We start from the raw sequence: 144,179 nt of genomic DNA, 5'->3' as shown, positions 1-144,179 counted from the left end.
CGTGCATATAATGAGGGACATTGGAGGACACGGACCATTGTGGAGAGGACATTTGGCATCCTGAAGTCCAGATTCAGGTGCCTGGACATCACAGGAGGTAGCCTCCTGTATGCCCGCAAATGGTCTGCAAGATAATATTCACTTGTGATATCCTGCACACCATATGTGTATGAATGAACGTACCATTATATGAGCAGGTTGATGACCTGCCTGGGGAGGAGGAGGAGGAGGATGGTGGAGAAGAAAATGAAGGGGAAGACCACAACACAGCTGCTGGGATGTGCTGCAGACTGCACATTGTACAGAGTTTCTTCACATGATAATCACGTAACTCACCTTGTAAATTTTGTCAATAAACACCTCACTTATTCACACAATCCGGCGTTGGTGTAATCAGTCTCTTAAACATATACCCTAGGATTATGAGTCTAACCTCAGTAAGCATGTCACAAATACTAATATGAAGAACTGTAGCAACATCACATGTGAAGCATAAGAGTGAAGTGCTACCATCACACACATCACAATTAGCCTCATCACTTGAATGTGACAAGTGAAGGACACAGTTTATGGATCACAACATAATAATTACATCCACATTGCCAACTTGTGTAACAGTAGCTCATCATACACAACAACAACATGTCCAAAAATGTGCTAAATAGGGGCCCACACATGAGACAGTGGATGTCAAAATATGGTGAGACTGTAATGTTTGAACAGACCACTAACACAACTCAGTGTGAGAGTTACAATGCCTGCGTGAAGCATGTGTGACACGGTGGGGACATTATTGGTGACAATGTTCAACATGATAAGCCCAGGTATGACAAGCAATGGGAGAAATAAGCCTGTGCAGTACATCCCTGGAAATCACTCCTGCCACTGCCATGGGGCCCAATCCTGTCACAGGATATACGTGATAGCGCACATTGCATGTACATGTCTACTCAATGCATGAAAATTGCAGACTAACTGTTCAGCCGCTTGTCCTCCACAAATTGCCTCTGTGTGCCTTGCAGGACAAGCAAAAATACCTAAGTCAGTTGTTTTGCAGAGCACAAGGTTAGTGTCATTCATCTGTTACCCAACTCCCCTTCATTCCATGGAGTTCCATCTTCTACAGATTTGCCACAAATGGTTGTTGCAGGGTGTAGCACTTCATGAGTCTCAGGCACAGTGTATGAGTGCTTGTGTATGGCTCTCATTCACCTGAGTGTCAGTCTCATTGTGCGTTTGCAGTGGTGTGTCTGTTGCACTGCCCACAACCTGAATAATTACCTCACTCCTCTGAAATAGGACATACTGTTATAGGTTGTCCACTAGTAGTGAAAGTGATGTGAAACTAACCATGGTTTTCCATCCATATAATTTAGGTGGACATCCCCCCTACTCCATAGGCAAAGTGGCAAGATTTGAGGACCCAGATGTATCCAGTAAGTGTGAATTTGTCTGTCCTGTGTAGTGTTGAACTATTTTGTGTGAGTGAGTCATGAGTTTTCATCCGAATGCTAGAAGTGATGAGATGCAAAATGATCAGAAATCAAAGTAGACTGGATGGTGACACAATGTCACATTCAAGTGGTTCCCCGTGCACATGCAGAGTCATATCTTGTGAGGCTTCTGGTGCTCAATGGCCAACATTGTGTAAACAAGCTGATGAGAAGCCACATGTAGCTCCATACGTGACCAATGTTGATCTGCATGGCCATATCCCCTGAGGCACATAGGGTGGGAACAACACATTTGTAGGTAGATGTGATGCTCACAGTGTAGGTGACAGTAATTTTGGTCTGGCTTGCATGTGTACCTATCAACACTGAACCCTTATGGTTACCAACAACATCCCATACTCCCAATAACAGATGCAAGTTTCTGGTGATATATGTTAGAAAATTTGACCCATATGAAGAGGAATATTGACCCTGATCAATGTGAATTTGAAGCTGCCTTAGCATTGTCACACATGGTACAAACTCTAAGCAGATCTAATTTATTTTTTCCTAATCGTGTTGTGGGTGGCTATGGTGTCAAGAAAATGGTGCTAAGGCAGCGTTGTTATTTCATCCATTATGGCCATTTTATCATACGGAATGTGAGTAGGAGTGCATGTGCAAATGGATATAGACAGTTAGCTAATTTACTGTACATACTCCACACAATGCTGACACTGATGGTTGCCTGTCTCATTTTAACAGTTACCAACACAAATAATGACCAACTCCATGCCTTTCAGAAGAGGACAGTGCGCTATAGGCACATATTGGCAGTGGAATCTGGTTTTAGGAGCAATCCACTGGTGAGTGGCTGGCATTCAGCCAAGGGGGATCCATACTACCCACACAGGCTGGACCAAGCACCACAGCTGTGCAGGAGCCCACAACTGCCAACATGAATATTGCTCCAGCTGCTGCACCCTCTAGTACCATCCACACCTGCTGCCATGGACGTGAGTGCCATCACTGATCTACAGAGCGATGTACAACAGGTCCTCCAAAAGTTGGAATCCATTGTAAAGGAGGTGGCAAAGAATACAAAGGCCATCAAGAACATTAAGAAAAGACTGAAAAGGGCCAACCTATGAATGGCATTATGTGACTCCCCCCAAGTACACTCCCTTCCCTCCTCTTTTTTTTATAGGTTTTTTGTGGGTATTAGTTGGTTAGTTGCAGTTTAGAACAGGTTAACAGGTTAGTTAGGATAAGTAGGTTTTGGGTTGGGTTTTCTACTTTTAATGTTTTACTATGTGGGTGGGGGGTGTTGTTGGGGCTTTTCTGTGTTTATTAAAAACATATAAAAAACGTAAATACCCCAAAAAAATATTTGTTTAGTCATAGTTAGTAAATGTGTAGTTTAGTGTATGTTGTCCTGCATGTATCCTGTGATATAAGAAGGTTGGGGGGCAAATGTTTAGAGTGTGTCGTTAAATGTGTTAGGCAAGTGTACCATAGAGTAGTTAGGGTCTGTTGTGGGTTATGTATAGTTAGGGTAGGTTAGATTAGGATAGGAGTTAAAAAAATTTGTTTTACATTTATTTCATTATCATAATAAATAATAGTACATAATAAATATTATTAATATTAAGCTACTCCCTTACTTCATGTGTCTTAAATAATATCACATAATACATATTATTAATATTAGGGTACTCCCTTACTTCATGTGTCATATGCCTGTTACCATGGGTGTACAGTGAACATTGTGTGTTGTCCTGGGGACTCTGTCCTGCATCCAAATCCCTCTCTTGACATGTTCAACACCTCCTTATGACTGAGCTGTCACATTAGCAGCTACAACACATCTACTTACCTGTGCACCTGCCATCCAGTGTACCCACCACTCAACCTGACTATGTTGACCATGTATAGGACAGGATAGGTGTGGGAATTCAGCTGACATTGTATGGGTTTTGTTTTGGAATGTTGGGCACTGTGGGACATCTTACAATAGCCTACATTTCATTCCATTCCTATCCTACTAAACTGACCAGCGGCAATAATAGATGAGTTTGAGTCCCTCTGTTTCACACCAATGTGTTCTACTGGTTCTCCTAGCTGACGATATTGACGATTACTGTTCCACACCCATTCCTGCAGTATGTAGTGTGTGTAGCATACATGTGTTCAATGTGTATCACATATTCAGTGAATTGCTTGTAGGGGATGAAGCCAACATCGATGTACAACATATAGGTACCATGTGCGTATATATGTGCCCACATAATCATTCACTCTTGTACTGACGCTTTGTAACTTGAGATATGTTACACACATCATAAATACTAGGCATAGTAGAAGTGTCACAACACACATAAACATGCTGGTTGTGTAGGTGGTGTTTATTAACAACTGTAACAGTGCTAAATATATACAATGTCCAGGTCGGTGACCCCATTTATGGAATCCATCCAATTGGGATACAACACAAGTCCAGGGTTGAGGGACATGTCATGGGACATGTTGGGGTAAAGTCTCTTTCAGTGCTTGAGAACATAAATTGACAATTAAAAAGTTAGGGACAACAGCAGTCCATAGAAGAAAGGTCAACAGTGTGTTGAGGAAGAGTGCATATCTGTGACAGTGCTAACACTGGCATGATGTCAAGCACAGGACTAAGGAAAAGTGGGATGGTGGTACTTGGAACTCCTATGGGTGAAAATGATCTGTTCCACATCTTCATCCACCGATGTGTGTGGTGCCTCCTCTACTCTTGATGGTGGTAGTGGGGAGGTAGAGAGGGCCAAACACACCTCAGTGGTTGCAGATGTGGAGTCCCAATTCCCAGCAGCTGCCATCTGTGGCACTACATGTGGCACCACTGCAGCAAGCAGGAGCTTCTGATTTTTAAATATAGCTGCAACATCCCTGTAGTAGGCAGCCATGTCTGTCCTGAGGGAGACCATTTCCTGGAGCATGGAGTCCTTTTTGTCCTCAGGCATGCTGCTGCCAGTTTGGAAGGGTAGTTGTTGTGGCCTCTCCCTCATAACAGCAGCTCAGACACCCTCAGACACAACTGGACTCCACACATTGTGGAATGTGTGTGTGTCGGTTGACTGCAGTCTGTTCTGTTGCCATGACCATGCATGTACGCATCCCCTCAAAGCTGGCTGCCATTGTTTGCATCCCCACCCGCACATCCTTGGCCAGCTCCTGCTGGACTCCTACCACTGTCCTCTCAAAGCTGGTGGCTGGGTCCTCGGAGTCCCCTGCTGTGTCGGTGCCGGCAGGTCGTACTATTGGGTGCTAAGGGGGGCCTGTGGGATGTCTGCTACTTCAATACTCCTCCTTGAGACTGGAGGTGATGTCTGCAGGTTTACAAGGACTTCTTGGAGAGTCTCTTGGCTGATATTTTCCAGCTGGTCATCCAGGTCATCAGGGTCCTCTGCAATGATATGGTATAAAATATGTGTTGTGGCAGTTGACTAGTCATGTCACAGACTTGATATTAGAGGCTCATTGTCATATTAGGCCCATGTTCATGTAAATGTGGTGAAGCACGGTGCTGTGCAAAAACAATCAGCGTTGCACTGCATCAATTTGGTAACACAAGGATGCACTGTATGTAAGTGAATACGAGGCACCCCTGTGTTGTCCCCCACGCTGGTACAAGATTCAGCTGCCAGCGTCATTACAGGCATCCTTGCACCATCGTGCAAGGATGTATGCGTTGAGGGGTGTGACTGTTTATGTGCATGAAGGTATCAATTCCTGCATATCAAGAATCACTGATGACGCTTTGGCACTTCTGTGTCAGCTGTGGAATGCAGCACACACAGAAGAGACATATCGTCATTTACATATGATTGTTTATGTGCATGAAGGAATACCTTCATGCTCATAAACAATAATTTGTGGCATTTTCCTCTTCCTATGCATGCTGCAGATTACAGCACACATAGGAAAAGCAGAAAAGAAGGAAGTATAAATGTATTCCTCCTCGTTGCACCCTGCTAATGTCATCCCTGGGGCTGGCGTTAGAGTTTTTGCCCTACCTCACGTTTACAATGTTCCATTTATTTGAGGCAGAATTAAAATTTAATGTGTGTTGCTGTGGCACGCCCACAACAACACCCATAGCACCACCTTCCATGCATAGTCATGATCAGGAGGGTACATATTTCCAAAGTGACATAATGCCATAAAAAGTGGCTTAATGCTACCTTGTCAATACAGTGCAGTGCTTAGCGCCACAGAAGCATCACTTAGAGTGACACTCCTGTAGTGCTAGGGGCCTATGATGCGCCCATTTGTTCCAAAGCATTGTTCCAGTACATCATAGCGGCAGTCCACAGCCCAATGCCCCACCTGCATGTCACATGAAAGGAAGCCCAGTTTCCACTATTGGCTGCTTCATATCTCCTAAGTATGTTGCCTATCCTTACTGTGTCTTTACACCCTCTTATATTGTTCTACCCTCCCTTTGCATCCGTTTGCATGATGAGGCCTTGCAATGTGTGTTGCTGTGCTTTTGCCTGAGGCAAGTTCATATTTCATGTGCGTCAGTCCAACGGGCACCTGGCTGCCACTGTGTAATTGATCACCCTCTACAACACAGGTGGTAGTGGCAACTGTTGTCAATGAGTAATACCCATGGGCCAATGGCATGGACATGGCATGAACATGGCAGGTTACCAGCTGCTTACAGTCTGGCTATGGCATCTGTCCTGTGACACTAGACAAGTGATACATTCAACACTACCTTCCAGGTATGTTTCCACATTTCCTCCAGCCTTTGCATGGCATTGTACCCCCCATGAAATGGTTGTTTGTGAAGTGGTGTGGTGTGCCCCTGCACAGCTGATGCACTTGGCATGGGCAGTGCAGGGTGTCCCATACCTTGGCCCTTTGCCCTTTCCACTGCCTGATTTGCAGGGCTGAGTGCAGCGTGTCCTATTACACCCAGTGCAGGCCACAATTGGCACTGACTCTATTTGATCCATCAATAATGTCTATTAAGTGCCCCCATAGCTACCATGTGCAGACATATTTCCAGCCACAATCCCAACGTGTGACTCATACTGCCAAGTGCAATGGGTACACTGCAATGGCAGTCTTACCAACACCAGGCTTGCCCATGCACCATCCCCCACCCGTTGATGTGGAATTAACTGCCATTATGTGACAGACATACCCCATGTGTTGTTTGTGTGTGTTTATTTTCCCATTCCCATGTATTTGACATGGTTGTGTACAAATAGTTGTTGGCTCAGCCTGTGACTGTTGTGACCTACTGTTTGCTATCTGTGGTATATATTTTCCTATAGTGGCACATTTCAGTTCAGCATCAATATGTGTGATGGAACACAACGTCAATTGAGTTGGTCTGAGTAGTGGTATGGTACCAATGAAACCGGTCCAACCTGCTATTCCCCCAACACCTGTTGAGTTAATAGTTCCATGCACCCAGGGGACACCCTGACTGCATGATGTAGGGATGGCTGCCTCATGTGGATATGTTGTCTAAGTGTGGTGTGGTGGTGCTACCTGCAAATGTCTGGGTACTGTTGGGACAGTTGCAATGACTTGTGTGCTGTGAGATGCAGCACACACATGTTTGGGCAATGAGGCAAGGCAGTTGCAAAGTGTTACTGCAAAGGACACCACTATGAAGTAACCCCTGGAATTGTGTTGACTTACTACCTGGTTTCTGAGGTCTTGGTCGTGTTAGTGGTGTTGATGTTACTACATGTAAGGGATATTGTGATGTCACAACCAGTGGCACAGTTATTATACATGCCATCTATCCCATGTGCTGCCTTTGTACATGTAGGTATTTAGGTCTGGTGTTCTTAACAGGTCCAGGTTGTGTATGTGTCAATGGTGCATGGCACTCCCAAGGTGTAGGTACATGTGTAGCTTACATTGGCATGGTACAACTTGCTTAACTTGACATTAAAGCATATATTTCCCCCATGCAACTTACCCTGCAGTTTTGGTGTTTCCAGGTATTCTGCGCTGTCCTGTACTTGTAACCCTGTGACGATTTCCTCTGGGATGACTGCTGCAACCATCTCCTCCATCTCATCCAAGTCGTCTTGCGTTGCTGGACTTTCCTTGGTCCTTCTCTTGCAGTCATGCCAGTGTTTCTTGCACTCAGTCACAGTTCTCCTGGCCTCTGCCACACTGTTGATCTTACCACAATTTGCTGCCAGATTGCTTCTTTCCTTCCAATTGGCAATTTTGAGGAGACGAAGAGTTGATTTTGATGCTCCTTCACCTCTCTCACCAGTATTTCACGCTCTTCTGTGCTGAAATGCCACTTCCTCTTCTTCTTCTCCCTCCTCTGGGTCAAAGTATAATTTTGACGCCCAAGTGGCATTAAAAAATTGTGAGAGTCAGCACTAACCTTTTTATCGCAAAAGTGCATTAGCGTAGTTTTGTGGCAAAAAGTATAAATCAGGGCCAAAGTGTCTGAGTCCGAGGGTGTAACACCCTTATAGATAAGGACAATGGAGTGTCAAAGTTTTAATTTAGTTTATTGTAACAAGCCACATGATAGAAAGCACTTTCGATGAACAATAACTGGAAACGTAGTCAAAAGTATTTGTACTGTGTTGGAAATGGCCTTTCTGCAGGGTCATCCCCAGACTTTTTGCCTTCCTCCCTATCTTTTTCTGACCTCATTTTTGCTGGTTTTAGACCTTGCGCACTTTCCAACTGCTAATCAGTGATAAAGTGCATATGCTCTCTTCTTAAAGCATGATAATATTGGATCATACCCAATTGGACTATTTAATTTATGTATAAGTCCCTAGTAGAGTGCACTATATGTGCCAAGGGCCTGTAGATTAAATGCTACTGATTGTGTCCCCCACTTATGTAGCCCTTGAACCTTGTCTCAGACCTACCATTGCAAGGCCTGTGTGTGCAGTTCCACTGTCATTCGACTTGGCATTTAAAAGTACTTGCCAAGCCTAAAACCCCCCTTTTTCTACATATAAGTCACCCCTAAGGTATGCTCTGGGTAACCCCTAGGGCGAGGTGCTGTGTAGGCAAAAGGCAGGACATGTACCTATGTGGTTTACAGGTCCTGGTAGTGTAAAACTCCTAAATTCATTTTTACACTGCTGTGAGGCCTGCTTCCTTCATAGGCTAACATTGGGGCTGCCCTCATGCATTGTTTGAGTGATAGCTGCTGATCTGAAAGGAGTCGGAAGGTCATATTTATTATGGCCAGAATGGTGATATAAAATCCTGCTGACTGGTGAAGTTGGATTTAATATTAGTATTTTACAAAATGCCACTTTTAGAAAGTGAGCATTTTTCTGCACTTAAATCTTTCTGTGCCTTACAATCCAAGTCTGGCTGAGTTTAGTTGACCACTCCTTGTGCATTCACTCAGACACACCCTAAACACAGGATACTCAGCCTCACTTGCATACATCTGCTTTTGAATGGGTCTTCCTGGGCTGGGAGGGTGCAGAGCCTGCCCTCACACAAAGGATTGCCACACCCCCTACTAGGACCCTGGCAGACAGGATTGAACTGAAAGGGGACCTTGTGCACTTCTAAGCCACTCTTTGAAGTCTCCCCCACTTCAAAGGCACAATTGGGTATTTAAACAGGGTCTCTGCCCCTACCAACTCAGTCACACTCTACCTCACAGACACTTCTGGACAAGAAACCTGCTTGTGAAGAATCCCTGAACCAGACCTACAAAGAGGAACTGCCTAGTTGCCCAAAGGACTCACTGTGACTGCTTTTCTGACAAGGACTGCTTCCTTGCTGTTGCCCTGCTGCCTTGCTGCTCCCTGGCTGTGCTGAGATGTGCTCTCAAAGGGCTTGAATAGAGCTTGCCTCCTGTTCCCTGAGGTCTCAGGACCAAAAAGACTTTACTCCTGCAACTGGACTCTTTGTGCGGTGAAAATTAGATGCACAGCCTGCTAAAAACGATTCACAGCCTGCCCTGTGGTGAGACATTCACTGCACGCTGAACCGGAATTACACAGTCCGACTTCGCAAGGAGAAGATCGATGCAGCACCTGTGTTGAGACCGGAGTTTCGACGCACGGCCCACCAGATCGATACACAGCCGACCCGGGACGACGCAGCCTACTTCCATAGAGGAATCGATGCAGTGCCTGCTGTGCGGGAGAAATTTCCACGCAACGCCCACTGGATCGATGCAGCGCTGTGACTTTACTTCCCAAGCCCAGGATTCCATGCACAGTCCCTGGGGAACCACAAAACCCCGCAACCCAAAGAGGAACCAAGTCTGCACGCCAGAAATTGACGCAAAGACTTCCCCTTCTTGGAAAATAATGAAGGGTCGAAACTGATGCACACCTCCCCATGGTAGACGCATTGCCACCTTTGTGGTCCCCTGTGGAGATTTTGAACACAAACTAGGTAATTTGTACTTGCAAGAGACCTTTATTGTTTTTAAGAGACAGTTATTTGTTTTGCAAAGACTTAAGACACTTTACATCACTTTTACAGTGATATCTCAACATCTACTTATTGCATTTTAATCATTTTGATCTGCATTCATCGAGATAAATATTATATATTTTTCTAAACTCTGTGTGGTGTATTTTTGTGGTGCTATATTGTGTTATTGTCTGATTTATTGCACAAATACTTTATACATTGCCTTCTACGTTAAGCCTGACTGCTCGGTGCCAAGCTACTAGAGGGTCGGCACAAGATAATTTGGATTGTGTGTGACTTACCTTGACTAGAGTGAGGGTCCTTGCTTGGACAGGGGGTAACCTGACTGCCAACCAAAGACCCCATTCCTAACATACTGGAAATAAAAGTGTCTTTTACAAAATGTGCTACCCTAGTTGCAGACAAAAAAGAACCTATCCTTACCTAACTGGATACTGGATTGAAATAGTTTTGGGCTAATATACACACATGAGGTAAAGAACAGAAGAGGTATACGTTAATCATTTACAAGGAACGCTTTAAATACAGATTAAATATTGCTTATATACTAGCTTCCTAGCCGGAAATCTTCCACAATTTATTTCCAGCTCGGCCCTTTTATTAAATCAACAATACAACCATCAATTTCTAAAAGTTTTTTTTTCCAAATCAATATTTTGTTGTTCTTTCCCAGCATGCCCACAGGTCATCTAACAGTTGTGTTTAAAAAACAAACTTTTATTCTTTAAAATCAATTCTTATTTTTTGATGAAATTGCGGGTTCATTTTATTTTATTTTGTATTCCTTGTGGCAGCAGAGTGCTACTGTGAATCTGACCCTGATATAATTTTCTGTGAGGCATTTCTTACAAACCACGCAATATGGTAAGTCAATGAAGCTTATAAAAGGGAACTAGGCATGCAGATGCAACGGCGAAACACTGCCAAGGTTAACATTTTTATAATTCGCTATACAGAAAGTGATAGAGAAAGCAAAATGGAGAGAGAAAACGTGATAAACCTTGACATCTTCAAAACTAAAATAAAGAAAAAGAAAGCTGATAAGCAAATTAGAGAAATAGGTTTTTTTTAATCTCTGTGTAATAATGTGAATATGTACGTTCACTATGCTCTCACCACAGAGAAGCAGAAAGTTACTATTAATTGCATTGTTTTTAGAAAGTTGTGAGTAATAAATAGCAAACCTTCTGAACAGCACATTAAGGTGAAGATTTAAAAAAGCTCGTACCCCTTAGCGCCCCCTCACCTCCACCATGTGTGCAGTGTATTTAAAATACGGCGCGCCATGGAGCAGGATAGTGGGGAATGGCATCAGAATTTTTGGACGCTATTGATATACTGTTCAGGGTTAGTGCCAAAACTTTGGAGCTAACCATAAACAGTACATAGGGGCCCATTGTAACCAACGGTGTTCCCCCTTTTGACCCTGCTTCCCATGTTTTGATTGTGTGCTGTACTCTATTTTTACTTCTATAGTGCAGGTGCTTCTGTGTAAAGTACATGTGTAATTGGCTTTTCTATGATTGGCATATTTGATTTACTAGTAAGTCCCTAGTAAAGTGCACTAGAGGTGCCCAGGGCCTGTAAATCAAATGCTAATAGTGGGTCGCAGCACTGGTTGTGCCATCCACATTAGTAGCCCTTTAAACATGGCGCAGGCCTGGCACTGCAGTGTATGTGTGTGCAGTTTCAAACTGCGAATTCGACTTGCCAAGTGTACCTACTTGCCACGTCTAAACCTTCTCTTTTTATAGATGTAAGGCACCCGCAAGGCAGCCCCTGTGTAGCCCCATGGGTAGAGAGCAGTGTATGTTAAAGGTGGGACATGTACTGATGTGTTTTACATGTCCTGACAGTGAAATACTGCCAAATTTGTTTTTCACTGCTGCAAGGCCTATCTCTCGCATAGGTTAACATGGGTGCTGCCATTAAATATTAGTAAAGTGCAGCTTCCCTTTGAGAGCAGATAGAAATTTGGAGTTTGGGGCCACTGAACTCACAATTTAAAAATACATCTTTTAGTGAAGCTGGTTTTTAGATTTTCAGTTTGAAAATGCCACTTTTAGAAAGTACAACACATAAGGATGATGGACGGAGTGCTGAAACTTTTTAACCACTCACCACCAGTCACAGATCTGGGTTTAATCCATAGTTCCTTTGCTCACCATGCCACCCCATTTGGAACCCAGCCATATGCAACTCAGTCTTGACCCTGTTCCCCATGGGAACAGTCCAGCCTGAACTACTAGGCCAGATCATCCCTGGATCAGAAATTAGCATCCTGGGACCAGTTTCAGGGTATCAACCTTCACCAGCCAGGCTAGCTTGAATCCAGTGGCACAGTGAGCAAGGGACACACATCTGGGCATACCCTTGCTACTTAAGGCAACTTTAGCAACACAAAAGGATGATGGACGGAGTGCTGAAACTATTCAAACACTCACCCCCAGTCACAGATCTGTGTTTAATCCATTGTTCTTTTGCTCACCATGCCACCCCAGTTTGGGCCCAGTCATATGCAAATCAGTCTTGACCCTGTTCCCCATGGGCCTTTGAGAGCAGACAGAAATAAGGAGTTTGGGGTCTCTGACCTCACAATTTAAAAATGCATCTTTTTAATGCTGGTTTTTAGATTTGTATTTTGAAAATGTCACTTTTAGAAAGTAGGCATGTTCTTGCTTTAACCATTCTGTGACTCTGCCTGTTTGGGGATTCCCTGCCTGGGTCAGAGCTTGGGTGTAGCCTGCTTATCCTGTTGAGCCATCTGAGCTACAGTGGAGGGAGGAGTGGTCACCTACACCTGAATGAGCTGTGCCTGCCCTCACACAATACAGTCTACAATTCCTGGTGTGTGTCTGGGGTCTGGCGTGGGCAAGGCAGGATATTGTGAACAACACAGACTTTCCTTTGAAGTTTGCCTACTTTCAGTGCAGAAAAGGGTATACGTAGTGGACCCAAAACCCCAGACTTTTAAATTACCTCTGGAACCTAGAGGAACGTCTGCCAAGGAGAAGAGCTGAAAAAATTATGAGAGGTGCTGTCCCTGCCTGTGACTGTGCTTTGTTGGGCTATGCTGCAGGTGCTGCTTCTGCCTGTGAAAGGGGACAAATACTGGATTTTGTAATGCATTCCTGCTTGAAGAAGAATCTCCAAGGGCTTGAACTGCGCTTGCCTCCTGTTTTGAAGTCTCAAGGCCATCAAATACTTCCTCTGCCAGGACCTGGACTCACTGCTGAGACCCCTGCCCTGCCAAGTGGTGCCCTATCCAGTCCCTGGGCACTTGAAAGGTGAAGTTGGCAGAACAAGGACTGAAATCCACTCACAAAACTCTGTGCAGGGAAATATTCAACACACCATCTGCAACACCATGCAACAGGAATTCTCACGCATCGTCCCTGGGTGTTAAAGTCATCATGAATGCGCCCGGATCTGAGGTGCCACTTCTGGAAATCGATGCATCACTATCTTGCAAGGAAGAAAATGATGCAACATCTACCCGACCGGAGAAGGAACGATGCAGGGTCTCACTTGCGAGTAAGGAATTGGCGCATCACTGACTTTTTCAATGCACGCTTGCCCGTGCTGCTTTATTTTTTATGAAAACCAGGTACTTAGTCTATAAATAACATTTCCATTGTTTCTACGGAGTAAGACTCTTATTCTTCTGAAAATTAATTTCTTGACTTGTGTATGTTGGATTTTTGTCTTGCTGGTCTTGTTTGATTTAGATAATCAATATTTCCTATTTTTCTAAGCTACAGTGTTGTCCATTATGTATTGTTTTCACTGTATTACTGTGTGTGTTGGTACAAATACTTTACACAATGCTCCTGAGATAAGCCTGACTGCTTGTGCCAAGCTATCAAGGGGATAAGCAGGGGTTATTTAAATGTGTTTCTCCATTGCCCTGACTAGAGTGAGGGTCTCTGCTTTGACAGAGTGCAAATTTACTGCCAACCACAGACCTCATTGCTAACACCAATTGTGGATACACCAATGTTGCTTTGTTTTAGGGGTGTGAGCACATGCACTCTCTTGCTGATCAACAGTGGTAAAGTTCCCAACTTTACACAAGACTAAAACAATCTGACCCTCAGTATGACCTGTTTTTTTAAGGAACATTGTTTTGCACAAGCTGCATGACCTCAGTAAAGAGGCAATTACAAACACAAGACAAGAAACAATACTATTAACAAACAGAAATATAAAAGGGCAACACCAAGTTAAGTAAATTAAAAAGATAAAAACAGAATAAGAAAAGTGGATAAAACAAAGTAGACAAAAGGCCCAAATGTTAGTAATAAAGAAAACAAATAGTGACAAATACAAAATCAGTGGAAATAAGATTCAAAGTTATCTAATTGGACAATTGTTTTAAGTGACAAAATATCTCACTGTTTTCCATGCGGCTGACCAGCCATAGACTTCTTCTGTCCTCTAGACTGACCATGTCTAAGTAAAACCTTGTGATTCATTGAAATGTTTTACCTTTAGTAAATTAACCTTTACTGAAAGTGTTTTATTTTAATACCAATTCAATAATTCTGTGAGTGTGGATTCCTAAAATATATTATATATTAATATCAGAAAGACATAAATGATGTGTTTCTACTGTATTAATATAACTAAGTTTACTTAACGAGGACTAAGCCATTTTGTGTTTTCAATTGCACATTTAAAATACATGTGTATGCTGATCAGCAGAACATGCAATCCTGTGTTCTCTCTTCCTTGTCTGTGGTAAACTTCAATATTTCATTAAATAAACACAATTCTGTTAGTTCTATGGTCTTGATTGTACTATAACAATCCTAAATATGTTATTTCTGGAAGGGGTGTATTTACAACTATATACAAATGAAGGCCACATCCTTTGGCTGAACAGCATTGCTGCTTATATTTCAAAAGTAATTTTTGTTGAATGGCTTAAAACAGGGTTATTCAATAGATGTAGAGTAAAAGTCAGTTTACTGTGTGATGTGTTTTTTGTTTTACTATTGGTTAATAATGTGTATGTTTATTTGAACGTGCCTCAATGTGTATAAAAACTCTTAATTTGGAAGATGAGCCAGAGAATTTTGCTCACTCCTTAAAGGCAGACCTCACATTTAGCCTTTTATTGAATACAACATAGAACATTTTCCATTCTTCTTCTGTGTTGTTAACTGAGTTGTCCTTATGACAAAGGCTCTTATTTGGATGGTGCTAGACCATATTTGGTTCAGGCTCTTTACTGCATGCATTAGGGCTCAGCCTCCACTGCCCATGCCATTTTACATCTATTTTAATTTTTGAGCATGTGACTCAATTGACTTACCCTTATTATTTTGCCTTCTGTATTGATTCTTAAACTGAAAAAAATGCTCATGGTTTGTACTGTGAACCTTGTCTTCTATGGATTTTCCTATGTGAATTACTCAAAGTGATTTCTCTTTGTTTACGATGGATAAATGTTTAGCACTCACATCTTTGAAGATTCACACATAGCCCTGACCCACCAAGTGCTCCTTTTGTTGTATAAAATTGGTAACAGTTCTTCCTAGCAGTGAATGGCTTCCCAGATTGGCTAGTTAAACAAATTTGATCATCTCAGTGCAATTCTGTATTTTGAAGTTGCAAATTCCAAAATTGTTCAGGATTCTCCATCTTGATTTATGAGATATTTCCATAGTTGAAGTCCTTGATTATGTGTGGATTATCCAGATGTACCTATTCAGTTGAAGCAGTTGCTGTAGGTGCTTTGCAAGTGTATAAATAGGGCTTCTCTTGCATGTGTTTTGGTTTAATGTGCTGTTGATTTAAGACATGTGTGAATTGGGGTTTTACATTGGATTGTTTGTTTGTGTTTTGGGTTGCGCACAGAGTGGACCTGAAAGTTAGATTGCATTATAATGTTTCACATGAAAATGAAATTGTTTGATTGTGGTTATTGAAATGTTGTGTTTTAGTGTATTACTGGATGTTGGTAAATTGATTAGTAATAATCTAAAATATTAGGATATAATATTTAAGTTTGTTGTGTGCTGACAGCATACATCGCCATGGCAAGTATCCTGTGAGTGCTTAATGATGTGGCTGCATTTGAACAAATGAGTTGTGCTTCCATTTCTTTGTGCACAGAAAATAGACATGCTGACTCAGAGATAGTTTGGCTCTGGCTGCAGATTTATCTTAGTCTTATTAAAAACATGTTTTACTGCTTTATCCATCTGTATTCCAGTAGGCATACAAAGCTTTCTTGTTGTGAAAGTGTAGGTTTGCATTTTAAGTCTGGTTTTGAAATTGTATTGTGATGAGTTAGTTGTGTGTTTTGCTCACACTAACATGAGCAAATTGGTAGTGCTTTAAAATGTCTAAAATCCCTGATTAGGAAAGAGATAAAGTTCTGCCTGAAGGTTCACCTGCTCATGAGCTGTTGATAAATTTGGGCCTTCATACTTATCTATGGTTAAAAGAATGGCATAGGATTTTTGCTGACAATAAACATATGCAATGTCCTTTGAATTATATTTTTAATATGAGAGTGATTGAGCATCTGAAGCATGCCTTGTATGGTGAAACCACAGCTAAGACCTGCACAATGGGATTTTATAGCAAAAGAGAAAGTGAATAAGAAAATGTTGAAAGGTTGAATTAGAAAAGCAGTAATTAATTTAATAGATGAAAAGAAAGATTGAAAAGAGGACATGGTAGAGGGAATTTGAGTGTTTCTGAGATTGTCAAAGAAACAGACAGAAAGAAAACAAGTAGTGACAAAACTAAAATAAAAAACAAGAAAGGGGAAAATAGAAAAGTAATCACTTTCTAGTAATTCATATGAGGAGGATGGATTTTAGATGATTTGTTAAATTTAGCACCGCCTCTGTATAATGATGATCAAAGTCCAAAGGAGAGATGGACAGCGGAGTCCAGTTTTGACAGGATTTAGAACCAGTACATAAGTGGTACCAGCACTGAGTGAGCAACACAAAATTGATAGTCATAGACTTGAAATAGAATTTGGAGAAATTGTTAATGGTATCAATAAATAAGACAGAATTCTGTCCTTGAGTAAAGAACAATTGAGATACTTGAGGCCAGGACATTGCCTGCGCATGAAAAGCTTGAAGAACAAGATGTGGATTTGCATAAAAGAGAGTACGCGGAAATTTTAGAATGGGTGTGAGTGATAGAGAAATACAAGAAACAGGGCGTGTGAGTTTGAAGAAAAATGTGAAAGAATTAGTGAGACATATAAATAAATGTGAGACGTTAAGAACACAGATAAAAAGGGTTGAACAACGGGGGAAAGCACAAACAAAAAATAAATGTAGAGAAAGAGAAAACAGCCAGTGTGAGTGATTTTGAGGGTAAGATGATAGCAGGATACTCTCTGATAGAAGAACATGGTGGTGCATACGTTCAGGGTTCACATGGCATTGACAAGTTCTGATGCCTGACATTTATAAATAATTTTTGAAAGCTTAGAGAAAAACCAGAAAAGGGTTATACAGAGGTAGGAAAAATTGTGATTATTTCAAACCTTGTGTGGACTTGTTTGAATATATTGTTTGAGATCATTAATCTTAAAGTTTCATGGTTGGAGTGCAATACAGTTGTGAATTGGACAGACGAAGAACCTTTAAGCATTTCTCTTCACAATGGTCCATCTCCTACTGTAATGGAGCAATATAAATCAGTGATTGAACATCTGAAGACTAAAGTGCAGCAAGAAGAAATAAAATGATTGAAAATTATAAGAGCAACACAGAAACCTAAAAAATCATTGTAATGTTTACTGTGAGACATTAATACAAATTTACAGGTAGTATGACAGTGTTAGCAATCCCACAAAATAATGCGTTAATGCATTAGTTTCAGCTTTCATATTGGGTTTGTATCCAAAGAGTATTTCCCATAGTCATCAGAGTGTGATATGATGGCAGGCAAAACTTCTTGATCAGATTTTGAAGTATGCCAAGCATTCTAGTGATTGATGTGATATAAAACAAAAGAAGATTAAGGAAAAGCTCATGGCGGCACAGACAATGTACTTTTGAAAGGTAGCAGGAAAGGTTCATAGCTGTTGGATACTAGTTTTTATTATGTTCTTGTTTCAAAAGTGAATTCTGGTATGCAAGGGATTGGTGTGCAGATCAATAATTTTCAATTTGTGCAAAAATGAACAAAGTTGTCACTGAGGGTTTCTCAAAACAAAAGATGAGTTAATTATTTGGATTGTGAACGTTTGTGTAAGAATAACTGTGTAATTTATTTCACACTGGTTAGTGTAGCAAATCATACACAGTGTGTAGATTTAGATTTCAAGCTATAATTACATGATTCAAGAGTGACATTGTTCAGATTTTCACAAAAGAGTACTTGCCTCTTGGTTAAAGACACACAGAGAAAGAGGAGGTTTTGAATTTTACAAGAAATAGGCCCTCATTATAACTTTGGGGGTAACTGCCGCCTACCGCCACGGCGACAGGCGCCAATATACCGCCGCCGTGGCTAGCAGCTGTCTATGGGTATTATGACCGTCGATGGTATTCCGACAGTCATGACAGTGGCAAGGCGGTGTTGCTCACAGCAGCATTGCCACGCCAACAAAACACCGTCGAGAAGGCCTGGCGGTGTTTTGCTGGCAGACGCTGCTGCTGACTACAGTGCCATGTCCCGTCTCCAGCCGGAGGACCCCCTGCAAGCAGATAAGTTGGGTTCTCCAACAGGAGAGGGGGTGTTGTGTGTGTCTGTGGGGGTGTTGTGTGTATGGTTTGGTATGCGTGCATGCGGGTGTGACTCGCATTGAATGAGTGCATGAATGACTGAATATGAGTGTATGTTGTGTGTTGTGAATGCATGTGTGCTACAAAGTATTTTGGTGTGTGTTGCAGTGTGTGGGTATGTGTGTGTATGTGCATGTTTGGATGGATGTGGGTATGCGTGTGTACATGTGTGTATATGAGTGCGCGTGTGGGTGTGTACATGTGCGGGGGGCAGGAGAGGGAGGGGGAAGGTGAGGAGGGTTCTCGGGAGGGGGGCAGGGAGACCCCTATCAGTGCCAGGGAAGGGATTACCTGACACTGATAGTGCCTACTGCCATGATTTTTGTGGCGGTAACATTAGCACGAAAACCATGGCGGAAGGTGGGGTCATAATCCCGAGGGTGGGATTGTGACAGCCGCCGGACTGGAGACCAAAGTCTCCAGCCCAGCAGCCATTACCTCCCTGGCGGTAGGTGTGTTAAAGTGGCTGTCTGTGTTCGCGGTTACTGCCAGGGTCAAAATCCCACTTTTTTTACCGCTGGCCTGTTAGCGGTATTACTGCCGCTTTAACACCGACCCCCAGGGTCATAATGAGGGCCATAATTTCGTTTAAAGTAAAGTGCAGACCCAGTGCAGCTCAAGGTGAACATTGAATGCAGTGTTTCCTCATACAGCCCTCTATATGCTTATTCTTGAAGTTGAAATGTAATCACACGTGTTATTGAATTAATGATTGTGCAAGACATTGCAAAAGAATTGCTAAATATTCCTTGTAACTCTGCTATCCTGGGAATTAAAAAACGATGTGGAAAGTGGAGACTAGTCGAAGACCTAGTCAAAATTAATAAAATTGTAGTCCCATGTTATCCTACAGTACCGTGTCCAGGTGTCATATTGTTCCATATTCCTGATGATATTATGTTGTTTATTATAATATGTTGTGCCAATTGTTTTTCTCAATTCCTCTTCATTAGGATAGCCAGAATCTCTTTGTGTTCAGAATTTTGAACCGTGGAATGGCCTGGTGTTGAATTCCACAGTGCTACACAGACAGTCTGTCTATATTCTCCCAAATGCTGGAGAAATGTTTGAGAGTCCGTATCACACTGTAGCTCAACATTAGTGTTGTATAGAGATGACTTGATGATTGCATTAAAAACCAGAGATGATTGCAAAACTGATATGATTAAACGGTTGAATCATCTTAAAGAGCAAAGCAGTAAAGTGTCCCCAACACAATTGTAAAATTGTCAGAAAGATGCTGTTTACTTGGATCACAGTATTGAGAAAGGAGTGAAGAAGCTGTATGCAGAAGCATCTGTGTGATTCTGAGAATAAACCCCCAACTGATCTAGAAATAAGTAGGAATGCATTTGTGAATGTTGGCTAGTTATGTCAGTGGACTCCAAACGTTTCTCTGATTGCAAAGAGTCTAAGAGGCCTACTCACAGTAAAGTGAGCGATCCAGAGGCCTGGAATGATGAATGTATAAATGTCTTCTTAGATTAGGCGTATCATTTGTACTGCCACTCCTCTTTAAATGCCTAATTACAAAAAATATTTTCATTTATTTTGCCATGAGAAAGAAGGGTGCTCACTTTTAGTCCTTATTGAGCAACGCGGAAAACAAAGTAGCCAGTGGCCTATTTTTCTACTCCATTAGATGCAGCATCTGCAACACTTCTAGGTTCTATGAGGAGAATTGTTGCTTCCTGATTTGCCATTCAGCGTAGTAAAGGGACTTTTATTGGTTATACAGTTAGGAGCATATTTACTAAACTTTCACGCAGGTCAGCAAGCAAAGTTGCTGTGTTGCATTAAAGGGACAGGGCAGAAACTGTCCATATTAACAAAGATTCGGAGCATTTCTACTCTCTCATTGCAAGGGGTATTGTTTTTGTGCACCAAAACGATCTCTCAAGCCATTTTCCTCTTTCTATGTGTGCTGCAGTTTGCAGTACACACAGAAAGAGGAAAATACCAAAGAGAAATAATGTTTTTTCTCCTCTTTATGTCACACTCTGGGGGATGTTGGGATTTCATGCAATCCCGGGTTTACAAACCTTTGTAAGTCTGGGATTGCATGAAATCTATGGGTGGATGCATGGGAATACCCATGTTCCACCCATGGAAATCCTCCTAGAATGAAATGTATTGCAATGCAGTGCAAGCTGCTGCTTTATTTTAAAAAAAATTACAAATCCAGGCAAAGTGGAGCAAATCATTCCTTGCATGGAAATAGTGTGTCTTTCTCCACATTCTCTCTAAAAAGGCTTACCACCGTATTGATAAACGGCGAGGATGCAATATCTATATTAGTGTCTCTAAAAGAAGTCTGGAACAAAAACATATTCTTGAATTGTACATTCTTATAGCTTGATCATGACATATCTCATCCTAGTAATGTTCATGCAACACCACTCTATCGTTTTTATTCGTGTTCTATGCCTTAAGCATCTCTTTGACTTTTGAATGAAAGAGAGAGAAGTTACTGTAGCTGAGCAACGACCATGACACAATGTTGTTAAAAAGCTATCATATCTTCAGACCCGTCTGCTGCTATCATGGGAGCAATGTGTTACAGGATAATATAATTACTGCAGGGAACAGATTACCAGCATAGAAGTTTGAAATAAAATCTTTCTCCCATCTTTTTTTTATAGACAGGAGAATTAAATTGTCTTATGTCAGGCAAATCAGATTTGTAATATAGCAATGCAAAATGGTTTTCATTTCAGAATATTTTACCATTGCGAATGCCCTATTACTCAAAAGCGGTTTCACTCCACCATGAATTATACCATTGAATAGCAAATTATGGACATATTTCAAAAAATATAAGTGGCCCACTTACAATGCACTTTAACATTTCTGGGATATAATTTAGGCACTGTGAGAAAAAAATGAAAGTATTTTTTTTCGTTCCCATTACCAAAATTAATTAAGATGCAGCTGCTTCTGAATGTTTCTGTTTTTGATACATCTCGGTGCACGGAACCATGCCTCTGCATATCTTTGGTTGCAGGGAAGAATAGAAGGAAAATCGCAAAGCATCTAAATTGTAGTTTCACAATTTGGACTTTGGCAGATGTCATGAAAATCCACATCATGGATAATACGATGATTTGTTTTATAGAATGTTTTTGATCTAGTGTCCTTAAGAAATGCAGTTATATTTTCACCCGAATGAAAATGAGCCAGCATTAACTACAGTGCATGTTCTGGAAGAAGTGATTGTTCTTTTCCAGAGAGGAATTAGGATGTTCGTGTCAGCTGTTATGTTTAGGATTAACAAAGTAATAGCATTAGTTAGGTTATCAGGCAGTAAATGCCAAACCAAAAAGTATTGACACGCCATTACTTTCAATCACAGGACTGTCCGCAGAGATTGATCTTCAATGCAATTGTCGGCGGCTACAACTACAGAGTGCTGTAGGTAGCTGACATTCTTTAATGAGTGATCTTCAACTTCACCGGCCTCACTTGGACTGGTTCCGCACCAACACATGTGACTGCACTCAACACAAGCAACAGCACTCTACCTCCGCATCCAGAGGTCCAGTATTTAGATTGGTGTACTGAGCCCAATCAGGCAGCCGTTGATGGCTACTGCTTGCTCTGGCATTTTTCCACCGTCTTCAAGCATTAGGTGGCTTCTGACTCTTCTTCACAGGCCTAACCTGCCTGGCCTTGTGTCAGTTGCTAGAGTGTCACCACTTCTGGGTTACTGCACAATCCACTGGCTTCACTCGAGCCAGCTCTTCACTTGTTGGTTGAACTACATGTAGGCTACAATTTACCTCAGCATCGAAACCTTCAACATCCAGAAGGAGCCGATGAGCCCTGGCAGGCATCCCCTGATGACGATTTGATTATTTAAAGTGCCACCACCATCGTCCAGAATTAGGGCAGAGCAAACTCTTCTTTATCTTCCTGACCTGCCCAGCTTAGTGTCAGCTTCTGCCACTACAGTGTGGTGCATCACAAAACTAGTTGCTTTTCCCAACATCTTGCTTACCATGCTCTTCATGTGCATGACTTAGACTGCACCTGCCGATAAAACTGCAGTAGGTCGGACCACATCACGGCCTCTATAACTACAACATCCACTATACTCTATTAAGGCCAGGAAGCAATCCCTGGGCCTAGGTTTTTTTCTCCATCTTGTGATATCAGGGAAATGCCTCACTGTATAAGTGATTATTCCTCAGGAATGCCGCACAAGCTGTGTAGAAAAGGAAAACAGCTAATGGCACACTCTCTTTAGGTACCCTTTCCTGCAGGTTGCTGCTGCCACTCGCAATACTCTTTCAACTTCAGCAGTCTGAGTTAAACATGCACAGGGCAGAGCTTGTGAGCAAAAGGCAACTTTGTTATTTTAAAAGCAAGAGATTATACTAATCTCTTGCTTTTTAAGACACAAAAGCACTCAACTTCCCATCACTCCTAGAGATATATTTTTCTGACCTGCTGCTCCACATATAAACATCAACAAAAAATAAGTGAGTTATTTGAAGACCTTCTGTACAGTGGAGTATTGGGTAACATCTGACATCAAAGTGATAATTTCTAACCTTGTCCCCTAACAGCAAGAGAATCACAGTAAAAAAATGAAGGGATGGCAGTTCTGTATAAATAACATCCTTACTATTTCCACCCATCCAACTCAGACTGGGAGTTCCATAACATTAATCGGCTACCTATTCTGAGCACTCCACATCTTGACTTGAGTTTTGCAGTTGCTTAGTTGAGACATTGTGAACTTCTTAGGAATCACATTGAATTTGCAGATCCTTTTTTTGTTAAGCCTTCCACGATTATTGTTTTAGGAAACATTAATGCAAGCCTTAAGTTCCACTAAGATGTTCTTGCTGTCTGCTTCAGCATGGATTTGGGCTGTGCTCTTCAGTAATGTGGAGATCAGGATTGAAAATGTCTGTCCCACAGTTTGTTCACACTGTCATCAGATTAGAAGATTAAATCAAATCAAATAGTAACTTTATTTTGGCTAAAAGCCATAAAAGTAAACAATAGAGCACAATATCATAATTGAGCAAGCTAAAGAAGTTATAAAATCACATAGCTATTGAAAACAGTGCAAAACAAAAAAATTTCTTAAAATCTAAAAATCCTAAAATATTACATATACAATTATTAGACCATTATATCTTAACTCCAAACAGTTAAAACTTGTTATTCTGAATAAATATAATCTAAGACCAACACGCAATTATAACAATTCTCTGGTTCTTATAGCCCATGCACTTTGCAGGAACCTTGCAAACGAAAAAACTATTTTGTCATTTGTATCAGTTGTCAAAAAGCGTAATGCTGTATTCCATTCCCTAATCCCCACTGACCTACATAACGGAGCAATCCACTTCTTCCTAGGTACCAAATATCTAGGGCAAAAAAACATAAAGTGCGCGAGTGACTCTATTGTCTTTTGGCAAAAATGACAAAATATTGAATTACTATCCTCCGCTCTCCATCGCGCTGTGAATGTCTTGAGCGGGAGGATCCCTAATCTGAATTTGATGAAAAGTGTTTTAGTATAGGGGGGATTTGCATTGTCCATATAGGCCTCAAATTTGGGGCTACATTTATGGTCTAGGAACTGTAGGGTCAGACTGCCTTGCTTTTTAGACCAGATTTGAACCAGGATATTCTCCCAGTAGCACCTTTTTACACAGTCTTTTACTTCCTTGGTCAAATTATGAGGAGCACTCCACACCTCCTCCATCTTGAGGAGTTTACACATATCTCTGATGTGTCTGAACCAAGGGATCTTTAATGCACAATCACCTACGAGAAACTCATCTAATGCTACATGGAGGGTAGACAAGTACTCCAAAGTCCAAAGACGAACCCAATACATGAGAGGTCTTAATGCAATTTCGTTATGGATCTTGTTTAAAGCTAGGTCAAATCTAAGGGGGGTGAGAGGGGTACTCATCGGTAGCCGCAAGAAATTCCGTATGAAACGGTTTTCTACCTCAGTCAAACACCTAGAGTTAGTGTGTCCCCAAAGCTCAGTGCCATAGATTGAAGCTGCAACTGCTGCTGCTTTATAGACAGTAATGGCGGGTGATATCTCCCCTTCCAAGGTACTGGCAATTTTCCTTCCTATCGCTGTTGACCTCTGCCTGAGTACTGTCAGACTCTTCCCAATCTGTGCCGACCAGTGTTGGTCATCACTTAGCCTGATCCCCAGATAGTCAAATTGGCTGACTCTCTCCACTGGTTGGCCTGCTATGGTCATTTTCCCCTTAAACAATTTATGTGGGTTAAAAGCCATGAACTTTGATTTTGTTGGATTTATTCCAAGACCTCTGGTAAAACAGAAGTTATAAAAAGCATCCAGTTCATTTTGTAAGCCCATGGGTGTTCTCGAGATTAATAAAGTGTCGTCAGCAAACATTAAAATGGGGACAGGGGATCCAGCTAGCCTTGGGGCATCATGGTTGCAGTGTAGCAGTTGGTCCTTGGCACCATTAATGTAAAGATTAAACAATGTTGGTGCCAAAATGCACCCCTGCCTAACGCCCCTATTGACAGGTATAGCTTCCGTTAGATCACCACTTTGAGACCAACGTACTTGAGCGTGAGTCCCTTCATGTAGGTACCTAATCAATCTTAGTAATTCTCCTTCAAGTTGGTCGCTCTCCATGACATTCCATAATAGATCCCGAGGTACCATGTCAAAGGCAGCTTTTAAATCAATAAAGGCTACATATAGATGGCTCTTATGAAGTGACAAGTATTTCCAGCAGAGAAGGTTAAGCCTAAATACCTGATCTATTGTACTCATTCCTTTTCTAAAACCTGCCTGGAAGTCGGAGAGAATATGAGAATCCTCTATCCAAGCCTGTAGTCTGTTCAATACCTGCTTGCTGAATATCTTTTGACTAACATCAATTAGGCTAATAGGCCTATAATTGGAAGGTTGTTCCCTTGGCCCTTTCTTGTAAATAGGAACTATGATTTCTCCTTGCCACGTGGTAGGAAGTCCTCCCCCTCTCAGTATCTCGTTGCTGAGCGCATTTAGATACAGAGACCAAGTTGTCGGTCGGGACAAATATAAATCACCTGGGATGCCATCAAGACCAGGGGCCTTCCCTTTCCGTATTGATTGAAGAGCCAGAGTTGTTTCTTTTAGGGAGAAAAGATCCAGGTCAAATTTGGGTGATATAACTCTCCCGTCCATAGAAGTATTGGCAAGAGGTTCATTAGGTTCTAAAGAAGGAATAGTGGTGCTACTAGTTTGAGGTTTTCTGTATACATTTTTAAAATATGTCACCCAAGTTTCAGGCTGAATTACGGGAAAGTTCTCCACACCTTGAGAGCTACTTTTGTCTGCCACTAATTTCCAGAATAATTTAAAATCTTTCTCGTAAAGTGCATCAACCATCCTATTCCAATATTTAGTTACCCACTCTTTCTTTGAGTTTTTAAGTACCACTTTGTATGCAGCCCTGAATTTTCTGATCTCTCGGCAGTTCCCTGCCTTAAGTGCTCCCAATAGCTGTATTTTAGCCAGGTGGCAGGAGTTAGAGAACCACCTCAATATTCTAGTCCCAGTCTCTGTTCGCCTCCTTGCTATCTGAAAATGTGGTTTTAGCCGGGTGATCAAGATACTATGCAGTTTGATCAAATCCACCAATATCATATTTATATGCTTCAGTGGAGAAAGTGTTGTTACAACTATTCTATAAATTAATAGCTGGAAGTTTACGTCATTCTCCACCCAATCCCTTTTCACATTTTTATAATTATTGGTCAGGGTTAAAACATTACTTTGGGCCCATGTTGTCAATGATTTACAACTAAATAGAATAGTAGAAAAGGTGGTACTCAGAGCTTGATGGTCACTATCATAACGAGGGAGAACAACCATGTCAATAAGAGATTTCCAGAGAGCGTCATCTACTAAAATATAGTCCAGATGGCTAGAGTATAGACCTCTCCTATATGTAGGCGACGCCGGGGTGTCTGATCTGGTGTTTCCATTTACTATACCTTTATTTTTATTAAATCTTCAAGTAGGTCTAATGCTCCTCCTTCATTCTTAAATAAAACTTGCATCGGCCCAGATCTATCCCATGGATCTGTTAACTGGATTCCTCTTTGCTGGTTGTCGTCTCTGCAGTTCAATTGCATATTAAAATCTCCTGCGACAATTAACCCCCCCCCCCTCCGGGAAGACAATTAAGGAAGTCTGTTAGCATACTCATCAAAACAGTCTGCGTCCTTTGGGTACCCGGTCTGACATATATATTTACAAATATTATATTAACAAGACCCCTAGTAGTACTAATTTCAACCTCAACAGCTAGTAGATCCCTTGTAGAGGTTGCTAATTCCTTCACCTTAGGGAACAAATCATGTTTTATCCAGATTATCAAACCCCCTGAGGCCCTGCCAGATGGTGATGAAGGCGCGGTCTTCTGGAAGGTCCAATAACCTTCTCTGTTAATTGCAGATGAAGCCCATGTCTCCTGCAGTAAGATAATATGGTGTTGATCTATAAAACTGCACCAGTCAGGGTTAGCTGTTTTCTGAAGCAGCCCTGCCACGTTCCAAGATAGAAACCTGATCGTTAGATCAAAACCATCCCCCATCTCGGACGGCTTTTCTCTAGTCTCATTTAGACGAGGCGTTGCTCCCAGGTCCTTCCCCTTTAGTAAATCACTGCAATATACTTTTGACTCCGCTCCCAAGGTGTATGATATCTGGTTACTTGCCATAAAGGGATCACGACTGGGTATACCGTCTCTCCCAGCCTTCACCGTGGGGGCTTCACGTCAGTCTATGGCTAACGTTGGGCTGTTCATTTGATCCCTTCTATGGGTACATATGTCCTGAGCCGCTGGGATGTTATTTCTCTCTTGGAAACCCAAATTTGTCAGTGATTGGGGGAGTTTATGGGCAAGTGACACTTGGGATAAGGCGCCAGGTCTCACTCTTGCATCAAGTGCCAGAAGGCCCTTAACTAGGCTCTGGGGAAGAAGATTAAATCCATCCAGCAGGACCTCAACCTCACTGGCTGTCTTGGATGTAGCACACCTTATGTATAACATTATCAACAGCACCATTATTGGTGAGTTGATTTCAAATGACTTAAAAAGGCTTAGTAATTCCTCCACCAAAACTATGTTCATGCTGCACGCATCAATCAGCTCATGCCAGTCATCAACCTATGTGCAATAGCTAAGATCCCTAGAGAAAATTGTTGATGCACCAGATATGCAACAATTGACTGTCAAACTCCTATCAGGTGTTTACCCTTAAACATCAACATCACCACAAGTGCTCTGTTGCACCTTTGGAATGCCTTGTAGACATACTGATGATGGTTTGGATTGTTGATGGTTCTGGATCTGTCTGTGCCATTTGACACTGTGGTACACCTCATATTTTTAGACATATGATCCACAGAGTCAAAATATGACCCTTCATTAATTCTCTTGCAATTAACCATGCACACAAATACATGCTACCCCTGCTACCCTTGCAAAACACACTTGGCTGTTAGTCTTTTCTACCTGGCTATGATCATTAAGATATACACCCTCATTATGAGTTAACAACTAAATTCCTTTCCATGTGCAAATACATTTTTACACAATACTCAGAATTATGAATTGTGTGATAATAATTACACTCTCACAACTATCCTCTGATTAATTCTGGCAGGTCAAGCATGACAGAAGTTAGTGGGAAAAAAAGGGCAGTAAGATACAATGTATGCTGAATTTGGTGGTTTAAAAATCAATTCCACGTTATTCTGCATTGTCCTTGTAAAAACTCAAAATAGTAGGTATTTGTAGGTATTTGTAATATGTGGTTACCCTTGGGTAACGGTCTTTACTACATGCGGAAATGTAAACAAAAGGTCTTCCAAAGCACAGATATTCTTCTTGACTCACTAATATTTGGCACCTTACCACAGCTTACATATCTTTAATAAGTTGCTGACATTTTGACAAGGTATAAAAATTTCTATAATACACATTTCCAAATGTGATGCAACGCCACCATGAGCCGGCTGTACATGCTCTGTACAGTATAGGAAGGGGAGTCTTTAAGTACAAAAATGAAGCCTTAATACTTTTTCTACTTATACTTGTGCTGTACAAGGCAGCACAAATGCACAGTTTGAAATGAATGGTGACATTAAAAATTTCTTCTATGTTACATTTGCCTTGAGGAGGCATAATGTTTGCTAAACATCCCTGTTTGCAATTGTTAGTAGATATAGATGTGCATTAAAATGTATGGTTAGTTACAAGGGGATACCAATGCACCACTTATATACTTCCTTGTAGCAAAGTAATGCAAAGTAGTACATATTGCTAGATCATGATACTTAGGCTGCTTTACAAAATAAATCTGAATTTGCACTGAAAAGTAAAGCCTAATGCAGAATTGTGCATTGGGTTTGTGTAACTTTTGTGACACAAACCAGGAGCAAATACTTGATAAATTTTCCTCTTCATATATTTCTATACGTAATCCTAGACACTTGTTGTGTAATTGGTGTTACAAATATTGTTTGCTTTAGGCTTATTCTCAATTTTACAATTTCTATGGAGCATTTTACACTCCATCCAATTTACATGTTATGTTATATTGAATCCTTTTATATAGTAATTACTCATACGTTTGCTGTGGTTTTAGGAGGAAGATGAAATTGATGTGGAAACAAAAGTTCCTAATAAAAAGGATTATTTTTTCATTTACGTCTTGTGCATCTTTTGAAAGAAATGGTGGGCAAAGTCTTTATGTAAAGTGGAAGTGCACTGCTAGTGATGTGAGGGCTTTTGAGGAGTTTTAGATTAAATGGAACACAGATCTCCTCCTGGGAATTAGGCAATGATATTTGATCCATTTGGCAAGCAAAGCAGGAGCAGTGCTCTGGGCACTATGATGTACTACACAAAGGGTATTGAACCCAGTCCTGTCGTGGATCAAAATATATTTAAGATGATGAAAGGTATGTGAATCTCTGCAGAAGTGGAGACAGTTGGAATCATACATTCTACTTGGTTTTGAATGCATTAACATAAAATATTGTTATAAAGAAAACATTATTGCAGTAATCAGTATTAGTGTATATCAGGCAGATCCAAAAGAGCAACATCATTTCAAAGTGAGGAGAAGATTTCTTTAAAGTTTGTTAATTTTGAAAAGAGAAAAACAAACAAATATACAAACTTCAGCCAAATTTCTGTTAGATTGAATTCTTCCTGGGAGAGGAATTGGACTGTGTTCTAATTCAGAAGAGTTTTGGAATGTGTTGAAAGATTTGAACAACCGCCAATTACTAACTCTTTATGTTTGCCAATTCAATTTGAACATTTGATCTATGTGGGTGACTGGGGGTAACGGTAAAGTGCATTGCAGGTCAACACCCTTGATGATTATGTGACTACTACACGGGATGTGATCCTCCTGTCTCACAGGATGGTTACTGCTGATTATAAAAGAGCAAAGACAAAATGAGTAATACCACTCTAGGCAAGAATATTATCTAATTGTTTCACATCCCCTAAATAAGGTAGTATTTATGTGAAGTTCTTCAGCTATTTGTGTCCTGATGATAGTTGTAGAAACTGAATGGCTATGATATATGACTAAAATCAGGAAACATTTTCAATGAGTCCTCAAATATATTCCTTATCCTCGTTTGTAAAACATTCGGAAATGCAGATAGAAACATTCACTTCTAACATGAGTAGCAGTCTGTGAGTTATGTCCCTAGTAATCAACTAAAGCACACCACAGAGTTCTAATGAAGAAGACTGCTAACCATTTGCATTCCAGACAAAAGGGAGGCACTCCTGAAAGACATTTTGCTAGAATAAGATCTTTTAAATTTGAAGCCTTTCCTGAGGAGTAGCCTGAGACTAATGAGCATTGAAATGTTAATATAGGTAATACACCAGTGAGTTCAAAATGAAAGGGGAGGTGAGGGTCTTTAGAAACTTAAAATCTAATGTATTTTTAAAGGATCTAAAAATAGTTAAAGAGACAAACATGTTATAGTCCTTCCACGTCTGAATACTTACATATCTGAATACTTAGATATCTTACATATCTTACGAGTCACTTGGCTTTCTACTTTAAATGTAGTAAAAGGTTGGTAGACAAACATTGTGCACAGTGGTGGTTCTGGTTCCACAAACAAAGAGAAACTGGCAAAGAATTGAATGCCGGCTCAGTGGACAATCCTACTGCGCAAGGCTAGGAATTATGAGCATGGGCTCGCCTGTCTTCTGAAGGTTGCATGCAGGGCCTGTGTGCAGTGGGGGGTTGGCTGAAGGGTATGGACTTGGTCCAGGACCTGTGGCTAACCCCCTAAATGCAACTGAAAGAAGTGTTGGGTTAGGGCCAGCCTTCTAGGCAAGACCCTGCTGTGCATAGCCAAAGGCCACAAACAGCAGAAGGTTGGCTGCCCACAGTGGCACTGACTGCAGGGTCTTGCTGAAAGACATGCACATCTTGGGGTTGGTCTGCCATAGAGGATTGAATGCTGGCCTGGTGAGAGGCCAGATACTGCAACCAAGCTCTCTGCTGTGCATGAATGAATGCCATGGACAGTAGGGGGTTGGCCCCCAGAGTGGCACTGGATGCAGGGCCTTGAGCAAGTGGGAGTTGACCAGCAAAGCAGGGTTGGACACAGTTCCTGAGTGGGGGCAGTGCACTGCAGCCACCCCCCGTTTGTGCAACTGAAGGTTCTGTGCAGTGGTGGGATGTCCACCCAGAGGGGTTGGGTGCAGATCCGAGCCAGAAGCCAAGACCTGTGGTCTGCTTCACCTGCTGTTTGGCAGAGAGTACTTTGTTGCTTTTGTGCCTGAGAATCCTCTTTGACAAACTATAAACCAGGTCCCAAGTTTGTTCATTACAATAATGCTGCATTTACAGTGTGTGTGTTTGCAGGCCGAGTGAGTCTTGAGCAGGTTAATGTTAAATGTGTTTGGTTTTAAGTTAAGTTTAAGAAGAAGAATAGATACAGATTATATAATTGGTTGAGTTTAAGTTTCTTCATAACTTTGTCAGGGAGGAAGCTATGAAGTATTAATTGAGAAAGGTGAGTACCCACTTCAAGGAATAACCAATTAAAGGCACCAATTAAACCTGTGCTAAAACCCCTTGTAGCTATGGCATAAAGCAGACAAATTAGAGGTAATGTGTAAAGTATTTAAGCACCACAAAAACAGTAATAACATGAAAATCCAAAACAAGGAAATTCCAAAACTAATTTAGAAGAATAAAGACAGTTGTAATAGAGAAAATGACCAAAACAACAGAAATCCAGTAATGGGAATCATATTTATGAATGTATAAAGTTTGATTGTGAAAACACCACCAAAAGCAATATGCACCACTTAGGGTCATTTGGTTGTGCTTGAGCAGTACCTAGGCACAAGCTAAGGCCGACCTCAATGCAGTGCAGGATGGACATTTTAACAAGGTTTGAGCTCGTCAGAAGTTTTACCTTCATATTTGGGGCTGATTTAGAATTTGGTGGAGTGGATACTCTGTCCCGAAGGTGACAGACTACCCTCTCTATAAACAGACGGTCCACCCGCTTCATTTAGAGTCAAGCTGAACTTCTGTATGTCAATGTGTTTTCCACTGACGTACACCTCCAATGGCCCAACAGAGAAAGAGCTATCACAGGTTAGGCCAATTGGAGTGGGTAGACAACCAGTCAGTTTTCACTGTCACTACCATGTAAAACCTGACTAGAAGGACAATAACAACTGTAAAATGACCCCCATTTGAATTTTCTTTTTGTCTTTTTGTCATTGGAGGACATCTCAAAATTTGTCAGTGGGCACTCTCTCAGGGCAACGCAGTACTTACCCATCTACCAAGCTCTAAATCAGAACCTTACTTTCTAAAATGGGAGTCAAAAATCTTCAGCAGAGCAGGGAAGCAGGCTGTGGCCATCAGTTGATAACCACTAGACATGGTCTCACAGAAGCTGTTGTATTTTTACTGGAAAGTGGGGGACATTTTAATTTTACACCTAGAGAAGGTCTCTGGCCAGCAGGGTACTTTTTGCACCTTTGCACAGTGAAGAATTTTTACATTCATACTTAATCACTTGTTTGTAGCTTTGATTCTTCCAGCTTTTCAGGGTCAAGACTTACTCCAGCAGAAGCCAGGAGAAGTTTCCTGAGCAAGTGCAATTGGAACTGGTCAGGTGGGTAGATACAGAAAAGGCCTACTACTTTTTGATGTGTCTCTGTAGATTTACTTGTGAAATCACCTTCTTTGTCCTGGGTGCAAAAGACATAGAGCAGTTCAGTCTTCAGAGCTCTTCTCCAGTCAAATATCAAACTGCAATCTTCTTTTGCTCTTCCACATGTTTCTGTGGAGGGTACTGTGGATGCCACATTTATGCCTAACACCAGCCTGTGGGTGGAGGCAACTACTTGCCACTCCCTACTAATGGGGTAAACACTACCCACATTTGAAGCATTTCCTGTGTGCCCTACTGAAAACAATCCCACAGTGCCCCTTTCTACCTTAAACCATGTAGGTAGTATTATTTTCCCCTGTGAATAGTTGTTGTGCCCATCCTATATGTTTGGTCAGGGAAATGTGCAACCCCTCCTCTGTGGTCAATGAAAAATGATTCTGAGGCAAGCTGCTTTCCTACTGAGATTCAAAGCGGCCAAGGTGTTAGTTACATCTGGCTTTGACAGAGTAGGCCTCTTTGAAGTTAATTAAGTGTCCGACGCACAGTCCAGAGGGTCATCAGCTAGAGGACTAGAACACTTCCCCACACCCAAGGCTTTTGTCTCAGCTCTGGTAGCAAGTTCACACCTTATCAACAAGCTATTTAGCTCCTGGGTGACTGTTATAGCTTGTGAACATGGGTCTCTAGAGTCTTTAGTCAAGGCAAAGGTAATTTTTCAAAAGTAGCTTTGCCAAAATATCTATTTCAAATCTGATTCATCAGCGAATAGGAAATTCAAACTTTGTAGCTGCTTCCTATCAGGAGATACAATTAAATTAAAATTAATATGATATCTAGTGCTTTCCTGTGGAGCGGCCAGCTCTGTTACAGTAAAAATAGCTGTAAGAGCCTTTTTCACTGTAATGTCATGTTTAAAATTAAACTTTTAAATATCTTGCTTTTGCATGCTGCTAATGACTTATGAGCAGTAAGGCCTACTTAGAGGTGACGTCTTAGTATTTAAAACAAGATTTAGGCCTATCTCAAGGGGTTATTTCGACAGATAGAATTTGCAGTTTTAGTCTGCACAGCTTGCAGGCCAGCAATCAGGGTTATCCTGTCGCTATAGTGAATAGCACAATGGATGCTGCAGTCCATTTGTGATATTTATCCAACAGGCCCTGGGTACACTATACCATGTACTAGGGACTCATAGGTAAGTTAAATATGCCAAGCATGTGTATACTAGTTTCAACACGGCAAAGAGCAGAGGGCAAGCACTTTCCCACTATGTAACAGGAGTGAAGTGTGCAGACTTGTATTGCTGACAAAAAATAGGATTTAGAAAAAAGGCAAACATCCAGGGTGGCTCTGCTGAAAGGTCAAATATACAGTACTAGTATACAGGGAGCGCAGAATTATTAGGCAAATGAGTATTTTGACCACATCATCCTCTTTATGCATGTTGTCTTACTCCAAGCTGTATAGGCTCGAAAGCCTACTACCAATTAAGCATATTAGGTGATGTGCATCTCTGTAATGAGAAGGGGTGTGGTCTAATGACATCAACACCCTATATCAGGTGTGCATAATTATTAGGCAACTTCCTTTCCTTTGGCAAAATGTGTCAAAAGAAGGACTTGACAGGCTCAGAAAAGTCAAAAATAGTGAGCTATCTTGCAGAGGGATGCAGCACTCTTAAAATTGCAAAGCTTCTGAAGCGTGATCATCGAACAATCGAGCGTTTCATTCAAAATAGTCAACAGGGTCGCAAGAAGCGTGTGGAAAAACCAAGGCGCAAAATAACTGCCCATGAACTGAGAAAAGTCAAGCGTGCAGCTGCCACGATGCCACTTGCCACCAGTTTGGCCATATTTCAGAGCTGCAACATCACTGGAGTGCCCAAAAGCACAAGGTGTGCAATACTCAGAGACATGGCCAAGGTAAGAAAGGCTGAAAGACGACCACCACTGAACAAGACACACAAGCTGAAACGTCAAGATTGGGCAAAGAAATATCTCAAGACTGATTTTTCTAAGGTTTTATGGACTGATGAAATGAGAGTGAGTCTTGATGGGCCAGATGGATGGGCCCGTGGCTGGATTGGTAAAGGGCAGAGAGCTCCAGTCCGACTCAGACGCCAGCAAGGTGGAGGTGGAGTACTGGTTTGGGCTGGTATCATCAAAGATGAGCTTGTGGGGCCTTTTCGGGTTGAGGATGGAGTCAAGCTCAACTCCCAGTCCTACTGCCAGTTCCTGGAAGACACCTTCTTCAAGCAGTGGTACAGGAAGAAGTCTGCATCCTGCAAGAAAAACATGATTTTCATGCAGGACAATGCTCCATCACACGCGTCCAAGTACTCCACAGCGTGGCTGGCAAGAAAGGGTATAAAAGAAGGAAATCTAATGACATGGCCTCCTTGTTCACCTGATCTGAACCCCATTGAGAACCTGTGGTCCATCATCAAATGTGAGATTTACAAGGAGGGAAAACAGTACACCTCTCTGAACAGTGTCTGGGAGGCTGTGGTTGCTGCTGCACGCAATGTTGATGGTGAACAGATCAAAACACTGACAGAATCCATGGATGGCAGGCTTTTGAGTGTCCTTGCAAAGTAAGGTGGCTATATTGGTCACTGATTTGTTTTTGTTTTGTTTTTGAATGTCAGCAATGTATATTTGTGAATGTTGAGATGTTATATTGGTTTCACTGGTAATAATAAATAATTGAAATGGGTATTTATTTGTTTTTTGTTAAGTTGCCTAATAATTATGCACAGTAATAGTCACCTGCACACACAGATATCCCCCTAACATAGCTAAAACAAAAAACAAACTAAAAACTACTTCCAAAAATATTCAGCTTTGATATTAATGAGTTTTTTGGGTTCATTGAGAACATGGTTGTTGTTCAATAATTAAATTAATCCTCAAAAATACAACTTGCCTAATAATTCTGCACTCCCTGTATAACAGAAAAGTTCTGATATTTTCTGTTTCTCACACTGGACCTCAATCCCTTTGCAGACCCAGAGGCTAAGCTTCTGCAGAGTACATTCAGTATGGGGCAAATAGTGCTTTACTTAGTCTATCTCAGTGGCCTGGAAATGCTTTCCATCAGCTGATGCGATATTGTTTGGCAGGGTGAATGGTAGAATGAGGCAGAAGGAATAGCCTGGATCCCTGCTGGGTGTTTCAGTAAGAGACAATACCGACTGGGCCAAATTGTGAAGCCTCTAGATGAATCAGTGGCATTTCTCGATTCGACTCGATGAGGGGTTTAGCAGTTGATTGAGGCAATTTTAACAGAAAGTAGGTGGCCCGGTGCCCCAGTGATGCTGAATCTACAGTACTGAATTGAGAGCCTTATCATGGGACTGATTCTAATCACTGGGGGTCTAGCTGCACATTTTCAAATGGGCAAACGGTATTTACTTAACATGAATACTCTAGCTATTTTGCATTCTTAGTTATGCTATGTTAGAGGTGGCATCGTTGGCGTGGTCGCCCCTGTCTATTTTTTGCCTCTGCTTCCTATGTTTTGACTTGTTTTTGCTGCTTTTGGTACTCGGATACTTTATCACTGCTGGCCAGTGCTAAAGTGCAAGTGCTCCCCTTGTAAATTATATGTGTACTTGGCTCTTCCATGACTAGCATGTTTGATTTACTAGTAAGTCCCTAGTAAAGTGCATTAGAGTTGCCCAGGGCCTGTTAATCAAATGCCACTATTGGGCATGCAGCACTGGTTGTGCCACCCACATGAGTAGCCCTGTAAACATGACTCAGAACTGCCATTGCAGTGTCTGTGTCAACAGTTTTCAGCTGCTAATTCGACCTAGCAAATGTACCCACTTGTCAGGCCCTACCTTCCCTTTTTTTACATGTAAGGCACCCCTAAGATAGGCCCTAGGTAGCCCCATGGGCAGGGTGCAGTGTATGTTAAAGGAAGGACATGTACTGATGTGTTTTACATGTCCTGACAGTGAAATACTGCCAAACACGGTTTTCACTTTGCAAGGTCTACCTTCCTCATAGGTTAGCATGGGGGATAACTTCAAATAACTTTTAAGTGCAGTTTGCCTTTGGGAGCAGCTAAAGATGTGGAGTTTGAGGTCTCTGAACTCACAATTTAAAAATACATATTTTGGGAAAAAAATATTTTTATTTGTCTCTTTGAAAATACCACTTTTAGAAAGTGGGCATTTTCTTACTTAAACCATTCTGTGACTGTGCCTGCTTGTGTATTCCCTGTCTGGGTCAGACTGAAAGTTGGGCTGTTTGTGAACCTCCACTAGACAGTGACACAAATGGAGCTGCGGTGTAGGCTGCATATCCTGATGGGCCATCTGAGCTAGAGTGGAGGGAGGAGTGGTCACTTACACCTGAAAGGACTCTGCCTGCCCCCACACAATGCAGTGCCCAACCCCCTGGTGTGAGCCTGGATCCAGGCCAGGGCAAGACAGACTCTTGGGAAAAACAGAGACTTTCCTTTGAAGTTTTCCTACTTCAAAGGCAAAACGAGGCAATAGTAGCAGACCCATTACTTCTAGAACCAAGAGGAACCTCTGCCAAGGAGACAAGCTGAAGAGCTGGAGGAGGAGTACTGGCCCTTTACCTGTGACTATGATTTGCTGTGTTGTCCTGAACCTGCTGCTTCTGCCTGAAAGAGTACAAAAATTGGACTTTGTGGTATATTCCTGCTAGTGAAGTGACTCTAAGGGCTTGTACTGAGCTTCTCTCCTGTTTTAAAGGCTTAGGTCCATCAAAGACTTCCTCTGTCAGCACCTGGACACTCAGCTGAGACCCCTACCCTGCCAAGTGGTGTCCTGTCCAGTCCCTGGGCCCTTGAAAGGTGAAGTAGATGGAACCAAGGAGGAAAGCCAGTCACAGGAGCCGTACAGGGAACATTTTGATGCACTACCTGGAATGCGGCTGTAATAACAACGAGCCACCGGGCTCATGGCTGAAATAGACACATCATCTACATTGCAGCTGGGATATCAACATATCACTTGCATCGTGGATGGGGAAATTACACAACACTCACCTGCGGCTGCTAAAATCAAAGCAAACCCCACGCAGCGCAGATTCTCATCCTCCTTCGTCCGGATTTTGTACGCATCATTGCTGTGTGTCAAAATTAATGTAAACCTGCGCTGTTCCGAGGTGCCCCATCCGGAAATCAACACATCGCTCTCTTGCGGGAGAGAAAAACAACGCATCACCCAACCGACCAAAGAAGAAACAACACACACCCTCACTTGCGAGTAAGGAATCAAGCACTGCTGACTTTTAAAACTCAGGCTTGCCTGTGAAGCTTTATTTTTTATGCAAACCAGGTATTTTCTGTAACAACAATGTGTCCATTCTTTTCTATGGAATAAGATCCTATTGTTTTGACAATTCCTAATTTTACTTGTGGATGTTGGATTTTTGTCATTTTGGTCTTGTTTGATTTAGGTAAATATTGGTTGTTTTTCTAATCTGGTGTTGTGTCCATTTTGTAGTGTTTTGAATGTAGTACTGTATGTTTTGGTACAAATACTTTACACATTGCCTTTGAGATAACCCTGACTGCTTGTACCAAGCTACCAAGAGGGTGAGCAGGGGTTATCTTAAGTTTCTATCTCCATTCCCCTGACTAGAGTGAGGGTCCCTGCTTGGAGAGGGTGCAAACTGACTGCCAGCCAGAGGCCCAATTTCTAACATTAAATTGGATAGACCATTGGTATTTTGATAGGTGGGGTACAAAAATAATTCTAAAGTGTCAATTTTAAAGTAGCTCCTGAGTATAGATCTGTTGTTAGTAATTGCATAATGCATTAATCTTGTGAAGTATGATTTTTTTTTTTCATGTCTTATTCTTCAGGCGACGCCTTCATGTTTTATGGCTTGCATCCTTTTGTATTTCAAAAATTTACATTTTTTTCGAGGCGGAGGCCTACTTCTATTCAAAATATGTCGCTAAAAAGACGTTAAGGCTAATAATATTCACCATTATCCTACACGAACGCTTCTATCCACCATAATGCGAGAGATAACATATTTATCATAAAATCCGGAGCGAAAAATACACGTCCAAAAAATGCCAATTTATGTTTGATTATATTTCAGTAATAAAATACATGAAGAGAATGCAGCTGCCCTTCGGTGTTATGCACTGCCAATTGTGAAGTTCTATTTAAGGATAAATATTGCTACAATAGTCGTTTTATTATTCTATTTTTATTGACCAAGTGAGGACTTGGACATCTCAATGTGCGTCTATTTTAGTAAACCACATAGGAATACACTCACATGTTTATATACACGTATTTCCTCTTAAAGCCAAAACGTTATTAGGGAAATTCACTCTAGCATGAAAGTAGGAAGATGTGTCTAATTAGGTCAATATACCACACATGCCGGCTTAGCACATCCACCTGCAGTTTTTTCCCTTTTTAATGAGATACTGTGAACTACTGCGTGGATTTTGTAATGGTTCTTGACTTCATTTGAGGTTTCAGTTGATGGCTATCTGAAAGGTACGCTCGAAACAGAGCAGGATCTGGAAATGAAAAAAACTTTGCATTTCTTAATTCTCCTTACTATAACACAGTCGAATTATCTCATGCATAATACGTGCTTCGAATCTATTAACCATAATTTATTTGAAGATTTTACTAATACTTGGTGTCACGTGTGAATTGCGGCAAGTGTAATTGCAAAAAGCGAGCACAAGCAGCGGCCATAGTTTTGGCCTGACGAGTTTTCGGTGATTGAAGAGACAGAATTGTCCTGTTTTACCAATCGAGAAAGTGGTAGGTAGTTACCTTCGGGAATGTGCTGTTTTTGCGGGAAATATATCAGTTTTCTTGACATAACTAAGGTAAACATTTGAATCTAAAACGATACCATTCACAAAGTGGCAAACATCAAAATTAGAGCAACATGGCGCATCACAATAAAACACTCAAAACAGAACGCAACACAAAAAACTTCAGTATGACAAAAGCCACATTACAGAAATGCAGCACAAGAGAACAACAGCACAAAAACACATCACCAACACAACAAAATGCCAAACAGCAAATGTGCACAGACGTTCTTGTTACACACAAACACCTTCAGAACCCTCTTGTCATACTATGGGGGTAAAAGTTGTTTAGGGAAAGCACTGCTTTAATAGCCCAAGTCAAAAATGTTTTGTGATCCGGCGGTATTTGCAATTGGTGCTTGTGAATGCTATTTTCTCTTAGCCACTGTGGCCTACTGAACACTTACATGTTTTAGTATGTGTTCCCTTTGTCCCCTAATACAGTCCCCCTTAATATGGAAAAGGCATGACCTTTGGCAAGTGAGGGTATCATGGGACTTAACAATTATAAGTGAGTCACATATTGATGGATGTTGATTCACCATATTGCTAAGGGTAGCAGAAGTAACATCACACAGCTTTCCTCCTTAATTACATCACAGAAAGTGACATCATATGACCTTGATTGAGAATCTTCCTAGGAAGTCTTGTCAAATAACCTTAGCCCTGATGACATTGCAATGATTTATATCACTGAAGTTCCATAATAATAGAATTATTAATTTAACAGCACAAAACAGACAAATCTCAATTTTAGATGCCATCTACTTGAGGGGGCTGACATGATATTTGAAACAGTTACAGCCTAATACTTTCTTTAAATTGTAATGGACGAGTGAGTGAGTGTTCCAGGCCTGTTCTTGAGGAACATTTGAAAAACGGGATGGGATAATGCATTGTCATTTTTAAAGCACAATTTTCACACAAATTTGTTAGGAATCCAAGGTCTATGAAGGGGCACTAATTACAAATATATGTTCTTTCATGGTATGCCAAGCCAAAGAAACCTGATGCTCCCCAAGGGTTTAGGCCATTGTTTTCATAAAGTGCTATGGTTACCCTATTTTTTTAAACTTACCTCCAGTGTGACGAGGCCCTCATATTCCTTTGTTGCTACATTGTCTCAAACATTGTGTACAATATGCAACGCAAGAATTTCCCCATTAATGCCATCCGTACATCCAGTGTCTGCTCCTCCCTTAGGGCAAAGGAGCAACACCCCCACCCTGCTGTGGGGACAGCAAATGTGAAAAATAGAATAGGAATAAAATGGTGCTGTTACCCTTTCATTTTTTACTAATGCACTGCCAGCTCGAGCCTAGTGTAACCCTTATGGCAAAAATTACATCAGTGTGTCAGGGCTAGCATTTTGTTATGGCTGTCCTCTTACATATGCCATGGTTGTCCTCCCAATGGATGTCCCTTTTTGCCAATAATTTTGCCAAACATGCAAGCAGTTTTCGACTGATGCAAATTGTTGGACCTGGCTTTTTAGACAGGGTCATCCCCAAACCTTTTGCCTGCTTCCTCCTATTTTTTCTGACCTGTTGTTGTTGGCTTTTGGACTCTGGGCACTTTACCACTGCTAACCAGTGCTAAAGTGCATATGCTCTCTGTGTAAATTGTACTGTTGATTGGTTTATCCATGATTGGCTATTTGATTTACTTGTAAGACCCTAGTAGAGTGCACTATATGTGCCTAGGGCCTGTAGATTAAATGCTACTAGTGGGCCTGCAGCACTGGTTGTGCCACCCACTTCAGTAGCCCCTTAACCTTGTCTCAGGCCTGCCATTGCAAGGCCTGTGTGTGCAGTTTCACTGCCACTTCGACTTGGCATTTAAAAGTACTTGCCAAGCCTAAAACTCCCCTTTTTCTACACATAAGTCACCCCTAATGTGTGCCCTAGGTAACCCCTAGAGCAGGGTGCTGTGTGGGTAAAAGGCAGGACATGTACGTGTGTAGTTTATATGTCCTGGTAGTGTAAAATTCATTTTTACACTACTGTGAGGCCTGCTCCCTTCATAGGCTAACATCGGGGCTGCCCTCATACATTGTTGAAGTGGCAGCTGCTGATCTGAAAGGAGCAGGAAGGTCATATTTATTATGGCCAGAATGGTAATACAAAGTCCTGCTGACTGGTGAAGTCGGATTTAATATTACTATTCTAGAAATGCCACTTTTAGAAAGTGAGCCTTTCTTTGCACTTAAATCTTTCTGTGCCTTACAATCCACGTCTGGCTAGGTTTAGTTGACAGCTCCTTGTGCATTCACTCAGACACACCCCAAACACAGCGTACTCAGCCTCACTTGCATACATCTGCATTTTGAATGGGTCTTCCTGGGCTGGGAGGGTGGAGGGCCTGCCCTCACACAAAGGACTGCCACACCCCTACTGGGACCCTGGCAGACAGGATTGAATTGAAAGGGGACCTGGTGCATTTCTTAGCCACTCTTTGAAGTCACCCCCACTTCAAAGGCACACTTTAGTATAAAACAGGGCCTCTGCCCTACCTCATCAGACACTTGCTGGAGAAGAAACCTGAACCAGAACCTACATCCTGCCAAGAACAACTGCCTGGCTGCTCAAAGGACACACCTGTGTGCTTTCTACAAAGGACTGCTGCCTTGCTGTTGGCCTGCTGCCTTGCTGAACTCTTGTCTGGTTTCCAAAGTGCCCTCCAAGGGCTTGGATAGAGCTTGCCTCCTGTTCTCTGAAGTCTCAGGACCAAAAAGACTTCTCTTTTTCATTTGGACTCCTCGCGCGCTGAAAAATTCGACGCACAGCTTGCTCTGTGGTGAGAAAATCGCTGCATGCCGACGCGGCCCGACGCGTACGGGGCGACGCGACACCTGCCCTGAGAAAGAAAATTCCACGCACAGCCTCCCGGAACATCTGGTAATCCCACGATCCATAGAAGGAGACGGTCCGCGTGCCGGAAAAAGACGCATGTCTTCCCCGAGTGAAAAACAACAACGCAAGTCCGTGTGTGAAGAGGCGAAACCGACGCAAACACCATTTTTCCTCCCGTAGAACGACGCACGTCTCCCCGCGTGAAAAATAACGACGCAAGTCCATGTGTGAAGGAGCATAACCGACGCACACACCATTTTCCCACACATCTCCTCTTCTGCTGCCCTCTGCGGAGATTTCCCATTCCAAACCAGGTACTTTGTGCTTGAAAGAGAGTTTGGGGGTCATTCTGACCTTGGCGGTCCATGACCGCAATGGCGGAGTGCGGCGGTAGCACCGCCAACAGGCTGGCGGTGCTTCCTGGGCGATTCTGACCGCGGCGGTAAAGCCGCGGTCGGAAAAGGGAAGCCGGCGGTTTCCCGCCGGTTTCCCGCTGGCCCAGGGAACCCGCCATGGCGGCGCTGCTTGCAGCACCGCCATGGGGATTCCGACCGCCTTCCCGCCAGCCTGTTTCTGGCGGTGTCCACCGCCGGAACCAGGATGGCGGGAACCGGTGCCGTGGGGCCCCTGGGGGCCCCTGCACTGCCCATGCCACTGGCATGGGCAGTGCAGGGGCCCCCTAACAGGGCCCCACAAAGATTTTCACTGTCTGCTAAGCAGACAGTGAAAATCGCGACGGGTCCACTGCACCCGTTGCACCCCTACTCCGCCGGCTCCATTCCGAGCCGGCTTCATTGTTGAAGGGGTTGTCCCGCTGGGCCGGCCGGCGGTCTTCTGGCGGTCGCCCGCCGGCCCAGCGGGAAAGCCGGAATGACCGCCGCGGTCTTTTGACTGCGGTGCGGTCTTTCGGTGGGAACCGCTTGGCGGGCGGCGACCGCCGACCGCCGCGGTCAGAATGACCGCCTTTGTTTACTTTTGAAAGACTTAAGACACTTCATATCACTTTTTAGTGATATCTTTACAAATTCATATTGCATCTTTGATCGTTTTGACCTGGAAATACCCAGATAAATATTATATATTTTTCTAAACAATGTGTGGTGTATTTTTGTGGTGCTATATAGTGTTATTGTATGATTTATTGCACAAACACTTTACACATTGCCTTCTAAGTTAAGCCTGACTGCTCATGCCAAGCTACCAGAGGGTGGGAACAGGATAATTTGGATTGTGTGTGACTTACCCTGACTAGAGTGAGGGTTCTTGCTTGGACAGAGGGTAACCTGACTGCCAACCAAAAACCCAATTTCTAACACAAATATATCTATATACCAAGAATTACCTCCAGCATGTGGGTACCAGGATTTTACCATGGATTCCCATTATGCCAAGAAATACTTTCAGTATGCCAATGCTAATATTTTTTCACTGATGCTTGTCATGTTAAGAACTGCTTCCAGTGTGCTAGTATCAGCATGTTGCCCTAGATTTCTCTCTAAAGCAAGAATTACCTTCAGAACACCAGGACGAATGGCAGACTTGGAAGTACAACAACATATTGTCACTCACGCTCACCGGCATTCACTCCTTCACACTCACTCTTACTAACTCATACTCATTCATTCTCATCCACCTGCACTAACTCATTCATTTTCCCTCATTGTCTAGTACATACTGCCATCCTCATTCACTCATTCACACTTGCTCCCACCTATTTTCATTCACTGTGGCTCATTCTGACCCATGCATTCTCTCTCATGAATTTATGCACTAACTCACAATCACTTTTACTCTCACTCATACTTACTCACTCACATTCAGTTGCACTCACGCTTACTATCACTCAATTATTCTCATTTATTCTCATTCGCTGACTCTGTCACTCAGAGTTACACTCCCACACTGTCACTCAGTTTCACTCACGCAAATTCTCACTCACTCTCCTACAGGACGTTTTGCTCTCTCATTGACTCACTTATAGCCAAATACTGAGTCTCAGTCTTTCTCACCTATTGCCTGTCTCCGATTCTGACAAAGGACCACAATGCCATTTGTTCTTAACTTTGCTTGAGCCACTGTCAGCCTAAATCTGACGTTAGTGTTAGAAAGGCCATCTGCCTTATTTTGCTTCCATATTCAGTGTATTCCCTAGTCTGGTTTAGTGTTGGAAACCTGTCATAGGAATCCCAGTATCGCTCATGTGGAAATGCCCATGTGGTCACTCTGCAGCCCAGGACAATGATGTCCTTGAACTCTACAATCTCTGTTGAACTTCTGCACAGTGAGTGGTGACCCTATGGGAGCTGTTCTGAAGTTAATACATTTCTTCATCCTACTAAAACTAGTGCCTACTTCTAATTGTACTTCTTGGTTCAAATATTTACATTTTGCAGGGCACCATCAGATACTACTTACATAGGTACAGAGGTGCCTTTTCCAGCTGCAATTATATTGTAACACTTTACCAAGAGCCTATGGAGCTATTCTTGGATACACTTCTCCAGCATCTTCTAATGGGCCAGAATCAATTTGCAGAGAGAACAGATTTAGGGAAGGATCCAATACCATCCAGGACCTGGCATCAAATATATATAATCAAAACTGCCTTCTCTTTGCTTGACATTTTGACTTCAGTTTCTTTTATTTTCTTCTGAATGCTCCTATTCTACATATAGACACCATGAAGTTATCTTCTGAAACACATAGCAACCCTGTCACACTGGAATAAACATTGATCTATTTTGAATATAAAAATGAGAAAGATAATTTAAATTATGTAAGGTTAAAAGTGAATCCACATGTGTGACATCTCCATACACCGACGTCAAGGTTGGCTTGATGGTGATTGTTTTGCCAACAGTGCCTGAATCTGTACATTAAAAGCACGTTTATGGTGACCAGCAGTGATGTCACAATGGCCTGTGATAATTTTTTTTGTATTATAGAAACAATTTATGAAATCAGAGATTTGTGTTGGTAACAAAACAAACAATGGCACTGACACGCAGGAAAGCTTTATACTTTTTCCTGCCTTGGTCTTCCATACCTCACATGGTGGGCTTGGGCAGGAATAATGTGCATATATGCATCAGTGGTCCATCAATGTTTAAGGCAGGTATTCCAAGTGCACTGATACAAGAGACCTGTGGCAGATGAGGTGCCAGGTCATAGCTTTACAATAGATTTGGAAACGGTTTAAATACTCATTCAGTTTAATGTACAGTTCAATAACTACATTATATGTCTCAATCCAAGATGATGCTACATTCCTCTCTGCTCTATTCACATCATTAGCCTCATATAATGGTTTGCTTATTCTCAAGTTACGGATCTCAACTCTTCCTCTATGAATAGAAAACTGAAAAAGAAACTGTTGAATTAAAAAAAAAAAGATTATGTCAGATGTCTCAGATAGACCTTTGGAGATTTTATAACACAGGAAAAAAGAGAATACATATGACATTTAGCCAGATGACTAGATTTTCCTGTGATATCTAGGTCAATTAGGTATCAGGATCAAGCAACCCTTCTAAATGGTTTCTCTATCATGCTAGTACCTAACTAATAATTATAAACCCTAAAAGGAAGTTGGACATTAAGAGATGGATTTTTTGGTAACGTTTTGTTGGAAGATTTGCAACTGATTTGATAGTTCAAAACAATTAAATGAGGACTTTCTTAAAGAGAATATGGAAACAGCAGACATCATAACAGTTCAGGGTGATTTTAAAACTTCGCGGAGAGGAGCAATTCTCTAATCAATTACTGAAAAATAACTCAACTAATAATAGAATAAAATATAAAGAGGTTAAATGAAAGTTAAATGAGTGTTAAAATAATACAATTTTCTCAAGTAATAAAACTTAAATGCAAAAGTGCTATGAGGAAAGTCATTATGGAAGACAGCTTCTCACTTGGATGACCAAGTAAAAAGTGAATAATTGGTAGTATTAGCGATCGGATTTTGAAGCAGGTGAGAGATGATTGAGATCTTATAAAACATTTTTAATTGCTATGAAAATATGTATTTACTTCAACAAAGGACTTCTATGGTTTATTGGATTAATTGCCAATTCTGAATCTATCCCCTAAGGTAGCTACAGAATTAATAGAACCATATACAACAGAGGACATTTGAGAGACTATCAAAAAGTTGCCTAATTCCAATGCACCAGGTAGGGGTGGTTTTCTATTTAGATTTATTTAAAAAAATCTCTATGATGTTGATTGAGATTTTTAGACAACTAGTCAAAAACATTACAATAAAATAAGAAAATGATAAATTATGAGGCCAGCTGATGTACTTATTCTAGTTTAAAATGCATTATTAAAGTATACACATTTAAAATGCCTTTGTCTAGACTTTCTTTATAAGGGGCCTCAACACCTCAACAGGAAAAATCTAATAAAAGTAGTTTATTATATACTAGGGTATTTACTAAAATGTGGATATTCTGTGAACTACAATACGGATTATAAATGTTTGTTCAATACATTGTCGATATTACAATCTAGCAATGAATTAGGGTGCTATTAGTAAGTTTTATGAAATTACCTTTACGTAATATGGTTATCAAGTAGCTGTTTTCTGACTCACATTGTAATTTTAATTGCACATGCTGCATGATTATTTATTTCCATGGCTGGATTATATGAAGAACTTTTTTACGGACCTGGACCATCCGGAGTTTTATTTTACACCAGAAAAAATGGAAACACTTTCCAGTAAAGATCTGAAAAACATCTGTCTTACTTATCTGGCTGATTTGAGGTGGGTTACTGAGTCAAAGAAACCTAGTGTAATGAGGAACCTTCTGCTGCAGCAATCAGATGGTATGGAACCATATGTAAAATATGCATTGAATCCGAGGTATCAGTATGTCCTCACATGCCTAAGATTAGAGACATTCCACTGACTTGTCAGTTTTCTGCTCACCAACGACTGGTCTCCAGTCCTGGGAAAATGTCCTTGTGACTCAGTTTCAGACCAAAGCACAATGCACATAGTTTTTTTCTGCAAATTTTACTCTGATTTAAGGAAAGTGTTTGTGATTCCACTCTTAAAATCTACGCATTTAAAACAGTGTCGCCCAGCTTTTATTTATTTGTTGTCTGTTCCATCAATCAAAATGTGTAATGGTCTAGCTCTATACTTATGTGCAGTAATTAAGGCCAGGTTAGATTTCTTGGCAAATTGTGGAGGCCCTGCATTTTTAAATGTTTTTAGCTAGGACAACAGTTGCTTGTTTTTTAAATATTTGTTCTTATTGACCTTATACTGGTTCTTAGAAGAATAACTGGATTTAGTTCTTGCAGCAAATTTTATCATATAGTGTCAATTGTTGTATGTCCTGATTTATTTTATCTTATTTATTTTATGTGTTTGTCGATTGGGGTTACTTTGTATATTTTATCTGCTTTTATGATTGTGAGATACAATTGAATAAAGTATTGTTGATGATGATGATTATTTGTTTGATTTTTTTAGCTCAACGTATTGACATATAAAATAAAGACAAAATATGGATCATACAGTTTATCTGAATAGCCTTGTTTTCAGAAGATTGTTAGGTTATCTTTTCAATGTTTGTGTGAGACCACAGCACTGGAAGTGCACATTGGTTGTTGAAGCAACAGGGAAGAAGAAAGCCCTCCATATTCATTCAGCAAGTAAGATCAGCATGAAATAATTTGCTTTCACAAAGACAGTGAATTTCCTAGGCAGTAGTTTTTTATGAGAAACAATGAAATATAACAATCACTCGAGTATGAAAAGGAATTTTAATTCTGACTCTTCTGTGGAAGATCCCCATAACTCCAGAGACTCTCAGAGGCCACCTATGGAAGTGCTCCAGGTTATTATTAACAGTGGAAGCTGCTATTATTTTATAACGACAATGTGTCCCCTGCCAAGATGTTTACATTTGATCCTGCTACTTCTCCTAACTCTTATCTGGACACTACTTCCTCCAAAGAATATTAACACAGAAGTATGAATTTGGCAGGTGCACAATTTATAATTATCAGGGTCTGCAATTGTGACCACTGGTGGAAAATGCACTGCCCCTAGAAATCTTTGTTGATGTTTCTGTATTTCAATTGTGTAAAGGTATTTTGGTAACAGCTACAACTTGTGAAGAACATAGAAGATGACTGTGAATTGTTAACCCCAATCTGTTACCTGTCCAAAGATTGATGATATGTTTTCTGTTAGGGGTTTGGTCCTCCACTGCCATCTAATAAGGGATCTGTCAGCACCTTCATGGTAAATTCTACAGCAAGAGAGGCTCTTATACTGACAAACCCATTTTTTATCTATTATTACTCCTTCTACTGCCTCATACACTGCCCCAAAGTCATAACAATGCTGGGAGAGTGTGAGAAAGTCTTCTGAACTCATCAAAGATCTGGCTGTCAACAATGATAGACTCATGGGTTCTCTAGCTGATGGAGAGTGGTTATCACTGAAAATTCCAAGCTACTTCAATTAACTTTTTTTCAGCCAACTAAATCTCACCATTATTCACTTTGGCATCAGAAGTTGTTAAAAGGCATTAGGGACAGAAAAAGTAAAAGGCCAGTGATGGCATGTATTGATGACAGGCCTTTGGGTAACCTTTGCCCGATTCTAGATGTAAAGAAAATAAATGACCATTTTCTGTAGCATAACCCTGTTATATTCATGAGCTTTTCTGAACTATATTGACCTCTTGAATGTTTACCTACACATCTTGGATCCATGAAATACATATTGATTTTTGCCTTGGGAGATCATTAACAATTGTGTTTGCTTCCATTAGGTCTTCCAGGAGCCCAGAGAGTATTTGGCAAATTACTTGCACCTCCAATATGTATCTACATTTTCAAGAGCTGCTACTTTATCCATACGTGGATGAGAGGCTTATATTTGCCTTTTCTGTTTCTGATGGATTGAAGGCAGTTTATCTGCTTTGGTAGTCTCTAATGAGGCATATATTCATGTAGAGCAAGGAGAAATCATATTTCATGCCTTCCAGAAGCTCCATTTTATAGGAGGGCTGTTCAAAACATACTGTAGAGCTGTGTGTCTTTCCCATCTAAACCAGCACAAATGGATGTCCTAATTATGGTTCATTCTGCAATATCAGGAAGCACCTGCACGTGATGTCTGCTGCTCTTCTGCTTGTTCTCTGGGCTCAACTTCATGTTTATTACCTGATAAATCCTCTGTTAGTTCATTGGGACCCAGGTTCAACAGGTTATGAGACAATGACGCCTGTCTCCCACGCAGTTTCTCAGAAGCTGCAATCGTGGTTGGATCAAACAAATCTTTGCAGGAGCAAGCAGAATTCCTATTGCTCCTCTGCACCCTCTAGGGGTAGTCGCTGAACTCAGCAGCATTGTTTGCAGAGCCATTTGCAAGCGTTTCTCAGGATGGTGAAAAAGAAGAAACTAGTAGCAGTATACAAAGCCCTTCTAGTCTTTCCCCAAATCTCCAGAACCAATGTTCAGCAGTACCAGTGTACCAGATTCGCCCATCCACCAGAAATAATAGGCACATGGGGAGAGATTAGTGTCCTATCCTTGTCTGTGATCTATCTCCTGTAGATGGAGATTGAGCATGTGGACAAATGTAGTTGTCTTTTCCTTTTTTCTGCAACTATGCATCATTTTTCTGATGTGTTTCAGTTGACTCAGGAGAAATTTGGGAAATCTGTTTGAATCCCAACAAGATGCCCTGCCTTTCAGATTTTGTCTTCTTCTCCTATACCAGAAGACATGGTCATTCTTTTCTTATTTTGATTTCCCAAACCTGACGAAGGAAATATTTTTGGGACATTTCTAAATACACAGGGGCATAATTACAAGTTTTTGGTGCAGGGCAGTGCCACAAGCCTTCTTCCTGTGCTGCCCTGCATCAGTCATTTTCCCCTTTCACAATGGAGTGCAATTTGCTAATGTGGGCACCCTTCCACCATTGTGCAAGGGTGTCTGTGTTGCAGGGATGTTTGTTTTAAGCAGGAAGGGACACCTTTCTGCTCAAAATCATTCACCAGAGGTGTTTTCCTCTTTCTATGTGTGCTGCAGAATGCTGCACACATAGAAAACGAAAAAACAAGGAGAAATAAAAGTATTTCTCCTCATTGTGCCTCCCTTATGCCTCCCATGCAGAGGTGTGGATTTTTAACGTATTCCCAGCTTTACGAATTCTCTTAAATCTGGTAATGCATCAAATGCCATGGGCATTACATGGGAACATCCAGAGCAACGCCCATGGCATGCCTCCCTGTCACAGGGTGAAGAAAACACAGTGAGTTGCGCTGTGTTGCCTCAGTCCATATTCACAAGGCCATAGAAAAAGAAGCAGGGTGGCTTTATGTGGCATTGTAAATATGGCCCTGCTGTGTGCGCCTCCGGACCGTCACTAAATGTGAAGTCCCGGTGGCACAGAGGGTCTTGTAAATATGTCCTACACTGTGTAACCACACAATTTTGGAAGATGATCAACAGATGTGTCACTTGATCTATGCAAGCCTGTATGTCGGATTCTAACGTTTGTGAATTTTGGTCAAGTTAACTCACTAAAATGGCAGGAGTTAACATTACACTCCTCCTGATGGCATTACAGGGTTGCCCCTCATTCGTAAACGTTGTTCGCAGCAGCCTTCCATTCGCTACTGAGGGCCTAAAAGAAGAACTAGTAGTAGAAATGAAAAATAGAAAACGCCATTCAGAGCCCTATATATTTTCGGTTCTTGCTACTGATTTGTTGAGACAATTGGTACTAATTATGTCGGCATGGTACAAAAGGGCCAGTCAGGGGCTGTAACTGCTACCCCTGGGTACAACTAATTAATGTTCATGATTCACACATTAATAATTTCTACACTCACAAATGATTTCCATCTATTTCTAACCTGTTTCCCCATTTTTCAATTGACTCGTTAGGGCCTCATTACGACGCTGGCGGATGGAATAATCCCTCACAAACGCGACCAATATCATGCCCATCATGCCCACCGTTTTGAAAGTTCCATAGGTCATAAACCAGGCCCTAAATTATCATCGGCAATGCAGACCAGGTGGTGACTAAAGTCCGTGTTTAAATAGCAGTTCACGTTCAAAAACTGTGATATGTTAGGCGCTGTTAAAAGGCGCGCTTTAGTATACCTAGGATCCCTGACAGTCAATATAAAGGGAAATATAATCACAAACGAGCCTGAGTTCCTTTTGTCACAGACTGTCCCACTAATTCTAGTTCACTGTGCATTGACATATTTTCTTTGGCACACTGGCTTCTACTAAATATTTTCTTTCGAATACAATAACATTTTTGTAAGTTTTCAACATCAAATCAAAGTTTCAGCATCAAATCAAAGCTATCGTTCTGTTCATATCAGGTATCTGTTTCAGACTATACATTTTTGTCAGTATTTCTTTTCATTGGCATGCTTCTGCATCTATTGAACTTGATCCTCCTTGCATTCTCTTTTTCAAGTACACACTATTCCTTCTTCAAAAATTCCGTATAAGATGTTCCCCTGGGGGTATTCTTTGCAGCATAGCCTTTTCCTTATCGTGATTTGTCTTTATGATTTGAGAGCATATTTGTTCCAGTTATTCTTGGCATTGGTGGATTGTTTTGTAAAACAGCTTCATTTTACACATTTTCCCAGCAAAGAGTAATGTCTGACATTTGCAGCTCCACTTCTGAGATGTCCATCCTACACCACAAAATCCATTGCATGATAAATATATATTTGTAAGAAACTGGAAAAGAAAACCATGGCATGTAGTAACTAATCAGCAAGGACACACAAGACAATACATATTCTGTAATTTAATTTGCATATATTTTAAGAACATAGAGCGTTTTCCTCTACAATGAAATCTAAATTACAACGTTAACATTCAGAAGCATAATTAGTCGGATTAGGTGCAAAGGCTAAACTAGGCTAATCGTTTTTTACTTATTTTAATCCCCTCACTGAAAACCGAAAATAAAAGAGGGAATTTATCATAAAATGAGCATTCTGTAATTATAGAAAAATATGAGTTTTGTGAATTCAATTGTAAAGCAGTGACATGTTATGCTCTCGGGTGCTTTTGAACCCTAATGTAATATGCTGCATTCTAAAAAACACCAAACTAAGGCATAATGTGTAAGATTCCATAACGCCTGCAATAAGGCCTCTTAATTAACCCCCTTCGATTCCCTCCAGGATTTAGTCTTCTTGCTGCTTTTCTCCCTTCATTTTCTTTGTTGACAAGTATTGTCCTGACCTTTTACTCTGTAAAATTAACAGCACGCACGTTCCTTTTTATTAAAAGATTGATTGCCAGTGAGAGGAGAGCAGAATAATAAGGCATCAAAATGAAAAAGCTTATTCACAGAACAAAAGGTAGTCCATGTCCCTGACGCGATCAGTTTGTTAGACTGTCGTTAGGAGCTTGCTTTTAAACTCAATAGAAAAGGATGTGTGGCTGAATTTCTAGCAGGAACAAAAGCACTATGTTCGTAGTAGAATATGTAAAATGACAAGAGCAATATTGAGAACCTGATAAGAAAGCCCACGCACGTCTAAGACACTGGCGAATGTCTAATATTTGTAGTAGTAACAAAGAGATCTTGTTTAATTGTACATTGTGTATACTGATTGTAGGTTTAAGCGATTCTTTTTCAAAGTATATTGTCACTCATAACGAGACTTCAGAATAATAACAAGATAAAAGTGTATAAGCAGGGATCAGTAACACAGAGATTCGTAACTTGTTCTAGAGCCTAAAGAAGATAAGAAAATATTTCCAGAGTTCAGGTGCCAAATAAGAATAATAATTGGCAATATCAAAAATCTGTTTTTAGAATGAAAACACATGCAAACTAATGTTTCCATGCAATAACACATTGAAAACAGATCAATAGTGTTTGCCAATTATTGGCAGTGGTGGTATTGGTTTGGGTGGTTGTTAGAAAATGGGGTCTTTGGTTGGCAATCAGGTTATCCCCTGTCCAAGTAGGGGCCCTCATTCTAGTCAGGGTAAGTCACACACAATCTAAATTATCTTGTGCCCACCCTCTGGTAGCTTGGCAATGAGCAGTCAGGTTTAGCTAAGAAGGCAATGTGTAAAGTACTTGTGCAAAAAATCATGCCATAACACAGTAGAGCCACCATAAATATACACCACACAAGTTTAGAAAAATATAGAATATTTATCTGAGTGGATTAACGTCAAAATGATCAAGGTTTGATAAGTTCAAAATGAAATATCACTTCTGTAATGATAAATAGAGTCTTTAGTTCTTAAAAATCAATAAGTGTCTCTTCAAAGCACCTGGTTTGCATCTAAATTATCTGCACAGGACCACAGAGGAGAAGATGCGTTGCCGTTTTTCACACAGGAAGGGTTGTGCTTCGATTTCGGTTACGCAGGCTGGATCCTCTTCAGGTTGTGGGGTACTTGGACACCCCAGGGATGATGTGGAGAAACCCTGGTAATGCAGGGCGAAATCACAGGAGCTGCATTGATCCAGTGGGCGATGCAGGAAAATTTCTGCCGCACAGCAGGCGCTGCATCAATTCCTCTCACAGGAAGTCAGGTTGCATCATTCTGGCTTGGCTATGCGTCGATCCAGCTGCCCGTGCGTCAAAGTTTCAGTCGCAACGCTGGCGCTGTGTCGATCTCCATTCGGGGAGCTGGGCTGCATCATTCCGGTTCGTCATTGAGGTAATTTTCTCACTGCAGGACAGGATGTGCATCGATTCCAGCAGGCTGTGCATACATTTTTGCAGCACAAGGAGTTCTTTGCAGAGATTAAGGGGGTCATTCTGACCCCCACGGGTGGCGGAAGCCGCCCGCCTGGCGGGAACCTCCAGAAGACCGTACCGCGGTCAAAAGACCGTGGCGGTCATTCTGACTTTCCCGCTGGGCTGGCGGGTGACCGCCAAAAGGCCGCCCGCCCGCCCAGCGGGAAAGCCCCAGCAACGAGGAAGCCGGCTCCGAATGGAGCCGGCGGAGTGCTGGTGTGCGACGGGTGCAGTTGCACCCGTCGAGATTTTCAGTGTCTGCCAAGCAGACACTGAAAATCTTAATGGGGCCCTGTTAGGGGGCCCCTGCAGTGCCCATGCCGGAGGCATGGGCACTGCAGGGGCCCCCAGGGGCCCCACGACACCCGTTCCCACCATCCTGTTTCTGGCGGTGAAAACCGCCAAAAACAGGATGGCGGGAAGGGGGTCGGAATCCCCATGGCGGCGCTGCTTGCAGCACCGCCGTGGAGGATTCCCAGGGGCCGCGGGAAACCGGCGGGAAACCGGCGGGAAACCGCCGGTTTCCCTTTTCTGACCGCAGCTGTACCGCCGCGGTCAGAATGGCCCCAGAAGCACCGCCAGCCTATCAAAGACAGCCACTTTAACACACCGCCCGCCACGGCGGTACAGATAAGCAGCGCGGCGGTCACCGCCAACAGACAGGCGGAAGACAATGTACTGCCCACACCATTACAACCCGCCAATCCGCCACCTTTTCCGGGGCGGATTCACCGTGGTTAAAAACACGGCGGAAACAGCTTTTGCTATGGGAAAACGCTCACCTCAACACATCCCACGAGGAACGACAACTCCATGGACCCGGAACTCCAAATACTCCCTGCCCTTGTCTTTCTGCTCATTTACGACCAACAGCGACGTAGGCGCAGAAGATACCGGTGAGTACTGCATCTACGACACGGGGGAGGGGGGAGGCAAAAAATAGGGGGACACCCACCAAACAACCCCACCCCCACCCTCGCATATTACAACATACACACCGATGCAGTAAAAAAATATCCCATTAACAACCCACAATCCCCCCGGAAGAATGCAAAGACAAAGCGAATTTCGGTCAAACATTGTAATGTGCCAATATACATGTCATTAAAAAATATACAGATATATATCTCTAAATCACTCATAATTATATATACAATACAAGAAGTAGTGCAGATATGTACACAACAATGTCCGTGCACCAACAGTCCAAAAATGCATGGGCGAGGCCCACAATAGATACCTGACCAAAATCCGAGAGAACACTGCCGGGGCATCAGATAGAAACACTACAGGCACCTCAGGGGGAAGGGAAGGGGGGGAACCTCAGCCACATGAATGCGGAGCCAGATCCACGACGGGGCTCCATGCCCATTGATGTATCCTGGGGAGTGCAAAGCCACAGTCTCTCAAGTCTCTACAGTGGGTGGCTTGCCCACTGTACCATCCTGGGGAGTGCAAAGCCACAGTCTCTCAAGTCTCTACAGTGGGTGGCTTGCCCACTGTTTGGTCCTGGGGAGTGCAAAACCACAGTCTCTCAAGTCTCTACAGTGGGTGGCTTGCCCACTGTGCCATCCTGGGGAGTGCAAAGCCATAGTCTCTCAAGTCTCTACAGTGGGTGGCTTGCCCACTGTGCCATCCTGGGGAGTGCAAAGCCACAGTCTCACAAGTCTCTACAGTGGGTGGGTTGCCCACTGTGCCATCCTGGGGAGTGCAAAGCCACAGTCTCTCAAGTCTCTACAGTGGGTGGCTTGCCCACTGTGCCATCCTGGGGAGTGCAAAGCCACAGTCTCTCAAGTAGATGCAGGTCTCCACTGGTGCTGGAGGGGGACTGGTGCCCAGACTGGATGAGTCTCCCCGTGAAAGTTCCTGTCCTGTCACTGTCCCAGCTGCACATGGGATAAGGATGCCTGATGTGGCGGTCCATTCATTCCTACACTGTGCATGCCCTGTTCAGCGGTGCTTTGCCATGGCGGTCTTTGCCCTGTTCAGCTGTGCTTTGACATGGCGGTCTTTGCCCTGTTCAGCTGTGCTTTGACATGGCGGTTCTGGACTGTTCAGCGGTGCTTTGACATGGCGGTTCTGGACTGTTCAGCGGTGCTTTGCCATGGCGGTCTTTGCCCTGTTCAGCGGTGCTTTGAAATGGCAGTCTTTGCCCTGTTCAGCGGTGCTTTGACATGGCGGTTCTGGTCTGTTCAACGGTGCTTTGACATGGCGGTTCTGGACTGTTCAGTGGTGCTTTGCCATGGCGGTCTTTGCCCTGTTCAGCTGTGCTTTGCCATGGCGGTCTTTGCCCTGTTCAGCGGTGCTTTGACATGGCGGTTCTGGACTGTTCAGCGGTGCTTTGACATGGCGGTCTTTGCTCTGTTCAGCGGTGCTTTGACATGGCGGTTCTGGACTGTTTAGCAGTGCTTTGACATGGCGGTTCTGGACTTTTTAGCGGTGCTTTGACATGGCGGTTCTGGACTGTTCAGCGGTGCTTTGCCATGGCGGTCTTTGCCCTGTTCAGCGGTGCTTTGCCATGGCGGTCTTTGCCCTGTTCAGCGGTGCTTTGACATGGCGGTTTTTGCCCTGTTCAGCGGTGCTTTGACATGGCGGTCTTTGCCCTGTTCAGCGGTGCTTTGACATGGCGGTTCTGGACTGTTCAGCAGTGCTTTGACATGGCGGTCTTTGCCCTGTTCAGCGGTGCTTTGACATGGCGGTTCTGATATTGACATTGGTGTGTGGCATGACGATCTCCACACTGGACATTGGTGTGTGGCATGACGATCTCCAAACTGGACATTGGTGTGTGGCATGACGATCTCCACACTGGACATTGGTGTGTGGCATGACGATCTCCACACTGGACATTGGTGTGTGGCATGATGTTCCATCATTGGGCAGCGGGGCTGTGGCATCCTGGCCCCTACTGGGCAGTGACTCCGGCGGTGGTCTCTGGACCAGTGAGCATACTTGGGCCCTCCTGGGGACTGACTCCGGCGGTGGTCTCCTGACCAGTAATGATACTTGAGCCCTCCTGGGCTGTGACTCCTGCGGTGGTCTCTGGACCAGTGATGATACTTGGGCCCTCCTGGGGACTGACTCCGGCAGTGGTCTCCTGACCAGTAACGATACTTGAGCCCTCCTGGGCTGTGACTCCGGCGGTGGTCTCTGGACCAGTGACGATACTTGGGCCCTCCTGGGGACTGACTCCGGCGGTGGTCTCTGGACCAGTAACGATACTTGAGCCCTCCTGGGCTGTGATTCCAGCTGGGGTCTCCTGACCAGAAACGATACTTGGGCCCTCCTGGGCTGTGACTCCGGCGGTGGTCTCTGGACCAGTGACGACGGTGCTGACGGTTGTGTCTGCACCGCCGGAAATGATGGCGCACTTCTCCGCCGTGACACTCACAACAGGCTGGGGAGACTTCCTCTAGACCTTCCCTACCTTTTTTGGAGTTACAGCTGACTCACCAATCGCCTTCGATCCCATTTCACTTGTTGTCCCACAACGAGTCTTGACACGGTCCCGTCGTCCACTCTCCAATTTCAGAGCCTTTACAGGGGGTGGGCTACCAGTGCCTTGGCTCCGGGTCCTACTGCCTGCCCTGGTGGACGGTGCACTCCAAAAACCTGGAACATGTACCACTGGTACTGGAGGCTTTTTGGCAGAGGCGCTACGACAGGACTGATGAATTGGAGGGGGGTGGTGGAGGCAAAAAGGTCAGTTTGACAGAGGGACAGTTTCTGACGGACACTGGGATGGGTAGCTGGAGGGGGTCTGGGAGTGGAGGAAGAGGAGGTGGTTGTAGGAAGTGTCACTTTAGGTGTTTTGGGTGCAGGTGCAGGTACTGGAGGCTGTCGTGAGGTGGATGGATGTTGGGTGAGTGATTGCCGGCGTTTGGGTACTTTTGGAGGGGGCGTCACAGACACACTGGGAGAGGACACAGGGGACGTGTAAATGGAAGTGGAGGTGGTGAGTGCAGGTGAGCGGCTTGTGGTGCTGGGTGTCCTGGTGCGAGTCCTAGTGCCTGTAGATGTGGTGCATGCAGGTGTGTGTGTAGACGAGACTGGGAGGGAGGAGGGAGAAGAGGAGGAGGGGGACACAGTGGAGGCAGTGGATGTTGCTGTGTCTGTATGGGTGTGATGCTTGTGTGAGTGCCTGTGGTGTGTGTGGTGCCTATGTTTGCTTGAGCTACTTTTGGGTGTTGACTTGTGTGCATGCTGGTCTGTAGGTGTGCTTGGGATGGGCTGGGGTACAGGGGATTGGGTCTGGGTGGAGGAAGTTGGAGGGGGGAGGCTAGACACTGGGACAATGGCGGCCATCAGTGCTGATGCCAGAGATTGCAGGGTTCGCTGAGGGGCAGGCTGACCAGAATGAATGCCCTCCAGGAATGCATTACCGTGTTGCAACTCTCTTTCTACACCCTGGATGGCATTCACAATGGTAGACTGCCCAACAGTGAGTGACCTGAGGAGGTCAATGGCCTCCTCACTGAGGGCAGCAGGGGTGACTGGGGCAGGGCCTGAGGTGCCTGGGGCAAAGGTGATGCCCACCCTCCTGGGTGAGCGGGCACGGGGCGTATGCTGAGGGGCTGCTGGGAGGGCGGTGCTGGTAGGGGAGGTGGCAGCTGTACCTGTAGAAGTGGGGTGCACAGATGGTGCCGCCACCACAGGGAAGCTCCCATCGGTTGATGAGTCCATGTCGCTGGTTGGTGATCCGGTAGCCGACGTGAAGCTCCCCTCGCCCTCCGTCCCACTTGTGTATTCAGAGTCTGTGGTGTGGCCCTCCATGGCCATGTGGGATGCAGCTCCCTCATACTCCGGTGACACTGTACCTCCGCCTGATGATGCTGATGTACAAAAGGGCAGGGAGAGCAGGAAAAGGGGGGGGAGACAGAAGAAAGAGAGTTTTAGTGCATGGCACACCGCTACCGTTGGCGGTCAAGGCAGACGCAGCAGCCCCATGCATAACGCTGTGCTCCTGGCCTCTGCACATGCAATTTATGGGATATGGCCTACATGGCAATGGTGGAAATCTGTGCACATGGATGCCACAGGGGCAACTATACCTCAACTTGCCACTCTTCTGAGGTGGGGTAGAGTGCCACATGGCCTACATTATGGATGGGCCTTGCCTACCGAACTCGCCCTGGCCTAGGGACACCCACAGCCCACCTCCCCCACCCAGACCCCTCCACTGCACGCAAAGTCCGCAGAAATGAGGTTGTACTCACCCCCTTGTGCCTGCTGTCCTTAAGCGCCCATCCAACTCCGGGTAGGCCACCGCCAGGATCTGGAACATCAGGGGGGTCATGGTGCGACAGGCACCCCTCCCACGTTGGGAGGCCATCCCCAGCTGAGCCTCCGCCGTCTTCTTGCTGCAGCGGCGAATGTCCTCCCATCTCTTCCGGCAGTGGGTGCCCCGTCTCTGGTGGGCCCCCAGGGTCCGGACGTCCTTGGCGATGGCACGCCAAATGTCCCTCTTCTGGTGGGCGCTGACCTACATGACATGCGCAAGGAAAGAGGAACATTCATTACCAACTGCACCGTCAATGTGAGTGGCCCCCTCCCTACTCTGACCATGTGGCCCATTTATTCCCATGCTTTACTGTAGTATGAACTCTGGCCCCTTCCCTCTTCCACCCAGCCCTCTCCACCCAGGCCTAGCCCATACAACGTGCTCCCTGTGTACTAACCTGTTGGTCTGGAGGACCGTAGAGTAGCATGCACTGGGGGAGGACCCCATCCACAAGTTTCTCCAACTCCTGTGCAGTGAAGGCAGGGGCACTTTCCCCAGACGCAGCAGCCATCGTTGCTTCCAGACCGAGGTCATAGCAGCACTAGCAGTGTAGGTCCTCTCATGTCGAAGGTCAGGTATCTAGTGATTGAAGAGATAGAAAATGGCGGTGACGTCCGTGGCGGTGACGTCCGCGGCGGGGCGCATCATCACCGCCGGCGCACCTGTTCATTGGCTCCTGGGACCCATAGGGTCCAATGTTAACCAATGCAGCATTGCACCGCGGTCTACGACCGTCTACCGCGACGGTGTGCAACGCCAGCGCTGTTACCCCACAATCCCATTGTCCCAGTTTAGATGTCAGGCAGCCGCCATTTCAGGGCCCCACATGGCTTCAGTTACTACTGCGTCACAAATAGCTACGCCTATACTCAACACACATACAGGAAGGGCTTTGTATTTGGTGCCGTGTTCTGTGTGACTGTGGGTACATACCTGGAGGAATAGTGACTGTTTCTTCGCTGTTGTCCTTCTTAGGCACCGTCAGCTGGGACATATGAGAAGATGGCGGAATCCTCAGGTGTACCGACCGCTGGTGGACCTGTTGACAATGGAAGAGAGACATTTAATCGTCACCTACAGGTTTGACCATGCCACAATCCAGGAACTATGTACCCAGTTGGAGACAGACCTGATGTCACCAATCCGCCATCCGACTGGAATCCCCCCTGACGTGCAGGTGCTGTCAGTGCTCCATTTCCTTGCAAGTGGGTCTTTTCAGACAACTGTGGCCATGGCATCAGGGATGTCCCAGCCTATGTTTTCCAACGTCTTGTCCAGAGTGTTGTCTGCCCTGCTGAAACACATAAGGAGCTACATCATTTTCCCTGAGGTGGAGGATTTGGCTACAGTGAAAGGTGACTTCTATGCCCTTGGACATATCCCCAACGTCATAGGTGCCATTGATGGGACCCATGTAGCTCTGGTCCCCCCCGCAGGAGTGAACAGGTGTGCAGGAACAGGAAGAGTTATCACTCCATGAATGTCCAGATGGTCTGTTTGGCAGACCAGTACATCTCGCAGGTAAATACTATGTTCCCTGGCTCAGTGCATGACGCCTACATCCTGCGGAATAGCAGCATCCCTGATATGATGGGTCAACTCCAGAGGCACCGTGTATGGCTATTGGGGGACTCTGGTTACCCCAACCTTTCCTGGCTATTGACCCCAGTGAGGAATCCCAGGACCAGGACCAGGGCAGAGGAACGCTACAATGATGCCCATGGGCGGACTAGGAGGGTGATCGAACGCACCTTCGGCCTCCTTAAGGCCAGGTTCCGGTGCCTCCATATGACAGGTGGATCCCTATTCTACTCACCGAAGAAGGTGTGCGACAGCATCATCGCCTGCTCCATGCTCCATAAATTGGCATTGCAACGCCAGGTGCCTTTTCTGCAGGAGGATGATCCAGATGACGGTGTTGTAGCAGCTGTGGAGCCTGTGGACAGTGATGAGGATGAAACTGAGGAAGAAGAAAACGACAACAGGGAGTCAGTCATCCAGCAATATTTCCAGTGAAACACAGGTGAGTACATTTTCAGGTTTAACATTACAGTAACTTTCACACGTCTACCTCTATCCTGTACCGACATTTCACTCACTATTTGTTAACTGAGTTGTCCCCTTCCATTTCAGTTTCACAAATGTGGTAACCTACGTGTCAACTGCTTGCATCCTTGAATGGCTTGTGATTTGTGATAGCCTTCCAATTCCCATTATCACACTGTAATTGATAATACAAAATTACAAATCATAGACTGACTCCAGTTTTTTTTTAGTGTTTCAAGGGTGTTTATTTAAGTGCAAAAAAATGAAGGGGGGTTGTAAAATGGTGATGGGTGATGGTGGAGGAATGTCCATGGCAGAGTCCAGTCTATTAGTCTCACAGGTACATTGCACATCTGCCCATTGGAAGTGGAGCTGGGGCAGTTCCGATTTGGACAGGGTAACAAAGTGGGACAGTGGGGGGACAATCAGGGTGGTCTTATTTCCTGGCGGTGGTCTTGCCATCTTGCTCTGTCCTGTTCCTGGAACTCAGGGCCCGCTTGCGTGGTGGTTGTCCGTCTGCAGGGGATGGGGTGCTGGTGTGGTGGTCCTGTGGCGGGGCGTCCTGACCACTAGCTCTGGCGGAGGTGGTGGGCAGTTCATCATCGTGGCTAGTGTCTGGGGCCCCTATGATGGTGCCCGGGGCGGAGCCGATGGTCCTGAGCTCCTCCCTGAACCCCAAATACTGCTCCTCCTGCAGACGCAGGATCTCCTGCAACTTGTCCAGGACCGTGGCCATCGTCTCTTGGGAGTAGTGGTATGCTCCCATGATGGAGGAGAGGGCCTCGTGGAGAGTTGGTTCCCTTGGCCTGTCCTCCCTCTGTCGCATAGCAGCCCTCCCAGTTCCCCTATGTTCCTGTGCCTCCGTCCCCTGGACCGTGTGCCCACTACCACTGCCCCCAGGTCCCTGTTGTTGTTGGGGTGGTGGGTTAGCCTGGGTGCCCTGTAGTGGTGAACACACCGCTGATTGACCTGTCCTGGGTAGGGAGGTTTGGGCCCGCTGGGTGGGTGCTGTGCTGGTGTTACCAGAGGGTGGAATTTCGGTGTTGGGCTGTGGCTGGGCAAGGGGAACCGACTGTCCTGAGGCCCACGATGGTCCGGGCTGGTCATCAAGATCCAGTAGGGCAGAGCTGCTGTCGTTACTGTGGGCCTCTTCTGGGGGTGGAGTGGTGTTGTCTGTACCCTCTGGTGTGGTGACGTTCCTTCGGGTTCCTGCAGGGGAATGAGAACATGATTATTGCATGTGTGTGTTTCATGGTGTGCAATGGGTGGGTGTGCGTGAACCCCAGTGCAGGCATTCCTGTGTGGGGGCTTGTGTGCTGATGGTTGGGGGGTGTTCTGGGTTTGTGCAGTGGGCATGCTTTAGTGATGGGTGTCCATGCTTAGTTGTGTCATGCAGGTCTTGGGTTTGGGATGTGTAGTTTGTGTTATTAGTACATTAGTGAGGAGTTGGGGTGATAGGGGAGGGTGTGATGGTGGGGGTGTGTGATATCATGCAGGTAGGGTGGGGGTTATGATAGTTAAGATTTGACTTACGAGTGTCCGTTCCTCCAACGACTCCTCTGAGGCCCTCAGGATGCAAGATGGACAAGACTTGCTCCTCCCATGTTGTTAGTTGAGGGGAGGAGGTGGGGGTCCGCCGCCAGTCCGCTGTACCGCGATGTGGTGCCTGGATACCGGTGAACGCACCTTCCCCCGTAGGTCGTTCCACCTCTTCCTGATGTCTTCCCTATTTCTTGGGTGCTGTCCCACAGCGTTGACCCTGTCCACTATTCTTTGCCATAGCTCCATCTTCCTGGCTATTGATGTGTGCTGTACCTGTGAGCCAAATAGCTGTGGCTCTACCCGGATGAATTCCTCCACCATTACCCTGAGCTCCTCCTCGGAGAAGCGGGGGTGTCTTTGGAGTGACGTGGGGTGGTGTGTGTGATGTGTGGGGTGGTGTATGTGTTGATGAGTGTGGTGAGTGTAGTGGTATGTGGTGTTTTGTGCTTGGATGTTGCGTGGGTGATGGTGTTGTGTGCCTCTGTGTTATGGGGTTGTCTGTTCTGTGCTATCTCTCTTGCCTTTGTTCGTGAATTGTGGTCGTAGGGGTTTGTGGGTGTGTGTTTTATATTGTGTTGGGTGTGTGGGAGTGGTGTGTGTATGTGTAACAGGTGTGTGTATATGTAATTGTCCAATGTGGCAGTGTTTTGTATATGTGTGTGTATTTTGAGTGCGGCGGTGTGTACCGCCAAAGGAATACCGCGGTTGAAAGACCGCTGCGTGGATTCGTGGGCCGTAATGGCATGGGCGTGTTTCTGTTGGCGTGGAGGTGGAGGATTTGTTTCCGCATGTTTATCGCTGACCTTTGGTGTGGCGGTATTGTGTGGGTGTCTGAATTTCGTCAGATTCCGTGATGTGTGTCATAATAGCTGTGGCGGTCTACCGCGGCGGTGTATTGGCGGTCTACTGCACAGCGGTAAGCACCTTATACTGCCAATGTTGTAATGACCCCCTGAGTCTTAACCTACTACAGGTGACACCTGTCGCCCCAATCTGGGTTTTGCTCTGGCTAACTAGCAGTGCCTCATCTCTACCCAAGAGCAGGGATGATTGGGCAGCCAAGCGCATGACACAATTGACCCTCCGGGAAATCATAGTCACTCAGATCCCATCGGTTTCTCTCAGTTACATTAGTCTCACATATACAAGGACAGGTTGAGGCAGTATACATTTCAATAAGGTTTTAATGAAGCAACTGCATCTTAGACAATAAAGTATGTACTGCAGTAACCAGGACGATAAAGCTTGACAGGATTAAAATTGTGACAAGGAGAGTAAAGCATAGAAATAATGCTACCATATTGTCACTAGAGTCAATAGGTCCTCATTATGACATTGGCATTAAATCCCACTTACTGCTATGCTGACTGCTGCCAACATACCGCCGCTGCCGCTGATATCCGTTCACCCTATTATGACACACATACACCAATCTGTCACTATACAGCCACAGACACAAGTCTGCCACACTATACATTGGCGGTATCAAAACCTACACTGTTACGCCAACAGAAATAGGCCCATCACATTATGACCCACAAATCACCACAGCTGACATTCAACAACGGTAAACCATTGGCGGTACATACCGCCATGCACATAATACACATACACAAACAAAATAGCATCCCATTGGACAATTCAAACAACACACACTTGACACCCATACCCACACCACATCCACACCACTATAAAACACACACCCACACTACCCACAACCCTTTACAAATACAAATAATTGTTACCAGAGAGAGACAGCAAGAACACTCACACAACCAGAGCCACATACCACATCACCTATACACCACCCACGCACCTCACAACACACACCCCAACACATCACATACGCATCCTCACTCACACAATACCCATGGCACAACAACAACACCCCCGATTCTCTGAGGAGGAGCTAAGGGTCATGGTGGAGGATATATTCCGGGTAGAGCCACAGCTATTTGGAACACAGGTGCAGCAGATATCCATTGCTAGGAAGATGGAGCTATGGCGCAGGATCGTGGGCAGGGTCAACCCCATGGGACAGCACCCCAGAACAAGGGATGACATCAGGAAGAGGTGGAACGTCCTACCGGGGAAGGTGCGTTCCATAGCAGCAAGACACCAACTAGCTGCACAGAGGACTGGCGGTGGACCTCTACCTCCTTCCCACTGCTAACAACATGGGAGGAGCAAGTCTTTACAATCATGCATCCTGAGGGCCGGCTAGAGTAGGAGGAGGACTTGACTCTGGTAAGTCAACTCTCTACTTCTATCACCCCACCTACCTGCATGCCATCACCCTCACTCGCACCGCTCCACCACTACCCACACACCTCACCATAACATCTCACCCATCCCAGTGCCAAGCCCTGCATGCACCACCAATGCATGGACACCACTGCCAGACCTGCATGGGACACCTATCACCAAAGCATGCACACTGGAGAGAATCAGCTAGCCCATCACATCCCAACACACACAAGTTAAAGTTGCCAGGGTAAATATAACCTAAGAGGGCAACCCACTGATGCACAAAATGTCATACACAGAAACAATAACAATGTATTTACATCCCCACAGGAATCCCAGCCAATGTCATCAGAGAAGAGGTGCCAGCACTAGCCAGTCCCCCCACAGAAAAAGCCCAGAGTGATGACATCGGCTCACCTGGATCTGGATGACCAAACTGGCCCATCAGGGACCTCCGGACATGTGGTTACCCAGGTACAGTCACACACCACTACAGAGCCTCCCCTATCTTGAAACACTACCCAGCACCCACCCAGCGTACCCATACCTCTCGCTCCAGGACACGTCAATCAGCAGTGGGTCCACCACTACAGGGACCCCAGGGCACCTCCACACCCAAGACAATCAGGGACCTGGGGTCAGTGGCAGTGGGCACACAGTTCAGAGGACAGAGGCACAGGACAACAGGAAAGCTGGGAGCAGTGCTGTGCACCAGGGGGAGGACAGGCCCAGGGAACCGACTCTCCAGGAGGCACTTACTGAGATCCTGGGAGCATACCAACATTCCCAGGATACGTTGGACCAGATCCTGGCCAGTGTGCAGGAGAACAGGCGGCTGCAGGAGGGATAGTACCATGGGATCAGGGAGGACTTGTAGGCCCTTAACGCCACCCTGTTCTCCATTGCAGGGGTGCTAGCAGACATGGCCATTATGAGGGAGGCAGCCTCACAACAGCGGGCCCCTTCCACTAGCCAGACAATTGAACAACTTTCTACCTCCACTGCCGCTACTGGACAGGAGGCCAAGCCACAGGACCAACATGCCACCGGCACCCCTCCCCCACCAGATGGAGAACCGCCCCACAAACGTTCCCTGTGATCCAGGCAGAAGCCAGAGACTATTGCCAAGACCCCCGCCAGGAAATAAGACTCTCCTGATTGTCATCCTTGTGTCCCACTCTGTCACCCTGTCCACCTTGAACTACCATGACCTCTTGGGCAATGCACCTGTGCTACAAATAGACTTGAACTATACCCTGGACATCCCTTCATCATCACCCCAGCCCATTGCACTTCCCCCTTTTCTTCTCAGCACTGCAATAAAAACCATTTGAGAAACTAGTAGGATGGAGTATGTCAAATGATTTAAGTATGTATTTGTTTACCAAGGTTCAAACATTGCAATTCAACTGTACAGTAAGGTGCACATAGGATAGACCTGTAGTTGGCTGCAGTGAACACACCAGGAGCGATAGTTGGGCACCAACATCTGCAAAAAGAGTTATCAAATGGTACAGTGAGTGGGCATAGAAGTGGGAAATCACAGCCTGCCAGTGACAATCTCAAACAATAAAATGACAATGAAATGTGAAGTACCACTGTCTTACTTGTGTGTCATTGGAAATATTGGAGAATCACTGCAGTTCTGTTGTCCTCATCCTCATCATCTGCCTCCTCATCTTTACTGTCCACAGGGTCAACAACTGCTCATGGGCATCTCCAGCCTCCTCCTCCAGCAGAAAAGGCACACAGCGTCTCAAGGCAAGGTTATGCAACATGCAGCAATCGATGATTATATGGTACACTTTCTTGGGTGAGTAGCACAGGGATCCAGCTGAACCTGTTAGATGGAAGCACTGAAACCTGGCATTCAGGAGGCCAAAGGTACCCTCAATGATCCTTCTGGTTCACCCATGTGCCTCACTGTAACGTTCCTCTGCCCTTGTCCTGGGATTCCTCACAGGGGTCAGGAGCAATGATAGGTTGGGGTAACCAGAGTCACCTGCAAATATCGAGTGACAACATTTAGCCACATACTATCCCTCATGGCCCACATCATACCAATGCACTAACATCCACTGGGTGGGAACCAGGGCTCACCTATTAGCCACACACGGTGCCTCTGTAGTTGGCCCATTATATTTAGGATGCTGCTATTCCTCAGGATAAAGGCATCATGCACAGACCCAGGATACTTTACATTGACGTGGAAGATGTACTGGTCCCCCCGGCACACCATCTGGACATTCATTGAATGAAAACTCTTTTGATTTCTGTAGACCTGTTAATTTTGCCGGGGGGGATGCAATATGTGTTCCATCAATTGCCCCAATTATGTTGGGGATATGTCCCATTGCATAGAAGTCAGCCTTCACTGTGGCCAAATCATCCACTTAGGGAAAAACAATGTCACTGCACATGTCTTTAATCAGGGCAGACAACACTCTGGTCAGCACTATTGAGAACATTGGCTGTGACATTCCTGATGCCAAGCCCTCTGTCACTTGGAAAGAACAGTTGCCAGGAAATGGAGCACAGATAGGACTAGCACAGGAGGGGGGGTCCCGGTGGGGTGACGGATAGCAGATATCAGGTCAGGTTCCAGTGTGGGACACAGCTCTGTGATTGTGGCTCTGTCAAGTCTGTAGGTGAGGATAATGTGCCTGTCCTCCATTGTTGCCAAATCTACCAGTGGTGTGTACACTGGGGTATGTATCCATCTCCTATTCATCCACAGCGGTTGGAATCTAGGGGGCAAAAGAGTGAGGAGGCGGTCATAAACTGTGCATTGTAGCCATAACAGTATGTTGATGTTACTTTGAAATGTATAAGAGGTATTTGTCAAGATTGTACAATTGTGAATTGTGGCCTGCTCCCCCCCCCCCGAAATGGCATTTGCCTGTCCTGTGTGGATGGACAGGTGGAAGTGAGGTAATTCCGCTGACGTTGTGCACCGTAGTGGGAGGCGGTCGTGAACCACCGTGAAACGCCTCATTGGATAATATTGTCCCCTATGGGGTACAGTGGCCAATGGTGATGTACGCTGGCGGTGACGGCATGCACCACCTCAGACGCCACCATTGTTTTCTATCTGTTCACTCATTGCTACCTGACCTTCAACAGGAGAAGACCTACACTGCATGTGCTGCTGTGACCTGTGTCTGGAACCCACCATGGCTCGTGTGACTGGGGAAACGGCCCCTGCCTTCACTTCAGCGGAGCTGGAGCAACTGGTGGATGGGGTCCTACCCCAGTATCGACTGCTGTATGAGCCTCCAGACCCACAGGTGAGTACACTGTGAGCACGATGCATGGGGCATGAATGCATAGAATGGTGTGTGTGAAGGCCTTGTGTGGGGGGGTTGATGGATGTCTCATGGGCACCGTGCAGCTTGTGTGCTAGGCCATGTCTGTGCAAATGGGATGGGCAGGGGTATGGTGGGCCATAAGTGTAACAGGCAGGAAGGTCTGACTAATACCTTTTGTCTGTGTGCATTTTCTCTGCAGGTCAGTGCCCATCAAAAGAAGGGTATATGACATAACATCTCCTAAGACGTGCGGACCCTCGGGGTCTACGGCAAGCGGAGCACCCACTGTCGGAAACAGTGGGAGGACCTGAGACGCTGGTCACGAAAGACGGCGGAGGCTCAGCTGGGGATGGCCTCCCAACGAGGAAGGGGTGCCCATTGAATCCTGACCCCTCGATAGCCCGCATACTGGTGGTGGCCTATCTGGAGATGGATGGGCGCTTGAGAGTATCACAGCAGCCACAAGGGGGTGAGTACAGTGCCCAGCATTACAACTTACGCATGGTAGGGTGGTATTCAGGTGGGGGATGTGTGTCTGTGGGTGCCCCTCGGCCAGGCATGACATTGCAGAGTAGGTCCCATGTTGGGCAGGGTTCAGATGTGATATTCCTCCTACCTAGCTAGTAGGCATCCACTACTGGGCAGGGCTGTGTGAGTCCCAGGTATGCTGCAGTTGGCGGTATGTGTCCCTCACCATGCCCTGGTGACTAGCATTGTTACTGATAGTGCACTGCATAGTGCGTAGGTTGCTGTGTATGCCAACGGTGGTGTTGGTGCAGCCATTGAACAAGTGTCTCCTTTGTCTCTTCCCCCCCTTTTTGTTTTGTCATCCTGTCCTTATGCGCATTAGCATCATCTGGCGGGGAGCAGAGGCACCGGCGACGGAGGGAGCTGCATCCAACAGGACCCAGGAGGCAAAGTCTACTGATGGTGAGGGCACCATTTGGACAGAGGGCGAGGGGAGCACCACGGCGGAGACTGGAGGGGACAGTTCAGACACAGATACCTCCTCTGATGGAAGGTCCCTGGTGGTGGCGGACACCTCTGAGCCCACCCGAGCTAGGTAAAGCCGCCACCCCCACACCAGCACCGCCCTCCAGCAGCCCCTTAGCGAGTTTCCCATGCCTACTCACGCAGGAGGGTGGGCATCTCCTTCGCCCCAGGCACCTCAGGCCCTGCCCCAGTGAGCCCTGCTGCCCTGAGTGAGGAGGCTGTTGACCTCCTGCGATCCATCTCTGTTGGGCAGTCAACCATTGTGAATCTCACCCAGGGGTGGTAGCCCAAATGCAACAAACCAATGCATTTCTGGAGGGCATTCACACTGGCTTAGTGGCCCAACGGAGATCAGTCCAGGCCCTGGCCTCCTCTCTGATGACAGCCATTGTCCCTGTTTCCACCTCCAACTTCCTCTTCCCAATCCCATTCCCCTCAAACACAGCCTACCCCAAGCACACAGGCAGACTAGCATGTACACAAGACAACACACAAGAGTGGTTCAGGCAAACACAAGCACCACACTTCATCCCACAGGCACTCACACAAACACCATCCAGATGCAGACATAGCAACATCCACTGCCTCCACTGTGTCCCCCTCCTCTTCTTCCTCAACCTCCCTCCCAGATGTGTCTAGACTCACACCTGCATGCACTACATCCTCAGCCATTACCGCCATCACCACCACACCCAGCATAACACACACCTCACTGGCAGACACCACCCCAACAGCCATGCACACGTCCCCTGTGTCCTCTCCCACTGTGTCCCCCCTCCCAAGGTACACAAATGCAATCACTCAGACACCCAACAGCCATCCACCTCACAACAGCATCCAGCCCATGCACCTGCACTTAAAATCAGCAGACAGACACCTCCCACAACCACTCCCTCTTCATCCACTCCCAAACCTTCACCCTCTTCCCACCCCAATGTCCCTAAGAAGTTTTTCATCTCCACCATTGACCTCTTCCCTACCCCTACCCCCCCCCCCCGTCCTTCACGTCTGGCCAGGGTGGGTAAAACCAAGTCAAGCACCTCAGCGGTCCAGTCCACGGGCCCAGTAGTGTCCACAGCAACTTGTGGTGGTAAAGAATCCAGGCCACCAGCCAACCTCACAGAAGGGGTGCCTGCCCCAAGTGCTGCCAGGAAGGTCAAGGAGCCATCCCCAGCTCCTGCCAGGAAGGGGAAGGGGCCTGCACCAGCTACTGCCCTGAAGAGCAAGGAGCCATCCCCAGCTGCTGCCAGGAAGGGCAAGGGGCCTGCCCCAGCTGCTGCCCTAAAGAGCAAGGAGCCATCCCCAGCTGCTGCCAAAAAGGGCAAGGGGCCTGCACCAGCAGGCAGGAAGGCGAAGGGGCCTGGTGCAGGGACTCAGTCGAAGCCCCCACCACCACCCATGGTTGTGCAGCCATCCGAGGTTGCAGGAGATGGCCCGGAGCTTCCCCCCACCACCACCAGCAGCAGCAGCACCACCACCAGCAGTGGACAGCTGTCCGAGGCTGCAGGGGATGGGCTGAAGCTTCCCCCTACAACCACCACCAGCAGCAGCACCACCACCAGCAGCAGTGTGCAGCTGTCCGAGGCTGCAGGGGATGGGCTGGAGAGGCTGCAGGGGATGGGTTGGAGCTTCCCCCGACAACCAGCAGCAGCAGCAGCACCACTGCCACCACTGAGCAGCCATCACCGCCCACGTGAGGAAATTCGATTTTTAATACGATCGTATCGACCCGCCATTTTGTGGCCCGCCGCCATTTTATGTTGCCTTCACTCAGGCAGCACAGCGAATGAAGTCCATTCTGCCTTTTCTGCTTATTCTGCAACATGGTGTTCAAAACAGTCTTCTGCCTCTATCTTTACAAGACTGGTATTAAGGTCTGACCGAGTACACTAATCCCTGTCTGGTTTTCTAATCCTTGTTTCAACTATCTGTAGGCTCACACTATTCTCCGCCGATCTTATCTTATCGTCTGGCCTTCGCTGTCCTTTGCTAGTATTCTCTCATTTCACAACTGTCTTCCAAACGCACACAAACTTATCGCACCACATGCAAACTTCGTTGTGGATCGGTTAATGAATTAGTTCAAGGGAGGGGTGACAAACACAGCTGGAGGGGAGGCAACCTTAAGTCACTTGATACTTTGTTCTGTCTTGTTTTCCGACATTTCTATTGACTCTGCTCTATCTTTACATCATTCCTACTGGCTCCTTTCTATGTGTTCTGGGAGTGTATGTAGTTAATAAATGTTTTTATACGGTATATAAGATTGTGCGCCACAAAGTAAAGTGGCAGTCTCCTGAGAACATACCTTGTGTACTTCTTGGACAACTGTACTAGCTGCAGCTAATAAAATCTGATCTTTTACGCCTGACAGAGTGTCCCGTGTCTCTGTTAGTTGAGGCAGGTGAATCCAAGGAGATTTCAGGCGTACCCTGCGCCGCCAGGCCCAAAAGGTTCTGGTTCTTCAACTGGCGCCCAACGTGGGGCGGCTTCAGCGGTACCGGTTGTGCCTGAAGGTCGTGAGGAACCCCGCAAGAAAATTCTGGAGGAATCGCGAGCCACGTCAAGCGACCCCTGTATGTCGAAGTGGTCCGAAGGTCTTTTTTCAGCGCGGTTACTCCTTCCTGACGGCTACTGACGACTGCTGCCCTGACTGCCGCCCTGCCTTGGCCCTTTCTTTGATGATGTATGGTAAAGCGAGACGATAGACGGGCCTCTGTTGGTGTAAGAAGACATCCTTAGTTAAGTATTTGGTGGGTCGCGCCCACAAATTTTGGTCTTTGTTTTGTCCTTAGGTCCTTAGATTTGGCCATTGCAGTGGCCAAAGCCGAGGGGTAAGTGCATTTGTGCTGTGTAAACTGAAAGTTTTACCCCCTTGATGTTTGTGAACAGCCAGTAAAAATCGTGAGATGTCTGGTCTGACTAAGTTTGGAAAACTTTGTTGCTTTGGTTGTAATAGGGACTCCCAGCTTGAGGACTCCTGTCCGATTCCTTCGGTTGGAACTCCCACATATGAGCTCTATTCTAAACATGGTGTTGGTCCTATTGCCTTTAATAAGACATGGACCCGATATACAAAGAAAGATGGTGTTTTAAAATGGCCAGAAAATGGTAGTTTCGAAACTGATGTGCTAGATAATTTAGAAGCAACGTTATTTAAAAGAAAAGCCCGGCCGGCAATGTTTGACTCTTTTCGCCTTTGGCGTAAGGAAGCCAAACAGAGAGAAATTAAACAAGCGAAACGAGATAGGAAAACACAGGGAATGACGATTATACAGGCTGCTCAGCAATTCAAAGATGATGAAATAGATAATGCAATGGAAATTTCAGACAGACAGCATCGAATGGCAATAGATAAATGCTATCCGACGTTGCCTATCTCTTCCCTTGATAAGAGAAAAGATTTTGAGGAAGATTCTTTAATGTCCCACTTATTGAAATTGCCTCCGCCCTATGTACAAGGTGATAATGCACCCCCGATGTTACAGCCTGTTCAGCCGCCAGTTGTGCTTCCGCCTGCTCCAGCTTTTCCACATTTGCCTCCTCAAGTATTGCCTATGCCAGCTTTGCCTTTAACTCCTTTGCCTTCTGCTCCTTTGGCAATTCCTAATGCTCCTTTAGTTAATTCACCTAATACCTTGTCCCCTATCCTTATGTCAAATTCTCCATCTACGCGTAAGCGATTTACCGATACTGTCTCTGGTCTCTTATCACCTTTCTTTGAAGCTTTAAACGTGTCTCCAGCTTTTTCTCGAAGACAGTCTCGTAGTCAATTCCCAGACTCCGAAGAGCGAGAAAAATTGGACTCACTTGCTTGTAGATGGATCAAGAAGGGTCCTCAATATAGTACGTCTGATATTATGTCCACCTTTCTGCAATGGAATGCACCTACGCAGAGATATGTTTTTAAAGTTATGTGCGATACTCTCGCTAAAGAATGGGAGGATATGAATTTGGGTTCGGTCCCACAGGATCTGTTAGATGTTCAGGCTGACTTTGACAAAGGACTTATTGTGGGTCCTAAGGTTGAAAACGCTGTCAGAACACTTATTTCTTTCAGATCCCTATTGTTCTCACAGAGTTTTCCTGATTCTGATCCTTCAGTTAGGACAGCACTGAAAAACTATCCCATGAGAGAGGTTTCTCCAATATGGAAGGAAGAAGTTGCAGCAGCAGGTGCTAATCCAGCTATTCCTGCGCATTTTCAGCGCATATGGATACATGTCCCCTGGAAAAGGTCTGAAGTTTTAGCACTTAAACAGTCACTACCAGATCCACGCAAAAATCCTGCTGGTTACTATAAAGAGTTGTCGCAAACAGTTGATGCATGTACTATGAATCTAGCAGATATTGACATGTTGATGGGAAATGTAGTTCCACAGACAATATGGGCAAAAATTCGTAGAGAGGATCACGCTCAAGAATTAGGCGGCGATTGGAACGCTATTATTGCCGCAGATAGAGGTCAAGTAGGTGGTGCAAAGCCCGACGCTTTGATCTCAGAACTCCCTGGTAGGATTATTACATTAATGAAAACAATGATGCCTGCTTTGAGAGTTAATTGGGATAAGCTAGCAGCATGTAAACAAAAGAAAGATGAAAGTGTTTCCGATTTCTTTACCCGATTCGAGGAGACATTTATTGATCAAAGTGGTCAAGATATGGCTACAGAAGGGGGACAGCGATTATTTGTGGATAAGTTCGTATATAACTTGCTTCCTGAACTATCACACAAGCTAAAAGACTCCGAGAGTTCATGGGCAGTTTCTTCTTCCGCCCAGATATTGGCTACTGCACAATATTATGAAAATAGAGACAAAGAAGAAAGGGAAAAACAAGAGAAAAAGATGAAAGAATTAAAAACTAAAGTTCTCTTGCAACAGGCTTATCCTCCTCGTCATGTTCAGCCTCAGTTTCAACCGCCTCCGCAGTTTCAGAGGTTGTATCAAAAGCCTGAACCATTCATTCCAAGACCTTTGCTAGGTCCCAATCAATGTGCTTATTGTAGGGAGGAAGGTCATTTTAAGAACAGTTGTCCGGCATTGTTGCAGCGTAATGGAACAACATCTGCTTCACGAGGTCGTGGTGGTTCTCAGTCAGCAAATAGAGGTAGAGGTCGAGGTGTGTTAACCCAAGGGCAGCGTTCTTTTGTTCCTCCAAATTCCGGAAATTACTTTGACCAGCAAAATGTTAGGTCTACACAGTATTACAGTGAGGATCAGTATATTGAAGGAGGGAATGAAAGTCTTCATTTTGAATAGGACAGCCATGGACAAAGTAAGGGGGTTACGTCAATTCCAGTGGATCAGAATGGACCTTATGTTAATGTCACTACAATGGGTGTTTCAGAGCCATTTCTTTTAGATACTGGTGCCATGAGAAGCTCTATCATTCATTCTAAACTCCCTGGCGCACCTTTGTCTGGCTTAACGAATGTATCTGTAGGATTTTCTGGCGCCCCTGTTCGCAATCCAGTTTCTTGCCCTTTGCCTGTTTCAATAGGCCCTTATGATTTAGAAGCTCCGCTTCTTCTGACGAATGGTTGTGGTGAAAATCTGTTGGGTTTAGATCTATTAAAAAGAATGCATGCTACGATATATTGTTCACCTTCTGGTGTATACCTCACTCTAGGACAGAAAATGACTAGTCCAATGTACTTATCAAAAGATCAATTCCCACCTGAATTGCTTTCTCTTCCCGAAACGCTTTGGGCTACGGGTCCGAATGACGTTGGTTGTCTTGAGATCCCACCTTATGTTGTTACTCTCAAGCCCAATGCTGAAATGCCACGTATTCCGCAATACAGAATCTCTACTGAAGGTGAGAAAGCACTTCTGGAAATTGTCCATGATTTGATTCAGAAGGGTGTGGTTGAGGAAACGAGAGGAAATATATGTAACAGTCCTGTTCTTCCGGTTCTTAAACGCACTGATCCTTCTCAGCCTCCTGTTTATCGTTTTGTAATTGATCTTCGGGAGGTAAACAAGATTGTCGTACCGCAGTTTCCTGTAGTCCCAGATATCACTGCTCTGTTGACGATGATACCTTCTACAGCGACTTGGTTTTCAGTTATCGATTTAAAGAATGCTTTCTTTAGTATTCCCATCGCCGAAGAGAGTAGAGATATTTTTGGTTTTTCCCTCGGAGGCCGAAGCTTCCGGTTTAAACGCGCACCTCAAGGTTATTGTGAAAGTCCCTCTGTTTACAGTCAAGCTCTAAAATGTCATCTTGATGCTTTTTCCTTACCGTCCGGTGCCGCTCTCATTCAGTACATGGATGACTTGTTAGTTGCCGCTGATTCAGAGGAGATTTGCAAAAACGTGACCGTTGCACTGTTGCGTCATTTGTTTGATCTGAATCACAAGGTTTCCCCTTCTAAATTACAATATGTCTGTCGCGAGGTGACTTATTTGGGTCATCTCTTGTCAAAGGAGGGACGACGATTGACCCCCGAACGAATTCAGGCAATTGCCCAAATGTCAGTCCCATCCACACAAAGAGAGGTACGTGCCTTTTTGGGCATTACTTCTTATTGTAGACAGTGGATTCCGAGTTTCTCTTTATTGGCTAAACCGCTGTTGGCGCTAACTTTAAAAGATACGCCTCAGCCTCTTCCGTGGACTGACGAGTGTCAGAAGAGTTTTACTGATTTGCGTATTGCTTTGTGTTCTGCTCCTGTATTGGGTACTCCTGATTACAGTAAGCCCTTTCCGCTCTATGTCCACGAAAGAGAGGGTTGTGCATTGTCAGTCTTAACGCAGCGTTTTGGAGATCAACAGCGACCATGCGCATATTTCTCAGCTACGTTAGATCCAGTAGCTAAAGCATTGCCTAGTTGGCTTAAGGCGACAGCGGCAGCAGCAATTTCTATTCGACAGTCTGCTGGAGTAGTGCTAGATAATACTCTCATTGTTATGGTGCCACATGCAGTGGATATTTTACTAAATAGGACAAAAACGCAGCATCTTACGAGTGCTCGGTTGTCCGGATATGAGCTGACGCTTTTGGCTAGTCACATACACATCAAACGATGTAATACCCTGAATCCAGCTACTTTGTTGCCTCTTCCAGAAGAGAGAGATGTCTCTGAACAGCATGATTGTTTTCTCCGTACTGAAGAAGAGACTAAGGGTAGAATTGATCTAAAAGACACGCCATTAGTGAATCCTGATGGAACACTATGGGTAGATGGTTCTTGTTTCAAGCTCCCGAATGGAGATACAGTTTCAGCCTACGCTATTACTACTTTGCATACGATTGTGGAGACAGCACGCATTAGACATAATTCAGCTCAGGCAGCTGAATTGATAGCCTTAACTAGAGCGTGTGTGTTATCCGAAGGAAAAAGAGTAAACGTGTACACTGATAGCCAATACGCTTTTGGTGTAGCGTTTAACTTTGGGCGTTTATGGAAGGAAAGAGGATTCTTTACTTCCCATGGTACTAAGATACAACATGGTCAATTAGTGACTGAACTTCTTGAGTCACTTACAATGCCTACTCAGATAGCGATTGTGAAGTGTAGTGCACACAAAAAGATTGTGGACGATGTTGGTCGAGGAAATGCATTTGCAGATGAGGTAGCGAAAAAGACAGCCAGAGACAACACAAGTCGAATGTATGTTGCAGGTCCCGCAAACTGCGTAAGAGAAAAGGGAATGTGTGAAGATACAGTAGAGAGTGTGAAATCAATTCAAGGAGAGGCTACGGAGAATGAGTTGAGAAAGTGGAAGGAAAGTACAGGAATGTTAGATGAGATGGGATGTTGGGTTGAATTATCAGAACATCAACGTTGGCTGTTACCAGATGCTTATGTACTACCTGTAGTTACTATGGCACATGGTCCAGCTCACCTAAGCGCAAAAGGAATATGTAAACTTCTGGCTCCAGTGTGGCAAAATGAGGGGATCCCAAAGTGTGCAAATAATGTAGTAAAACATTGTATTGTTTGCTTGATGTACAATCCGGGAAAGGGAACCCCAACTCCAGCAGGACATTTTGCTCCTCCAACATATCCATTTGAGGTGTTGCAGATCGATTATATTCACATGGAACGATGCAACAACCTCAAATATGTTCTGGTGGTAGTATGTGCTTTTTCTAGATGGGTAGAAGCCTACCCTCTGAAGGACAATACTGCTTTATCAACTGCCAAAATACTTTTGAAAGAATTCTTCCCTAGGTTTGGTTTGCCGCGCATTGTCTGGAGTGACAATGGGAGCGAATTTGTGGGTCAAGTCAGGCAAAAAGTTTGTGCAGGCCTTGGCATAAAACAGAAGTTCCACGCGGCGAATCACCCACAGTCGGCTGGTTTAGTAGAATGCTACAATGGAACCTTGAAGCTTAAAATTGCTAAGGTGCAAGCTAGCACAGGACTTAATTGGCCTGATGCTTTACCATTGGCTCTTCTGTCCACCAGAACAGCAGTACACTCTCGTTTGGGGCTTAGCCCTTACGAAGTGATATTTGGTCGCCCAGCTAATGTATGGGGAGTTCCTCGCCCTAAGAAATACTCAGACTTGCCATACCCGATGTTGATTGACTACTTGCATGACCTTACAACTAAATTGCGTGTTCTTCATCAACAGGTTCAGAGTGCTCTACCAGAGGCTTCCACAGACCCAGGTCATTCCATCCGACCAGGTGACTGGGTCTGCACGAAAAATTTCCAACGACAGAGAAATTTGGAGCCCAGATGGAGAGAGCCACGCCTGGTTCTTTTGACCACAAGAACAGCAGTTAAAGTCGAAGGAAAGAAAAACTGGGTGCATGCCGTGCACTGCAAGAAAGTGCCTTTGCCCTTGCCTTTCGATCAGTGGGTCCGTAGAGGCATCAGTGACTCTGAAAGTGAGAAAGTTCCGCAATTTGTACCATTCAGTGATGCGCGTCTAATTGGAACACTTTCTGAGAAAGAGGACGACGACATCCTTCAAGAAGCAATACCATCGCATCGTCGCTTGAACACGACAAATCCAGGAACATTGTTTCAAAACCAGACTGCCTCTGGACAAGAACGCTATAATTTGAGACCAAGACCAAAGAACTTGTAACTTTCTCTCCTATGTAGTACTCTATCCCGGTTGCAGGGTCACGGTAGGAGTCTTAGTCACGACCTGAGTAAGTGGCAATAGGCCTGCAGGACCTCACAGTGTCATAGGACGGTAGATAATCGTGACTACAGTGATTGAGGAAGATTGCCGTGAGCATCCACTTAGAAAGATGGAGGCTACATTAAATAAAAGAGAAAGTAAAAATGTAAAGAATAATTGTAAAGAAATATGTAGTCGTTGTAGTATTGCTCTATGCGTCATTATATTGTCGTGTATTCTTTTGGCATCTATAAACTGGATCATTATTACTCTGCAGCAAAAAGTTGTCTCTTCTCCTACCTCTACATCTTCTTCTACTATCTCTCCGCACCTATTTCACACTCTCCCCCAGCATGAACTCATCAGAAGAACTGAATACTTTAACAATTCCTTCGTCCAGTTGTTACATCAACATCAGTTAGTGATCAATACAACTGACTGTTGGGTGTGTGGACTCATACCACATACAGTAGAAAATGGAATGCCATATTTAGTTCTTCCATTCTCCTATGAAGGTTCCGCTTGGGCTTATTTTGTCATTTTCAATAATGCATATCAAAGTAAAATTAAACAACCTGTCAGTTCACATAGTGTTGGTTCAGATTTCAGTCATAGTTTATTGATAAAGGGAATGGTAGCTATGGCTAAAATCATGGAAAAAAGTGAAGCTTCCATAGATGAAAGAAAAGCATATACCAATTGGAACATAACTAATTACATTTCCAGCCTCAATGATAAGATTGAGCAAGGAAAATCTCCTCCGATACGGGTCATACCCCAACAAGGAAATTTCTGTCTGCAAATAAATGGTAGAACTCCAAACACTGGACAAAGAGAAAGTTTATGTTCCCATACATATGTTTATTCAGCCCTGAATTCACCGCCGTTAGTACCATCTCAAGGTACATACTTCGTTTGCCACGATAGGGCTTATACATGGTTGCCAGCTGATTTTTCTGGTACTTGTTATATAGCCTTTCTTCTTCCCCCTACATACACCGCTCCTGCGAATCATCATAAAAATAGATATGGCAGAGGGATTGTGGATTCGAAAGACACAGCAGGACAAGAGGGAGGAGATTTCCTCAAAGGATTTCTTCCCTTCTGGGGTCCAATGGCCAACAGCAGAAATATAAGGCAATTGGTTCGTGTCGTAGAAACCACCATAGACATCACTGTAGGAGCTTTAAGTAACATTACAGCTGAACTACAGGCTGATCGTCTTATGACCTTGCAGAACCGTGTTGCCTTAGACTTTGTTCTTGCGGACCGTGGTGGAGTATGCAAATTGATCGGATCAAGTTGCTGTATTTTCATACCTAATGACGCTCCGACAGTATACCAAGCTATCTCTAAGTTACACATAATCTCCGAGTCGATTCATCAGGACGAAGGAGATTGGTCCTTTTCAGAGTGGTTTTGGGGATTGCTGTCCAAATGGGGTTGGAAGGTATTGACATTCTTTGGAGTAATTTCAGCTTTTATATTCTCTTGTTGTCTTTGTATGCACTGCGGTCCTGCCGTCTGCAACCTATGTGCTACTGCATGTATTCCCAAACCCAAGTCACAAAGAGCAGAGAATATCAAAATGATGGTACAGCAACAGCTTGATGACCTCATGCCATAGACATCGACTCAGATTAACATGAGTTTGTGTATCTTGCCTGAGTTCTGGCAAAAGGAGGGTCTGAGGAAATTCGATTTTTAATACGATCGTATCGACCCGCCATTTTGTGGCCCGCCGCCATTTTATGTTGCCTTCACTCAGGCAGCACAGCGAATGAAGTCCATTCTGCCTTTTCTGCTTATTCTGCAACATGGTGTTCAAAACAGTCTTCTGCCTCTATCTTTACAAGACTGGTATTAAGGTCTGACCGAGTACACTAATCCCTGTCTGGTTTTCTAATCCTTGTTTCAACTATCTGTAGGCTCACACTATTCTCCGCCGATCTTATCTTATCGTCTGGCCTTCGCTGTCCTTTGCTAGTATTCTCTCATTTCACAACTGTCTTCCAAACGCACACAAACTTATCGCACCACATGCAAACTTCGTTGTGGATCGGTTAATGAATTAGTTCAAGGGAGGGGTGACAAACACAGCTGGAGGGGAGGCAACCTTAAGTCACTTGATACTTTGTTCTGTCTTGTTTTCCGACATTTCTATTGACTCTGCTCTATCTTTACATCATTCTTACTGGCTCCTTTCTATGTGTTCTGGGAGTGTATGTAGTTAATAAATGTTTTTATACGGTATATAAGATTGTGCGCCACAAAGTAAAGTGGCAGTCTCCTGATAACATACCTTGTGTACTTCTTGGACAACTGTACTAGCTGCAGCTAATAAAATCTGATCTTTTACGCCTGACAGAGTGTCCCGTGTCTCTGTTAGTTGAGGCAGGTGAATCCAAGGAGATTTCAGGCGTACCCTGCGCCGCCAGGCCCAAAAGGTTCTGGTTCTTCACACGGACATTCATTAGTTCTGGGGCCGTATATGTCCCTTGGGTCTATTGTAACCTAAGTATTGTATGGATTCCCTTGCTAAATGGCACTTCTCTGGAATGGCTGTTAAGCCTACTCCTCGAAGGGTTTCCAAGATACTGGATAGATGTACATGATGGGCTGCACACTACGATATCATCCCGATAACCGTCTGCATGGGTTTTATGTTTTTGTAGTATATTGTCCATCAACCTCTGGAAGGTGATGGGATCCCCATGGAGACCAAAAGGCATAACTCGAAACTGGTACAACCCGAAAGTTGTAGCGAAAGCCATTTTCTCGCGATCCTCTTTAGCCAGGGGTATTTGCCAGTACCCTTTTGTGAGGTCTCTAGTTGATAGATATTGAGCTTTACCAAGCTGTTCTATGAGTTCATCTACTCTAGGCATGGGGTAGGCATTGAACTTCACTATTGCATTTAGTTACCGAAAATGGATGCAAAAGCGAACTGTTCCTTTCAGTTTTGTAACTAGAACAGTTGGAGAGCACCATTGGCTTATGGAGGGCTCAATACTTCAGTTTTTAACCATTAGTTCCACCTCTTGTTCTACAGCTATCGTTCTGCTTTCTGCTACAATATGCTCATAACCTAATTACCTTATCTGGCTCAGTTTGTATCCAGTGCTGGACTTTTTGAGGAAAATACATCACAGCATTGATTTATCAGTTTTATTATCTGATGTTGTTGTTGTTCTGTAAGGGATGACCCTAAAACAGGTGCGTCTTTACTCTCTGGGTTAGCTGTAGGTATAAATTGGATTTCTGGGGTTTGGCGTCAGTGATCAGATATACTAATTGGGGATCGGGCTGTTTTGCTTGGGTTCCTTCCATTTCTTTAGGATATGTATGTGAAATATATGTTTGTTTCTTTTTGTATGAGATACAGATAGTCTATAGGTTACTGGAGTGATTTGTTCAGTGATGGTGTAGGACCTTGCCATTTTGCTAGCAGTTTATTCTGTGAAGATGGAAGAAGGATTAGTGCCTTACATCATATGGGCAACTGACACAACCGACTATTTCTGTCATAATACTGTTTTTGTTGTTTCTGGCACTTTTCCATGTGTTGGTGGACTCCCCCCACCCACAGCATATGTATTTTATCCTTTAGAGATTGGATATATTAAAATAGGGTTTTCTCCTCGTCATTCTTCCCCTCCCAGTGTTCAGCTACCATATCCTACAACGTTTTAGGTTGTCTCCGAAAAACTAACTCGAACGGACTATGAACAGTAGAGGACTGGGTATGAGTACAGGTAGCATATAGTACCAAGGGAAGCTTTAAGTCCCAGTCCTTGCCAGCCTCAGAGATATTGTTCTTCATAAGGGACTTAGGCCCTCATTACAACCCTGGTGGTAAATCCCGCTTACCACCGTGCCGACGGCTTCCAACATACTGTGACCGAGGCGGTATTCCGGGCATTATGACCCACACAGAAAATACCACCACAATACAGACACCCACACAAGTCCGCCACACCAAAGGTCAGTGATAAACTGGCCATTGCAAAACCTACACCATCACGCCAACAGGAATACGTCCACAGTATCAGGCCCCATGAATCACCGTGGCGGTCTTTCAAACGCGGTAAACCATTGGCGATACTCAACACAGCACTCAAAATACACACACACTTACAAAACCACACCACATTGGACTATTCAAAATACCCACACCTGACACACATCACACCCTCACACTCAGGCCACTATAAAACACACACCCACATTACCCACAACCCTTTCAACAAACAAATCAGAACAAGCAGAGAGAGAAAAGCAAAGAGCACACCTTCACCAAGAGGCACAGAACACATTCAGAACACCATTACTCATACACCATCCACGCACATCACATAATACATCACAACACAGCACCTCACACATCACCTCACACATATCACTCACACCACATCATGAGACCTCAAAGACACCCCAGGTTTTCTGAGGAGGAGCTAAGGGTCATGGTGGAGGAAATCATCCGGGTAGAGCCACAGCTATTTGGCTCACAGGTGCAGAAGATGTCCATTGCAAGGAAGATGGAGTTATGGCGGAGAGTCGTGGACAGGTTCAACGCCGTGGGACAGCATCCAAGGACCAGGTATGACATCAGGAAGAGGTGGAACGACCTATGGGGGAAGGTGTGTTCTGTGGTATCAAGACACCAGATAGCAGTACAGAGGACTGGCGGTGGACCCCCACCTGCTCCCCCACAACTAACAACATGGGAGGAGCAAGTCTTGGCGATCATGTATCCTGAGGGCCTTGCAGGAGTAGCAGGAGGAATGGACTCTGGTAGGTCACATCTTTACCACTATATCCCCCAACTCTACCTGCATGCTCTCACTAGCTCCTACACCTACCCTCACCCCATCACTCCACCACCTCACATATACCGCACTATCACAACCCACACATCCCAATACCAAGCCCTGCATGCTACACCAATGCATGGACACCCATCACAGACCTGAATGGACACCCATCATCACAGCATGCACACTAGCGAGACTCACCCACCCCACACAGTCAGCAATCACACAAGGCCAAGGCGACAGGGAAAGCACAATTCCAGATACAATCACAATGCATTTGCATCCCAATAGGACCCCTACCCAACGTCACCGGACAGGAGCTGCCAGCTACATCCAGTCCCCCCACAGAAGATGCCCACTGGGATGACAGCAGCTCTGCACGCCTGGATCATGATGACTAGCCTGGCCCATCTGGGACCTCTGGACAGTCGGTTCCCCTGCCACAGTCCCAAACCACCACAAAGCCTCCCCCGTCAGGAAACACCAAAACAGCACCCACCCAGAGGGCCCATGCCACTGTCCCCAGGACACATCAATCAGCAATGTGTTCACCACTACAGGGATCCCAGGCAACCTCACTAACCGAGGACAATCAGGGACCTAGGGTCAGTGGCAGTGGGCACACAGTTCAGGGGACAGAGCCACAGGACAACAGGGAAGCTGAGAGGACTGCTGTGCGACACGGGGAGGACAGGCCCAGGGAACCAACTCTCCACGAGGCACTCTCCAACATCATGGGAGCATACCACCATTCCCAGGAAACAATGGGCACAGTACTGGCCAAGTTTCAGGAGACCCAGTGGCTGCAGGAGGGACAGTACATGGGGATCAGGGATGACCTCACCAAAATCTACACCATCCTGATCACCATAGCAGGGGTGCTGGCTGATATGGTCAAGACCATGAGGGAGGAAGTGGCTCAACAAAGGGCCCCTGACACTAGCCAAACCGAGGAACAGCCTTCTACCTCCGCCGGCGCTAGTGGACAGGAGGCCCCGCCACTGGACCAACAGGCCACCAGCACCCCACCCCCTGCAGAATGAGAACCACCCCGCAAACGGTCCCTGCGATCCAGGCAGAAGACAGAGAACATTGCCAAGAACCCGCCAGGAAATAAGACTCTCCTAATTGTCACCCTTCTGTCCCACTCTGTTCCCCTATCCACCTTGAACTGCCATTACTTCCATTCCCATGCCCCATTGGACAATGCACCTGTGATACCAAGAGACTGGACTCTACCATGGACCCTCCTCCACCATCACCCCAGCCCCTTGCACATACCCCTATACCATTAGCACCGAAATAAACACCCTTTAATCAAATACCAATCTGGAGTCAGTTTGATGATTCACAGATCTATTACTACAACATTAGCAACAAATTGCAAGGTATTTGTTCATTTACTCATACCAATGTATGACAGTTGTTGGGCAGCAGTACACACAGCAGAAGACAGAATGGGGCACACAGACCTGAAGAAAGTAAATCCAAAGGCAACAGTCAGTGTCCATAGACAGAGGTTAAGAGACTGCTATGTACAAGGTCCTAAAGTAAAATGATATGTGAAGAGGATTTACAGTCTCTTACCTGTGTGTCACTGGAAGTACTCTGCAGGATGCTGTTTGATCTGTTGTCAATATCTTCTTCCTCTGCCTCCTCTTACTCACTGTCCACAGGATCCACCACTGCCACAAGAACATCACCAGGCTCATCCTCCAGCAGAAAAGGCACCAGGCGTCTCAAGGCCAGGTTGTGCAACATACAGCATGCCACGATGAGCTGGCACACTTTCTTGGGTGAGTAATACAGGGATCCACCTGTCAGATGGCAGCACCTGAATCTGGCCTTCAGGAGGTCCAATGTCCTCTCAATAACACCCCTAGTTCACCCATGTGCCTCATTGTAGCATTCCTATGCCCTTGTCCTGGCATTCCTCACTGGGGTCAGGAGCCATGAGAGGTTGGGGTAACCAGAGTCACCTGCAAATTTCGAGGGATACCTGTTAGACACACACTAACCCTTAGGGACAACCCCATACCCAGACACCTAGTCATAGTATGTGGGGACCTTGGGCTCACCTATTAGCCACACCCGGTGCCTCTGGAGTTGGCCCATCACATAAGGGATGCTACTATTCCTCAAGATATAGGCATCATGCGCAGAGCCAGGATACTTGCCATTCACATGCGAGATGTACTGGTCCAACAAACACACTATTTGCACATTCATCGAATGGTAGCTTTTTCTATTTCAGTACACGTGTTCATTACTCCGGGGGGAGACAAATGCCACATGTGTCCCATCAATGGCACAGATGATGATGGGGATATGTCCCAGGGCATAGAAGTCAGCTTTTACTGTGGCCAAATCATCCACCTGGGTGAACACGATGTAGCTGCGCATGTGTTTCAGCAGGGCGGACAACACCCTGCTCAACATGTTTGAGAACATTAGCTGAGACATTCCTGATGCCATGGCCACTGTAGTTTGTAAGGAGCCACTTGCCAGGAAATGCAGCACTGACAGGAGCTGCACAACAGGGTGTATACCTGTGGGCTGGTGGACAGTTGACATCAGGTCTGGCTCTAATTGGGCACACAGTTCTTGGATTGTGGCACGATCAAGTCTGTATGTGATGTGTCTTTCATTGTTGACAGGTCCACCAGGAGTCTGTTCACCGGAGGATGCTGCCATCTCAAATGCTGCCTCAGCGGTTGGAGCCTATGGAGGAGAACGGTGCGCAGAAGGTCATTTACCAAATAGATAGCACAACTGTGTCTGAACTAATGTTACAGAATCCGTGTGTGAAATTGTGAGTCCGTCTATGTGCCAATATGTGCTGTGACACAATTAGGTGCCATGCCATGTGCCCCCCTGAAATGGCGGCTGCCTGACCTGTGAGGAGGGACAAGGGGAAATGAGGTAACTGTGCTGACGCTGTGCAGCATCGCGGTAGGCGGTCAAAGACCGCTGTGCAACTCCTCATTGGTTATCATTGTGCCCCATGGGTCTGAGTAGCCAATGGCGATGTATGCCAACGGTGACGGTACACACCGCCGTGGACGTCACCGCCATTTTCTATCTCTTCACTCACTTGATACCTGACCATCAACAGTAGAGGACCTACACTGCAAGAGCTGCTGTGACCTAAGTCTGGAAGCGACAATGGCTACAGTGTCTGGGGAAAGGTCCCCTACCTTCACTGCGGAGGAGTTGGTCAAACTGGTGGATGGGGTCCTCCCCCAGTACACGCTACTCTACGTTCCTACAGACAAACAGGTGAGTACACTGTGAGCATGATGCGTGGGGAGTGCCTGTTTGCAGTGGTGTAGATGTAAGCCACATGTTGGGGGGAGGCCTGAGTGCTGCATGTGAGGTGGTCAGTGTATGTGCATCAGGACATGGGTGGGAACTGGTGGGCAATGAGTATGACTGTCCGGACGGGTGAGTAATTCAATTTATTTGCTCTGTTTACCCTTTAGGTCAGCACCCACCAGAGGAAGGGTATTTGGTGTGCCATCGTCAAGGAAGTGCGGACCCTGGGGGTCTATCACAGACAGAGCACCCACTGCCGTAAGAGATGGGAGGGCCTGCGCTGCTGTAGCATGAAGACAGCGGAGCGCCAACGTGGAAAGGCTGCCCATCGCATCATGACCCCTCTGATGTTCCGCATCCTGGCGGTGGCCTATCTGGAGTTGGATTGGCACTTGAGGGCATCACAGCAGCCACAAGGGGGTGACTACAGTTTCAGAAAGCTGACTCTGCGTGGTTTAGGAACTAGCTGGGTGGGGAGTGTGGGCTGTGGGTGCCCCTAGGCCAGGGCGATCATGACAGGGTATGTCTCTTGTTTGCAGGCTCTGAAGCAGTCCTACCCCAATGATACAATTGGGCAGCTACTAGTGTGCAGGGTCCTGTGGGTGTGAGGTGTGCATGTGCTGGCGTTAAGCATTGTACCCCATGGGGTGGTGACTACCTTAGTGAGTGGTTGGGCATGGCCTAGTGCATAGGGCAGCTCAGTGTGTGTTATGACCGCCAACGGTAGTGGTGTTGCTGGCATTGACCATGTGTGTCCTCTGTCTTCCCCCCCTTCTTGTTTTGTCACCCTGTCCTTGTGTGCATTAGCATCATCTGACAGAGGAGCTGAGGCACCGGCGACCAAGGGAGCTGCATCCCACATGGCCCATGAGGGTGAATCCACGGAGGGTGAAGGCACCAGTGGGACAGAGGGCGAGGGGAGATTCACGACGGGGACAGGAGTGGATACCAGTGACTCCTCCTCTGATGGAAGCTCCCTGGCGGTGGCAGACACCTCTATGCCCACCCCAACAAAAGGTACAGCCGCCACCCCCCCTACCAGCACCACCCTCCCAGCAGCCCCTTGGCATGTTTCCCATGCCCGCTCACCCTGGATGGTGGGCATCTCCTTCAGCCCAGGCACCTCATGCCCTGCCCCAGTCAGCCCTGCTGCCCTCAGTGAGGAGGCTATTGACCTCCTGAGATCCCTCACTGTTGGGCAGTCAACCATTTTGAATGCCATCCAGGGTGTCGAGAGGCATTTGCAGCAAAGAAATGCATACCTGGAGGGCATTCATTCTGACATGTCGGCCCAACAGAGAGCATATCAGGCTCTGGCCTCAGCACTGATGGCAGCCATTGTCCCTGTGTCCAGCCTCCCTCCTTCAACTTCCACTACCCCGACCCAATCCCCTCTACCTCAGCCTATCCCAAGCACACCTTCAGACCGGCATGCACCTACATCAACACACAAAAGTGGCTCAGGAAAATATAAGCACCACACATCATCACACAGGCACTCACAGAAGCACCATACCCATGCACACATACCAATATCCACTTCCTCCAATGTGTCCCCCTCCTCCACGTCCTCCACCTCCCTCCCAGTCTCGTCTCCACTCACACCTGCATGCACTACATCACCAACCACTGCTCCATCACCAGCACGCCCATCACAACACACAGCTCATGAGCAATCACAACCCCCACTACCATTCACACGTCCCCTGTGTCCTCTCCCAGTGTTTGTGAGCCCTCCTCCCAAAGTACACAAACGCAGGCACACACCCACTCAACAGCCATCCACCTCACAACAGCCTCCATCTCATGCACCTTCACCCAAACTCAGCAGGCGTACACCTCCTACAACCACTACCTCTTCCTCCACTCCCACACCCCCTCCATCTTCCCATCCCAGTGTGTCTAAAAAACTTTTCCTGGCAAACCTTGACCTCTTCCCTTCACCTCCCCCCGTCCTTCCCCTAGGGCCAGGCTTTCCAGGTCCCAGCCCAGCACCTCAGCCACCAAATCCCCAGGCACAGTGGTGCCAGCAACTGCGGGGTCATCGAGTGTGCCACACATCAGGGCTGCCAGTGTGCCAGGTAGTGAGGGCAAGGACATTCTGCCATCTGCCAAGGTGAAAAAGGTGCCTACATCCCGGAGGGAGAAGCCGAAGTACCAGCCACCAAGGGCTCAGCAAAAACCAAAGCGGATAGTGGAAAGACAACTACGGCACCATCAAAGCTTTCCTAGCTACCATTAACCTCTTCCCTACACCTCCCCCCATCCTTCCCCTAGGTCCAGGATGTCTAGGTCCCAGCCCAGCACCTCTGCCACCAAATCTGCATCTGCTGTGATCCCTGCAAGTCCGGGTGGATCGAAGGGGGCACCTGTCAGAGCTGCCAGTGTGCCGCCTACAGATGTGAAGGACCATCCGATTCCACCACCTGCCAAGGTCAAGAAGGGGCCGGGATCCAGCAGGGGAAAGTCACCCACCCAGCAAGGCCTCAGCCAAACACAGAGAGGACAGTGCCAAGGACCCAGCAGCGACTGCCAAGGTGGGGAAGGGAAACAAGACAAAGGGCAAGTCACCTCAGGGCACAATGCCACCTGGTGAGGGGCTGGTGACCACCATTCCCTCAGAGATGCCAGCGACCTGTACCACGGTCACAACCGCCACCTGCACCTCCGCTGCCAAAATGTCAGCCAGCAGCATCCTCCCAAGGATCTGCCATTCGAGGCTTCCGGAGACGGTTTGGTGTCTCCCTCTACCACTAAAGACACCTGCACCATGGGCAGCACCTGCAGCATCTCCGCCACCTGCACCACCATCTGCACCACCACCTACCTGCCGGTGCCACTATATCGCATGTCAGCAGCATCCCCAGTGTGCAGCTGTCAGCAGCTGCAGGTGACGTCCAGGACCCTGGACACGCCACTGAAGGCATCACCACTGTTAGAAAATGGGTTATTGGTAAGGGCAGGTAAATCCCTACGCTTAGCAATAGGCCACTAACCTCCACTTCGGTCCAGTTAGGTCTCAGTAAATTAAACCCAGTCAACACTTGGTAGTTTGGCAACGAGCGACAAGGCTTAACTTAGGAGACAGAGTGGAAAGCATTCAAATATCACAAAACAGTAATTAAATAAAACACAGGAAACAGTTTAAAAATCCAAAACCAACTTATAAAAATAGATTATATTTTTATCTTTAAAATGACACAAAAATGAATAAAATCGGATGAGGGGAACCGGGGATATGAATTTTTAAAGAATTATTGTTTTCTAGCACCTAGAAACAAAAAGCGCCAATCTGGTCATCTGGTCGCACCTTGACCGGGGCAAAGTCAAAGTTTAAGGCCAACCGTGATGGAGCCCAGCTAGGCTACAGCCTGTGGGAGGCCTTGGTCAAAAGTTTACCTTCGGACTTAGGGGGTCATTACGACCTTGGTGGGCGGCTGAAGCCGCCCGCCAAGGTCTGACCGCCGGGTGGCCGCCAATGCGGCCGCACTCGCACCACGGCCATTATGAGATCCCCGCTGGGCCGGCGGGGATGTCTGCGGCAACACAGGAGCCGGCTCCAAATGGAGCTGGCGGTGTTGCGGCAGTGCGACGGGTGCAGTTGCACTTGTCGCGCTTTTCACTGTCTGCATAGCAGACAGTGAAAAGCTGCACGGGGCCGTGGCAGGGGGCCCCTGCACTGCCCATGCCAGTGGCATGGGTATTGCAGGGGCCCTCAGGGGCACCACGACTCCCCTTTCCCCCAGCCTTTTCATGGTGGTGCAAACTGCCATGAAAAGGCTGGCGGGAGGGGGACTCGTAATCCTCTGGGCAGCACTGTAAGCAGCGCTGCCCTGGAGGATTGCTCCCGCTGGGACTAAAGTGGCTGGAAACTGCCGGTCCCGGCGGTGTGCCGCGGTCGTAATACCAAGGATTTCACCGCCAGCCTGCTGGTGGTGAAATCCACCAAAACAACCCTGGGGGTCAAAGACCGCCAGGGTTGTATTGACCCCCTTAGTCTCTTTTCTGAAGATTTTCTTCAGCGGGATGAACCTGTCAGTCCAATCCGACCTCCTGGAACTCTTCTCTGGATACGCGTCGTGGAAGCCCTCGGTGGAGATTCTTACCTTCGGACTTAGTCGTTTTTTCGAGGTGAAAATCCTTCGACCGGGGCAAACCTGGATCTTGATCTGACATCCTTGGAGCCCTCCTCGGATATGCTGTCTGGTAGGTCCCGGTCAACTTCCTACGTTCGGACTTAGGCGGTCATTCTGACCGCGGCGGTCGCCAGAAGACCGCCGGCCGGCCCAGCGGGACAACCCCTTCAACAATGAAGCCGGCTCGGTATGGAGCCGGCGGTGTTGAAGGGGTGCGACGGGTGCAGTGGCACCCGTCGCGATTTTCACTGTCTGCTAAGCAGACAGTGAAAATCTTTGTGGGGCCCTGTTAGTGGCATGGGCAGTGCAGGGGCCCCCAGGGGCCCCACGGCACCCGTTCCCGCCATCCTGGTTCCGGCGATGGACACCGCCAGAAACAGGCTGGCGGGAAGGCGGTCGGAATCCCCATGGCGGTGCTGCAAGCAGCGCCGCCATGGCGGGTTTCCTGGGCCAGCGGGAAACCGGCGGGAAACCGCCGGCTTCCCTTTTCCGACCGTGGCTTTCCCACCGCGGTCAGAATCGCCCAGGAAGCGCCGCCAGCCCGTTGGCGGTGCTACCGCCGCACTCCGCCATGGCGGTCATGGACCGCCAAGGTCAGTATGACCCCCTTAGTCTCTTTTTTGGAGATTTTCTTCACCGGGACAAACTTCTGGATCTTCTTCCAGATATTCCTTTAAGGTTCTTTTGGGGTCCACAGCTCACCCCAAGGTTCCAGAAGCTCTGAGATGATCCTTGGGGCTTAGGACTACAACTCCCAGAATGCACCTGGCTCAAACCCCTTTTTGGCCACTGGACAGTGGTCAGCTGGTTGATTTCTTCAGGAGTTGGTGCAGGGGACTCTGGTTAGCAATTTTTCACCTGTAGCTAACAGGGAGTCCCTTCTTGAACCAGTTGAAGCCAGGCAAAGTCCTTCTTGTGGTGAAGCCCAAGTGTGCAGCTTGTGCAGTCCTTCAAAGTGCAGGGTCCAGGTGCAGGCCAGGGGTCCAGCAGGGCGGACTTTCTTCTTCTGTAGTTCTTCCCGGTAGGGATCTGGTAAGGAAATGAGGTGTGCATGCAGGTCTGCCAGTTGTATCCTTGCTCCTGGGTGAAAAGCAAGGGGGTCCTGGTTCTCCATTCAGGTGCAGGGTCCTTCCCCCTGTGATGACCACTTTCTGGGAAGTGTGGCAAAAATCAATCCCAGGAGGCAACATTCCTCAAAAATCCATTGTGGCTGAAAGTGATTTTTGGAGGTTACATCTGGCTGAGCCCACCCACTGGTGTGGCTAAAAATCCTAAACACAACCCTCTCCTGCCCTCTCCTAATCTAATCAAGGGGGCACCTAATTGTTTGGGTTTGCAGGATGTGGGGGTGTTGCTGGGTTGCTTTAAATGTAATTCTCTGCCTTTGAAGACCAGTTTGGCAGCCCTCCCACTTCCTGCCTCACCATCTGCTGAGGGGAGATCTCCTCCCACAGGCACATATGTTTGTGTGAAGCCAGGCCACTTTTCACCTCATCAAGCAGCCTGGCCAGGCTGCCAGAGGCGGGCCAATCAGAGCACAGCAGCAAAAACAATGCAAGGCTGAAATTGGCAACTTTTCAGGTAAAGTTTAAAACTCTTTACCCGAACAAGTTATATTAAACTTGTTGTGGGATTTATTATAACAATTAATTTGATATCAAACTGTAGGAGGCTGACCTGGCTTATAGTGGGTCCCTTGTGGTACTTACACCTTGTGCCAGGTCCAGTTATCCATTATTAGTAGAATAGAGGTGTTCTAGCAGCTTAGGCTGATAGAGCTAGACATAGCAGAGCAGCTTAGGCCGAACTAGGAGACATGCAAAGCTCCTACTATACCACTTATATCAAATAGCACTATATCATAAGAAAAAACAATACTCAGAGTTACTAAAAATAAAGGTATTTTTTTTTAGTGACAATATGCCAAAAGTATCTCAGAGGATATACTCCCTTAGGAGGTAAGTAATATACACAAATTATATGCACACAAACCAAAATCAGGTAAGTAACAGTTAGAAAAGTAGTGCAAACAATGTAGAATCACAATAGAATGCAATAGGGAGAAATAGGGGCAACACAAACCATATACTCCAAAAGTGGAATGCGAACCACAAATGTACCCCAGGCCTAGTGTAGTGTGTAGACGGTCGCTGGGAGTGTAATAAAACACTAAGGGTGTCCACGATACCCCACCCCAAGACCCTGAAAAGTAGGAATAAAGTTACCCTACTACCCTAGAAAGACAGTAAAGTCGAGATAGGGTATACTGCAAGGACAACAACTGACTGCAAAACACTGAAGATGGATTCCTGGACCTGAGGACCTGTAAAGGAAGGGGACCAAGTCCAAGAGTCACGCAAGTGTCCGGGGGGGCAGGAGCCCACTAAAACCCGGATGAAGATGCAAAAGGGCTGCCTCTGGGTGGAAGAAGCCAAAGATTCTGCAACAACAGAAGGTGCCAGGAACTTCTCCTTCAGACAGAAGGTTTCCCACGGCGTGCTCGAGGACGCAGAGTTGTTTCCATGCAGAAAGACCGCAAACACGCCTTGCTAGCTGCAAGAGTCGCAGTTTAGGATTTTGGGTGCTGCCAGGGCCCAGGAAGGACCAGGACATCGCCCCTTAGAAGGAGGAGACAGGGGAAGCACTCAGCAATAGAGAGAGCCCTCGCAGAAGCAGGCAGCACCTGCAGAAGCACCTGAACAGGAACTTAGAGAAAAATCTGACGACAGCAGTCAACTCAGAGTCACAAAGGAGGGTCCCACGACGTTGGAGTCCAACTCAGCGAGTTGGGCAATGCAGGATGGAGTGCTGGGGACCTGGGCTAGGCTGTGCCCAAAAGAAGTCTTGCAAAAGTGCACAGAAGCCCAAGCAGCTGCAGTTAACGCAGTGCACAGGATTATTGTCTGGCGTGGGGAGGCAAGGACTTACCTCCACCAAATTTGGATAGAAGGGCCACTGGACTGTCAAAGACACTTGGACCCTGTGCCTGTGTTCCAGGGACCAAGGTCGTCAGGATGAGAGGATACCCAGAGGACCAGTGATGCAGAAGTTTGGTGCCTGCGTTAGCAGGGGGAAGATTCCGTCGACCCACGGGAGATTTCTTCTTGGCTTCCAGTGCAGGGTGAAGGCAGACAACCCTCAGAGCATGCACCACAAGGAAACAGTTGAGAAAGCTGGCAGGATGAGGCGCTACAATGTTGCTGGTAGTCTTCTTGCTACTTTGTTGCAGTTATGCAGGTGTCCTGGAGCAGTCAGGGGTCGATCCTTGGCAGAAGTGCAGAGGAACTCTGGTGAGCTCTTGCATTCGTTATCTGGTGAGATGCCCACAGGAGAGACCCTAAATAGCCCACAGAGGAGGATTGGCTACTGAGAAAGATAAGCACCTATCAGGAGGGGTCTCTGACGTCACCTGCTGGCACTGGCCACTCAGAGCTGTCCATTGTGCCCTCACACCTCTGCATCCAAGAGGGCAGACATCTGGGACACAATGGAGGAGCTCTGGGCACCTCCCCTGGGAGGTGCTGCTCAGGGGAGTGGTCACTTCCCTTTCCTTTGTCCAGTTTCGCAACAGATCAGGGCTGGGGGGATCCCTGAACCGGTGTAGACTGGCTTATGCAGAGAGTGCACCATCTGTGCCCTTCAAAGCATTTCCAGAGGCCAGGAGAGGCTACTCCTCCCAGGCCCTTCACACCTATTTCCAAAGGGAGAGGGTGTAACTGTCGAAGTAAGCCTCAGCAAGGCCTACTAGTGCAAGGGGTTCGCCCTTCTCTGCACAAAGTCCTCAGACCATATAGGAAGAAGTTGGCACAGAAACTGAAATAAAAGACAAAGTTTATTAAACCTCAAGAGGTGGTACCACAGTTCAAACAGCACCCTTTTGTAATGTTTGAAGTAGCACACTGAACTAAGAGAGCATGGTAATTTTATACCCACGCAGGGGCTAAAAAGAAGGTGGTACAATTATAGAAGCAAGACTTATATACATATAAGGTTATATGGAAATGCACAGTCGACAGGTAGGAGGGGCTAACAGTTTTCAAGGACTAGTAGACACATTACTGTCTGTTGCAAATCACTAACAGCTGCAGACCTTACTGGGCATGTGCGGAAGTGGGGGATGCTAAATATAACTTGTCAGTAGACAGATTTTCAAGAGTAGTTAACAGGAAGGTAGGACAGAGCACATGGCGAGCACATGGCAGCATGTGGCAGAGATAATGGCTGCCATGAATACAAATGGATTCCGTGAAATGTTCACAATAGTTGCTAAATACAAGATGTCTGCTGCTAATGCTTAATCTAATCACTACTAAATTACAACAGACAACCCTTCAGCATTAGCTGAAGATACTCGTCTTTCTGTGATAATCTAAATATTATTCTTGTATATTTATGATCATCATTTCAGCTATTTCCTTATCTAACATGTGTTGTGCTTTCATTTCTGTAATATCTCTTTTGGTAGGCATACAAGCAGTAATACACATGGAGCAGAACATTGGACCACACTGAATACAGATACAGCATGTGAAAAATATTGCAATCATTACACACAGGATAGTCAGTAGTTTCCAGCCCCAAGCGGAAACAAGAGCCCAAAACCATCCAGAAAAAGTCCAAGTACCAGTCTCTGAGTGAATTTCTGCAGCAATTTTATGCAATTTAGATATTGCATCATATACTGAAAGCGAGTGATCTGGAATGAAAACACAACAACTACTACTGATGATGCGACATGCACCACCTCGATCAGCTAATATCACATCTAGTACCATACGATTTTGGAGCGCTACAATCCTCGCAAATTGGAGCTCGTCTGTAATATTCCCAAGTGCCAGAGCTGCCTGATTAGTAACAGCTTCCACAACCCTAGTCAGTCGTCTCACTTTCCTACTGTTTAACGCAGCACCCACAGAGAAGAACAACCCTAAATTTAAAAAAACAGATTGTTGCAGGCTAGTGTCCGTTTGGTCTACTTCATTTGTACTTATTGTCCTTTTATATCTATTTTTAATGATGTCATTGAACAGTTTAAAATCTCGGTGATATGATGCAGGTGCCAAAAACACAGGGGGTAATAGAAAAGATACATAACACACACCTGACCACCCAACAGGTAGTTGGTAATATCCATAGTTACCACAAACAAAATATGTATTATGTGAAGCTGTAAAACTACTATTATTTACACCCTCAACAGTTAAAATCAAGGTACAATGGCTCATCCTCACTGGAATTCGCCCAATGCTATGTATACATAAATCTGCTTTAGTTTTTGTAACAGAAATCACAAATTTTTCTTTCTTGTCAGAGTCTCTTATATTTGTGAAGACATATGGTATTGAAACATTGTCCGGTTGATACTCTTCCCATTCCCATTTAGTTCCTTTGGCTTGGGGATACCCATCTTTGTCTTGGTCGCATACTTTATTAAGGCGAAAATGAAAGTCCGCCCTCTGTACGTTTTCTAGATGCAAACAAAAGCGTATACCAAGCTTGACAAGAACCATTGTGTGAAAAAGGAAGAGGAATGAAAGGTGTTCCTCCTTTCTTTTGATGCGCAGGTATCATTCCACATACCCAACAGTTAATAGTATTTGTAGCATTATGAGTATGATGCAACATCTGAATGAAAGTATTATTGAAGTACGATTGACGGTGCTTCTGCTCATGATAGGGAAGCGTAAAGTAATAGTGATCCTCTGGTACTGGAGTAGTGGTAACAAAAAACTCACGAGCAGGAGACATCTTTTCAACAAACCAGGTGATTAAAACAACAACAAACCCCATAGTACTAATGACCACTTTGATATTCATTTTAGCAACAGTGATAATCGACCCTTCCAGAAATTAATTAAAAACAATTGTTGGAGCTCTTATCCCTGGGCAGCCGTTGATTTCTTCACCACGGGCCAAGACGGGTGTCACTACTCTAATGCATGGCTGATCCCCCCCTTGCCACAATGGCTCTCCGTTTCACTAACCCAGGGCGGTAGCTCAACCAGTTTTCTCCAGCAATACAGATTCTTTCCTTGGTCTCAAATTATATCGCAACACTTCAGAAATCGTATGGTCCGGGAAGAACTCTGCAGATTCGTCAGGTGATATAGCACGGCCTTTCTCCATAGTCAAAATCTCTCGATGATCGGTCAGCACAGCAGGTTCCACCAAGGTAGGTAGAACTCTCTTGCAGTGAGTACTATGGACCCAATTCTTTCTGTTCATCACTCAAACTGCTGTCCTCGTTGCAAGGAGCACCTGTTCTGGGCCTCGCCACCTTGGTTCCAAGCTGCTTGATCTTTCAAAGGACTTAATCATCACCTGGTCACCAGGTCGGAGTTCATGGCCTTCACCTTTAGATCTGTCAGGAAGTGCTTCTCGAACCTGTTGATGAATAGAAACCAAATTGTCAGTTAACTGTGCCAAATAATCATTCATCAGGACACAAGGTACATCAGATATAGAATTTGGCTTAAGAACTCCCCAAATGTTCATTGGCCTTCCAAATACTATTTCATAGGGGGTAAGGCCTATTCGAGAGTGTGGCACTGACCTAATAGACAATAATGCCAACGGTAATGCATCCAGCCAAGTTAAAGATGTGGAAGCCTGTATCTTCGCTAACTTCAGCTTCAAAGTAGCATTATACCTTTCCACCAACCCTGCTGATTGTGGGTGGAAAACTGCATGGAACTTCTGTTCGATCCCTAATCCTTTCAGGACGTACTTAATAACTTCCCCAACAAAATGAGGTCCGTTATCATTCCATAAAAGTCTGCAAACACCAAACCTAGTGAACAATTCTTTCAAAAGCACCTTCGCTGCGGTAATCGCAGTATTATCCTTTGTGGGGTACACCTCTATCCATTTACTGAAGGCACATACCACCACCAAGACATAATTTAAATTGTTGCAGTATTCAAGCTGAATATAATCCATTTGTAGAACTTCGAAAGGTGCAGTTGGTGTAGCAAACCCTCAGCAGGAGTCTGTGTCCCTTTTCCAGGATTGTATTGTGAACAGATCAAACAAGACTGTATTACTCTCTTAGCTGTACTGGAAATTTCTGGATGCTCCCAAACTTGCGTAAGCAACTTCGTTATTGTTGAAGCTCCAAGATGTGCCAGCCCATGTGCCATCTGAACCATAGGTTGTACAAAAGCTATAGGCAATTTCCATTTATCCATCTGCTTCTTCCGCCAACAGCCCTCATCATCCAATTGTCCTTCTTCAGACCATTGCTCACGTTCTTTCACAGAAGCAGATTTCTGTATATCTAATACGTCTTGTCTAGCATTATGCCAACGTTCAGCTTGTGACTTCACTACATACATAAAAGTAGTACTTCGCTGCATCGCAGTCTCACGTGCTACGCGGTCCGCAAGGGCATTACCTTGCCTTATCTTATCGGTCACTTTCTTGTGTGCACTACATTTCACAATAGCTATTTTCTTTGGATATGTCAATGCAGTCAAGAGGTTATACACTAATTCTCCGTGCATTATCTGCATACCGTGGGATGTGAGAAAGCCTCTCTCCTTACAAAGCAAACCAAAATCATGAGCCACTCCAAAAGCATAGCGTCTGTCTGTATAAATGTCCACACATAAGTCGGTACTAAGCTCACATGCTCGTGTCAAAGCTATTAGTTCAGCTGCTTGAGCTGACTTCTGTGGTATACGAGCCGTCTCCACTACTGTGTGTATTGTGGTGATTGCATATGCAGCTGAGGTCGTACCATCTGGCAACTTCAAACAAGACCCATCAACCTATAATTCCCTGTCTACATCTGGAAGGGGCGTATCTTGCAAATTAATACGACCCTTTGTCTGTTCTTCGGTAAGGAATCACCAATCATGTGTTTCTTGTGACTGAGGCTGAGTCACCAGATATGGCAACAAAGTGGTTGGATTTAGTGTTGCACATCTCTTCAGTGTAATGTGAGGAGACAGAAATGTCAATTCATATCCTGTCAGGTGAGCGCTAGTTAAATGTTGCGTCTTTGTTTGATTTAAAAGAGCATCAACCGCATGGGGTACTAACACCAACAGCTTATGTGACAAAACAATCCCTTCACTTTGACGTATTGACACAGCTGTTGCCACAACTGAAAGAAAACACCCAGGCAATGCTCGAGCGACAGGATCAAGTACTGCTAAAAAATATGCACAGGGACGCTGCTTATCGCCATGTATCTGTACTAAAACTGACAATGCAGATCCATCTTTCTCATGTACGTAAAGTGCAAAAGGCTTCATGTAATCTGGAGTACCTAACACTGGTGCTGAACAAAGGGCTTGTTGTAGCTGCCGGAAAGCAGTCTCACATTCATCTGTCCATGGGAGGGGCATGGGAGTATCTTTAGTCAAAAGTGCTAGCAAAGGTATGACAATGTGTGAAAACCCTAATATCCATTGCCTACAAAAAGAAGTAAGACCAAGGAATGCACGAACATCTTTCTGAGTAGAGGGTACTGGTGTGTCTAAAATTGCTTGAATACGATCTGATGTAAGTGCACGGCCCTCCCTAGACAATAGGTGACCTAAATAGGTTACCTTTGGTCTTCAATATTGCAATTTCTTTCGTGACACTTTATGATGGTGTGAAGCAAGAAAAGAAAGTAAGGACAAAGTGCACTTTTCACATTGCTCACGGGAATCAGCTGCCAACAAAATATCATCGACATATTGTATGGGAGCCACACCTTCAGGCAAAACAAAAGAATCAAGTTGTCATTTTAGTGCTTGACTATAAATACTAGGACTCTCAATATAGCCTTGAGGAACTCTGCAAAATCTACATGATCGTTTATTCAAAGTGAAACCAAACAAATATCGGCTGTCAGGATGAATAGGGATCGAAAAGAAAGCATTCTTCAAGTCTATCACAGAGAACGTAGTTGCTGTCGGGGGAACAAAAGTAAGAAGTGTCATGATGTCACATACCACAGGGTATTGTGGTACCACAATCTTATTCACTTCTCATAAATCAATATGAATCGGTAAATCCTAGTATCAGTATCCTTTTTCAGAATAGGAAGAATCGGACTGTTACATACATTATACGGAACTTCCTCAACAACTCCAACTGCAATAAGATCATGCACAATTTGTGTGAGTGCTTCTTCACCCTCCTGTGAAATTTTGTATTGAGGCAAACGTGGCAATACAGCTCCCTCCTTGACACTAATGTGTACCGGTGGAATAATCATTTGTCCCACATCAGTATCTGAAGTAGCCCACAAAGGAGAGAAGCTAATGCAATATCCTCTTTAACAAGACAAACTCTTTCCATCACAGGATGATTATCATTCAAAATACCATGCACCCCTTCAGGAGAGCATCGTATTGTAGCCCTGAAATACTTGAGCATATCAAGACCCACAATATTGTCTGTTGTATTTGGAGAAAGGAAAAATGGACATGGAGCAGTAAATTTATCAACATGGAATGCAAGTGGTTGTGACAATGGGCTAGGGGAAGGTGTTCCATTGAAACCTATTGATGTAATGGTTAAGCCAGACAGGGGAGCCCTTGGAACCAATTGTTTAGACAAGACGCTATGAGCAGCTCCTGTATCAACCAGAAACTGATCAGTAGAACCCAAAACAGGTGCTGTAACATAGGGACCCCTCTGATCTACTGGAACTTCAGCTGATTCCTTACCCCATCCTAGGCAATCCTATGTATAAGCAGAATCTTGGAAATCAGGCTGCATATAGTTAGACATCTGGTATTGGTTCCGTCTATCAAAAGTGTTGAACCCATCCTGCCTTCCTACATTAGCATCAAACCTAGCATGATCATTTGTGCTTCTTCTAGGCCCTGAATATCCTGAGCGATTTCTCATTTGTCCCCGATCACATGAACACTGCTGAACACATAGTGCTGGACAATCGGCAGCCCAATGCCAACATTTCTTACAATATGCACACTGATCAACAGACAAATTTGAACGAGTGTAAGAAGAACCATAAGATCCAAGTCCACCTCTATCACTACCGCTAAAAGACGGACCATAAGCTTGAGTCAACATAACCTTTGTCTTTAATTCTTTAATCTTTTTATCCTCGCTACCTTTTGCTTTTAATTCCTGACATTCATAATACTGAGCCATAGTCAAAAGAGAAACCGTAATAGAGGTAGTCCATGAACTTTCACTAGCTTTTAGACGGCTGGCTATTCCTGGTAACAGATTTGCGACATATTTATTGATGAACAAATGTATGCCCGTATCATCTGACAATAACTGGCCGCTAAAATCATGAAATGCTTCTTCAAAGCGTGTAAAGAAATCAGAGACCGATTTATCTGCCTTTTGCTTACAAGACGCTAAAACAGTTTAATCTATCTTTTTTAGGGGAAATAATCATTTTTAACTTAACTAATACGGCTGCGGGAAGATCTGGAAGCAACTGATACGGCCTTTTCACAGGTTCCCTATCCCTGTCCATCTGTTCTAAATCGTCCCATGATGCCCCAAAAGCTACACGATCATCAACTTTACGAACAGTTCTCCACATATCTGGTGGTAATATCAATCTGAAAAATAAAGAAATGTCAGCCAAAGTCATAGTACAAGACCTAATTGCTCCCTCAACTTCCTCATAAAAGGCGGCTGGATTTTTCCGCGGGTCAGGTAATGCTGTTTTAAGTGCCATTACATCTGCCCTATTCCAAGGAGTATACACCCAATTATAAATAAAATAACCCTTAGCATCAACAGAAGTTTTATCATCACTTGTACCCTATCCTTTAGGAGGAACATACAAAGGTGCGGTCTCCCGCATTGGTTTCATGTGAACTATCATAGTCTTATCTGTTCCGAAGATGGAAGCTTGCACCCCGCCGGTCTGAGATGTCCGTGCAACTACGTCCATGGCCTTTTTCTCCTCTCGCAAACGGACTGCCGCAACACATAATTTCACCAAACGCCTGATTGCATCAGCCACCTGGGAGAAAACAAAAAGACCAGAAGCAGAGACATCGCTACGAATTGTTTTACGAGCAATTGATCTAAGCTCAGACGCACAGTCAGCAGGCAACATAGAGCGACTGTCTCGTATCTTCTGTTGCTCCGAACCGGAGACCTCAGCTAACTCATGAGGGGCAGAAGGAACGACATACGGAAGTGGAGGGCGATCTAGTAACAAAAAATCATTGTGCAGTTTATTAAGGATAGGATAGAGTGGTTGCAAACAGTGTATTGGCCCGTTACCTGTAATTTACGTTCTTTCTCTTCTATCTCCTTTAAATTGTTTATTTCTTTCTTTCTCATTTCCAATGCTTTCACATATACATTCTTCCGCTGCTCTTTCTCAAGCAAGGCTTGCTCACGCTTCACTCATCCACGCACTTCTTTCTCCCACATTCGTAGACAGTCAAACATATCTTGCCTAGACCTTCGCTTACACATACATTGTTTCACATACTCAATCTTTCACAAATCAAATGACCCATGCATAGGCCAACGTAACTCAGGATCTGCACGAGTGTTTTTATTCCATAATGTGCTATATATTATAGAAGAAAGACTATGTTTAACATGCATATCTCTATTGGGCGTCCCCTCTGGGGGTGCCGGTTGCGATTCTTCCAGTCTCAAATTGGTACCATTACAAAAGCAACATATCCTTCAAAGTGCACTAAAAACAGGCATGCCAAAAATAGTGCAGAATATGCAGTATTATAATAAAAGTAGCACTTAAAGTACCTCTAGTACGATGTGCCGTTCAAATCAAAATTAAATTGGAGAAAATTCTCCTCATTACCTGTCTATATAAATTGCAATTTATGTATCATTCAAAGGACACAAATTGACTAGTCATCCAAAACATGAGAGCCATGGTAAGTGGTGCTAAACTACATTACCAAACAAAGGCATCAAAACCCACAGCAAGTGCCGTAAAACGGCTCTTACCAATCACAGGGCGTCCAGGTTCCAACTGCCAAGTTCTAAAATCGACCAAATGGTCACTGCATGACAAATGAACAAAAAGGATCTCAGTCGAGGACCAGCGCCACCTGGATGGTCAAATCAAAAAGAAGGGAAAAACGCCATGGTTGGCAAGACTCGGGTCTCCTCAGGCATTGATCGTCCGCAGCGAGATCCCAATCCTTTGTCGTGACCAATCCGTCGGGCGTCCGAGTCGCCGATGAGTCCCTGTTCGGGTGCCAATTTGTCAAAGTAAGCCTCAGCAAGGCCTACTAGTGCAAGGGGTTCACCCTTCTCTGCACAAAGTCCTCAGACCATATAGGAAGAAGTTGGCACAGAAACTGAAGTAAAAGACAAAGTTTATTAAACCTCAAGAGGTGGTACTACAGTTCAAACAGCACCCTTCGGTAATGTTTGAAGTAGCACACTGAACTAAGAAAGCATGGTCCTTTTATACCCACGCAGGGGCTAAAAAGAAGGTGGTACAATTATAGAAGCAAGACTTATATACAAATAAGGTCATATGGAAATGCACAGTCGACAGGTAGGAGGGGCTAACAGTTTTCAAGGACTAGTAGACACATTACTGTCTGTTACTAATAACTAACAGCTGCAGACCGTACTGGGCATGTGCAAAAGTGGGGGATGATAAATATAACTTGTCACTAGACAATTTTCAAGAGTAGCTAACAGGAAGGTAGGACAGAGCACATGGTGAGCACATGGCAGCATGTGGCAGAGATAATGGCTGCCAAGAATACAAATGGATTCCGCGAAATGTTCACAATAGTTGTGAAATGCAAGATGTCTTCTGCTAATGCTCAATCTAATCGCTACTAAATTACAACATAACACCCTCTCTCAGAGAAAATCCTTTGTTCTGCCTTCCTGGGACCAGGCTGCCCAGGCCCCATGGGGGCAGAAACCTGTCTGAGGGGTTGGCAGCAGCAGTTGATTCAGGGGAGACCCAGGAACGTTAGCTTGGCAGTACCCAGGCTCTGTGTTGGAGACCCGGGGATGCATGGAATTGTCCCCCCAATACCAGCATGGTATTGGGATTCCCGTGATCCTAGACATGTTACATGGCCATGTTCGGAGTTACCATTGTGACGCTACATATAGGTATTGACCTATATGTAGTGCACGTGTGTAATGGTGTAATGGTGTCCCCACACTCACAAAGTCCGGGAAATTTGCCATGAACCTTGTGGGGGCACCTTGGCTAGGGTGCCCACACACTAAGTATCTTTGCACATAACCATCACCAAGTGAGGTTTAGACATATAGGTGACTTATAAGTTACTTAAATGCAGTGTAAAATGGCTGTGAAATAACGTGGACGTTATTTCGCTCAGGCTGCACTGGCAGTCCTGTGTAAGATTTGTCTGAGCTGCCTACGGGTGGCAAAAGAAATGCTGCAGCCTATAGGGATCTCCTGGAGCCCCAATACCCTTGGTACCTAGGTACCATATACTAGGGAATTATAAGGGTGTTCCAGTGTGCCAATCAGAATTGGTAAAATTAGTCACTAGCCTGCAGTGGCAATTTTAAAAGCAGAGACAGCATAAACACTGAGGTTCTGGTTAGCAGAGCCTCAGTGATACAGTTGGGCACCAAACAGGGAACACATATGGGCCACAAACTTATGAGCACTGGGGTCCTGGCTAGCAGGATCCCAGTGACACATATCAAATACACTGACAACATAGGGTCTTCACTATGAGCACTGGGCCCTGGCTAGCAGGATCCCAGTGAGACAGTAAAAACAACCTGACATATACTCACAAACAGGCCAAAAGTGGGTGTAACAAGGCTAGAAAGAGGCTACCTTCCTACACTAACTCTTTGTATCTGTCACTTAAGGGGACTGTTAAAATTAAAATAAAGTCTCCCCATTCTAGCCTATGGAGGCCATTCACTACAATGAGAGGAAAAACAAATTTGGCTGTTTTACCTCACCAGGGCTTATACAACTATTTTTATAAGGTCCCTGCTTATTGTTACATGGCACCCAGCCCTAGGGGCACATAAGGCACACCTTAGGGGTGACATATGTAAAAATAAGGGAGTTTAATACGTTGGAACTACTTTTAATTCCAAAGTCGAATTTGCCTATAATTTAAAAGCAGCCAGCAAGGCAGCTTTGCCTTTAAAATGACACTGGGCACCTCAGCAGTGCACCTATGGGCGCACTACCTGTGTTGGGGTCCCTAAACCTACATGTCCTACCATATACTAGGGACTTATAGGTAGGTTGACTTAGCCAATTCTAATTAGCCTAATTTGTATATTGATTTTACACAGAGCACAGGCCCTGGGGCAGGTTAGCATTACCCAGGGCACCATCAGAGTCAGGAAAATACCAGCCAAAAGTGGAAAATGGTCGCCTCAGGATGGAGTGTGGCTCTGCCTCCATGGAGTATCATACTACCTGTTCCATGTACATCTCATGGCTCAGACACCCAGGTGAGTGAATGGGAACTGCCACACCCCAGGTGCAGCATCACTGGGCACAAGGCCCCCTCCAGAACCAGTGGAGAAATACATCCACTCACCCTATCCTTTGCAGGATCAAGCACTCTGGGCAGAAGGCCCCCTCCAGAACCAGTGGAGAAATACATCTACTCACCCTATCCTTGCCAAAATCAAGCACTCTGGGCACAAGGCCCCCTCCAGAACCAGTGGAAGACGCCACCCACTAGAGAGACTGTGGCTTTGCACTCCCCAGGACCAAGCAGTGGGCAACCCACTCACTTGAGAGACTGCGGCTTTGCACTCCCCATGACCAAGCAGTGGGCAACCCACCCACTTCAGAGACTGTGGCTTTGCACTCCCCAGGAGCAAGCAGTGGGCAAACCACCCACTTGAGAGACTTGAGAAACTGTGGCTTTACACTCCCCAGGACCAAGCAGTGGGCAACCCACCCACTTGAGAGACTATGGCTTTGCACTCCCCAGGACCAAGCAGTGGGCAAACCACCCACTTGAGAGACTGTGGCTTTGCACTCCTTAGGACAAAGCAGTGGGCAAACCACCCACTTGAGAGACTTGAGAGACTGTGGATTTGCACTCCACAAAACCAAGCAGTGGGCAACCCACCCACTTGAAAGACTGTGGCTTTGCACTACCCAGGACCAAACAGTGGGCAAACCACCCACTTGAGAGACTATGGATTTGCCTTCCCAGGACCAAGCAGTGGGCATGTTGCCCCCTCAAGGAACAGTGGCATCGTACCATCTTCCGGCTGAGGTGCCCCTTTTCCCCTGAGGTGCCTGTGTTTTTTTTAACTGATGCCCCTGGACTGTTCTCTCCGTTTTGAGGCAGGTGTCATGTGTGGGCTTTCCCCATACTTTTTGGGACCACTGGTCCACGGACATTTACAAGGGACAGTGTACGGCCTTGTGTATATGATGTAAAAAATTGTATATACTGATTATTTTAATTTCTATTGCTATATCTGAATGTTCCAATGTAACACTGGTTAGACTCATTTCCTTTTGTCCTTGCGTTCTTCAAGGGGGTGACAGGGTGTATCAGTAATGTTGTTGGATGTGTTAGTGTGTATGTTCTTGTGGGTGAGGGTGTTGCGTGCCACGTGACTGTGTCACTCTCTTTTCCCTCCCCCTCCACTGTGTGCTAGGTGCCGTACTCACCGTCGTCGCCTCCACATTCTTTCTACTTCCTGGTGTATGAGAAGATACACCAACATGGGGAGGATCTGCAATTCGGGATCCATGGCATCCTGGTTATTCGTGGAGTGTCGAAAGGTGAGTGGTTCCCCTTCGATGTACTGTTTCCGCCATGATTTTGATGTTGTTGGTACTGCCCCGGAAAAGCCTCTCGTAATAGGGTGGGCAGTACATTGTCTTCTGCCTGTCTGTTGTCAGTGACCGCTGCGGTGTTTGTTGCTACCACTGTGGCAGTTGGTGTGTTAAGGTGGCTGTCTATGTTGGTGGTTTTCTCCATGGTCATAAATATATTTTTTGTTTACCACCGGCCTGTTGGCGGTGTTACCACCACTTTAACACCGACCGTCAGGTTGTAATGAGACTTCGCACTTGTATAGCGCACTACTCACCCATTAGGGTCTCAAGGTGCTGTACGCAGACCGCTGTGGAACCCTTCCTGGCTTTTCCCTGTGATGCGCCCACTCCTGGGCAACCCCCAGGGTAAAGTCAGGCATCCAAGCGCTGTCAGGGCTGTTGTGGAGATTAAGCAAGCTATTGCCCAGAGTTACAGAGTGGGACCCATTAATTAGATTAGGCACTGAGGCAAGAATTATCTGGTCAAAGGGAATTGAGCCCAAGACCTGCCGAGGCGGGAATTGATCTCTGGTCTCAGGCTAGATCTCTGCATCAGGGTCTGCCGCTCTAACCATTGTGCCACACTTCTCCACCTTAAAGGGCCTTAATGTTTTTATTGCACCTTTTTACAAGTCCATCTGTCTAGGGGTGATATACGGACCTTCTTAGGTGTTTTATCCATAAAAAGTGGCATATCGACTGATGAGTTTAAACATAAATGGTGTTCCCTGATATGTCAATATTTTGGGGGGGAATCCTGCTCTAGAAAATAATTCAACCATGCTGCTGTTCGTGTTGTCGTGCTTTTCAGTGGAACTGCCTCCAGGTATCATGTTGCATAGGCTAATAAGACTTGGATATATTGATAATCTTTGGAGGAGGTGATTATGGGTCCTAATAGGTCCGTACCCACCCTGGTGAATGTTACCTCAATAATAGGAAGAGGTTGCAAAGTGCTTTTTGAGGTATATGTGGGCCAACCAATTGACACCTTTCGCATATAGCACAACATTTTAGTATGTCTGAATAGACACCTGGCCAGTAAAACCAAGACAACATGTATTCTTCCATTTTTTCTCCTCCATAGTGTCCCCACCGTCTGACTGTGGGCTAGATGAAGTACCTGAGTATGATGTGGAGCAGGGACTACTAGTTGGGTCCGTAAAGAATTATGCCCTTTTTTATTCTGGTATAACAAACCCCTACGTACTGTAAAGCATATTCCTACCTTCTCGGGATTCTCGGGTACAACTTGTGCCCCCAAATGTTTTAGAGGTGGGTCTTCCATCTGAGAGATGCATACACTTCTTTGGTGTTCTTCCTCCGCATTTTCTATTGGGGAAAGAGAAAAAACATTACCATGATGTGCCTGTGGACTTTCCTCCTTTTTTCTCTGTAAGGTTACCTATGGGTTTTGGCCCTCATCATAACATTGGTGGTAAACACCACCCAACGCTGTGGCGACGGCCACCAAAGGACCATCACCTCAGCTACCATCCGTCTGCCTTAATATAACCATAGCCGGATTTCTGCCGTAAGTAGGACGGAAATGTGTCTGTGGCCATACTGGCGGATGCCGGCAAAGGTGGCACTGCTACCACCAACAGCGACACGCCAGTAGATCGCCGCCAGCCGTATTGTGACAAATAATATGGCCTGGCAGTGTTCTGCTGGCGGTAGCAGCGCCCCGTCCCGTCTCCTGCCGGAAGATCCCCTGGATCCAGGTAAGTCCGGTCTCCAACAGTGGAGGGGGGTGTTGTGTGTGTTTGGGGGTGTGTGTGCATGTATGTGTAAGTGCATGCAGGTATGTGTTTTGTGTTGATTGCGTGCGTGAATGCATGGAAGTGTGAGAGCGTGTATGTATGGAAATAGGTGTGTTATGAAGTGTGTGCAGATGTGTGTGTGAATGGAAGAATGCATGCATGTATGTATGTGTAAATGAGTGTGTGTCTATGTTTCTGTGTGTGTGATTGGGGTGGCGTGGATGTATAGGGGTAGGGGAGTTTCTGGAAAGGTGGGGGGTGTCTGGAGAGGTGGGGAGGTGGGGGCTTCCTATCAGGGACAAGGAAAGAACACCATAAAAACCTTGGCAGTATGCAGGATCATAATCCTGCCGGTGGGCCAATAGCGGCCGCCAGGCTGAAGATGGTTATCTATAGCCCAGCAGCTGCTATCGCCATGGCAGTCGGGGTGGTACATTGACGGGTTGGCTTCAATGTCATAATGTGACGGTAAGTACCACCAGCCTGTTGGCGGTACTACCGCCACATTAACCCCGACCGCCGGGGTCATAATGACCCCCTGAGTTTTCTCAGAAGGTTCAAGAATCTGATGGAGGGAAACAAATCCCTCATAGTTGGTTCCCACCACCAAGTCCTCAATCAAGTGAGTCTCATGGACTAATTGATTATTCGCTATAATGATTGCTTGGGATTTTAAGGCTTCCTGTAATTGTTCATTGTCCTTTTATGTGGTGCAGGCCTGTTCTTCTATTACTAATTGTAGGTGTCTTTGTCCTTCTGTTAACTGGAACATCACATCGTCAAAGGATATGTGGTCTTCCATTATCCTGTAGGGTTGTCAATCTACTATCGTGTCCAAGAGGATGTTTTTGATTGTTGTGATGACTATCAAACTACTCCACACGCTTTTGCTGACTTAACACCTTTTATTGTAAGACTCATTCAGTTTTGTGGAAGTTCTTTTATAATAACATTCTGTGGATAGAGTTCGTTCTCAGACTACTTCTTTAGGTGTAATAAGTTGTTTCCTTTTCTTCCCAGAGTTATTCCAGAGAGAGTCGCTTGAGAATAGAAAAGATGGTGGATTGCCAGGTAAGTGCTCTTTCTGTTTTCTTTTAATACGGTTGGGTAGTGAGGGATGTCCAAACAGGCAACCAATATAGTGCTCACAAAAAGGGGAAGGGGAAGTGCTTATGCTCTCTGGTGTCTGGGATTTTCTCTTAAGGGAGGTGGCTATTCATGCACTCTTGTATGTCTTGCTCCTATCCCTGTCCCCCTTTATTCCCTGCTTTGGGTCTTCCCCTTCTTCCCAGTCTGAAAAAGGAACCGTATCTTGTGTAGCCTCCTGGAATGTGGCTGGGAATTTGTGCCTGTAGTCTCCTGTGGGTTGGTACTCCGTCTCTCGTAGCCTTCTCCTCTGCTCTCCAGCAGACGCGTCCCTTTTCCTCTCCATTCTCACCCTGTTTTCTTCTAGATTCTCCTTTCATTTGCTCCTTACTTCGTCTCTTTTCTTGCCCTTGTCAATCTCTGCTGTTCTCCGGCTTCGCCACTCGTCCTCCTCGCCTTTGGCGTTACATTCCCCGATCAACCACCGCTCTACACTGTTCCAGATTTACAAACTGACACATTGGCCTCAATGAGTCAGTTTGGAAACCCTTGCATCACATTATACCCGCACACCAGGTATAACATATGCAGGGTAGGCGTTACCACAGGAAAATCCACACAGAACTGGCGCAGCAAAATTTACAACATTTCACTTCGTCATTCTGCAACTTCACTGCATCAGAATTTTACTGTCTGCTCAGAGCATGTGTAAAATTGACACAGATCTTTTCTACATGGGTGCCTCCTTGCATTGCTGTATAGCATAATTTTTTATGCTAGTCCAGCAATGCATGAGTTTAGCGCCAACAGATGTGTCAGAATTTCTGATGCTTCTGTGAAAACATGTGCCATGGAGACCTGTATTGTAAAAATAATGCGTTCCTGGTGTTGTTAGGTGATAGTAGGGCAGCGCAAGAAATCTGATGCATTGGGCCAATGCCTCAGATTCTTGCAAATGAGGCCCTGTATTCTGAACCTCAGGCTGTGCTGACTGTAGACAAAAATATTGCATGATAAAAGTAATTCATGAACTATTTACCTGAAGATTGAATCCTTAGTTGCACATCTGTGCTGCCTTGCGCTCTAGATATCTGCGCCTTTTGCCTGTCAGTTGTATTATAATCACAGAGCTACATACACACAACTTGAGTTGGCAGACTAGAGTCTTGCCTAATAAACCACATATAGTACCAAAATTGAACAATCCAGTGGTTATAAGGGACTTTTATTATTTCAGATTAGCAATTTACTACAGAGCTGCACATTGCATGTCATTGATTGGAAATGCCAGCCCTTTCGGCTTAAATTTCCTGAATTTGAATCTTGCCATATTAACAACTTTCATATCATGTTAGAAAAATGTAAGTAATACCTAAGCATTGACAGCAAACTGTCCTGCCCCAGAAACAGCCATGAGTCAGAGCGAAATAAACAGGCAATTGTATTAATATGATATGACTTTATTGTAACGTTTCTAATGTTCACATAAATCACCAAAGCTGTATTCTAATAACATTTGACAGTTTAATAACGCTGAAATTACTAGCGTCCATGGAGATTTGCTAAGTGTATGGAAAATATGTATACTTCCAAAATACATCAAATACAACAACAGTCTGCAAGCGACTAATTTTAGCACAGAAATGCTGTATTACAAAGGCAGGGTTCACAGGGGAAGTGATAGCAATTTAGTTGAGGATAAGTCACACGGAAACTTCTCTCTAAGTGGTCTCTTAAGTTACAAAGGTGGCTAGCTTTTGCTCTAAAAGATTCGGAGAAAGTCCAACAGAAAGGCTTTTTAAATCATCGGTTCTGCCGCATGGCTGTGCCCTTACCTGCCTAACGTCCTAAGATGATCTCCTTTTCGGGGCTCCCAACAATGAAAGCACTAAAACCAAGCAGTCGACTTCTGATGGTGTACAGATTTTAAAGGTCAACATTGGGTAATCTTTATGAATGGAAGGGACACCAATTCAAAATGTGTGCAGTACGGTATAGGAACAAAATCGTCACCTACGTTTTACTATGATTTATTACGATTATGGCCTTAATGCGTATGCAGACTGATGTTAATGCCTTTAAACTACCCGAAAGCTTTTCGTCTCTCCTTGTTCATCGTTCACTTTCAAAATCTATCAGAGCACACAATAGTTGTGTCAACTAATATACACAAGTGGCGAAATCTTAGCATTGCTTTTGTTTCAGTTTGTGACAATGAGTAAAGTTGAATCATTGAGCAAGTGCATTTACATTAAAAGATCGTGCTTTAATAAATTAGGCTGGTATTGGAAGTTGCATACCCAGTTATGACATGTTCATTATTGCATAAGCAATGAAAAGCATTTACTCTCTCTCTCGCTGCTGAGTGTATAATGGGACAACAAGTACTAAAAATAGATAATATGGTGACATCTACAAATATAGCACCAAAAGTGCCACAGGGACACAAAGGGAATGTGCACCCACTTTGTGCACCCCCTGGGCACTTTGGTGTTACAGAAGGGGCGGTAGAAGGTTGTGTAGCCCCTTTTGTATTATAGGCTTTGTTGGTGCTAAATGCGCACCAGAGTAATTTCAATGGGCACATGGCCAGTACAAAATGGGGTATCATTTCCTCCGCACCAAGGGCCGTATTTATACTTTGTGGCGCACAACTGCGCCAACGCAGTTGTGCATCAAAAAATGTAACGCCGGCTAACGCCATTCCAAAGCGCCGTGCAGGCGCCTTATTTATGGAATGACGTTAGCCGGCGGAGCTGACTGGTGTGCGTCAAAAAAAATTACCCACACCAGGCAGCTCCGGCGTAGGGGAAAATGGAGCTTGGGCGTCAAAGAATGGGGCAAGTCGGTCTGAGGCAAAAAATCTGCCTCAACCTGATTTGCGCCATTTTTTTTTACACCCACCCTCCATTGACATGACTCCTGTCTTAGCAAAGACAGGAGTCATGCCCCCTTGCCCAATGGCCATGCCCAGGGGACTTCTGTCCCCTGGGCATGGTCATTGGGCATAGTGGCATGTACGGGGGCACAAATCAGGCCCCTCTATGCAAAAAAAAAAAAAAAAAAAAACTTACCTGAACTTACCTTAAATTCCCTGGGATGGGTCCCTCCATCCTTGGGCGTCCTCCTGGGGTGGGCAAGGGTGGCAGGTGGTGTCCTGGGGGCATGGGAGGGCACCTCTGGGCTCCTTCCGAGCCCACAGGTCCCTTAACGCCTGCCCTGACCAGGCGCTAAAAAATGCGGCTGGAGGTCATTTTTTGGACCCGCCCACTCCCGGGCGTCATTTTGGCCCGGGAGTATAAATACGGCGCACATGCCTCGGAGTCATTTTTTAGACGGGAACGCCTACCTTGCATATCATTAACGCAAGGAAGGTGTCCACGCTAAAAAATGACGCAAACTCCAAGATCTTTGGCGCTAGACGGGTCTAACGCCAAAGTATAAATATGGAGTTGGTTTTGCGTCGGATTTGCGTTAAAAAAACGATGCAAATCCGGCGCAAACAGAATATAAATATGCCCCCAAATTACCGAGCCAGTCGCAGAGGCAAAGACGTGTCACAAGGTGAGCTATCTTTAAGCCACATAGAGGTGGTACATAGTCAGTACGCCCCAAGAGTGCTTCTTGAGAAGGGGTAAATGAAATCCTAAGGATCTTCAGACATCCTCCTGCAGGCCAGTTCGGTCACTCAGTAAACATGACTGCAGGAGATCTCTCCCTCCTTACATAACAGGCCTTGTGGACATCTACATTGTAAAAGGTGACCAACTATTTTTTTCGTTTATCTTTCACTAGTGCATAGACCATCAACTTCACTGAGATTAGCACATTCATTGTGAGAGGTTCTTTAACTAGATGCTGTCTGTGCAGGCTAGGGCAGCGTGCTAAACACCGGAAGAAGGCAATAAATTAGCATAACTATGTTTCTGGCAGAGATCTTTATGATTCTCCAACATAACGTTGTGTAGAAAGTGAGGATTTTTCTGGCTCATTTCATAAGTAAACACTACCCAGCACAAAAAAATGTGTTTTTTTCGACACAACTAGAATGATGCCTAGAGTAAGCTCTGCTAGATTTTGTTAATGAAAGGAGACTCATCCAAGATCACCATATGTCAGGGTTTACACTCTTTGACCAAGGATTTCCTAAGGTTTTGCATCGGGATTGCTTCAAGTTTTGGTGGAACCAACACAAAATCTATTGTGATATTTAGAAGACCATGCACAACTCAATTTTCAGGGCTTTGTAGAAAAGAAAGTAGCACAACAGTGGTTATTGTTGCTTTGTGTTAACTTGCTTCAGGTAGGCGTTATATGGGTGGACCATAGGTGTTTCCATGCATTCACCCATTTATTTGTAAACATGGGTCTGCACCAAAATGCTGCACCTTTTTTCATTCTCATTATTTATCTGTGTTTTTCCTCTTTGCATGTGTGCTGCATTTTTCAGTACTCAAGCAAAGGGGTAATTTCTAAAAGGATAGATTTTGTGCAGGAAAGAAGCCCTTCATGCATAAAAACTATCCTTCCTGACCACAATGCAGGAATACTCTAGTCGAGACACAAGAGTACCTGCATTGGCTTTAGTTAGGCAGTCATTAGTGCACCAGCACTTGGAGAGAGCATAACTGCACCATATCCTTTTAAATATGGTCCTTCCCTCTTCCTTTCACACAACTCATTGCAGCAGCTTTCCTTGCTGCACTGCTTTGTGTGAAATATCAGTAAATCCAGGCCTTTGTTTTACAAGGGAGAAACACTAAAATGTGGTGGAATTGGTTGGCAGTCCCATGAAGCTAATACGAATGAATTATTTTCGTGGTATGAGACTAAGGACCTGAATTAGAACTCAGTGGATGAGTTACTCCATTACAACGGTGACAGATCCCATCCACCAAAATCTAAATCCCATCATGTCCTTAGCTTTCAGCGGATGGGATATCTGTCACCACTGTGATGTAGTAACCTGTCCTCTGAGTTCTAAATCAGACCCCAAAACATGAAACCCGCATACAAGTAGTTACATTTAGCATAACTTTGAAATTAGTACTTTCTCCGAATTACCACCAGGCATCACACACATCAGCCATTAGCTGGGAGATCCTGGTGTACAAGGAAGCATTTCTAAAGTCTTGCAATTACTGAGGGCCATATTTATACTTTTTGACGCAAAACTGCGGTAACGCAGTTTTGCGCCAAAAAAATTAGCGCCGGCTAACGCCATTCTGAAGCGCCATGCGGGCGCCGTATTTATTGAATGGCGTTAGCCGGCGTTAGCCGACCGGCGCTGCCAGGTGTGCGTGAAAAAAAACGACATACACCAGGCAGCACCGACGTAGGGAAAAATGGCGTTTGGGCGTCCCAAAATGGGGCAAGTCAGGCTGAGGCAAAAAAATCATCTTAACCCTATTTGCACCATTTTTTTGGGGCGCCCAGACGCCATTAACATGACTCCTGTCTTAGCAAAGACAGGAGTCATGCCCCCTTGCCCAATGGCCATGCCCAGGTGACTTATGTCCCCTGGGCATGGTCATTGGGCATAGTGGCATGTAGGGGGGCACAAATCAGGCCCCCCTATGCCACAAAAAAAAAATAAAAAAAATACTTACCACAACTTACCTTTTCTTCCCTGGGATGGGTCCCTCCATCCTTGGGTGTCCTCCTGGGGTTGGCAAGGGTGGCAGGGGGTGTCCCTGGGGGCAGGGGAGGGCACCTCTGGGCTCATTCTGAGCCCGCAGGTCCCTTAACGCCTGCCCTGACCCAGGCGTTAAAAAGAGGCACAAATGCAGGGTTTTTGGACCCGCCCACTCCCGGGCGTGATCTTTGCCCGGGAGTATAAATACCACGCACATGCCTGGGAGTCATTTTTTAAGATGGGAACGCCTACCTTGCATCTCATTAACGCAAGAAAGGTGTTCACGCCAAAAAATGACGCTAACTCCATGAACTTTGGCGCTAGACACGTCTAACGCCAAAGTATATATATGGAGTTAGTTTTGCGTCGAATTTGCGTCGAAAAAAACGACGCAAATTCGGCGCAAACGGAGTATGAATATGCCCCTAAGTATCTTATTATTGGCGACTTTTATGTTGCTCATCCAGGAAGTGAAACATGCTGGAGTTAGGGCTATATTTGAAGCTATCATTGGTGCAGGCAATTTCACGAATACTGTAAACCAGGGCATTGCATTCACCCTTTGATCAGCTAAAAGACAAGAAGGTTTTTTTAAAGCATGTAGCCACCATATAATTTCGGTATGTTTTTGTTACTAAAATGAGTGAAATTGAGTTTACTACAAGGATCAACATGACTACGTACACTGCAATAGCTATGTTGAAACCACCTATCTCAGTCAACAGATTTTTATAAACAACCACTAGAGTTTAAAGGGATGGTGGTTATCCACCCTCTGCACTCCTTTTTTGACTTATTGTAAACATAGGCTACTTTTGTGAAAATGTTGTATTTAATGTTCTTATTAAACAGGCTAGCAGCCGAAAATCTGAGTCTTTTGCTGACAACTAATTAAAGTGAAGGAATTGGTTGTGCCCATTGTTATAAGAAGACTGATATTGTTAGACTTGGCATCCTTAGCGTGGTCTCCCCTAACTTTTTGCTTCTGTTTCCCAGGTTGTTTCTGTGTGCTGGACTCTGGTTTTGCTGTTTTTGTTACTCTGGGTACTTTACCACTGCTATCCAGTGCTAAAGTGCAAGTGCTCTTGTATAAAATGTGGATGTAATTTTATCTCCATGATTGGCATATTTGATTTACTGGTAGGTCCCTAAAACAGTGCACTACTGTAGAGGGGCCCAGTGCCTGTAAATCAAATGCTACTAGTGGGCCTGCAGCACTGGTTATTCCACTCACATTAGTAGCTCTGTAATCATGCACTGTTGCAAGTCGTATGCCTCTCATAGGTTAACATGGTGGCTGCCTTTAAATCTGATTAAAGCGTAGATTCACTTTGGACATGTGGAGTTTGGGGTTTCTGAGCTCACAATTTAGAAATACATCTTTTATTAAAGTTGATTTTAATATTGTGGTTTGAAAATGCCACTTTTAGAAGTGGAACATTTTCTTGCTTAAACCATTCTATGACTGCCTGTTTGTGGATGCCCTGTCAGGGTCAGTTTGACAGTTGAGCTGTTTGCACCTCGCACTAGAGAGTGACACAAAGGGAGCTGGGGTGTAGCTTGCATATCCTGATGAGCCATCTGTGCTAGGAGGGAGGGGAGGAGTGGTCACCCACACCTGAAAGGGCTGTGCCTGCCCTCACACAATGCAGTATCCAACCCCCTGGTGTGTGTCTGGGGCCTGGCCTGGGCAAGGCAGGATTTCACAAACAAGAAAGACTTTCCTTTGAAGTAAGCCTACTTCAAAGGCCAAATTGGGTATAAGAAGGGCACCCAAAACCACACACTTTAGATCACTTCTGGACATCAAGAAGAACCTCTGCCTGGAGAAGAACAAAAGAGCTGAGGAGAGATGCTGCCCTGCCTGTGACTGTGCTTTGTGGAGCTATCCTGCAGTTGCTGCTTCTGCCTGGTGAAAGGGGGCAAAGACTGGACTTTGTTGTGCATTCCTGCTTGTGCAGAAGTCGCCAAGGGTTTGTCCTGAGCTTGCCTCCTGTTGTTAAAGTCTCAGGATTATCAGAAACTTCCCTGCAGCATGTGGGCTCTCTGCTGAGACTGCTGCCCTGCCAAGTGGTGCCCTATCCAGTTACTGGGGCCTTGACAGGTGAAGTTGGCAGACCAAGATTGAAAATTCACACACCAACCTCCGTGTGAGGAAATTTCCGACGCAACCTATGAGACGAAGCTGAAGAAATTATGCTGCGCCGGCTCCACGGCCGAAATCGATGCAGCGCTTGCAGCATGGCTGGAAGAACGATGCTGGAGAAACCACTTGCCGCATCGCTAACGGAGGCTGGTAATGTTGCAACCGACACAGTGCGGTTTTGCTAACACCGTGCGGCAGGATTTATGACACAAACCTTGCTGGGTGTGGAAAAACGACACAACGCCTGCCTGAACCTGAGTGCTGCCCAGATCGACGCATTGTTCTCCTGAGGCGAGGAAAACCAGCACATACTGACCCAACCGGAGAAGGAGAAACGATACACGATCTCGCTTGCGGGTGAGAAATCGACGCACTGTTTATCTTTTTCGATGCACACTCACCTGTGCATGTAATTTTGAGGCTACTGAGGTACTTTTGAAAGCTAACAGTGTTTTACCTGTTTACGAATGGATGTAAGACTCTTTTGCTTTTAAAATTAATAACTTGACTTGTGCACAGTGTATTTTTGTCATTTAGGACTTGTTTTGTTTAGATAAATATTTCTTATTTTTCTAAACCTGCATTGTGTCATTTTGTAGTGTTTTCATTAAGTTACTGTGTGCTGGTACAAATACTTTACACCGAGAATTCTGAAGTTAAGCCTGCTTGCTTGTGCCAAACTACCAAATGGGTGAGGGGGAGTTAACTGAGGGGGATTCTCCTTTACCCTGACTAGAATGAGGGTCCTTGCTTGCACCGAGGGTAACCAGACTGCCAACCAAAGACCCTATTTCTAACAGATATCTATTGCAAATCCTATCATAAACGTTTGTATCCTTGGTTTCACAACCATGCAATCCCTAACCAATCAGATTTAAGTTCCACCTGTGGAGGAGAGATTCTGCTTTCTTTGTCTGGTGTACTAATGTAGGTTTGTTAACGTTTCTTAAAATAAATACAATATTTGGTCCTATCTCAATATGGAGGTCCAGTAAATTGCATACTTCACCTGCCAAAGAAAAACAACACATACTAAGAAGCAAAGGTGCAATACTGTCACATCACTTATCCAGCTTCTGCCTGGAAAGTAGCACATAGGCTTTCTGAAGGTAAATATGTTCTAAACCTTGTGCCTCACATTTAGAAAAGGAGGCTGGTTTAACACCAAAAATGACAACCACCATACCAAAGCACTGCCAGAGAACCTGTTGTTTCTTAAATCTCTTGATTTCTCAAATCCCAACACTGGATATGCCACCACATTAGTAGCTTGAAAACCTCTATAGAACCCCTCAGCAGTGCCAAATGTGAACTTGGTTGGAATACCTGACGCATGACAGTGATGCAGACTTGTCGCATTGGTTGACTTCCACTGGTTCCCCATACCTGTGAGGATGCCCATGTTTCACAACCTTCTGTATAACATGGCTACTCCTGTGATATACCAAAGGAGTGAGGCACTGTGCTTCAGGACACCTCTGGCTTGTCACAGCTTGTAACATCACTAGCAGCACTCTGTGTTCATCCTCTTGTGAAATTATGGGCGTTATCACTATACAATGACATCCTAGTGCTTCATACCATTGATAGGACATACTGAAATACTCTGTCCGGTGAGTAACTTAACTGCATCTGATGCCCCTAGTGTCCACCCCAAGTCTTTTTTTTATTTTGTGTGTTATAGCTCATTGCTATTTTGGAACAAGGACACATTCCAGTTTCACACTTCAGTGAGTTTGCCCATGAGTATTGTAGTCATATTGAAAGGGGAAATGTTGCTAGTACACTGAAATGCACTGAAATGCATACACTCCAAGTCTGTTCAAACCTGCTATCACAGAAAGGACTGCAGAACAAATCTAAGCTGTCCAACATAACCACCAGCAAGGAACCTGAGAGAATCACAAGCAGAAAGTGAGTGGCACTGATGTACAACTCCGGAAGAACAAATATGCCCTTCTAGTTACTTGACCTGAGACATATCCTTTCCTCTGTAGGAGATGATTCATCACTGCAACCTTCTATAATTGTTTGACGTTAACTCCTGGAAAAAACTGTTCAAACCAGTAACTAAATATGGTAGCATCCTCTCTCCAAGCAAGATGAAAAACGTTCTTCCCAATAGATGGCAAAATTAAGGTCCATAATTGGAAACCAATGTGGTCTTGTCACCCTCACTAATGTAGTGCTGTCACTCTCACGCTCCAGGAAGCTGGAATTAGTGTATAATTTACCATCTTAAGTGCTGGTTGTGAACCTCCTGTGCCTTAGCTCTCTAACACTGGCACCTGTGTGATGGCTTGATAAACAAGCCATCACTAGTAACTAGTGAACACTGGGCTTCCTTGTTAAACACACTGCCACATCTAAAAAATATAGGCACTCAAGGGCCACCACTCAAAAATCTATATCTTGAGGCAAGACAGTTCTATCTTGTCCACTTGAATATTGTATACTCCAAGAATACATTTAACAGGTGGTTTATATCAATAGATGCATAAAATCACAGATATTATTGGTGCACTTTTGAACCTGGTGGTTCAAAAGTGCAATCCTATTGCTCACCATCAGACTAGCCACCAATGAATAGCCACTACTGCCTTTCTACATTTGTAAGGAACCTCACAAGGTGGCAATTTAGTTGCAGGTTCCTTAGATCAAACTAGGTCAGCACTGCCTGCCTGTATGTGAGTATTCTTTCTTGGTTAAAGAGTAGTCTTAACAAAGTTCTTCATTCAGCTAGTAGCTCCCTGCAGGTACATAATAAATGTGGCAGATCTTCTTTGTCCATTCCGCGCAGGTGGCAGCAGACCCTGGCTGTGTTGCGCTTCCATGACAGTTGATAAACTAGTGATGGTAGTATTCTACGACAATATTTCAGGAACTTCTCCTTAACCTGTTCTGTGCCTTGGACGAGATGATCTCGTCCAAGGCTACAGTTCCCCTGTGCCTTGGACGAGATCATCTCGTCCATGGCACAGGGGAACTTGGGGGCGCGCTAGCGCGCCCCCGTGCACCCCCCTCCCCCCCCAAGTCGGGGATGGAAGGGGAACACCTTCCCCTTCCATCCCGACCCCCCCCCCACCCCCCCCTGTGACGTCAGCGCGCGCGCTGATTAGTCACAGGGGCCTCCCTCGTCGCGCTGGAAGCTCTGCTTCCAGCGCGATTGAAAGAGAAATGCAAAAGCATTTCTCTTTCAATCACTGGGGAGGCCCGAAGGGGCTTCAAAGGGAAGGAAAAGTATTTCCTTCCCTTTGAAGTCCCTCCGAGGGTTTCAAAAGCCGGATTGCTTGCAATCCGGCTTTTGAAACCCCACTAGACACCAGGGATTTCTTTTTTTTTTTACTAAACTTCACATAAGGGAGCGACCCCTTGGGCAAGGGTCGCTCCCATGGGGGAAATTTTTTCAGGAAGGCCTTTTCTGCCCCCATGGGGGCAGAAATCTCTAGGCACCAGGGACCATTTTTTTTTTTTTTTTTTTTATGTTTAATTTTTTTTTTTTTGGGTGGGGAGCGACCCCTTAGGTAAGGGTTGCTCCCCTTGGGGGAAAATTATATTTTGGCCAGTTCTACCCCCTTTGGGGGCAGATTGGCCTATTTTGATGAGGACAATCTGCCCCCAAGGGGGGTAGAAACCACTAGACACCAGGGAGTTTTTTCTTTGCGTGAATTTCACGCAAAGGGAGCGACCTCTTAGGCAAGGGTCACTCCCTGGGGGGGGGGCAAATTGTATTTAGGCCATTTCTGCCCCCCTTGGGGGCAGATTGGCCGATTTTAGGTCAATCTGCCCCCAAGGGGGCAGAAACCACTAGGCAACTGGGATTTGTTTTTTGGCGCCAATGTCACGCAGGGGGAGCGACCCCGTAGGCAAGGGTCGCTCCGGGGGGGGGGTGGAGGTTGGGGGGGGCAAATTTATTTTAGGCCATTTCTGCCCCCGGGGGGGGGGGCAGAAACCTCTAGGCGCCAGGGCAATTTTTTTTTTTTTTTTTTTTTTGGTGTTTGTTTGTTTTTTTAGAGATGGGGAGCGACCCATCAGGCAAGGGTCGCTCCCCTGGGGGGCAAATTGTATTTAGGCCATTTCTGCCCCCCTTGGGGGCAGATTGGCCGATTTTAGGTCAATCTGCCCCCAAGGGGGCAGAAACCACTAGGCAACTGGGATTTGTTTTTTGGCGCCAATGTCACGCAGGGGGAGTGACCCCGTAGGCAAGGGTCGCTCCCGGGGGGGGGGTGGGGGCAAATTTATTTTAGGCCATTTCTGCCCCCCCGGGGGCAGATCGGCCTATTATTAGGCCGATCTGCCCCCAGGGGGGGGCAGAAACCTCTAGGCGCCAGGGCACATTTTTTTTTTGTGGTTTTTTTTGTGTTTGTTTGTTTTTTTAGAGATGGGGAGCGACCCATCAGGCAAGGGTCGCTCCCCTGGGGGGCAAATTGTATTTAGGCCATTTCTGCCCCCCTTGGGGGCAGATTGGCCGATTTTAGGTCAATCTGCCCCCAAGGGGGCAGAAACCACTAGGCACCTGGGATTTGCTTTTTGGCGCCAATGTCACGCAGGGGGGAGCGACCCCGTAGACAAGGGTCGCACCGGGGGGATGGGGGTTGGGGGGGCAAATTTATTTTAGGCCATTTCTGCCCCCCCCTGGGGGCAGAACCCTGTAGGCACCAGGGCAAAAAAAAAAATGGTGTGTTTTTTTTGTTTGTTTTTTTAGAGATGGGGTGCGACCCATCAGGCAAGGGCCGCCCCCCTGGGGGGCAAATTGTATTTAGGCCATTTCTGCCCCCCTTGGAGGCAGATTGGCCGATTTTAGGTCAATCTGCCCCCAAGGGGGCAGAATCCACTAGGCACCTGGGATTTGTTTTTTGGCGCCAATATCACGCAGGGGGAGCGACCCCGTAGGCAAGGGTTGTTCCCGGGCAGGGTGGGCTTGGGGGGGGTCAAATTTATTTTAGGGCATTTCTGCCCCCACCCCCCCTCCTGGGTCCGGCTGAGCTACAGGCCAAACTCCACAGGTAGGCACTTTGCAAAAAACACCTCTGTTTTCTGTGAAAAAATATGTTGTGTCCACGTTGTGTTTTGGGCCATTTCCATTCGTGGGCGCTAGGCCTACCCACAGAAGTGAGGTACCATTTTTATCGAGAGACTTAGGGGAACGCTGGGTGGAAGGAAATTTGTGGCTTCTCTCAGATTCCAGAACTTTCTGCCACAGAAATGTGAGGAACATGTGTTTTTTTAGCCAAATTTTGAGGTTTGCAAAGGAGTCTGGGTAACAGAAACTGGTCTGAGCCCCACAAGTCACCCCATCTTGGATTCCCGTAGGTCTCTAGTTTTCAGAAATGCACAGGTTTGGTAGGTTTCCCTAGGTGCCGGCTGAGCTAGAGGCCAAAATCTACAGGTAGGCACTTCGCAAAAAACACCTCTGTTTTCTTCCAAAAATTTGGATGTGTCCACGTTGCGCTTTGGGGCGTTTCCTGTCACGGGCGCTAGGCCTACCCACACAAGTGAGGTATCATTTTTATCGGGAGACTTGGGGGAACGCTGGGTGGAAGGAAATTTGTGGCTCCTCTCAGATTCCCGAACTTTCTGCCACAGAAATTTGAGGAACATGTGGTTTTTTAGCAAAATTTTGAGGTTTGCAAAGGATTCTGGGTAACAGAACCTGGTCCGAGCCCCGCAAGTCACCCCTCCTTGGATTCCCCTAGGTCTCTAGTTTTCAGAAATGCACAGGTTTGGTAGGTTTCCCTAGGTGCCGGCTGAGCTAGAGGCCAAAATCTACAGGTAGGCACTTCGCAAAAAACACCTCTGTTTTCTTCCAAAAATTTGGATGTGTCCACGTTGCGCTTTGGGGCGTTTCCTGTCACGGGCGCTGGGCCTACCCACACAAGTGAGGTATCATTTTTATCGGGAGACTTGGGGGAACGCTGGGTGGAAGGAAATTTGTGGCTCCTCTCAGATTCCCGAACTTTCTGCCACAGAAATTTGAGGAACATGTGGTTTTTTAGCAAAATTTTGAGGTTTGCAAAGGATTCTGGGTAACAGAACCTGGTCCGAGCCCCGCAAGTCACCCCTCCTTGGATTCCCCTAGGTCTCTAGTTTTCAGAAATGCACAGGTTTGGTAGGTTTCCCTAGGTGCTGGCTGAGCTAGAGGCCAAAATCTACAGGTAGGCACTTAGCAAAAAACACCTCTGTTTTCTTCCAAAAATTTGGATGTGTCCACGTTGCGCTTTGGGGCGTTTCCTGTCGCGGGCGCTAGGCCTACCCACACAAGTGAGGTATCATTTTTATCGGGAGACTTGGGGGAACGCTGGGTGGAAGGAAATTTGTGGCTCCTCTCAGATTCCCGAACTTTCTGCCACAGAAATTTGAGGAACATGTGGTTTTTTAGCAAAATTTTGAGGTTTGCAAAGGATTCTGGGTAACAGAACCTGGTCCGAGCCCCGCAAGTCACCCCTCCTTGGATTCCCCTAGGTCTCTAGTTTTCAGAAATGCACAGGTTTGGTAGGTTTCCCTAGGTGCTGGCTGAGCTAGAGGCCAAAATCTACAGGTAGGCACTTAGCAAAAAACACCTCTGTTTTCTTCCAAAAATTTGGATGTGTCCACGTTGCGCTTTGGGGCGTTTCCTGTCGCGGGCGATAGGCCTACCCACACAAGTGAGGTATCATTTTTATCGGGAGACTTGGGGGAACGCTGGGTGGACGAAAATTTGTGGCTCCTCTCAGATTCCAGAACTTTCTGCCACAGAAATGTGAGGAACATGTGTTTTTTTAGCCAAATTTTGAGGTTTGCAAAGGATTCTGGGTAACAGAACCTGGTCCGAGCTCTGCAAGTCACCCCTCCTTGGATTCCCCTAGGTCTCTATTTTTCAGAAATGCACAGGTTTGGTAGGTTTCCCTAGGTGCCGGCTGAGCTAGAGGCCAAAATCTACAGGTAGGCACTTCGCAAGAAACACCTCTGTTTTCTTCCAAAAATTTGGATGTGTCCACGTTGCGCTTTGGGGCGTTTCCGGTCGCGGGCGCTAGGCCTACCCACACAAGTGAGGTATCATTTTTATCGGGAGACTTGGGGGAACGCCGGGTGGAAGGAAATTTGTGGCTCCTCACAGATTCCCGAACTTTCTGCCACAGAAATGTGAGGAACATGTGTTTTTTTAGCCAAATTTTGAGGTTTGCAAAGGATTCTGGGTAACAGAACCTGGTCCGAGCTCCGCAAGTCACCCCTCCTTGGATTCCCCTAGGTCTCTAGTTTTCAGAAATGCACAGGTTTGGTAGGTTTCCCTAGGTGCCGGCTGAGCTAGAGGCCAAAATCTACAGGTAGGCACTTCGCAAAAAACACCTCTGTTTTCTTCCCAAAATTTGGATGTGTCCACGTTGTGCTTTGGGGCGTTTCCTGTCGCGGGCGCTAGGCCTACCCACACAAGTGAGGTATCATTTTTATCGGGAGACTTGGGGGAACGCTGGGTGGAAGGAAATTTGCGGCTCCTCTCAGATTCCCGAACTTTCTGCCACAGAAATGTGAGGAACATGTGGTTTTTTAGCCAAATTTTGAGGTTTGCAAAGGATTCTGGGTAACAGACCCTGGTCCGAGCCCTGCAAGTCACCCCTCCTTGGATTCCCCTAGGACTCTATTTTTCAGAAATGCACAGGTTTGGTAGGTTTCCCTAGGTGCCGGCTGAGCTAGAGGCCAAAATCTACAGGTAGGCACTTCGCAAAAAACACCTCTGTTTTCTTCCAAAAATTTGGATGTGTCCACGTTGCGCTTTGGGGCGTTTCCTGTCGCGGGCGCTAGGCCTACCCACACAAGTGAGGTATCATTTTTATCGGGAGACTTGGGGGAACGCTGGGTGGAAGGAAATTTGTGGCTCCTCTCAGATTCCCGAACTTTCTGCCACAGAAATTTGAGGAACATGTGGTTTTTTAGCAAAATTTTTTAGGTTTGCAAAGGATTCTGGGTAACAGAACCTGGTCCGAGCCCCGCAAGTCACCCCTCCTTGGATTCCCCTAGGTCTCTAGTTTTCAGAAATGCACAGGTTTGGTAGGTTTCCCTAGGTGCCGGCTGAGCTAGATGCCAAAATCTACAGGTAGGCACTTCGCAAAAAACACCTTTGTTTTCTTCCAAAAATTTGGATGTGTCCACGTTGCGCTTTGGGGCGTTTCCTGTCGCGGGCGCTAGGCCTACCCACACAAGTGAGGTATCATTTTTATCGGGAGACTTGGGGGAACGCTGGGTGGAAGGAAATTTGTGGCTCCTCTCAGATTCCAGAACTTTCTGCCACAGAAAAGTGAGGAACATGTGTTTTTTTAGCCAAATTTTGAGGTTTGCAAAGGATTCTGGGTAACAGAACCTGGTCCGAGCCCCGCAAGTCACCCCTCCTTGGATTCCCCTAGGTCTCTAGTTTTCAGAAATGCACAGGTTTGGTAGGTTTCCCTAGGTGCCGGCTGAGCTAGAGGCCAAAATCTACAGGTAGGCACTTAGCAAAAAACACCTCTGTTTTCTTCCAAAAATTTGGATGTGTCCACGTTGCGCTTTGGGGCGTTTACTGTCGCGGGCGATAGGCCTACCCACACAAGTGAGGTATCATTTTTATCGGGAGACTTGGGGGAACGCTGGGTGGAAGAAAATTTGTGGCTCCTCTCAGATTCCAGAACTTTCTGCCACAGAAATGTGAGGAACATGTGTTTTTTTAGCCAAATTTTGAGGTTTGCAAAGGATTCTGGGTAACAGAACCTGGTCCGAGCTCTGCAAGTCACCCCTCCTTGGATTCCCCTAGGTCTCTATTTTTCAGAAATGCACAGGTTTGGTAGGTTTCCCTAGGTGCCGGCTGAGCTAGAGGCCAAAATCTACAGGTAGGCACTTCGCAAGAAACACCTCTGTTTTCTTCCAAAAATTTGGATGTGTCCACGTTGCGCTTTGGGGCGTTTCCGGTCGCGGGCGCTAGGCCTACCCACATAAGTGAGGTATCATTTTTATCGGGAGACTTGGGGGAACGCCGGGTGGAAGGAAATTTGTGGCTCCTCACAGATTCCCGAACTTTCTGCCACAGAAATGTGAGGAACATGTGTTTTTTTAGCCAAATTTTGAGGTTTGCAAAGGATTCTGGGTAACAGAACCTGGTCCGAGCTCCGCAAGTCACCCCTCCTTGGATTCCCCTAGGTCTCTAGCTTTCAGAAATGCACAGGTTTGGTAGGTTTCCCTAGGTGCCGGCTGAGCTAGAGGCCAAAATCTACAGGTAGGCACTTCGCAAAAAACACCTCTGTTTTCTTCCCAAAATTTGGATGTGTCCATGTTGCGCTTTGGGGCGTTTCCTGTCGCGGGCGCTAGGCCTACCCACACAAGTGAGGTATCATTTTTATCGGGAGACTTGGGGGAACGCTGGGTAGAAGGAAATTTGCGGCTCCTCTCGGATTCCCGAACTTTCTGCCACAGAAATGTGAGGAACATGTGGTTTTTTAGCCAAATTTTGAGGTTTGCAAAGGATTCTGGGTAACAGACCCTGGTCCGAGCCCCGCAAGTCACCCCTCCTTGGATTCCCCTAGGACTCTATTTTTCAGAAATGCACAGGTTTGGTAGGTTTCCCTAGGTGCCGGCTGAGCTAGAGGCCAAAATCTACAGGTAGGCACTGCGCAAAAAACACCTCTGTTTTCTTCCAAAAATTTGGATGTGTCCACGTTGCGCTTTGGGGCGTTTCTTGTCGCGGGCGCTAGGCCTACCCACACAAGTGAGGTATCATTTTTATCGGGAGACTTGGGGGAACGCTGGTTGGAAGGAAATTTGTGGCTCCTCTATGATTCCAGAACTTTCTGCCACAGAAATGTGAGGAACATGTGTTTTTTTAGCCAAATTTTGAGGTTTGCAAAGGATTCTGGGTAACAGAACCTGGTCCGAGCCCCGCAAGTCACCCCTCCTTGGATTCCCCTAGGTCTCTAGTTTTCAGAAATGCACAGGTTTGGTAGGTTTCCCTAGGTGCCGGCTGAGCTAGAGGCCAAAATCTACAGGTAGGCACTTCGCAAAAAACACCTCTGTTTTCTTCCCAAAATTTGGATGTGTCCACGTTGCGCTTTGGGGCGTTTCCTGTCGCGGGCGCTAGGCCTACCCACACAAGTGAGGTATCATTTTTATCGGGAGACTTGGGGGAACGCTGGGTGGAAGGAAATTTGCGGCTCCTCTCAGATTCCCGAACTTTCTGCCACAGAAATTTGAGGAACATGTGTTTTTTTAGCCAAATTTTGAGGTTTGCAAAGGATTCTGGGTAACAGACCCTGGTCCGAGCCCCGCAAGTCACCCCTCCTTGGATTCCCCTAGGACTCTATTTTTCAGAAATGCACAGGTTTGGTAGGTTTCCCTAGGTGCCGGCTGAGCTAGAGGCCAAAATCTACAGGTAGGCACTTCGCAAAAAACACCTCTGTTTTCTTCCAAAAATTTGGATGTGTCCACGTTGCGCTTTGGGGCGTTTCTTGTCGCGGGCGCTAGGCCTACCCACACAAGTGAGGTATCATTTTTATCGGGAGACTTGGGGGAACGCTGGGTGGAAGGAAATTTGTGGCTCCTCTATGATTCCAGAACTTTCTGCCACAGAAATATGAGGAACATGTGTTTTTTTAGCCAAATTTTGAGGTTTGCAAAGGATTCTGGGTAACAGAACCTGGTCCGAGCCCCGCAAGTCACCCCTCCTTGGATTCCCCTAGGTCTCTAGTTTTCAGAAATGCACAGATTTGGTAGGTTTCCCTAGGTGCCGGCTGAGCTAGAGGCCAAAATCTACAGGTAGGCACTTCGCAAAAAACACCTTTGTTTTCTTCCAAAAATTTGGATGTGTCCACGTTGCGCTTTGGGGCGTTTCCTGTCGCGGGCGCTAGGCCTACCCACACAAGTGAGGTATCATTTTTATCGGGAGACTTGGGGGAACGCTGGGTGGAAGGAACTTTGTGGCTCCTCTCAGATTCCAGAACTTTCTGCCACAGAAATGTGAGGAACATGTGTTTTTTTAGCCACATTTTGAGGTTTGCAAAGGATTCTGGGTAACAGAACCTGGTCCGAGCCCCGCAAGTCACCCCTCCTTGGATTCCCCTAGGTCTCTAGTTTTCAGAAATGCACAGGTTTGGTAGGTTTCTCTAGGTGCCGGCTGAGCTAGACGCCAAAATATACAGGTAGGCACTTCGCAAAAAACACCTCTGTTTTCTTCCAAAAATGTGGATGTGTCCTCATTGCACTTTGGGGCGTTTCCTGTCGCGGGCGCTAGGCCTACCCACACAAGTGAGGTATCATTTTTATCGGGAGACTTGGGGGAACATAGATGAGCAAAAACAAGTGTTATTGCCCCTTGTCTTTCTCTAAATTTTTTCCTTCCAAATATAGGAGAGTGTGTAAAAAAGACATCTATTTGAGAAATGCCCTGTAATTCACATGCTAGTATGGTCACCCCGGAATTCAGAGATGTGAAAATAACCACTGCTCCTCAACACCTTATCTTGTGCCCTTTTTGGAAATACAAAGGTTTTCTTGATAGCAATTTTTTACTCTTTATATTTCAGCAAATGAATTGCTGTATACCCGGTATAGAAGGAAAACGCACTGCAGGGTGCAGCTCATTTATTGGCTCTGGGTTCCTCGGGTTCTTGATGAACCTACAAGCCCTATATATCCCAACAACCAGAGGAGTCCAGCAGACGTAGCGGTATATTGCTTTCGATAATCTGACATTGCAGGGAAAAGTTGCAGAGTAAAACGTAGAGAAAAATTGATGTTTTTTTCACCTCAATTTCAATATTTTTCTTTTTCAGTTGTTATTTTCTGTAGGAAACCCTTGTAGGATCTACACAAATGACCCCTTGCTGAATTCAGAATTGTGTCTACTTTTCAGAAATGTTTAGATTTCTGGGATCCAGCATTGGTTTCATGCCCATTTCTGTCACTGACTGGAAGGAGGCTGAAAGCACAAAAAATTGGAAAAATGGGGTATGTCCAGTAAAATGCCAAAATTGTGTTGAAAAATTGGGTTTTCTGATTCAAGTCTGCCTGTTCCTGAAAGCTGGGAAGCTGCTGAGTTTAGCACCGCAAACCCTTTGTTGATGCCATTTTCAGGGGAAAAACCACAAGCCTTCTTCTGCAGCCACTTTTTCCAATTTTTTTGAAAAAAACGACATTTTTCCTGTATTTTGACCAATTTCTTGGCCTCCTTCAGGGGAACCCACAAAGTCTGGGTACCTCTAGAATCCCTAGGAAGTTGGAAAAAAAGGACGCAAATTTGGCTTGGTTAGCTTATGTGGACAAAAAGTTATGAGGGCCTAAGCGCGAACTGCCCCAAATAGGCAAAAAAAGGCCTGGCACAGGAGGGGGAAAAGGCCTGGCAGCGAAGGGGTTAACTATGTTGGTTAACCCCTGTGTGAAAGTATAGTTGTAATTTTGCTATCTTGTAACTGTTCATAACAAATCAGCCATGGGCTTTACCTGCCAATGTTACCTTATCCCCAGTTAGTGAGGTTAATTTGATGGTTTTGTCTACCAACTTTTTTAAGTTGATGTGGGTTGCGAAAGTATCCCAAAGATCCTGTAGACATAATTTGGTTATTGATCCATTGAGGTAGCCTCTAGAAGGAGAGTTATCACTCCCTGCCAACTTCTGCCAGAAAGTGGAAACTAAGGGTGTGAAGTACACTTAGGCCCTCGTCACGACATTGGCGGTAAATCCCACTTACCGCCACGCTTATGGCCACCAACTTACTGCCGCCGCTGCGGATATCTGTTCACCATATTATGACACACACACACCAATCCGTCAGTATTCAGCCACATTCACAAATCCGCCAGACCAAAGGTCTGTGATAAACTGGTGGTCCCAAAACCCACACTGTTACGCCAACAGTACTACGCCCACCACATTATGACCCACGAATCACCATGGCAGACATCCAAAGGGAGTAAACCCATTGGTGGTACATACCGCCGCACTCACAATGAACACCCATAGGCAAACAACATCAAATTGGACAATTCAAACAACACACACCTGACACCTATACACACACCACACCCACACACCCATAACACTATAAAACACACACCCATATTACCCACAACCCATTACGACTACAAACCATTGCCAGAGAGACAACAAGACCAACAAGTACCAGGGGATCATGGAGGACTTGCAGGCCATTAATAACTCCCTGATCTCCATTGCAGGCAGACATGGCCAACATTATGATGGAGGCAGACTCACACCAGCTGGCCCCTGCCACGAGCCAGACATCTGAACAGCCTACCACCTCCGCTGTCGCTAGTGGCAAGGAGGACCTGCCACAGGACTCACAGGCCACCAGCAGAAGGTGAACAACCCCGCAAATGTTCCCTGCGATCCAGACAGAAGCCAGAGACACTTGCAAGGAACCCCATCAGGAAATGAGACTCCCATGATTGTCACCCAAGACTTCCTTTGTGCACAGCATAGCCCAGGTCCCCAGCACTCCGTCCTGCATTGCCCAACTCACTGAGTTGAACTCCGACTTCGTGGGACACCCTTTTGTTGTGCTGAGTCGATCGTCATGCTCAGATCTTCTGAATGCCTCTTCCAGTGCTTCTGCGGGTGTTGCCTGCTTCTGCATGAGCTCTTCATGTTGCTGAGTGACCCCTCTGTCTCCTCCTCCAAGGAGCTATCTCCTGGTCCTTTCTAGGCCATGTTAGCACCCAAAACCTTCAACTCTGAGTTTTGCAGCTAGCAAAGCTTGTTTGCGGTCTTTCTGCGTGAAAACAACTCTGCGTCCTCTACCACGCTGTGGGACATCTTTGGACAAAAGGAGAAGTTCCTGGCTCCTTCCGTTGTTGCAGAATCTTTGGCTTCTTCCACCGGGAGGCAGCCCTTTTGCACCTTCATCCGGGGTTCAGTCGGCTCCTGCCCCCCTGGACACTTGCGTGACTCTTGGACTTGGTCCCCTTCCTTTACAGGTCCTCAGGTCCAGGAACCCATCTTCAGTGCTTTGCAGTCAGTTGTTTTCCTTGCAGAATCCCCTATCTTGACTTTACTGTCTTTTTGGGGTAGTAGGGTAACTTTACTCCTACTTTTCAGGGTCTTGGGGTAGGGTATCTTGGACACCCTTAGTGTTTTATTACACTCCCAGTGACCCTCTACACACTACACTAGGCCTGGGGTCCATTTGTGGTTCGCATTCCACTTTTGGAGTACATGGTTTGTGTTGCCCCTAGGCCTATTGTCTCCTATTGCATTCTATTGTGTTCTACAGTGTTTGCACTACTTTTCTAACTGTTTACTTACCTGATTTGGTTTGTGTGTGTATATTTTGTGTATTTTACTGACTTCCTAGGGGAGTATATCCTGTGAGATACTTTTGACCTATTGTCACTAAAATAAAGTACCCTTATTTTTAGTAACTTTGGGCCTGATTCTAACTTTGGAGGACGGTGTTAAACCGTCCCAAAAGTGGCGGATATACCACCTACCGTATTACGAGTCCATTATATCCTATGGAACTCGTAATACGGTAGGTGGTATATCCGCCACTTTTGGGACGGTTTAACACCGTCCTCCAAAGTTAGAATCAGGCCCTTTGAGTATTGTGTTTTCTTATGATATAGTGCTAAGTGATATACGTGGAAAAGTAGGAGCTTTGCACGTCTCCTAGTTCAGCCTAAGCTGCTTTGCTATAGCTACCTCTATCAGCCTAAGCTGCTAGAACACCTCTAATCTACTAATAAGGGATAACTGGACCTGGCACAAGGTGTAAGTACCACAAGGTACCCACTATAAGCCATGCCAGCCTCTTACACTCTTCCCACCCCAATGTCCCTAAAAACTGTTCCTATTCACCATTGACCTCTTCCCTACCCTTCTCCCCTGTCCTGCACATATGGCCAGGTTACCAAAAACCCAGCCAAGCACCTCAGCCACACAGTCCACGGGCCCAGTCCTAACCGCACCCACTCGTGGTAGAAAGGGATTCAGGCCACATGTACTAAGAGGAAGGAGTCTGCAATAGCCAGCCTAAAGGGGAAGGAGCCTGCCCCAGCAAGCATAAAGGGCAAGGAGCCAAGGAGCCTGCACCTGCCACCTGAAAGGCCAAGGAGCCTACATCAGCAGGTGGGAAGAGCAAGAAGTCTGCATCAGCAGACAGGAAGAGCAAGGAGCCGGCACCAGCAGGCAGGCTGGGCAACTGTGAAGGAGCCCCCACCACCAACCATGGTTGTGCATCTGTCCGAGGGTGCAAGGGATGTGCAGGAGCCTCCCCCCCACCAACAGCATCACCACTGTGCAGCCATCTCTGTCGGCGGACGCTATGTTATCCTGCCTCCATGGGCTGCTGTGCGGCCTGCCCCCTCCAGTACCAGTGGGTAAGACACCCATTCAATAGACTGTGGTCCATCACTCCCCAGGATCAAGCACAGGGCATGTTGCCCCCTCCAGAACCAGTGGGCAAGACACCCACTCCAGAGACTGTGGTCCATCACTCCCCAGGATCAAGCACAGGGCATGTTGCCCCCTCCAGAACCAGTGGGCAAAAATACACTCACTCAAGAGACTGTGGGCCATCACTCCCCAGGATCAAGCACAGGGCATGTTGTGCCCTTCAGAACCAGTGGGCAAGACACCCACTCCAGAGACTGTGGCCCATCACTCCCAAGGGCCAAGCACAGGGCATGTTGCCCCCTCCAGAGCCAGTGGGCAAGACACCCACTCCAGAGACTGAGGGCTTGCACTCCCCAGGACCGAGCACAGGGCATGTTACCCCCTCCAGAACCAGTTGTCTTGTTTCATCTCCCGGCTAAGGTGCCCCACGTCCCCTGTCCCCCTGAGGTGCCTGCCCATTTACCAACTGATGCCCTTGCAGTGTTCTTTCCGTGTTGAAGCAAGTGACAAGTGTGGTCTAGGAATTTGGCCTGTGGCCAGCGCAAATTGAGGAGTGGGCTGTGTCCCTTTTTCTGTAAATATGCATCCATCTATTATCTTGCCTAACTTATTATTTCTGTGTTGGTTTTATTACAAAAGGTTGGTGAAATTTGTCCTTGAATTATTCAGCTGAGTTGCGGGGGCAAATTGTTTTTGTAGTGCATCTGGTTGTGTGTATGTTGTGTGTGTGTGTGGGGTGTGTGTTGTATGTATGTGTGTCACTCTCTTTTTCCTCCCCCACCCTTGTGTGCTAGGCGGCTGTACCCACCTTCATTATCTTCTCTGGCATTGGTGTTCATGGTGGAACAGAACGTAGAATATGATCGGAAAAATATGAAGTTCTGTTTCCATGGCGGCGTGGTTCTTCCCTGTGTCTCCAATGGTGAGTCCTTTCACTTCTGAGCTCAGTTTCCTCCAACCTTTTGATGTTGTTGGTACCGCCCCAGAAAAGGTGGTGGTTTGCAGGGTCTTACCGCCGTAGTGGCTGTTGTTTCTGCCCTGGCGGTCGGTGTGGTACATTGGCTGTCTTTCAGAGATCTTTCTGCATTGGTCATAATTTGGCTGTAGTTACCACCAGCCTGTTGGCGGTATTACCACCACTTTATCACCAACCGCCATGGTCATAATGAGGGCCTTAATCAACTTGGTCAAATAGTTCAAAGTTATAATGATACTGGATCAATTGAAATAACTATGATATGTTATTGTAAAGTTTGTTATAAGCTCTCTATTTGTACTGACAATAACCTTAAAGAACGTGGCTACTTGATAAATTACCTTAATAAAGCCTGTTTAATTCAACTTCATTGTTATCTTTTTTTAACCAGAACTCATTGCTCAAAATTTCTTAATCCATTGCAACTTTAAACTGCAACAAAAATTTTTGTTTGTACTTGTCTTTCATGATAAATTTGTTACACCTTTGAGTAAGTCCAACTCAGTAAAATTGTTTGTGGATCGTACTCGGCCCAGTGCTGAGCCTCATTGTGGTCAAAATTACATATAATTCAGGTAGTTAAATTAGTTAAATGGAAAAAGGCATGCAGTTTCTAAGCCCCTTCTATCATATTGCTTAATATATGTTTTGCTGTGACAAAGAAGAGGATCCAAGTAAGAAGAATCAAACGTTAGCCTCTAGCATAGGGGAGTCCTCCACAAGAGGAGTGAAAGCATGGATCAGACATCTTTGATTTGTGATTGCTTGTCTGAGATTACATACTGGTAGTCGCAACCCTCCTGGTTGAATATCAGCAAGTTCTAACCTTAAATGAATACCAGGTGATTAGAGCATTCTCTCTGTGTGGAGCTTCTTGCCTGCCATTGGCTTGCCCCTGCAAGCTTCTGGAGTGATGTGCACAAATGGACTCCCCAAGAAGTGATACACACATACATACCTCAGTGGACTTTGGCCACATTACAGCACTATGGAATACTAGTAGCAGGATAATGCATGGGTGGTGATTGTAACTGTGGTAGGTCCCTAGTGTCCAGCTGTGATTCATATTTACGGGGTTGGAGCAGACATAATGGTGGATCTATGTATTTTACATTAAAAATGGCAGACAGAATCCACCGAATTGTAATAGTGTGGACATTTAGTGTAAACAATTTTGTTGGGGAACTGTTAATATTTCCCTATTGTTCTAAAATGTCACAAAATTGACAGCAAAATATCTTTTCACTAGGCTGGAGATGTCCGTATATTCCTCGGCATCAAGAACGCATCACCAAAATTGGTGGGAAATGCACTGGGTGGCCCTTTGGTAAGTTTTTCATCATTCTGGCAAAAGGAAGGGAAGACATATGCATACTACTAAGCTCGACAGCATAGGGCCAAGCGTGCACAGCTTCAAGTGATTTGCATATTTGTAGCAATCTCAATATGTATATATATATATATATATATATATATATATATATATATATATATAGCAACTCCCCTCATAGATTCCTTCATCTCCTTAGTGACAGTGCATGCCCAAGTGGGAGGGCCTGATACAGAGCCAAAAACTCCTGCTAACTTTCAACAGAAGGCACGAGCACTCCAGCAGATTAATTCATAGTGAATATTTGTTTTATTCAGCAAACATACCCACTCAATGCATTTCGCAAGTTGTCTTTATCACGAGATGGCTAGAGAAAACAGACCATATAAACAACTGAAAATCACCAAAACAAGCAAAGGACTGCAGAGAATAACCTTTCATTAATTGCAACACCTTCTTTGAAGGCTCAAAACATCAACAAAGTAAATACAAACTCTCATAATTACAAACAAAATAATGCTAGATCAACACATTTGTATATAATAGTAACATATCAGAGTCCAAGTAGGATGAAGGAATCCATTCAGAGAATGTGTGTATATGGAATTCATGTTCCTCTGTCACACCTTGACTCCATTGGACAGCACCAACTTGAAAGTGCAGTTGATGATTTGATGTGTGCCAGCAGCTAAAACCCCTAGGAGTTGAATGAGGGTGCAGGCAGTGATGTTAAAAACTGGTGACTTCAACCCCATGGAAACAAGCGCAACACAGATTGCAGAATGCGAGGTCAGTGTTTTCGGGCAAAGGGTAAATTAACCCCTTGTGTGCCGTTAACGTAACGTTATATCCTCGGCTGCAGTGCTGTTATGTCAAGGACATAACCATTATGTCCTGGATATGACCCAAAGAGGGAACACTAGTGCTCCCCCATGAGCCACCTACCACACCCCCCAGCAGGGAAGACAGGATGATGTCAGCGTACACCACGCGCTGAGGTCATCAAAGGTCACTTGACGTGCTGGAAGCTATGCTTCCAGTGTGTCCCAGGGAGAAACAGATTAGTTTCTCCTCTGGAAGGGGAAGGTCAGAGATGCATCGAAGGAAAGGAAAGGCTTTTCCCGTCCTTCAATATCTCTCTGAGCATTCCTGCTGCACAATTGCATTGGTTCGGTAAGCAGGAATGTCCACTAGACTTAGTAAAGGGTCGCTCCCCATGGGGGCATATTATTTAAGGCCATTACTGCACCCCCTTGTGGGCAGATCGGCTTATTTTTACTAGGCCCATCTGCCCCCAAGGCGGGCAGAAATCACTTAGGCACCAGGGATTGTTGTGCATGTGTGTGTTTTATTGGGGGGCGGCCCGTTGGACAAGGATCGCTCCCCATGTTGGCACATTACTGTTGCTAATTTCTGCTTTCCTTGGGGACAGATCGGCTTATTTTCATTAGGTCCATCTGCCCCCAAGGGGGGCAGAAACCACTTAGACACCAGGGATTGTGTGTGTATGTTTTGTTTGGGGGCTTGGCCCCTTCGGTAAGGGTAGCTCCTCATGGGGGCACATTGCTGGAGCGACCCTTGCCTAAGGGGCTATAACCCTAAAGAAAAGACACACACAACAATCCCTGGAGCCTAAATGGTTTCTGCCATCTTTGGGGACAAAAAGGGCAAGGGTTGCTCCCCTTTGGAGAGCCATTCATTTTGGCCATTTCTGTCCTCCTTGGGAGCAGATCAGCCTCTTTTTGTAAGGCCCATGTGCCCCTAAGGGGGCTGAAAGCCCACTAGACACCAGTTTTTTGTTTTTTTGGTTTTTTAAAGAGAGTTGAGGTATGACCATACCCTCACCACAAATAAATGGGGACAAAGTCTTTCTGCCCACTGGGGGGCAGATGCAGTAATTACCACTGAGCAGCCAGCCCAGGGGGCAAAAAGGCCACTAGATGCCAGGGAATAAAAAAATAGAGGGGTGGGGCTGCCAACCACTATGGACATGGTTATGCCCCCATCCCTACTGAGAGGGGTAATAGTCCTTCAGCCCCCCTTGCAAACTAAAGCATCTCATTCCAATGGCAAGCAAGAGGACAGTTGACTCTGTTGGATTTTGATTTTAAATATGGGACAAGAGAGCTTGGCTAACTCCCAATATCATCCCACTTGGAATGGTGAGCAGCTGCACTTTTTGGACTAAGTTATGCTGCCACCTAGAAAAACCTACCAGACCTAGACACATCTGAAAAATAAACATCTGGGTGAGTGCTGGGTGGTGTGCTTCACATGCACCCCATACCACTGTCTTACCCACAGTGCCCTGTAAACCTCCAACTTTGCTTGAAATCATGATTGTTTGCTACATTTTTGTGATAAAACCTTCAGGAACCCAGAGGGATCCATCCAATTCCTACCAGCCAGCATTGTCTCATCTATACTGATAAAAATACTTTCCCACTTGATAGCCTAAAAAACATTTGAAAAAACCCTGCCCTTTTGGACCCGGTTTGGTTCCCCCTCAATTTCTACATTTTTCTGGCCCTTCCCTGTTACAGGCACTTGGCCCACCTACACATGTGAGGTGTCATTTTTATTGGAAGACCGAGGGGAATGCTGGGTGGTAGGAAATTTGAGCTAGTGTCATGATCCCACACAGAAATGTGAGCTTACATTTGAAGTTTTCAGGGAATTCTGGATAAGAAAAAACGGAGGGATCCATGCAAGTCCCACCTTCCTTTACTCCTTTGGGTTTCTAGTTTTCAGAAATGTCTGGGTTTGGTAGGTTTCCCTGGACTGATGCTGAGCCCAGGACTTAAAATGCAGGTAGCCCCCTTGCAAAAAACAGGTAGTTTTGTAATAGATAATTTTGATGTGTCCATGTTCGGTCCTGGGCCCTTCCGTCGTGGGCACTAGACCTACCCACACAAGTGAGGTACCATTTTTACCTGAACACTTGGGGTAATGCTAGATGGAAGGAAGTTTGTAGTTCCCCTCAGATTCCAGAACTTTGCAGCACAACAAAATGTAAGAAAAAAGTGTTTTCCCAAATTCTGAGTTTTACAAAGTATTCTAAGTGACGAAACCCAGTGAAAGCCCTGCAAGTCACCACATCCTGGAATTATGTAGGTGTCTAGATTACAAAAATGTATAGGTCTGCTAGGTTTCCCTGGGTGCCGGCTGAGCTACAGGCCAAAATCCACAGCTAGGCACTTTGCAAAAAACACATCTGTTTTCATTGGAAAAATGTGATGTGTCCACGTTGTGTTTTGGGGCATTTCCTGTCATGGGCACTAGGCCTACCCACACAAGTGAGGTACTGTTTTTTTGAGGAGACTTGGGGAAATGCTGGGTGAAAGGACGTTTGTAGCTGATTCCATAGTTTTGCTGCATGGAAATGTGAGAAAAAAGTGTTTTTTTGTCACATGTTTAGGTTTGCAAAGGATCTGGGTAACAGAATCGAGTGAGAGCACCACAAGGCATCCTATTGTGGATTTCCCTAGTTATATGGTTTTCAAAAATGTACAGGTTAGGTAGGTTTCCCTTAGGACCCACTGAGCTACAGCCCAAAATCCACAGCTAGGCACTTTGCAAAAAGCATGTCAGTTTTCAGTGGAAAAATGTGATGTGTCCACATTGTGTTTTGGGATGTTTCCTATCGCGGACACTAGGCCTTACCATTTTTATCGGAAGACTTGGGGGAATACAGACTAGAAGAACAAGTGTTATTGCCAATTGTCTTTCTCTATATTTTTGCCTTCTAAATGTAAAACAGTGTTTAAGATCAATTAATCAGGATTTGTTGAGTGCAGCTAATCACCCATAGGGTCTCAAGGTACTGTATGTAGGCGTGCTGCTCAGTCGAAGAGCCAGGTCTTGAGGTTCTTCCTGAACTGCTTCAGTGATGTGGTCTGCCTGAGCTTGAGAGGTCGTATGTTCCATGTCTGGGCTGCTAGGTAGGAGAACAATGTTCCTCCTGCTGTACTTTTCCTAATCTTGGGGATGGCTGCAATGGGTAGCTGGGAGAAGCAGAGACGTCTGTACTGTACTTAGAAGGTGAGGTGGTGGTTGAGGTAAGCTGGTCCTATGTTGTGCAGTGCCTTGCAGGTTTGGATCTTGAGTTTGTATGTGATGCACTTGTTGATTAGGAGCCAGTGTAGGTCTCTGAGGTGGGAGGAGATGCGGCTGTGTCGGGCGATGTCCAGGATGAGTTTGGCTTCTGCATTCTGGAATCTTTGTAGTCTTGATTGAAGTTTCTTGATGATGTCGGCATAGAGGGCATTGCTGTATTCTAGTTTGCTAGAGATGATTGCATGGGTTACTGTCTTCCTTGTGTTGGAAGAAATCCGATTGAAAATCTTCCACAAGAGTCAGAAGGTTTGGAAGCATGATGAAGAGATGGTGTTGAGTTGGTGGGCCATCGATAGAGAGGAGTCCAGGATGATGCCCAGGTTGCACGCATGGTCAGTGGGAGTGGGGGCGTTACCCAGAGTGGTGGGCTACCAGGAGTCATTCCAGGCAAAAGGGGTGGAGCTGATTACGAGTTGTCTGAGTTGAGCTTGAGACTGCTGGCCTCCATCCAGGCGGCAACAGCACTCATCCTGTTGTGAAAATTGCTCTTGGCTTAACAGAGTCCTCAGACAGGGAGAGAATTAGTTGGATATTGTCGGTGTAAGAGACTATGGTGGTCATTCTGACCTCGGCGGTAAAAGGCGCCTACCGCCGGTCAGAAATCCTCCATAATTCCGCCGCGGTCGCGGTAACCCGCCACGGTCATTCTGACCCGCAGCAGCCAAACCTCCGAAAATCCGACAGCCACAACAGACCGCCAGACCAGCGGTCGGCGGAAAAGTGGAGGTGACCAAACCTCCACCGTCACGCCAACAGAAATACGCCCATGCCATTACGACCCACGAATCCATGCGGCGGTCTTTCAAACGCGGTTTTCCATTGGCGGGACACACCGCCGCGGTCAGAATACACACAAACGAACAAAACTCAGCCACATTGGCCGATTTGAATTCCACACACCTGATACACATACACACACCACTCCCACACACACAATACAATATAAAACACACACCCACATCACCCACAAACCCCTATGACCAAATATTCAGAAAGAAGCACTGAGAGACACATCAGCGATCACAGAATACCATCACACAGAGGCACACTACACCATCACCCACACAATATCCACACACAAAACAACACACACCACCACACTCAACACACTTAACTACACATACTCCACCCCACACATCATACACACCACTCCATGGCACCCCAAAGACACCCCCGCTTCTCAGACGAAGAACTCAGGGTCATGGTGGAGGAAATCGTTCGGGTAGAGCCCCAGCTCTTCGGCACACAGGTCCAATACACCAGCATTGCCCGGAGGACGGAGCTATGGCAGAGGATTGTCGACAGGGTCAACGCTGTGGGACAGCACCCCAGAAATCGGGAAGACATCAGGAAGCGATGGAACGACCTACGGGGGAAGGTGCGTTCCATGGTATCCAGGCACAACATCGCCGTGCAGAAGACTGGCGGAGGACCCCCACCTCAACCCCCACAATTTACAACATGGGAGGAGGAAGTCTTGAACATCCTGCATCCTGACGGCCTCGCAGGAGTCGGCGGAGGAATGGATACTGGTAAGTTGAAGCTTCAATACTGCTTCCCCCCCACCTGCATGCCAAATCATACCCCAACCCTCACCCCCATCCTCGAACCCCACCCTCACCCCCACCCCCATCCTCACCCCCACCCTCACCCCCACCACCATCCTCACCCCCACCACCATCCTCACCCCCACCCCCAGCACACCTATTCCCTGCCAATGTCTCACCATCACAACCCACACATCCCAAAACCTAGGCCTGCATGCGTCCACTAAGCATGGACACCCATCACCAAAGCATGCCCAATGCATATACACATCCCCCCCACAAGCCACCCTCACCAAAGCCCCCACACACGAATGCCAGCACTTGGGGACACGGGAACCCACAGATACACCCATATGCCACACATTGAAACTATAACCATACCTCTATACCCCTGCAGGACCCGACCGTCCACACACCGCCACGGAGGGCCCAGAATTCTCCACACCCCCCACCCAAGAGGCCGTCAGCGATGACAGCAGCTCTGTCGACCTGGACACTGATGACCAGCCCGGACCATCGGGGACCTCTGGACAGTCGGTTCCCCTCACACAGGCACAGGCCACTACAGACCCAAACCCCTCAGGGAACACCAGCACAGCTCCCACCCAGCGGGCCCATGCCTCTGTCTCCAGGGCGCGTCAATCTGCAGTGTGTCTACCACTACAGGGCACCCAGGAGAACCCACCACCCCAACAACAACAGGGACCTGGGGGCAGTGGTAGTGGGCACACCGGCCAGGGGGCAGAGGCCCAGGGAAACAGGGCAACTCGGAGGGCAGCTGTGCGACAGGGGGGGGACGGGCCCAGGGAACCCACTCTCCACGAGGCCCTCACCACCATCATGGGAGCATACAACCGCTCCCAGGAGACGATGGCGACGGTACTGGCCCGGTTCCAGGAGATCCAGGTACTGCAGGAGGAACACTATCGGGGGTACAGGGAGGACATCAGAGCCCTCACCTCCACCCTGGTTACCATGGTAGGGCTGCTGCAGGACCTCATCAACACCAGGACGGACACTCAACAACAACAAAGGGCCCCTGCCACTAGCCTGGACCAAGAACAGCCAACCACCTCCGCCGGCGCTAGTGGACAGGAGGCCCCCGCACAACAGCAGCCCACCAGACCCCCACCTCCTGCAGGAGAAGAACCACCCCGCAAGAGGGCCCTGAGATCTCGCAAGAAGACAGAGTAGGATGTCAAGACCCCCGCCAGCAAAGGATACCACCTGATGTCAGCCCACTGTCCCACATTGTCACCCTGTCCATCCTTGAACTGCCCATGCTCCATCTCTCCACAGGCCTCTGGACAATGCACCTGTGTGACTGTTACTCTGGACTCTGCCATGGACATTCCTTCACCATAGCCCCCACCCACTTGAAACCACCCATCCCATTTTGAGCACTCAAATAAACACCCATTTTGCACAAAACTATCTGGAGTCTGGCTGTGATTTCAAAATATTGTAATTGACATGACATTGCAAATATGTCCTTGTACATAGTGAAGTCAACAAACAGCTGCCACAAAGCTGTAGTCCATGGGGAAACGAAGCACAGGACTCGTAGTGGGGACCCCAGATCTGAAATAGGGAGGGAAAAGCCACAACTCAGTCATCATACACTGGGGCAAATAGACAGGCAGCAGAGATGCAGGAGAGTAGTTCACATTTACTAAATTATGTTTGAATTGTTACCTGTGTCCTATTGGAAGTACTGTTCAATGATTCTGTCCCTGTTGTCTGTTTCAGCACCGTCGTCTTCCTCCTCGTCACTCTCCACAGGTTCCACAGCTGCCACAACACCACCGTCTCGACCATCCTCCTGCAGGAAAGGCACCTGGCGGCGCAAAGCCAGGTTGTGAAGCATGCAGCAGGCCACGATGATGTGACACACCTTCTTCGGTGAGTACATTAGGGATCCCCCTGTCATATGCAGGCACCGAAACCTGGCCTTTAGGAGGCCAAAGGTGCGTTCGATCACCCTCCTAGTACGCCCATGGGCCTGATTGTACCGTTCCTCTGCCCTGGTCCGGGGATTCCTTACTGGGGTCAGTAGCCACGACAGGTTGGGGTACCCAGAGTCCCCCAATAGCCATACACGGTGTCTCTCTAGCTGTTCCATCACGTAAGGGATGCTGCTATTCCTCAGGATGTAGGCGTCATGCACTGACCCTGGGAATTTGGCATTTACATGCGAGATGTACTGGTCAGCCAAACACACCACCTGGATTTTCATGGAATGGTAACTTTTTCTGTTCCTGTACACCTGCTCCCTGTCTCTTGGGGGAACCAAAGCCACATGGGTCCCATCAATGGCACCAATGACGTTGGGAATATGTCCAAGGGCGTAGAAATCACCCTTCACTGTAGCCAATTCGCCCACCTCAGGGAAAATGATGTAGCTCCTCACGTATTTCATCAGGGCAGACAACACTCTGGATAACACCTTCGAAAACATGGGCTGAGACATCCCAGAAGCAATTCCCACTGTTGTCTGAAATGACCCACTTGCCAAGAAATGGAGTACTGACAGGACCTGCACCAGAGGGGGAATCCCTGTGGGTTGGCGGATGGGGGACATCAGGTCGGGCTCCAGCTGGGCACACAGTTCATGTATAGTGGCACGGTCAAGCCGGTAGGTCAGGATAATGTGGCGTTCTTCCATTGTCGACAGGTCCACCAGCGGTCGGTACACGCGAGGATTCATCCGTCTCCTCGCCAAACCCAGCGGACGGTGCCTAGGAAGGACAACATGGAGCACAGAGTCAAGCAACCCACAGGTACGTACTCACAGCTTGCACAGTAAACGATTCTCTATGCAGTGAATGGCGTGTCTGAGTGGCTATGCAAGGCCTAGGCCTGTGTGACGCAGTTGAAATTGAGCCATGTGGACCCTCGAAATGGCGGCTGCCTGACCTGTGAAGTGTGACAATGGGATGTGAGGTCAATGCGCTGGCGTGGCACACCGCGGCGGTCGGCGGTCGAAGACCGCGGCGCGAAGCCGCATTGGTTAACATTGAAGCCTATGGGTTTCAGGAGCCAATGGCGAAGGGCGCCGGCGGTGGCGGGACGCACCGCCGCGGTACGCACCGCCGCGGGCGTGACCGCCATTTTCTATCTACTTATTCACTCGCGACTTGAACTTTCACAGGAGAGGACCTATACTGCAAGTGTTGCTGTGACCTCGGTCTGGAAGGGACAATGGCTGCTGCGCCTGGGGAAAGGGCCCCTGCCTTCACTGTAGAAGAGTTGGAGAAACTTGTGGATGGGGTCCTCCCCCAGTATGCGCTACTCTACGGTCCTCCAGACCAACAAGTGAGTTTAATTCAATATGGATTTGGGGCCACTGGCTGGCTTGGGGGCCTGGCTGGGGGCCTGGCGGGGATGGGGGGCATGTTGGGGC

The sequence above is a fragment of the Pleurodeles waltl genome, chromosome 2_1 (genome assembly GCF_031143425.1).
Source record: "Pleurodeles waltl isolate 20211129_DDA chromosome 2_1, aPleWal1.hap1.20221129, whole genome shotgun sequence".
In the NCBI taxonomy this organism is placed as follows: domain Eukaryota; kingdom Metazoa; phylum Chordata; class Amphibia; order Caudata; family Salamandridae; genus Pleurodeles; species Pleurodeles waltl.
Note: the sequence above shows the minus strand (reverse complement) of the source record.